The sequence below is a fragment of the Pristiophorus japonicus genome, chromosome 21 (genome assembly GCF_044704955.1).
Source record: "Pristiophorus japonicus isolate sPriJap1 chromosome 21, sPriJap1.hap1, whole genome shotgun sequence".
Classification (NCBI taxonomy): domain Eukaryota; kingdom Metazoa; phylum Chordata; class Chondrichthyes; family Pristiophoridae; genus Pristiophorus; species Pristiophorus japonicus.
In genome coordinates, this window is record NC_091997.1 from 12,104,553 (window position 1) to 12,248,731 (window position 144,179).

General features: G+C 44.0%; 1 protein-coding gene across 1 annotated transcript; it reads left to right on the forward strand.

Moving 5' to 3' along the window:
• The first annotated feature begins 37,370 nt into the window (after window positions 1–37,370).
• LOC139233603 (protein HEG) lies at window positions 37,371–120,571 on the forward strand. Its single transcript, XM_070864007.1, has 12 exons — window positions 37,371–37,660; window positions 88,531–89,406; window positions 92,637–92,750; window positions 95,530–95,639; window positions 97,010–97,068; window positions 99,592–99,734; window positions 105,038–105,166; window positions 108,814–108,856; window positions 110,107–110,144; window positions 113,219–113,306; window positions 114,659–114,836; window positions 120,019–120,571. The coding sequence occupies exons 1-12, from the start codon at window positions 37,570–37,572 to the stop codon at window positions 120,139–120,141; spliced, it is 1,992 nt and encodes a 663-aa protein (XP_070720108.1). The 5' UTR covers window positions 37,371–37,569; the 3' UTR covers window positions 120,142–120,571.
• The last annotated feature ends 23,608 nt before the right edge of the window (window positions 120,572–144,179 follow it).

The window sequence follows — 144,179 nt, forward strand, 5'->3', positions numbered from 1 at the left end:
GGGATAGAAACATAGAAAATAGGTGCAGGAGTAGGCCATTTGGCCCTTCAAGTCTGCACCACCATTCAATATGATCATGGCTGATCATGCAACTTCAGTACCCCATTCCTGGTTTCTCTCCATACCCCTTGATCCCTTTAGCCATAAGGGCCACATCGAACTCCCTTTTGAATATATCTAACGAACTGGCTTTAACAAATTTCTGTGGTAGAAAATTTCACAAGTTCACAACTCTGAGTGAAGAAGTTTCTCCTCATTTCGGTCCTAAATGGCTTACCCCTTATCTTTAGACTGTGACCCCTGGTTCTGGACTTCCCCAACATCGGGAACATTCTTCCTGCATCTAACCTGTCCAATCCCGTCAGAATTTTATATGTTTCTATGAATTCCCCTCTCATCTTCTAAATTCCATTGAATATAAGCTTAGTCGATCCAGTCTTTCTTCATATGTCAGTCCTGCCATCCCGGGAATCAGCCTGGTGAACCTTCGCTGCACTCCCTCAATAGCAAGAATGTCCTTCCTCAGATTAGGAGACCAAAACTGCACACAATATTCAAGGTGTGGCCTCACCAAGGCCCTGTACAACTGCAATAAGACCTTCCTGCTCCTATACTCAAATCCTCTCGCTATGAAGGCCAACATGCCATTTGCCACCTTCACCGCCTGCTGTACCTGAATGCCAACTTTCAATGATTGATGTACCATGACACCCACATCTCGTTGCACCTCCCCTTTTACTAATCTGTCACCATTCAGATAATAATCTGCCTTCCTGTTTTTACCACCAAAGTGGATAACCTCACATTTATCTACATTATACCGCTTCTGCCTTGTATTTGCCTACTCACCTAAACTCACCTAAACAGCCTCTTAGCATCCTCCTCACAGCTCACACTGCCACCCAGCTTAGTGTCATCTGCAAACTTGGAGATATTACATTCAATTCCTTCTTCTAAATCATTAACGTATATTGTAAATAGCTGGGGTCCCAGCACTGAACCTTGCGGTACCCCACTAGTCACTGCCTGTCATTCTGAAAAGGACCTGTTTATTCCTACTCTTTGCTTCCTGTCTGCCAACTAGTTCTCTATCCAAGTCAGTACATTACCCCCAATACCACGTGCTTTAATTTTGCACACTAATCTCTTGTGTGGTACCTTGTCAAAAGCCTTTTGAAAGTCTAAATACACCACATCCACTGGTTCTCCCTTGTCCACTCTACTAGTTACATCCTCAAAAAATTCTAGAAGATTTGTCAAGATGGATAGCCAATGGCTATGGGGGATCTCAGTAATGCCTGACTTGCATCTACTGTCCAACTGCCAACTGGGAATCCAGTGACAAATGGCAATCTTCGCAGCGATGAGAAGAGTGCAAAGGATTTGTTGCAGTGCTGGTTACAGAATGGGCCTGAGGAGCGATAATATTCAATCTGCACATTTTTTTCCACTTGAGCATCTCAGGAATGAATTGGTGCCTGAGTAATGTTCCCACTTATACACCTGTCCTCATCAGCAGGTTGAGCATTAATTGGCATGCACTGTACTGATAACTATGTAGCTGGCTACAGGTGCCTATTGTACGGCTTGCGAAGTGGAGTTATGAACTGAGAAATTTTCCATGGGAAACCATTATGGATTTACAGGTTAGAAACACTTCATAAAACGACTGAGCACATCAAATAAATTCATGCTTTAGCGTACGAGCCAAGTCTGGAAATGAAAACAGCCTCTTGCTGATGATAAAATTTTAATTGTGTTTTATGAGTGGCTTAAGAACCGAATCTGGATCTGCTTAATATTGATGCCAAGTTGCAAGAAACATGGAAGCAATAATGCTAAGTGACTTGACCTTCCAACATACTGTAATAAAGTCTTGTTACCTCCTGTTCATTCCAAAATGTATCTGATGATCCAATTAAACTAAAACCAATTGACTTACCATCTTTAACTAAACTTTTGCAACGGCATTAACATTAATTTTGCTCCCCTGTCCCCTAGCCACTGTGCATCCTTGCCTCTTTACTGCTCTCTCACTGGAACTATTTAATGTCAGTTTTCTGGTTGACGAGTTCTCAACTCAGTTAAATTATTAACCATTATCATTTTATGCGTAGTTGGTCTTGCGTTGTCTAGCTTTGAGGCTGAATGTCACGGCTCTGTCAACATTTGCGGAGAAATCTAACTATAAAGATTAGTGCCGCGAAGCTATAAAACCAAACCGCAAACAACATCTGATTAGATTGTCAACCAGCGTCCATGATTTGTAAACATCACACAGGCACAAATAGGCATTTTCTGTTGGCGGATCTAAATGATTAGTCTCTTCATTTTCAGGATTTTTGAGTTTGGTTAAGTGGTAACACTCTTGCCTCTGATAGTTGTAGATCAAAAGTCCCCTCTCCTCTCTTCAGGATACGGCCACATAAAGGAGGCTCATACTCCAGCGCAGTACTGAAGGAATGTTCCTTTATCGTAGTCATATGATATGTTAAACCTAGGCCTTGTCTGCCTTTTCAAGTGGATGTAAACGATTCTATGGCAATATTCAAACTATAAACATGGAGATGCCCTGACCATCCCAACACCGACAAAAAGAGATTAGGTTCGATGTCAGAATGGAAAAAGATAATGAAGAGTAAAAGATAAGGGTGCTGGAGTGAAAACAAAATCCAATGAGAAGAATAGGAACCTGGCCACACTAACTGGGCAGAAAAATCAATGGATCAGCAGTGGAAAATCTTCAAATATGAGATGGATAGAGTACAAAATAAATATGCTCCTATAAGGCAAGAGAATAGAGTTCTACGGATAACCAGAGGGAATAAAACAAAACTGAAATTTAAAAACGAGGCATACTACTAAAAATAATCATGACATAGCAATGGTGGGGAGGTGAAAAAGGAGATTAGAGGGGCTAAAAGGGAATATGAAAAAAAGTAAGAGAGTAATTTAAATAGTGGGTAGGACTACTCGGGATGAAGGAGAGTGTTTACTTGTGGAGGATAACAATACTAAATAAATATTTTGCATTGCTTTTTACAAATAATGGTGGGGAAGTGAAAATGTAGATATACTGCAGGAGGCTATTGTCGGAAATAACTGTAGAAAAGGAATTGGTTCTGAAAAAACAAACCGAACTCCAGCTGTATAAGTCACCAGGCACTGATGGTTTGCTCTCCAGGCTGAGAGGTGTTAGCAGAGACTCTGGCCATCATTCTTTTAATCCACATTTTTTTTAATCGTCACATGTGCAAATTGTGCTGTTCGACTGGAGAGTAGCCAATATAAGAACTTTGTCCAAATAGGAAGAGAAGGATAAAGTGAGTAACTACAAAGCAGTTAATCTGACATCAAATGTGGGCAAACTCTTTTAGAATCCATAAAACGAGGAACAAAATAGTGAGAAAAAAAAATTTGATCAGAGTTCTTTCAAGAGGTAACCAATTGAATAAATAAAGGGAATGCAGTAGATGTAGTATATATGGATTTACACATGTTCAATAACTGCCTCACAAGAAGCATGTTAGAAAAATTCAGGCATATGAAAATAAAATGTAGCATTGATAGAAAGTTGGTTGACAAATAGACAATTTAAAACCGAGTCGAGAAGGAATTTCTTCTCCCAGAGGGTTGTGAATCTGTGGAATTCTCTGCCCAAGGAAGCAGTTGAGGCTAGCTCATTGAATGTATTCAAATCACAGATAGATAGATTTTTAACCAATAAAGGAATTAAGGGTTATGGGGAGCAGGCGGGTAAGTGGAGCTGAGTCCACGGCCAGATCAGCCATGATCTTTTTGAATGGCGGAGCTTTTCTTGGTGTTTCTTGGATTAGAGAAGAATTGGAAGTGGTGTACCCTAGACATCATGCTGGATCCGCTTCTGTGCATAGTATATGTAGATGATTTAGATTTGGGCATAAGGAGCACAGTGTTGTAATTTTGCTGGTGACACAAAAGTAGAGGTGTTGGCAAAGAGCGAGGAAGAATGCAAAAGACTTCAGGAAGACATAGGGGCCGAAATTCATCAACTTACCGTCCACTCCGCTGACTGCCGCCCACTGCTGCCGACATTGCTCTTGCAGATCCGCCGAGTGCCACTTTCGAGGTGGCCTGGAACGGGCGGGAGGGGAGAGCCGCCAGGAACCGCCCGCTGACGTCAGCGTACGGCCGAGTGGTGCAACTGATCTCCCGCCCGCCGAGCTCCCATATTGATGCAGGCGGGAGTCGGCGCCAGAACGGGAGTGGATCGCTGCGAGGGGGGTCGGTCTGTCCCCGAAGGTAAGTATGAAGAACCTAAAAAAAAGGTTAATGAACATTTTTTTTTAAAAATTCCACAGCGTCTTACCTGGATGGGATCCCCTGAGGGTCTTGCGATAGTTTTTTTATTTTTCACTGATGATTTTTTTTTTTCAGGTCTTCGACTGTCTGTGGGCCCGACTCCATCCTCGGCGGCACTTAAGCGGCAAGCGCCTCTGCCGCCGAGAATGAGAGCTCCCGTCCGCTGCCGCCCAGATTGGCGGTGTACGTCGTCCATTTCCTGCCCGCCGACCTTCAAGGGACCTCGGCGATGAATATCCCGCCGAAAGTACCATCCGGTACCTCGGCAGACATTGGCAGCACTTTGGGCGGCACTTGGGCGCGTGGAGGCCTTGCTGAAAATCAGCCCCATAGAGAGGTTAGTGGAATGGGTAGACAGACAGCAGATAAATGTGAGGTAATACATTTCTGGGAAGCCAAACAAGAGATGGGAGTATATACTCAATGGAAAAACACTAAAGGATGTAAGTCATCCTCGACTCCGCGGGAGAGAGAGAGAGAGAGAGAGAGAGAGAGAGAGAGAAAAACAGTGATACCTGGGGTTTCAAATACATAATTCCCTGATGCATAAGTGCAGATAGATAAAGTTATTTAAAAAAATCAACACCATTTCAAATTTTATAAGTAGAGGCGCAAAATAGAAGAGTGTAGAAGTAATGATAAATTTGTATTAAACATCAGTTGGGCCACAGTTAGAGTTTTGCGTGCCCCATTTAAGAAAGTGCATTAAAGCCACAGAGAGAGTACAGCAGGATGATGCCAAGGAAGGGAAACTAGTTCTGAGAGACTTGTAACTATTTCCACTGGAACAAAGGAGATTTCATTGAGGTTTTTAAAATTGTGAAGGGTTTTTGCGTGGCCCATTCAAAATACAATATTTGTTTATCTTGGTGAACAAAAAGACCCATTTTCCCTGCCCTGAAGTACTGAGGGACATAAATATCTCCAATCGTGGTATCACGACGACGGGATATCTCAGTTTTCTCTCTTGTGCGGTTTTTCTCATTGAAAAGCCAGCAAACCAGATGCACGGGAGGTCCAGAGTCACGCAGCTTAAAAGGAACATTGGTAGTCGGTAACCATAGAAATGTACCCCTGTTTGAATCAACTTGTTTCACAAGAGATGGATGTTAAAAAAAATGGGAGGGGGGTATAAAGTTTCTTGACAGCATGAAAAGCTCGCTAGTAGCCCATTGCCCCAAGTATCTGTTCACCTAGAAAATGACTAGCTGTGGGGAATTTGTGCATAAAAAGAAAGACTTGCATTTATATAGCACCTTTCACAACCACCAGACGTCTCAATGTGTTTTACAGCCAATGAAGTACTTTTGGAGTGTAGTCACTGTTGTAATGTAGGAAACACGGCAGCCAATTTGCACACAAGCAAGCTCCCACAAACAGCAATGTGATAATGACCAGATAATTTGTTTTTTGTTATTTTGATTGAGGGATAAATACTGGCCAGCACACCAGGGATAACTCCCCTGCTCTTCTTTGAATGCTGCCTCAGAATCTTTTACGTCCACTTGAGAGAGCAGACAGGGCCGCAGTTTAACGTCTCATCTGAAAGATGGCACTCCCTCAGCACGGCACTGGAGTGTCAGCCTAGATTTTTGTGCTCAAGTCCTGGGAGTGGGACTTGAACCCACAACCTTCTGAATCAGAGGCAAGAGTGCTACCCACTGAGCCACAGCTGATACTAAAGCAGGTAAAGGGAGTTAGCAAGAGATGGGCAGATAGAGTGGAGAGAAACAAGGAAAGAAAACAATGAATAGGCTGGCTGGTGTGAGAATTGGAAATGGAACAGTACAGTATTCTTCTCAGGTTGGTGCAAAAACACATTAGCCAGGGAATTACTGTTAGCTGTGTTATCTAATGATGGTATAACTTGTCATATCAGATTCCTTTCTCCGCTATTCAACAGAAGGCACCAACTTCTGACAGCCCATCCTAAGTTGAGAAATCACTTTTGAATAATGTACGTCACTTTGAATATCATGTATTCGGCCCCAGCAGATCAAAGACAGTGGCATTTCAGCAGCTTTTTACAGGGAAACTGAGATATCCCATCATCTTGATACCACGATTGGAGATATTTCTGCTCCTCATTACTTCAGGGCAGGGAATATGGGTCTTTTTGTTTACTAAGATAAACAAATATTCTAGCCCTTCAATGCACAAAGCCGACCCTTGATACAATGAGATAAACATTCCAGGGCCTTGTTATACTTAGGTAGAGATATTCGGCCCCTGAGGTTAAATAACATGGCGTGATATTATGAAAGCAGCAAAGGACATTCAGTACTCAAAATGATCAAATAACGATAAAGAACAATCAGAATCATTAAGATCGAGGTGAAAATATTAGGGCAAATTTTAAAGAGGATTATAATTTCTGCTGTTTACCAAGTTTAGTGAAAAAGCTGCTGTGTGTAAACAATAGTCATGACGAGTAAAACAAAAATGCTAACAGAAAAGTACTGTTTAGCACTACTCTAGGTATCCGACCCTTCCAAATCTGGTTAAGAAATACTTAGTGAAAAGTTAGTAAAACGAAAAATCTATTTGTGCTTGCTAAAGCCTTGAAAAGTGAATAGCTGAGATTTTGCTGCCAAAATAACATGTAAATAATGTGTAAATTGTGCAGCAACTTGTGGCAAGGAAGGGATACCCCGTCAATAGTTAATCGCCACAAATTGCAGGATTGTTTCCAACTTGACCTGTCCAAAAGTAAGGAAAGAAGAACTTGCACTTCTGTCCACGCTCCTCAAATTCTGCCCTCTTGAGCATCCCTGATTATAATCACTCAACCATTGGTGGCCGTGCCTTTAGCTGCCTAGGCCCCAAGCTCTGGAACTCCCTGCGTAAACCTCTCCGCCTCTCTACCTCTCTTTCTTTCTTCAAGACGCTCCTTAAAACCTATCTCTTTGACCAAAATTTTAGTCACCTGCCTCCCACATTCTACCCTACATAAACTAGAGGTGATCCAAAACCCAGCTGCCCGTGTCCTAACTCGCACCAGGTCCCGCTCACCCGTCACCCCTGTGCTCGCTGACCTACATTAGCTCCCGGTTGAGCAATGCCTCGATTTCAAAATTCCCATCCTTGATTTCAAATCCCTCCATGGCCTCGCTCTTCCCTATCTCTGTAATCTTCTCCAGCCCCACAACCCCCTGTGCTATCTGCGCTCCTCTAATCCTGCTTTTTTGAGCATCCCTGATTATTATCGCTCAACCATTGGTGGCTGTGCCTTCTATTCCCTAGGCCCTAGGCTCTGGAATTCCCTGCCTAAACCTCTTTGCCTCTCTTTCCTCCTTTAAGACACTCCTTAAAACCTACCTCCTTGGTCACCTGCCCTAATTTCTCCTTATGCGGCTCGGTGTCAAATTTTTTATCTCATAATACTCCTGTGAAGCACCTTGGGACTTTTCACTACATTAAAGTCGCTATATAAATACATTGTTGTTGTTCTTATAGCACCTTTCATGGCCTCGGGATATTCTAAAACACTTCACAGCCAATGAAACAATGAAGTGTAGTCATTATAGTAATGTAGGGAAACACAACAGCCAACTTCCGCACAACAAGAGTGCACAAAATCAAACAAAATTCCCATTGTTTCCAATGTTACATATATCATTTTGTGCAAATTACCATAAGAACATAAGAATTAGGAACAGGAGTAGGCCATCTAGCCTCTCGAGCCTGCTCCGCCATTCAACAAGATCATGGCCGGTCTGGCCGTGGACTCAGCTCCACTTACCCGCCCGCTCCCCGTAACCCTTAATTTCCTTATTGGTTAAAAATCTATTTATCTGTGATTTGAATACATTCAATGAGCTAGCCTCAATTGCTTCCTTGGGCAGAGAATTCCACTGATTCACAACCCTCTGGGAGAAGAAATTCCTTCTCAACTTGTTTTTAAATTGGCTCCCCCGTATTTTGAGGCTGTGCCCCCTAGTTCTAGTCTCCCCGACCAGTGGAAACAACCTCTCTGCCTCTATCTTGTCTATCCCTTTCATTATTTTAAATGTTTCTATAAGATCACCCCTCATCCTTCTGAACTCCAACGAGTAAAGACCCAGTCTACTCAATCTATCATCATAAGGTAACCCCCTCATCTCCAGAATCAGCCTAGTGAATCGTCTCTGTACCCCCTCCAAAGCTAGTATATCCTTCCTTAAGTAAGGTGACCAAAACTGCATGCAGTACCCCAGATGCGGCCTCACCAATACCCTTTACAGTTGCAGCAGGACCTCCCTGCTTTTGTACTCCATCCCTCTCACAATGAAGGCCAACATTCCATTCGCCTTCCTGATTACCTGCTGCACCTGCAAACTAACTTTTTGGGATTCATGCACAAGGACCCCCAGGTCCCTCTGCACCTCAGCATGTTGTAATTTCTCCCCATTCAAATAATATTCCCTTTTACTGTTTTTTTTTCCAAGGTGGATGACCTCACATTTTCCGACATTGTATTCCATCTGCCAAACCTTAGCCCATTCGCTTAACCTATCTAAATCTCTTTGCAGCATCTCTGTGTCCTCTACACAACCCACTTTCCCACTAATCTTTGTGTCATCTGCAAATTTTGTTACACTACACTCTGTCCCCTCTTCCAGGTCATCTATGTATATTGTAAACAGTTGTGGTCCCAGCACCGATCCCTGTGGCACACCAACCCAAAAAGGACCCATTTATCCCGACTCTCTGCTTTCTGTTTGCCAGCCAATTCTCTATTCATGCTAATACATTTCCTCTGACTCCGCGTACCTTTATCTTCTGCAGTAACCTTTTGTGTGGCACCTTATCGAATGCCTTTTGGAAATCTAAATGCACCACATCCATCGGTACACCCCTATCCACCATAACATCATATAAAATGTTCCTTATCAGATAAGTGACCTTAAAAGGAATTTCTTTAAATAGATTTTATTTGCTGAATGCAAAACATTGAAACTGTCATGGTCCGTTAGGGATGGAATTCACACCAGAGTTGATGGCTTGCAAAAATAGTGACCTTTTTGTGATCTTCAGGATAATGGATCACGCACCAGGAAACAGAACAGCAGGTACTCTCAGGTGAAGTATAGCATCAGCAAAATGCAGGAGCCTTTACATTTTCCGATCACTGTATTTCAACTACAACTGCACAAATGTGACCTTTTAATTTCCAGCATTGTCCATCATTGTGGTCTCTGAGTGAGATTGCAGAATGAGTATTAATTGAAGTGAATTCAAGGGCAATTTTGTGGTGAGGAGAATTGTTCATTAGGAACCACACTAAGACTGTCCAAATGCAACATATTAAGGAGTCTTAATAGTTCCTTTAAACAACCCTTTAATCACTCTGTCTGCATTTTTATGAAGGTTGCAAACCAATTATAAGGCCTGACTAGAGGACAGCCGCACAAGGCTGGTTCCAAGACGAGGAATATGCCTCATTCATCAAAGATAAGTCAGCCTTCACTACAGTGCTTTTTAAGTGTTTTTAATTTGTTCTGTTTAGAATATGCACACTAAGATATATATTTTGGTCATGCATTTTGATCACTGAATAACGCTTCACCTGTTTCATGATTGTCCACAGCAATCTCCGATTGTCTTAAGACAGGTTTAGTTGCTTGTATATGTCACTTGACATGTGGGGGCCGAAATTGCTCCTTTCCTTACGGCTTATTAACACCGGTAATTGGCGGCCGCGCTGCAGAGAGCAATAGCTGCCGACTTGTCGTGTAATGGCCGCCATTATCAAAATTCCGCTCCTGCGGTATCCTGGCGCTGACCCGCTCCCCCCGCTAACGTTCCACTGTTGCCGATCCACGCTAAGTGTGTCATTAGAGTACGCACCGCCGATGTTCCCCGCCGACGCCAAAATTCCACCGAGAAAATCTTCCTCAAGCCGGGCGGTACTTTTTCGGGATGGTGCAGTGAGGCTGTGCCCTTCTAAAATGGTGGTGCGGCCCCCATTAAAGGGGAGGATGCACTGCCACTGCCGCCATGGTTTTTTTTTTGTCGGTCGACTGCCATGTAAGGCCAACAATTATGCCCCCGGGTTCGGTTGGCAGCCCGGCATTCCCTCTTGGGTGCCAGGCTGCTGGCCCAGCCAAAACCCTCCCTGGTGACTCAGTGGACCAAACTTTTTAAATCGCACAAGCTCTCTCCTTTAAGTGAAGGGGGGAGCCGTGATGATGCAGCGCCCCCATTATGAACGACTTCCGGTCCACCGCCTGAAAAGACATGACAAAGAGCAGAATTTCGCTCAAGAGGCCACCTCAACCACCGCGGCGGTGAAAACACAAGAAGCGGGGTGGGGGAGCCCCATTTCCAGCAGTGGGCAATTTCAGCCCCGTGGAGTTTAAAATATGCTCATCTATTTCTGGATGTTATTCAAGCAATATTGCCAGAAATGATTAATTGTGATGAAAGAAAGAAAGACTTGGATTTATATAGCATCTTTCACGACCACCGGACATCTCAAAGCAATTTCCAGCCAATGAACTGATTTTGGAGTGTAGTCACTGTTGTAATGTAGGAAACGCAGCAGTCAATTTGCACACAAGCAAGCTCCCACAAACAGCAATGTGATAATGACTAGATAATTTGTTTTTGCTATGTTGATTGAGGGATAAATATTGGCCAGGATACCAGGGATAACTCCCCTGCTCTTCTTTGGAATAGTGCCACGGGATCTTTAGAAACATAGAAACATAGAAAAATAGGTGCAGGAGTAGGCCATTCGGCCCTTCGAACCTGCACCGCCATTCAGTGAGTTCATGGCTGAACATGCAACTTCAGTACCCCCTTCCTGTTTGCTCGCCATACCTCTTGATCCCCCGAGTAGTAAGGACTTCATCTAACTCCCTTTTGAATATATTTAGTGAATTGGCCTCAACTACTTTCTGTGGTAGAGAATTCCACAGGTTCACCACTCTCTGGGTGAAGAAGTTTCTCCTCATCTCGGTCCTAAATGGCTTACCCCTTATCCTTAGACTGTGACCCCTGGTTCGGGACTTCCCCAACATTGGGAACATTCTTCCTGCATCTAACCTGTCTGAACCCGTCAGAATTTTAAACGTTTCTATGAGGACCCCTCTCATTCTTCTGAACTCCAGTGAATACAAGCCCAGTTGATCCAGTCTTTCTTGATAGGCCAGTCCCACCATCCCGGGAATCAGTCTGGTGAACCTTCGCTGCACTCCCTCAATAGCAAGAATGTCCTTCCTCAAGTTAGGAGACCAAAACTGTACACAATATTCCAGGTGTGGCCTCACCAAGGCCCTGTACAACTGTAGCAACACCTCCCTGCCCCTGTACTCAAATCCCCTCGCTATGAAGGCCAACATGCCATTTGCTTTCCTAACCGCCTCTGTACCTGCATGCCAACCTTCAATGAATGATGTACCATGACACCCAGGTCTCGTTGCACCTCTCCTTTTCCTAATCTGTCACCATTCAGATAATAGTCTGTCTCTCTGTTTTTACCATCAAAGTGGATAACCTCACATTTATCCACATTATACTTCATCTGCCATGCATTTGCCCACTCACCTAACCTATCCAAGTCACTCTGCAGCCTCATAGCATCCTCCTCGCAGCTCACACTGCCACCCAACTTAGTGTCATCCGCAAATTTGGAGATACTACATTTAATCCCCTCGTCTAAATCATTAATGTACAGTGTAAACATTGCGGTACCCCACTAGTCAATGCCTGCCATTCTGAAAAATACCCATTTACTCCTACTCTTTGCTTCCTGTCTGACAACTAGTTCTCAATCCATGTCAGCACACTACCCCCAATCCCGTGTGCTTTAACTTTGCACATTAATCTCTTGTGTGGGATCTTGTCGAAAGCCTTCTGAAAGTCCAAATATACCACATCAACTGGTTCTCCCTTGTCCATTCTACTGGAAACATCCTCAAAAAATTCCAGAAGATTTGTCAAGCATGATTTCCCTTTCACAAATCCATGCTGACTTGGACCTATCATGTCACCTCTTTCCAAATGCGCTGCTATGACATCCTTAATAATTGATTCCATCATTTTACCCACTACTGAGGTCAGGCTGACCGGTCTATAATTCCCTGTTTTCTTTCTCCCTCCTTTTTTAAAAAGTGGGGTTACATTGGCTACCCTCCACTCGATTGGAACTGATCCAGAGTCAATGGAATGTTGGAAAATGACTGTCAATGCATCCGTCATTTCCAAGGCCACCTCCTTAAGTACTCTGGGATGCAGTCCATCAGGCCCTAGAGATTTATCGGCCTTCAATCCCATCAATTCCCCAACACAATTTCCCGACTAATAAGGATTTCCCTCAGTTCCTCCTCCTTACTAGACCCTCTGACCCCTTTTATATCCGGAAGGTTGTTTGTGTCCTCCTTAGTGAATACCGAACCAAAGTACTTGTTCACTTGGTCTGCCATTTCTTTGTTCCCCGTTATGACTTCCCCTGATTCTGACTGCAGGGGACCTACGTTTGTCTTTACTAACCTTTTTCTCTTTGCATATCTATAGAAACTTTTGCAATCCGTCTTAATGTTCCCTGCAAGCTTCTTCTCGTACTCCATTTTCCCTGCCCTAATCAAACCCTTTGTCCTCCTCTGCTGAGTTCTAAATTTCTCCCAGTCCCCAGGTTCGCTGCTATTTCTGGCCAATTTGTATGCCACTTCCTTGGCTTTAATACTATCCCTGATTTCCCTTGATAGCCACGGTTGAGCCACCTTGCCTTTTTTATTTTTACGCCAGACAGGAATGTACAATTGTTGTATTTCATCCATGCGGTCTCTAAATGTCTGCCATTGCCCATCCACAGTCAACCCCTTCAGTATCATTCGCCAATCTATCCTAGCCAATTCACGCCTCATACCTTCAAAGTTACCCTTCTTTAAGTTCTGGACCATGGTCTCTGAATTAACTGTTTCATTCTCCATCCTAATCCAGAATTCCACCATATTATGGTCACTCTTGCAAAAGGGACCTCGTACAATGAGATTGCTAATTAATCCTCTCTCATTACACAACACCCAGTCTTAGATGGCCTCCCCTCTAGTTGGTTCCTCGACATATTGGTCTAGAAAACCATCCCTTATGCACTCCAGGAAATCCTCCTACACCGTATTGCTTCCAGTTTGGCTAGCCCAATCTATGTGCATATTAAAGTCACCCATTATAACTGCTGCACCTTTATTGCATGCACCCCTAATTTCCTGTTTGATGCCCTACCCAACATCACTACTACTGTTTGGAGATCTGTACACAACTCCCACTAGCATTTTTTGCCCTTTGGTGTTCTGCAGCTCTACCCATATAGATTTCACATCATCCAAGCTAATGTCCTTCCTAACTATTGCATTCATCTCCTCTTTAACCAGCAATGCTACCCCACCTCCTTTTCCTTTTATTCTATCCTTCCTGAATGTTGAATACCCCTGGATGTTGAGTTCCCAGCGCTGATCATCCTGGAGCCACGTCTCCGTAATCCCGATCACATCATATTTGTTAACATCTATTTGCATAGTTAATTCATCCACCTTATTACGGATACTCCTTGCATTAAGACACAAAGCCTTCAGGCTTGTTTTTTTAACACCCTTTGTCCTTTTAGAATTTTGCTGTACAGTGGACCTTTTTGTTCTTTGCCTTGGGTTTCTCTGCCCTCCACTTTTCCTCATCTCCTTTCTGTCTTTTGCTTTTGTCTCCTTTTTGTTTCCCTCCGTCTCCCTGCATTGGTTCCCATCCCCCTGCCATATTAGTTTAACTCCTCCCCAACAGCACTAGCTAACACTCCCCCTAGGACATTGGTTCCGGTCCTGCCCAGGTGCAGACCATCTGGTTTGTACTGGTCCCACCTCCCCCAGAACCGGTTCCAATGCCCCAGGAATTTGAATCCCTCCCTGCTGCACCACTGCTCAAGCCACGTATTCATCTGCGCTATCCTGCGATTCCTACTCTGACTAGCACGTGGCACTGGTAGCAATCCCGAGATTACTACTTTTGAGGTCCTACTTTTTAATTTAGCTCCTAGCTCCTTAAATTCGTTTTGTTGGACTTCATCCCTTTTTTTATCTAAGTTGTTGGTACCAATGTGCACCACGACAACTGGCTGTTCTCCCTCCATTTTTAGAATGTCCTGCACCCGCTCCGAGACATCTTTTACATCATCCAAAAGACAGCACCTCCAACACTGTGCTCCCTCAGCACTGCACCAGAGTGTCAGCCTAGATTTTTCATGCTCTGGAGTGGGACTTGAACCCACAACCTTCTGATGCAGAGGCGAGAGTGCTACCCACTGAGCCACAGCTGACACCAGAAAAATTGTGGAATCTGTGGGAATAGATGTCTTTCCCTCCTCGAGTGGCTAGTTTGAGATGAACTAAAAATGATTTACAATTTTCTCCTGGATAAATCTGATATAGCCTTCCGTCACAAACATATTGATGCCCTGTGAACTCCCTAATCTTGAGATTTCCTATTGTCACGGAAGAGAAATAACAAACACAAGTTTTCATTCTTTTATTGAATTGAGGTCAAAAAGCACATTGAAAAAATGTTAATATTCGAGGCCTTTCTTGTGAACATATCCTGACAGATTATTTGTCCAGTGTTCTGGCTCCATTAATCATGGACAAGCCATATCTAGTTTGGAAATACTTGAACAAGCTTTAGAGTGTAAATAGTTCTGCTTCCTAAAACTGTTGTAATACTTTATCCCAATTACAACAGTAACTACGTTTAAAAAGTACTTCATTGGTGGTGAAGCACTTTGAGACATCCAAAGGACATGTAAGATGCAATATGACAATGCATTCTTTCTCTCTCTCTCTCTCTTTCTTACTTTTTCTTTAATAACAGCAGTTTTTAAAAGTTAAAACTAAGAAGATTACAAATGAGTGGGTGTTGGCATTTGTAGCTCTGGCTGGCTCCCCCCAGGTGCAGGGCATCATCAACTACACATATGTGGCCATCAGGGCACCCCATCATCACTCAGGAGTCTTTCTCAACCATAAGTCTTCCACTCCCTCATTGTGCAGCGGGTCTGCAACCTTAGGAAGACCACCATGGATGTGTGTGCCAAATTCCCTAGCAGCTGCCATGACTCTTTTGTCCTGGGCCAGTTCGTCCTGCACCAGTTCTTCCCCCAGCTCTTCGTTCCACCAAACAGACATTCCGGCTGGCTGCTTGGAGACAAGGGCTATCTACTGAAGACATGGCCCATGACACCCTTCAGGAGGTCCAAGTACTAAGGCCGAGGAGAGATATAATGAAAGCCACATGTCCACCAGATGTGTCATAGAGCAGACAATAGGCATGCTGAAAATGTGCTTCAGATGCCTTGACAGATCTGGAGGAGTCCTTCAGTATGTACCAGCCGGGGTCTCCAGAATCGTCATGGTCTGCTGTGCCCTGTACAACATAGCGCAGCAGCGAGGACCAAAGCTGCATGAGGAGCAAGGCGCAGAGCACACAGCCACTTCAGAGTCGGGGGAGGGGGAGGAGCATCAGCTGGAAGATGAGAAAGAGGAACAGGAGGAATCTGTGCTCCAGATCCCACCAGCACCCGAGCACATTGCAGCCCAGGAGGCCAGGGATGGCCTCATCATGGCCAGATTTACTTCACCAGGCATTACACCCATATGGCTGCCACATGCTGCGCCAGGTTGGCACCAGCCCACAGCAACACCATAAAGCATCCCTACAATGACCAAGCCATTCCTTTCACACTGATTATATTTGCTGAAGGTAACGTTGTGTCTCACCATTCACTCCCACTCACCATGCCAATTCCAAAGATGCACTCAAATTTGTCCATGACAAATAAAATAAATATTTTTACCTGTGACATCAAGTAACACAAACATTTATTGAAACACCCAAGTGGCTACCCTTGTGCAGCTACTTCTGTGTCATCTTTCTCTTACACATGCTTCTTCGAGGTGCTACCCCTGTGGCTTCAGCACAGGTAGAGGCAGCCTGCTCACCTCCCCGCTGCGACTGCATAGACACACTTGGCGGACGTCCTCTGGGTTTTGGAGCCTGTGATGGCCCCGCCAAAGTCTGCGACTCCTGCGACTCTGCAGGGGCAGACTTGGTCATCGGGATCCGAGGAGCCATCTGAGGCTCTGACTGGGGGGGTCGGGGTAGGTGCAACTGAGGAGAAGTGTGAGCGCTTTGAGAGGAAGCCCCACTTCCATGTGTCCTCTCACAATCATCCCTTTCATGGTCCACCCTGCTAGCAAGGAGTTGGAGAGCACCTTGCTGCACAGCAGTGGGCCACGAGTACCCACGTCCCTCCTAGACCGGAGGTCTATGAGTGTCTGCCATCTGGTCTCCATAGAGACCAAGTGCGTTGCACATTAGCTGCTCCATGCAGGTGGCCATCCTTTTCATGGAAGTGCCTACAGTCGCCATAACCTGCTCATGTTGAAGATGGACTCCTCCATTCTCTGCGCATTTGCAGACATCACGATCGCAAAACCTGTCAAAACCCCTGCACTTCTTGCTGCACCACCAGGATCACTCTCTTTCTGGATTGCCCCCGAGCCTCAGCGTCTTCATGCAACTGAGCAAAGCTGGGAGTGTCCTGTGCCCTCCAGCGAGGAGTCTGTGCTGTGGTCCCCATCTCCACCACCTTCTCCTGCTCACTTGTGGACTTGTGAGACACCAGGTGACATCACTGGTCTCTCTCGCACAGGACTCACCGAGGTGTGCGTATCTGCGCTGGTGCTAGGTGCGCTTATGTCTGCTGACGGTGCGCCCTCAGAGGCTGGGGGCTGCTCTGAGAGTCGTCTTCCTCCTCTGGCTGGGAAGTGGGGGGGTGGGGCTCTTGATGGGCCTGTGGGAGAGTAAAGAGATGAGTTAGAAATGTCATATCAAGAATGGGTAACAATACCATTATGCGCATGATGAACATTCACTGGCTACTGACATCAGTCCCCATCTGAGTGACTGCTGTCTGCCATGTGGCTGTATGAGATGTGATTCTGTCACCAGGTTGCTGAGATGTCCTTCTCTCTCTGTCTCCCACCTCCAACTGCTCGCCGATTCCTGACATTTGCAGGGTGACCTCCTCTGCTGCAGTTAAGTTTGCACCCTCTCCCTCTTATTGTGGGCTCTCTTTTCCTGCAAGGAGGAAAAGAAGAGAAGGTTTGAGTAAGAGTGATGGAATCAGTGTAAGGAATGGATGGATTCCATCTTTGGAGGATGACTATGATGGAGTGGGGTGCCAATGCCAAGTGGCCTCCTTGTGTGTTGTTAGTTGATATGATTGCATTAGGATGAGGCTCCCTGCCCACCATTTCCCTCAACGGCTATCTGTCCCACCTGTGACAGAGACTGTGGCTCTCGTATTGGACTGTTCAGCCACCAAAGAACTCATGCTAAGATTGGAAGCAAGTCTTCCTCGATTCCCAGGGACTGCCTATGATGGATGATGATTAGGATGAGGGTGAGTGTGAGGGGTGGTTAGTTAAATGGGGATGTGATAATGTAGATCGAGAGAGAGGGATGAGTGGAGGTGCAAGGTATGTTGGTGTGAGTAAGGATGTGCAGGGGTAGGGTTAGGAAGGCAGAGTGATGGGAGGCGCAGCAGGATGAAGTTGAATGTGGCTTTGCACCTTTCCTGATCTAATGAGATCTTTGCAACGTTTCTGGCACTGCACCTTCCTCCTGACCACATCCCTGTTGTTGACCTCCTCTGCTCTTTGGAACCAGGCTTCTTTGGTCCACGGGGGAGGTCTCTTCCACCCATCAGAAGGGAAGAGGATCTCCCTGCATGCTCTCACTCCCTCCACAAGCATATGGAGGGAGTCTTCTGAGAACTTGGGTGCAGTCCTCTATCTCTGTGCAGTCATGTTTGCTAGTCTTTTCAACACTCCAATGGTCCAGTGCAGTGCCTCCATAATCCTAGATGAATCTTCAAATGCAATGTGGCCATGACTCCTTTAAATATCCCGGCTAAAACGCATTACCGATGACGTCATCAGGTCCGCACCATTTAGTAGGGCTGGGTAATGCGCAGGGCGGCCATTAATGGAAAGTCGATCTCGGGAACGGAATGGAATGAAGAACGGGGTCGCGACCCGCCATGGTGACCGCACACACCCGACGCGCCCAGGTACAGAAAATCCCGGTCTATTCGTTTATTTTTGTTCAGAATTACGCTGTTGTCTTCTCTTCAAATATTTGAAATTAAATACAATGAAGAGATGCTTCAAATCAGAACGGGCAAATCATATCATGTGACCATACGTCATTACTGCCAACAGAAGGCAGCAACACTGAGTTTCAATAAACAAGTGGAAACAAAATCAAATCTAATCATATTCCTTTCTTTGATCCTTAGTAAATGCTCTCAGCATATGCAAGGCCGTACCAGGAAACCTAAAGTACCAAAGCATTCATCGGTAAGTACCAGGCAATCAAAGTGCACGATGATGCAAGGAAATGCAATGTAAAAAAAGAAAAGAAGTTGGTTTTGGAGATGTTGAGTAACTCTGTTGTTTCATGCCCAAGGTCTGATGTGGTGATGTGAGATCACTCTGTAAAGGTCAACTCTTTTCACTAGCATAGCTAAAAATGAAAACTCATTTAAACTTTTTTAAAAATAGATTAAAACTATTAAAAAAATTAAGTGACATGACCTGATTTCGTGAAACTTGCCCACATATGACCACCTTTAGTGTCATCCGTGGCTCGGTGGGTAGCACTCTCACCCCTGTGTCAGAAGGTTGAGGGTTTAAGTCCCACTCCAGAGACTTGAGCACAAAAATCTAGACTGACACTCCAGTGCAGTGCTGAGAGAATGCTGCCCTGTCGGAGGTGCTGTCTTTCGGGTGAGACATTAAATCGAGGTCCCGTCTGCTCTCTCAGGTGGACATAATAGATCTCATGGCACTATTTCGAAGAAGAGCAGGGGAGTTCTGGGGCGTCCTGGCCAATATTTATCCCTCAGCTCAGGCCACTAAATACGAGATTATTATCATTTTCTGTTTGTGGGAGCTTGCTGTGTGCAAATTGCGGCCGTGATTCCTACATTACCAAAAGTGACTATACTTCAAAAGGATGTAATTGGCTGTAAAGTGCTTTGGAACATCCTGAGGTCGTGAAAGGCGCTATATAAATGCAAATTCAGCTGGCTTCTCATACAGTTTAATTTCCCTGTTTTTCAAGAAACTATTAATATTTATTTTTTTTAAATAATCTATGGACTACTTCAACAACAGTTTATGGCAGAGAATTCCACATTCTAACCTGTTTCTGTGTAAAGATATTTTTTAACCTCTTTTAATTCTTTTCATGATTATCCTGAATTTGTGCCCTTTTGTTACTGTCTAACCAACCATCATTATCCTCCACAATCTCATTCCAAACCAAATATTCCAGCTCTCTTTTAAAGTTATTAGTTAACACAGCATTTTTTTTAAATCCTAATCTTCAACGTTGCTTCAGGCTTATCAATTTTATCTTTATGTAAAATAATTCTGTGCTACCAGCCTAGCTAAACAACCTACTTGGTATGCAGAACTTAAAACTGTTTTGCTGACTTGACAAGAATCTATTCAGGTATAGATTGGGAGATGCACGTTTTTATTTAACTTTTACAAACTATAAATCTTCAGAACTAAATCTGGACAAGACCAGCAGAATAACTTGCGAAGTTATTAACTCTGCTCCCCCCCTAGAGCAATACCATAAACATTCCATGATTAGCAGTTCAGTTAATTATTAGCAGTTTAGTGAATTATCTTTGGAAGTGAGTATAATTAGCTATAGTGAACTAGTGTTAACCTAGGCCACAATGTAAGTGTTGCAACTCCCAGTAAGTTACCCAAATGAATGGCATTTACAAGCAGATTATATCATGGCTGAAGGGGTATAATCAAAGCTTTGTTAGATCTGAGAAGACCTTGAGCTTGTTGCAAAACACCAAGAGGTAGGTGAGACTAACAAGAGGACATGGTTTGCAGCAAGGGTTGAGCAGACTGAGGTAATTTTCCATGTACACATTAGATGCTAGGAACCTCGCCCAAGTCAGCATATTGGAAAACTGAGGTCTTTCGGTGGTAGTGGACACTCAAAGAATGACTCCCTTAATAGTAATGGGCCGGATTTTGCTGCCAATGTAATGGTGAGTTTAGTGGGCACGCCATTATTAGTGGGTAACTAACCCAGCAATTTGTGGTGAGGAAGCCATACCCTGTGAGTTGTGCACTGCCGCAAGTTGCTGGATGATTTGCATCTCTCCCCCATTAGCCTCGCGAAAATGGAGGCGTGCCTTCAACCTCCCCGTGAGTTTCAAGAAATTGCTGCATTTTTTGCATTAATTACCAATTAAACTATTTTAATGATGAGAGTTATGTTCATGCAATGCCACTCAACCTCTCCAGTATAGACAGGGATCAGTTGAAAAAGTGGAGCATCATTCCTACAAGTAGTCAATTGTTCTTAGAGATTTTTAAAATGTAAAATGTAATTGTAATTTTTTTTCTTTCTGTCTCTTTTTTCTCTCTCTTTATCCATTTTTCCCCTCTCTCTATTTCCCTCTGTACCTGTTTTGACTCTAATTTGTCATATTTGCTTCTCCATCATTCCTGTTTCTTTCTCGATCCTTAACTCTCATGGGTTAAGGAGATAGTCTGTTGGTCCCATCATTCACCAAGGTCCTAAGCGCCCCGTTGATCTTGCACTTCCAGCAATTTGCGGCACAAAGATATTTTGAGCTGAAGGTTGAGGGAAAAAGTCTAACTAATGGGGCACACCACGGGATGCCCCACTCCAGAACATTCTGGCCCATTAACTCACCATCTGTGGAATTCACAACAGTACAAATTGAGAATGTGACTGCATCGCTGTCAAATAAAGTGGATTTCATTTTGCCATTTTTGTAATATGTAGAAGTGAGCAGAAGGTTCCAATTATTGGTTTAATAGATAACTACATCCTACGAGGTGATATTGGCCCATATAAAGCAGGAAAGTACGAGGTTTAATACTTGACCTGTGCTCAATTTAGTTAGTATAATGAAGGGTAGCAATGGGGCACGCAAACTGGCTTTGGTGTAGCCAGGTTTGGGACAGGTCAAATTAGCTGGGAATCCTGCTCCTGATCATCATGTTGATGTGGACAGGAGCAGGATTCAGTTACAACAACAAAAACAACAACAACTTGTATTTATATAGCACCTTTAACATAGTAAAATGTCCCAAGGCACTTCACAGGAGTGTTATAAAACAAAATAATTAATTTGACACCGAGCAACTGATGCAGTTGCTGATGATACAAAGATAGGTGGGAAAGCAAGTTGTGAGGAGGATGCAAAGAATCTGCAAAGGGATATAGATAGGCTAAGTGTTAAGTGGGCAAAAATTTGGCAGATGGAGTATAATGTGTGAAAATGTGAGGTTATTCACTTTGGTAAGAAAAATAACGACTTGGAAGAAGGGACCGAGTGTAACGTAGCCAAGTTTGCTGACGATACAAAGATGGGAGGAAAAGCAATGTGTGAGGAGGACACACAAAATCTGCAAAAGGACATAGACAGGCTAAGTGAGTGGGCAAAAATTTGGCAGATGGAGTATAATGTTGGAAAGTGTGAGGTCATGCACTTTGGCAGAAAAAAAATCAAAGAGCAAGTTATTATTTATATGGAGAAAGATTGCAAAGTGCTGCAGTACAGTGGGACCTGGGGGTCCTTGTACATGAAATACAAAAAGTTGCCATGCAGGTACAGCAAGTGATCAGGAAGGCCAATGGTATCTTGGCCTTTATTGCAAGGGGGATGGAGCATAAAAGTAGGGATATCCTGCTACAACTGTACAGGGCATTGGTGAGACCACATTTGGAGTACTGCGTACAGTTTTAGTCTCCTTATTTAAGGAGGAAGCAGGTGGTGGGCCCCACTTCAGGCGAGGGCCCCAATGTCACTGTATTGGCTGCATTGGTGTAGTTACGCCACTGAGAGATATACTTGCATTGGAGGCAGTTCAAAGAAGGTTCATGAGGTTGATTCCTGAGATGAAGGGGTTGTCTTATAAACAAAAGTTGAGCAGGTTGGGCCTATACTCATTGGAGTTTAGAAGAATGTGAAGTGCTCTTATTGAAGCATATAATATTCTGAGGGGGCTTGACAGGGTAGATGCAGAGCGGATGTTTCCCATCGTGGGGGAGTCTAGAATTAGGGCTCGCCCATTTAAAACGTAAATGAGGAGGAATTTCTTCTCTGAGGGTCGTGAATCTTTCGCATTCTCTACCCCAGAGAGCTGTTGAGGCTGGGTCATTGAATAGATTTTTGAACGATAAGGGAGTCAACGGTTATGGGGAGCAGGCAGGAAAGTGGAGTTGAGGCCAAGATCAGTCATGATCTTATTGAATGGCGGAGCAGGCTCTAGGGGCCAAATGGTCTACTCCTGCTCCTATTTTTTATGTTCTTATGAGCTAGATAAGAAGAAATTACAGTAGAAGACCAAAGCTTGATCAAAGAGATAGGTTTTAAGGAGTGTCTTGAAGGAGGAAAGAGAGGTAGAGAAGCGGAGAGGTCTAGGGAGGGAGTTCCAGAGCTGAGGGCCCAGGCCCGACCTGCAATGGTTGAGCTGTTATAATCAGGGATGCTCATGTGATCCACCCTTCATGCAGGCTCATACATAAAGAATGTCAGTTGTGGGGTGATACTGAGGGCCACTGGAGTTGTCTTTCAGTCTATATTGTGCAATTACATACGGGTCCAGCAGAGGGGGCAGAGACCTGGATGTAATGGTGAACTTGGGTGAGATGCAGAGGATAACATTGAAACATGCAGCCAAAAGAGAACCTGGAGAGGAGTAAAGACCGGGTCAGAGAAAGGTATGGTTTCTCTACAACTTTATTCAAACTAACTTCCATACACACAATAGCGGTGCACATGGAGCTATACTTCAGTACAATTCATTGCCTTCAGAAGGGAGAAAGCGGAAAGGAACATTTTGGGTTAAGGCAAACCAAGAGCATTTGATTGAAAACAGACCCGAAATCATTCTGACTCAGACCAGCAAGAAGCTAGTGTGATACCATCGTCATGACTGTAGAACATTATTTCCATGTCATGTACTGGGGGGTGTAAAGGAATTACTTTGAGCTGAAGAAGCACAATTGTTGGGTAATGGAGACTATATTATAAACTAATTACATCATAAAACAGAACAATAGTAAGCAGGTTATACTGTAACTGTTTAGGAGCCACATTATAAATTTAAGAGTGCTCACAAACTACCAGACCAAGGAGAATTGGACACAGCAGCTCCAACACTTTGTAGCAGTCATCAGGAAATGCTACTTGTATCCATGACAACGGGTCTGCTCACTGACCCTTTCAGCCAGGTAGATTTGCACTGCTGAGCAAGAGGCGACTTTTCTGCTGCCTTCAGAACCACATTTTTCCTGTGCTTCGATGACATCACTGTGTCACAAGGCGTGAAAGAATTAATTTGTAAAATCTGCAATAGAGACTGTTTGTAGCAATTACATTTCTACCTGGAGAGATCTCAATGAATTGTTTGACAGTGAACATATAATTAAGGAGCATTTCATTTTCCTGAGAATCAACGGGCTTGGGAACAGTAAAGTCATATTTTTCCCACTTTATTACTTGCTTGCAATTCTTACTTAATAGCAAATTCTAAGATAGGGCTTTTATGATATCATTATATTTCTGTCAGAAACATCTGTTAGGACTTCCATCTTCATGGCAACAAGCCTTACTATTAATTGTTAATAAACCAATTTATATAATACTCCAACTTGAATATGGAAACTATTATCTTACAGGGGCACTATTGTCCTCCTTAATAAGATTACATGGATACCATTTTACCAATTGTTATAAACCAATATATGCAAACATTAGCATCCTCTGCTCTGTCCAAACAATGTATCCAATCTTAGAGCATCCCATGTACACTAATGTGGTTTGTCTTTCTCCATTTCCTGCACCAGTCATCCAAATGTCCTTTTTTTTTGGCCATACTGTGGGTAGTTTTATGATGTATGCTTAAACCCACCAGGAACATGAATGGTGACTGCACAAAACTATTCACATGGGGCTCTTATAGGTATCTGAAGGTACAAGGTACAGGTTCAGGGTCTAGGGCCAGGGGAGGCTGTGGGCCTTTATTGGACACAAGGCTCTTGGTCTGCACGAGCCCCCGGCCTGCGAGCACCATCGGAGCAGGCCAGGGAGCGGAAGGAGCAGCGAGGCGGCGTACCACTCCAGGGAGCAGCACGTGCTGGAGCAGGAGAGCAACGGCAGCAAAGAGGGCGACTGGATTGAATGTCACCAGGATCCAGGTCGCTGATTGGAGCGTGGGCACGTACTGCAGGAGCGGCAAGGTCGGGGTGAAGGAGCGGCGAGAGACTGTAGAGGGACGTGATCGGGGCTAAGGAGAGGCATGAGTTCGGGGCCCAGAAGAGGCGAGGGCCCAGGGACAGCACGGGCCAGCCCACACTGCGATATGTGCGCGCACTAGGTCCGTGCAGCAGAGCTGGTCTCCAGTTGTCTTGGTTAATCCTTGCCACTGGACCAAGACCTAGCTCTGTCAAGCCCGTGTGGTGGCTGGTGTGCAACGGCCACCACACGTTAAAAAAATCCACACACAGGCATCTTCCACCCTTCAAGATTTAGTTCGGACCTGGAATTTTAGGTCCTTCATTGAAACACCTGTGAACTTTTTGGCGTGGAAGCAAGTCATCCTCGACTCGAGGGACTGCCTATGTTGATGATATAGGTATGATTTTAAAAGACAAGAAGGGGAGATTCTCCTGGGTCTGTGCCCCTGGGCACCGCAAATATCATAAAATAAGTGGCATGTAAAGGAACCCTCCTGATCTTTCTTCTGTTTTTAATTATGCGTATGCTCCAACCCACTGGATTTTTTTTATATTTGCTACATCTAGAGCAGATCCAGGAAACCCTCCCCTGGAAGATTTGTATTGCACCTGTCTGAAGTGGATTCAAACTCCAGTTTTAGAGATGTGAAACATAGAAACATAGAAAATAGATGCAAGAATAGGCCATTCGGCCCTTCGAGCCTGCACCACCATTCAATATGATCATGGCTGATCATGCAATTTTAGTACCCCATTCCTGCTTTCTCTCCATACCCCTTGATCCCTTTAGCCATTAGGGCCGCATCTAGCTCCCTTTTGAATATATCTAATGAACTGGCATCAACAACTTTCTGTGGTAGAGAATCCACAGGTTCACAATTCTCTGAGTGAAGACGTTTCTCCTCATCTCGGTCCTAAATGCTTTACCCTTTATCCTTAGACTGTGACCCCTGGTTCTGGACTTCCCCAACACCGGGAACATTCTTCCTGCATCTAACCTGTCCAATCCCGTCAGAATTTTATATGTTTCTATGAGAGCCCCTCTCATTCTTCTAAATTCCAGTGAAAAAAGCCTATCCAGTCTTTCTTCATATGTCAGTCCTGCCATCCCGGGAATCAGTCTGGTGAACCTTCGCTGCACTCCCTCAATAGCAAGAATGTCCTTCCTCAGATTAGGAGACCAAAACTGTACACAATATTCCAGGTGTGGCCTCACCAAGGCCCTGTACAACTGCAGTAAGACCTCCCTGCTCCTATACTCAAATCCTCTCGCTATGAAGGCCAACATGCCATTTGCCTTCTTCACCGCCTGCTGTACCTGCATGCCAACTTTCAATGATTGAGGTACCATGACACCCAGGTCTCGTTGCACCTCCCCTTTTACTAATCTGTCACCATTCAGATAATAATCTGCCTTCCTGTTTTTACCACCAAAGTGGATAACCTCACATTTATCTACATTATACCGCATCTGCCTTGTATTTGCTCACTCACCTAACCTGTCCAAGTCACCCTGCAGCCTCTTAGCATCCTCCTCACAGCTCACACTGCCACCCAGCTTAGTGTCATCTGCAAACTTGGAGATATTACACTTCCTTCGAACTCATTGTGCCACCCAGTCAAGGCTGAATTGACTTCTCGCTGAACTGGTGTCAGGAAAGTAAATGCTTTTGTCATAATTTATTATTGAGTGCAAGCAAAAAAATAGCATTGCAAACCTGTGGCGAAATATTCCTCTCATTGTAACAGATGAGAGGAAAATTCCACTTTTGAATCAACTGTACTGTTTGTCAATGGATTTGGAATTGAAACCAGAGTTGTGTTTTTCAAAATGAGGCAGTTCAAAATTTAAGGGCCATTTTGAAATGAAGGTTTCCACTTGAAATAAATAGAGAAGCAACAATACATAGGGCAGTGAGAAACACTTTTAAAACTCAATATGCTGTTGTCATAATGGAATTACCTGTGCATCAAAGCTTTTGTGAGAGAGCTCAAATGTTTCCTGAGAAAATCCAGAATACAGTGTCCCCAGGGTTCTAGGTTATAATGAAAGAAAGACTTGCATTTATATAGTGCCTTTCACGACCACCGGACGTTTCAAAGCGCTTTACAGCCAATGAAGTATTTTTGGAGTGTAGTCACTTTTGTAATGTAGGAAACGCGGCAGCCAATTTGTGCACAAGCAAGCTCCCACAAACAGCAATGTGATAATAACCAGATAATCTGTTTTTATTATGGTGATTGAGGGATAAATATTGGCCAGAGGATAACTCCCCTGCTCTTCTTCGAAATAGTGCCATGGGATCTTTTACATCCACTTGAGAGAGCAGACAGGACCTCAGTTTAACCTCTTATCTGAAAGACGGCACCTCCGACAGGGCAGCACTCCCTCAACACGGAGTGTCAGCCGAGATTTTTCGTGCTCAAATCCCTGGAGTGCTTGAACCCACAAACTTCTAGACTCAGAAGTGAGTATGCTACCCACTGAGCCACAGCTGACACTGGGAGTATTGTGAAAGGGGGGAGGGCATAGGGTTTGGTAGCACTGGGATAAAATGTGGGATTTGGTTCACTGGGTGATTACTGGATCTGGCACAAGTGGACAGGGGAGCATTGGGAACACGTACCGAGTTTTCCCTCACTGGGAACAGAGGGTTGTGGATGTGGTGTCACTGCAAGGTGGCTGCTGAGATCTGAAAACAATGGTGAGGGACCTGGGATCTGGCAGTACTGGAGAGGGCAAGTCACAGTGTCCAGGAGCTTTAGAAGTGACAGGGTCTGGCAGCATGGTGGGGGGCAATTCTGGTATATGGCAGTTGTGGGAGAAGGCAGATCCCCATCCATTCCAAGCATATTGCTGCCCTCCTCCCCTACCTCCTCCCCTACTCCCTCCCCGCCCCCACTCTCCCTTTCAGGGTCCATTCCCAATTTGAAGCCAGTTTTCAATACTAAATGTATTTACACTGCATAGCTGGTTTGTTAAGCTTTTTTCCTTTGTACACCGCTTAGGTGCATAACATGGACCCTGGGGATCACACATGACACCAACTGCTTTTGATACTCAAATTTAGGATTATCCACTAAAGAGGTAACTATGCTAAGAGGAGCCCTTTCTAAACCTCCAGGAGCACAAAATGCAACCAGGATAAGCCAGCGAATAAGAAAACAGTGCAAACAGCACTGAGTTGCCTGGGCTTTGAGAGTCAACTTGCCAAGGTTCGAGGAACCGTATATTTCAACAGCCTGCTGTATGTAGTCAGCAAATACGGCATGAGCGCATTTAATAAAGAAACACAGATTTAAGCTGACAACAGGCTAATGGGCTGGGGAAATGTTTGGGGTAGGGGGTACGGGGTACGGGGCCACAACACTGGAGTGGGCCTAACAGGCAAAGACTGAATCAGGGTTGAATGCAATGGGTCAAAAGAGGCCTGGAACATGGCAGGCTAGGGACACTGCAGTTCAGGGTGGGCAATACACTCAAGCCCGAGGCCCCAGAATAAAGTTAGGCCTTGGGCATTTTCTATGGGTAAGTTTAAAATATTGTTTTGCTAATTCCTTCATTACATTATAAATACTTTTTACTCTCAGGTAGTTGGCATGCCAAGGAGGTAAGAATGGGAGATGGACATTGTTTTTAGATCAGCTTTTTATATATATATATATGTATGTGTGTATGTATGTATGCATATATATGTATATATGTATGTGCGTATATATATATATATATGTCAACCAATCAGGTATAAGAAACTTAAATTAATAAATTTTGTAAGTGTGACACAGAAACTTGCACTTACCAGGTGGTTCCATCTGAAGAGTAACAGGGAAGCGTGGCAGACACAAAGTATGCACGTTCATAAAGTTTTTAGATTAACATTTGATATCCTGTGGCATTGTTTGGGCAAAGTTGAAGGAAATGATGTCTTTTAAGAAAGTGGATCTTCTATAGCAGTGCTGACAGTAAGTGTTTATATTCTCTTTCAATAAAACACGGTGATAGCACAATGTTTATATTTTCTTTAATAATATGCGATGAAGGTAATCACAGTCTTGGTGTTTATCTAGAAAGCTTGCAAAATCAATGTATTTTTGATATAGAAAAATGAAATAACCCTCAAATTATTTGATGCTTGAGAAATGTTTACACATTTACCTTATTCTGTTCCACTACACTACAATGGAGTGTGGCTTACAAACAGCAGGTATTGACATGCTATCTTACTGATGTAAAATGAAAGATCTGGCAATTGCTTAAATGGGAAACATGACTTGAGTAAAGATGTTCAAGTTGATTTTGCAAAGAAAATCAGAAATCCTGTTGCAGCACAAAAACGATGGGCCTTCTCTATTGTAAATCCTGTGGCTCTATGTTGTCGTGAAATGTGTAACTCTTTTTATTAAGTTAGAAACGTTAGTTTGAGATTATAGTCTGGGATTTGTTGCTGTTCTATAACTGGCCTCCATAGGAAGGGGAAAAATCAATTAGAGTTTCCACTCTTAATCACTGCTCAGTAAGCTCTGCATGCGTATCCATCAGGTGAACACAAGATGGGCTGGTAGGGTTGGGATGGCCTCCACCATTGAATGGCCTGTCAACACTCAGTACTTTGATTTATAAATGAAGTATAGCTACTTAGACAAGGTACCAGATGGCAGCTCGAACCCACTGTGTGTGATGGGGGGGAGCATTTTAACTTTTGTCGATAGTGTAAAATGGGTGATATCGGATCGTTAAACATCTCGCCCAATTTTCCTCTCTATTGAAGTCAATGGCAAGGAAAATCAAGCAGGATATCTAACGGCAAGATGATCCAATATTGCCCATTTAATACTATCGTCGGCAGCAATTAGAATTACTCCCATGGAACCCTATCTTCGCAAGAGCCAGCACTGTCAAGAGAGAAAGGGAGAAATCTGGAAACATAATGAACAAAGCATGTTTAAAGTACCTGCATTTGGAACAAAAGCGCTTCAAATCTACATGAGGTCATTTTTTTAAAAGAGTACAACTCTACTATACGTTCACAACATTTCTTAGTAATATAATCTTACACCATTATTTAGAACATGAGCTCATATTCCTCTCTCTAAATGACCAGTATAGCCAGAACCTCAAACAATCTGTACGGCAACCCCTGGAAAGAGTGACTTAACTCATTTCCCAGCAATTTCCATACATAATGGTTCATCGTGAAGATTTCCCTGAGGGAAGCGACATCATGGTGAGTGAAATCCTATTACTGTCACTCGCTTCTTCCTGTCATTTTACTGGCTGGAAACTAAAAGTAATAATGAAGTAAAGCCCCTGTGCTCCAGACTTTGGAGATGTCTTTTACTGCAGGGCACAGCTTGTGGGCAGGAATTTGTACAGCCTGCGCCAAGCTTAGGTAGCAAATACTGCAGCTTATCCTGATCTTCAACTAGCATCGGTTCCACTCCGGTGAGAACACACAACCCCAGAAATTCGCTGCGTGGCTGTGGTCTTTAGAAAGAAGGGCTCCGAAAATCCTTTGCGGTTCCAGCGCACTCCTGCAGGAAGTAAAGGCCGCAGACGGAGCCAGGGCCTAGATACGTTGAACACCCACCCTAAAGTCAGAATTTCCTGCATGGCTTTGTGTGGTGCAGTAAGAGGGTGGGACCAGGGGCAGGGACTCCTTAAGTCTGGAGTTTCTGCTCCTAGCCCCAGAGTACAGTATTGTGGTTATATTACTGGACTAGTAATCCTAAAGCCTGGACTAATAATCTAACAACATGAGTTTAAATCCCACCACGGCAGCTAGGGAATTTAAATTCAATTGACAAAATGTTTTTTTTAATCTGGAATAAAAAGCTAGTATCATAATGGTGACTATGAAACTACCTATTGTCGTAAAAACCCATCTGATTCACTAATGTCCTTTAGGGAAGGAAATCTGCCGTCCTTATCCAGTCTGGCCTATATGTGACTCCAGCTGACTCTTAACTGCCCTCTGAAAGAAAGCCACTAAGTTGTATTCAAGAAGGTGGCTCACCACCACCTTCTCGAGAGCAATTAGGGATGGGCAATAAATGTTAGCCTTGCCAGCGATGCCCACATCCCGCGAATGAATACATTTTTTAAAAATCATGCCCTGGCATAGGATTGGCACAGGTACAACCCACCTGAGGTACAGACCCAGGTTGGGATCTGAATCTCCGAAAATGAGAAGGTCAAAAAGGATTTGTTTTGGGTAGGGGGCTGGGGGCAGGGGCCGGGTCGGTGGCAGGAGTGGGGGGTTTGAAACAGCCACCTGAACCTGCTTCCGATAATGCAGCATTCCCTCAGCACTGCACTGGAGTGTCAGCCGAGCTCAAGTCCTGAACCAGCTGCCTTCTGATTCAGAGGTGAGAGTGCTACCACCGAGCAAAGCTGGCACAAAGTCATTCAAAGTAGAAGCAGACAATTCTGTTCTCTTTTAAATCCCAAGATCGTGAAATTCTGCGGAGGCTCCCATGGTCTCTTGTCATAACTTCGATCCACTCCTTACAAGGAAAATATGGGCAATGGGTGGGGAAATGACTAAACTCTTGCTCCACAGTTAGGATCCAGTGAGTATAGTGGCGGTAAGTAGAGTAAGTGAGTGGAGATGTCCCGGCCTCCACAAGGCCGTACATGGGTCCCCACCAGTGGGATCTATGCCAGGCAAGTGGCTTGGGTCCCCGAGGATCACTCATGGCGGAGCCAACAATGGAGGGCACCATTGGGCGCAATCCCAGTGTAACCAAAGACAATTTAGAGAGAATATTGCCCCATGGCATCCAATTATTGTTTTAAAACTTATCCTAGGATAATATGCATGTATGGTACAGTCCTGTAGAGCATACAAGTCATGATCATTTTTAAATGTTTGTAGGCTTATATTGTAACCACTGGGATCAAGACACAATTTTGGACTGCTTGACTTTCATTATTACAGCACAATATAAGCCTACAAACATTTAAAAATGATCATGACTTGTATGCTCTACAGGACTGTACCATATATGCATATTATTCTAGGATAAGTTTTAAAACAATAATTGAACGCCGCGGGGCAATATTCTCTCTAAATTGTCTTTGTTCTGAGTGGCCTGTTTATTTCAATGCACAGCCCCTTTAAAGTTCTGCACATGTTCAGTGTTTCAGATGGAAAAGCGCGTGCAGATTACTGTGTGGCTGCACACATGCGCAGGTTAGAGGGAGCATCGTCATGGGGGTCATTTTAACTTTGGGCAATAGTGCAAAATTGGGTACAGGTTATCGAATTCGCCGCCCATTATACACCATGAACGATTTCCTTTTCCATTCACGTCAATGGAAAGTTAGAAGTGGCACCTAATGGGCAGTCAATTCTATATCGCCCATTTTAAGCTGTTGGCCAAAGTTAAAACGAGCCCCCATGTGGTGCACCTGCCAGTCCGTTCCATTTATTCATAAAGGATTGGCAGATGCACCACCTGGTTTATTATTTTCTTGAAATATCCATTTTGTTTGTCTTACATGTTTCCTGTTAATAAATTATTTTTTCCCCAGTTCAATATTCGTTTATTGTTTCGGGTCCAGTTCACATGGAAGAAACCTTTCTAATTCCTCACAGAACTATGCCCACAAGATGAATTGGCAGGAGACGCTCCATCATCAGTGATCAGTTGACTCAGTGAGCTATTGTTCTGCTAACATTTTGCCTGCAACTTGAATGAAAGAGCAACAATGGCCCATAGGTCTAATCCCACTGATATGCATAGGCTCCCTCCACCATTATTCCCAACTATTGCTCGCTACTGAAGTTTATTTCCTAATATTTTACAAGGTAGCTTGACTGTTGGGTTTGAAGTGAACCCTTATATCTATGCTATATCCTACCTCCTCACAAATCCCACAAGTAGGCCCCAGTGTGTTTTGCTAGCCTGCCAATCCAGTTACACAGAAACAATAGGCATCACGATCAGCAGTAACTTGCTTTTTCAAACGTCTATGCATCCTGAGCGAGAAATATGTACTCTGTACTCTGTCAGTCACACTCTCAGGGCCTGAAATTCAGTACCGCTGGAAAGCTGGTGCTCCACCTACCTTTTTGGGGCCATTAGTGTCCATTCGGCACCAAAAGTGAACAAATGGGTTCCAGCGCTAATGAACCCTTCCGAAGTGGATTTTTCAGTGGTGTGACTGTCTTACCATAGAATTCTCCACCACAGAAAGTTGTTGAGGCCAGTTCATTAGATATATTCAAAAGGGAGTTAGATGTGGCCCTTACGGCTAAAGGGATCAAGGGGTATGGAGAGAAAGCAGGAATACTGCAGGGTACTGAAGTTGAATGATCAGCCATGATCATATTGAATGGTGGTGCAGGCTCGAAGGGCCAAATGACCTACTCCTGCACCTATTTTCTATGTTTCTATGTTTCTTAATTTGAGCGTTATCACCACCGAGAAATTCAGCATGCTGGTAAAGATTTCTAATGAGCCAGCTGCTCCCTGGCCTTTTTAAAGACCAGGATTTGCAGCAAGGCCCTGAGGGAGGGGGGGAAGAGGTTGGAAGGATGAATGGTGTAAGAGGTGCAAGGAGAGCCAACCGGTTCACTGATATGGAGCTGGAGACACTGATGGACGGTGTAGAGGACAGAAGAAGAATACTGTTTCTTGACGTAGGGAGATCTGGCAGACAGGCAGTACATAATGCATGGAGGGAGATTGCAGGGGAGGTGTCAGGCACCTCCATATATGTGAGGACGCACCCTCCCAGGAGGGTGCTGGCCAGTCTGCACCCGGCCCTTCCAGGTTGGCGATGGGTCGATGCCTCCTAGCTCTGGGGCGACGGGGATCCTCCTCCTCAGGTGGTACTGCTGGCTCTACCTCCAGCGGCGGTCCCCTCATGGCGGCCAGGTTGTGCAGCAAGCAGCAGACCACGACGATTATGGAGACCTGTTGAGGAGAGTACTGCAAGGTGCCACCAGAGCGGTCCAAGCACCGGAATCTCTGCTTAAGGATAACCATGCACTTGGTGACACAATGAGCGTCATTGTATGCATGCTCTGGCGCTGCCCTGGGGTTCCGCAGAGGAGTGAGCAGCCAAGTGGACAGGGGATATCCCTTGTCCCCAAGCAGCCAACCACAATCCTGATTCGGGCCAGTCAAGATGGCGGGCACACTGGTCCAGCATAGAATGAACGAATCATGGCTGCTGCCTCCCTTGCCCGCTGCTTCTCTGCACGGTGCTGATGGTGACGCCTTCTGCATGCCAACCTGCTTCTGACCAGCTGTATCAGGTGTCACCCTCCCAACACTCCTCCCATCCTCATGGTGAACCCTGCCAAGCAGGTCTCTGCAGCCTACAGACCTCCACTAAAAAGTCAGACCTGAAAGTTGTACAAAAGTATATGCAAACTTTTGAGCAGCATTCAGCAGGTTTAATGGAGCTAAACCAATTAATAAAACTATGAAAAGCTAAATACTGTGGATGATGGAATCTGACATAAAAACACTAATAATTAATAAAACTCATCATCATAGGCGGTCCCTCGTACGAGGATGACTTGCTTCCACGTGAGTTCACAGATGTTTCAATGAAGGACCCGATGTTCCAGTCCTGAACTCCAATGGCCGGAGTGGAAGATGCCTGTGCATGGATTTTTTTTAACATGTGGTGACCATTGGACACCAGCCACCACACGGGCTCGACAGAGCTAGGCCTTTATCTAGTGGCAAAGGTTAACCAGGACAACTGGAGACCTGCTCTGCGCATGGATCTAGTGCGCACACATATCGCAGTGTGGGCTGGCCCGTGCTGCCCCTGGGCCTCTTCTGGGCCCCTTACCCTCATTTGCCATGGCACCACTCCCATATCCAAGGAGGATTGAAGCTTTGAACATAGTAAAACGTGGGTGACGGATGAACGGGACTTGGTGCAAGTTAGGACACGGGAAGCAGAGCTGTGGATGAACCTCAAGTTTACAGAGGGTAGAAAATGGGAGGCCAGGAAGGAATGCAGTCTAGAGATAACAAAGATATGGGCGAGAGCTTCAGCAGATGAGCTGAGGCAGGTGCGGAGTCGGGTGATGTTACAGAGATGGAAATGGGCATTCTTATTGACGGCATGGATATGGTCAGAAGCTCATCTCGAGGTCAAGTACAACACCAAGGTTGCGAACAGTCTGTTTCAGCCTCAGACAGTTGCCAGGGAGCGGTATGGAGTCAGTGGCTAGGGAATGGAGTTTGTGGCAGAGACAATGGCTTTGGTCTTCCTAATAATTAGTTGGAGGAAATTTCTGCTCATCCAGCACTGGATGTCTGAACAAGCAGTCTGACAATTTAGAGACAGCAGAGGGGTCGAGAGAAGTGGTGGTTAGGTAGAGCTGGGTGTCGTCAGCACACATGTGGAAACTGACGCTGTGGAAAAAAAACTATTTCCCTACCAAAGGGCCCCGATCGCGGCAAAACTCCAGCGGTGTCGCGTTCAAGGCCCGATACTTCATGAGGACACTGCCTGAAGAAGTCCTACCTTGTTGGTGAAAACCCCTGTCCTGGCCGCTTTTCAGCAGCCCACCGCTGCTGAGCTCAACACTGGATACCTACCTTTACAGCGGCTTCAACCCGCCATTTCCGGCGGAAGTGAGAACCGCTCAAATCCCCCCCCCCGAGCTGAATATGACTCGGGGAGGGAAAATCACCTGACCGTGGCGGCCGATTGATTTTTTCGATTGGCCGCCGAAACCCCGCCGTAGCCGTCACTTCGGTGACGGTGAATTTAGACCCTTCACTCTCTCACGCATTCGCACACTCTCTCAGGGCACAAGTCATAACACTCTGTTCAGGAAAATGAAGCATTTACAGCATGGAGCTGTTGGATCCAGGTTGCAATAGATTCAGCAGACAGAAACCAAGGGTTTCACTTGGAGGCACACATTGTTTTGACAAATATGACATTCTCATGGAATATATTGTGGCCTTATTAAAACTTCTAAGCAAATTTTATGGAAAATATTAGTAGTCATGAGTGACAGACTATAGTTACTGAAAGGCTGAGGCGCGAAGGTGAATGGTTACAAACCTGTGGCTCTTATTGTTAAATGTGTTCAGGCTCATAGCAAATAGAAAATAGCCTACACAAAGGATACTGATCCTGTGAGTTATTGATTTGCTGTGGACTTCAGTCATTCTACCTATTATAAAACTCCTTGAATAACAGGGAATTCAGAATGATTCATTACTGTAAATAGCCTTAACCAATTTGGGTGCGACATCGAAGATCATTAGTAGTCTAGATATCATTAACTTCACACTAGATCCAGTATGCCATAGATTATCAGGCCCTTCATAGGGGATTCCAAAGACTTTTTTTGTCTTGTAATTAGAAAATTAATATGTTATACTATGTGTAGTTATTTCAGACGTTATTTCACCATAGACCAATTGTAAATGAATTAAGTGCGTACCAAAGAAGCATTCCCCCCTGATTCTCCCGTCTGCCCTGAAGAAGCTGGCTCATGCTATGATATTGTTCCACGGGTGTCAGTTGTCCCCCAGTACACCACCGGAGTGATCACTCTTCATGTATGAGCCAGCCAGTGACTATTAACAGGGTTAATTTACCATTGGGACATCACAGATGAGCTCAGCCCTTCTCTCATTCGATGTCATCCTTGACTCAGTTGGTAGCCTGAGTCAGAAGGTTGTGGGTTCAAGCCCCACCCCAGAGACTTGAGCACAAAAATCTAGACTGATATTCCAGTGTGTTACTGAGGGAGTGCTGCACTGTCAGAAGTGCTGTCTTTCAGCTGAGATGTTAAACCGAGGCCCCCTCAGGGGAACATAAAAGATCCCATGGCACTATTCGAAGAAGAGCAGGGGAGTTATCCCTGGTGTCCTGGCCAATATTTATCCCTCCAGCAACAGATTATCTGATCATCATCATCACATTGCTGTTTGTGGGAGCTTGCTGTGTGTAAATTGGCTGATGTGGTTCTTGCATTGCAACAAAATGTAATTAATTGCTGAGGCCACCTGTGGAGACAAACCGTCACCTGCTGAGATCCGTCATTTGTAATCCAGTCTTGTCAAATTCAAATTAAAACTGTTTCTGACATTTAGATGCTTATACTAAATTCTCAGTGCAGTACAAACAGCTCGAAGCAGCTGGAGATTATTCGATTTGATATATGGCTTTATACAAATCTAAAATCTACACGTTGTGATGTAGGAATAATATGGCATTAAAGGCAGCATTTTAATCGAGAGGTTCCCGTAGCATCATTAGTTAATGGTTTTGCAATGTTGCAAATCCTGCACTGAATTATTGCCTATTGTTTTATTATTTCTGATATATTCCAGGTTGTGATTCTATGTATATGCACACACACACACACGGATGAGTTGCTGGCTGCAATCCCCTCCTCTTGTTTTTAAGGAAGATACTGTGGGGGCGAAGTTTGCAAATAAGGTAAGCGGCCGGGTAATGAATGCAGACTGACCAAATTAGCATTGTATAGCAAAAAATATATATATAGAAGCACAACAAAAAAAACGCTGACTATATACCGTGCCGTGGCTTCTGTTAACACGGGGTAATGTACCCCCCCCCCCCCCCATCCCCCTGGAGCAGCAGCATTTGCAGACGGTACGCCTTTAAGGCCGGCGAGAGGGTGGAGTCTGATGCGCTGAGACCGCTCCATCTGCTGAAAGTGACGAGAGGCCGAGTTTGTCCAACACCTGTACACAGTGAGAGCGGCTGGCCCAGGCCGAGCGCGGTCCCTTCAGCTCCATTTGCATCTCGGTGAAGGCGGCAGCAACAAAAGACACGGCAGCGGCTGGATACCAAGCCCGCTGAATTTTTTAAAAAAAAATTGTATCCCCCGCACAGTCTGAATTGTAGCCAAGACGCCCGAGACGAGGATGGCGATGAAGCGCAGCGTTACATCGAGCTGCCTCCTTCTCCTTATCTGCTACACTGCAGCTGCGACCGCGGGCAGCACTTCGACCGCGGGTAGGTCACGTCCAAATGTGCCATTCGTCCTGCTTTGGGATTGATTCATTAGGACAGGGGGGGGCGAGCTTTGCACAAAAGGACAGAGTTGGAGCAAACTTTATTTCAGAAAGTTTAAAATATATATCTTTTATATATAAATGTGTACATGATTTTATTCCTGCTCGAGAAAGCTGCTTTTTGAAACCAGAATCCGTCAGGCGTAAAGTTTCACTAATCTTCTTACAGCGATTTACTGCGGTTCGCATAGCAACTGTGGAGTGACTCAAATAACCTAGGGCACTCCAGCGATGTGTTCTCCTCCTCCTCCTGTTTGACCTAACTCCAGTTTCTGACATGTTTCATTCCCAGCCAGCTCTGTTTGCCAGGCAGTTTTGTTCTGTCTCTTTTTATTGTCTCAGCAACATTGTAACCTAAACGGAAAAAAATGCGCAGTGAAGTGGGAGTGACGCCGAATAAATCACTGGCTTTGACTTTCAGCCTCTTTTGGGGGGGGTGTTGCCACGCTCGGGTTTGATTTCCCGCATTAACCCGATTAATTATCAGTTCATTAGCAACCAGGTCGTGACTTAAACTGCCCTTGATGTTTGGAAGGCTAGTTTCAATCTGTGTTGTCAATAAGCTGATTTGTTGATCAGTCTCTGTGAAGTGGGCACTGTTGAATGTTTGAAGTGCCCCCCTTTAGGACTCTTGCTGCGGGTCTACTAACTCAAACAGACATTGTGTTTAAAAAAAACTTGAACTGTTGGATGCTAACAAGCTGTTCCCAGCAGTTGTCACTGTTGGCTCAGTACCCATTTTACAGTTCAGGAGCTAAGGATGGCTGCATAGTGTTTTGCTAATACCAACTTATTTTGCGAAGGAAATAATTCATTAAGTTCAATTTCAGGAGCATAAGTGTTTTTTTCTTGTACCACAATGACAGCTACGTCAACATGTCCAACCCATGTGTTCCTGTAATTGATCTGATGCAAGCACTGGACTTGGCATTTTCACGCATAGTACTGCAAGCTTGCTTCACTCTGTCATGTAGGTTTATGAACCCCCACGTCCCCAGTTTTACACGTGTGGGCAGTTTTAAACTTGATCCCAATTTAAATCTCTTTATGCATCAATGGGAGGAGTGCCCTGCAGTGCAATCTTGCCGTGTTTCACTGCTGACTTTGGTACTGGTTGATCACCCAGGGTACGAGGAGTACACTGCGATTTAGCTAGAACGATGGAGATTGCAACATATGAATGCTATGGCTGAGTTGCATTTGACTTACTTTGTGACTGAAACAGAACAATTAAGCGATTCTAGTACATTGTGGAAGGATTACATTTATAGTAGCACTTTTATAGTTTAAAAGATGAAAAGCTTTAATATTTCTAAAAACCGTCACTTAAAAGCTAGACTTTAATTGTATGGGAAGATAATTATCTATATAGGAATGGGCACTTGCCTGCCCCGAGATATTGCCCGACATGTGTTTGCCTCAGTCTGCATTACATGACTGCATGAAGCAAGCTGACAATGTTAGCTGATATTGAGGTTGTTTGTGGCAATTAGTCGAGAGGTTTTGTAGTGGGTTGACGTGAGGTGATGAATTGGGCATTTAGTGTTTATTTGAGGTAATTTTCTTGCTCAGTTACCCCCAGTGAATTGATTCACTAATTGCACAAATAATAATGACAAGCAGAATAAGATTCTCCTGCCCCTCCCCCAAATTGTTCAAAGATCCTGATGACTCATCCCTGATCCCTGCCTAAACCCTCCACCTCTCTACCTCTCTTTCCTCCAAGATGCTCCTCAAAACATACCTCCTTTGATCACCTGTGTTCATTTCTACTTGTGTGTCTCTGTCAAATTTTTATCAATATTTATGTGAAGCACCTTGGGACGTTTCACGATGTTAAAGGCACTATATAGATACAAGTTGTTGTTGTTGTTGGCCCAGTTGTTGCAACCACTGACCGGTATAGAGCACGGCTATACAGACTGTAGTCCCAGTTACAATTCCCACTCTTGTTAGCCGATCTTGGCCAAGGCAGCCTTGGATCAGTACAACTCTGAATCTCTGGGTTGAGTGCAAGGGGAAGGAGAAGGGTGAAATCTGCTCAAGCTGCTGCTAACTGCTATTAAATGAATCCTACTGGGAATTGTGCTCATGTCCAGTGAGAACAGTATGTGATCAGCTGCTGACACACTCACGCTGTGCTCACACGTGAAGAATGGTCACTTGGGTAAGGTGCAAAAGTTCAATTTAAAATATTGCCATTGTTTTCTAATTGTGAATTATGATCATCTTAAACCTGGTGTACTCAGCGGTTAAGCGAGTGCATGCATTTTTATTTCTTGGGAACATAGGAAGATAGAAACAGCAGTAGGCAATTGAGCCCCTCAAGCCTGTTCTGCCATTCAATGAGATCATGGCTGATCTGTGACACAATTCCATGTACCCACCTTTGGCCCATAATCCCTTAACATCTTTAGTTAACAAAAAACTATCAATCTCCGATTTAACATTAACAATTGATCTAGCATCAATTGTTGTTTGCGGAAGAGAGTTCCAAACTTCTACCACTCTTTTTGTGTGTAGAAGTGTTTCCTAATTTCTCTCCTGAAAAATCTGTGTCTCATTTTTATACACTGCTCTGTAGTCCCAGACTCCCCAACCAGTGGAAATAGATTCTCTCTCTACCCTATCTGTTCCCCTTAATATCTTAAAGTTATGCAAGGGGTGCCCTATGCATTTCTTTAAACCTAGTTTGACACTACATTGGAGTTGCATACCTCCTCCAGGATGGGCAGGGGAGTCCTGTACCACTTCTTTCCAGAGCCTGGTTGGGTTGACTCCCGATTCTGGATTTACATTGCAACATTCGTGACGCTAAAGTTTAAATTCACCCAACAGCGGTCAACAAACTGACCTTGCGGTGTCAGTATAAGACAACACATCCAAATCCCAGAGCATTATGTGGCCTAAATATAGGGTAATCCATAAATAATGGACTCGCGTAACTAATTGGTAATTTTTTGCCTGTGTTCATAACCCAAGTAGTTCTTCCTCTGTTATAGTTATGAGTGAATTATAGCAATTGGGTTCATTGATCATGTATTGTTGATCAGTACTCTTCCTTGGTAGGTCAAGATTCACGCTATGCCTTGACAAAATGGGAAGGATTAATTTTAATTCCATTTTAAACAGTGGTTCTATATTAGTATGGAATCATCATAGGCAGTCCCTTGAAATGAGGATGACTTGCTTCCACGCCAAAAAAGGATGAGTTCACAGGTGTTTCAATGAAGGACCCAATATTCCAGGTCCTGAACTACATCCTGAAGGGTGGAAGATGCCTGTGTGTATGGAACTCGCTAAAAAAAATTATTTCTTTATTCATGGGATGTGGGCATTGCTGGCAAGGCCAGCATTAATTGCCCATCCCTAATGCCATGCAAAATGTTGCACTTTTTCTACCTTTTGATCTGAATCTAATAGTTACGAGGGATGCAAGGCATCTGTCCTGTTGAAGGGGGAGTGTAAATAAAATTTTTATGCAGATGTAAGTTTCATTTGGAATTCCAAATAGCGCAGTTCAACCAACTGACCACCAGAGTTAACATCTGTAGCTCATTCATGCCAGTGAAGGGAGCTGGACCCATCATCCATGGCTGGTGGGTTTCCCTGTCAAAACCATTATTCTCTTTGCCTGAATACCTCACAGTTTAGGGTTTAATGTTTAAAGCCTAGCAGAGCAGCCAAGTATACATTTACACATCAAACTCCATACTGCCAGCAAATTATTTTTTTAAACCTCTTCGGAAATCAAAGTGACTGCTGAAGTTCGTCCATTGTAAAAACTTTTACAACTAGCTGCTACTTTAAAAAAAAATTATTGGTTCAGATTCTTTGCTTCAGGGTATTTCCAATGGTGTACGCTATAAATTGAGGGAGTTTAGAATGGACAGGACCTCCTGTATTAAGGCTCCCGCAAACCAGCAGCGGCCACACACTAAATATTGCCTTCGGAACGTCGCACTGAGGGGGAAGAGAATGCTGCAGTAATCACTGACTCTGGCTGTTCACCTGCCTCAACTCTCAATTCTGCCCCTGCCTACCCACTTATTCCCTTTCCCTTTACTTTCTCCCCTGCCCCCTCCACCCTGCCAAGAATATTGGCACCTTCCTAATTCTGAAATGATTAGCTTGAATCTGAAGGGTGTGTGGTGGTTTTGAGTGCTTGCAATTTTTGATTATAATGGAGGCAATGATTGCTTTGAGCAGAGTGCTCGAATGAGGGCAAGCTCTGCTTGGCACAACTGTTAACAAGATCATGTGCTTGCTGATGTAATGGCAGTTAAAGGCCTTCATAAGAGAAATCCACATGAATTTCTATTCGTCTTGGGTTTATAACATTTGAAAGATTGAGCAGTTAATTCCAGGAAGGCAAGCTCTGTGTAAATATAGGTCCCACGAAAGATCAGTTCCGAAACTGTTGACGGAAGGTTTGATTGCAGGGCACCTCAGCTGGGAACAACTAACTAGCAGGAAGGTTGGGAACTTGCTGGGAGCGATTGTACATAATGTAGCTATCTCCTCCGGGAGGTAATGTTTGTTCCAGAATGCATGCTTAATAACCATACTGCTTCTGTGCTGAGAGTAATTAAGCTCTTAAGCTCACCTTCAAGTCTTAATGATGCAATTGAATGAATTGCCCCCAGTGCCCTTCTTGTTTGTGTGTTTACACTCAATAACTTCTGCTCGGTTGTGCTTCAAGGTCTCGGCAAGTGAAGGTCGGATTTGAGCTGAATTTAGACAGGTGTACCTTCTAGTATAACCCGATAAGAGGTTTGATTTTATACAGCGCTTTTCGTGACCTTGGAATGCCCCAAAGCACTGTACAGCCAACAAAGTACTTTTGAAGTGTAGTCACTGTTGTAATGTAGGAAAATCCGGCAGTCAATTTATGCACAGCAAGGTCCCACAAACAATGATGTGATAATGGAACAGATTTTTTTTGTAGTGATGTTGGCTGAGGGATAAATATTGGCCAGGGCACCTTGGAGAAATCCCGCTGTTCTTTGAAATCATGTCGTGGGATCTTTTACATCATGCTGAGAGGGCAGACGGTGTCTTGGTTTAACGTCTCATCCGACACCTTAGACAGTGTAGTATTCCCTCAGTACTGCACTGAAGTGTTGGTCTAGATTTTGTACTCCAGTCTCTGAACCTTCTGACTACGAGGCGCGAGTGAATTCCACACTGTACCCTTCCCGCTGCCATACAAACTACAGGTATGAATGTGCATCTGAATGCACGTGCTGTATTTTTAACACATTTTTCTTTGCTTCGGTGGACTGCATGTGCCATTGACAATGCTTGGCTGGCAGGTGACCAATTATTGTCCCTACATAATGCAGCTTTATTATTTTTTTTTAAAAAAACACTCATTCTTGGGATGTGGGTGTTGCTGGCAAGGCTGGCATTTATTGCCCATCCCTAGTTGCCCTGAGAAGGTGGTGGGCTGCCTTCTTGAAAGGGAGGTGCAGTCCTTGTGGATTCTTTGTAGTGGTTTGATACAACTGAGTGGCTTACTTGGGCCACTTCGGAGGGCAATTAAGACTCAACCACGTTGGTGTGGGACAGGAGTCACATCTAGGCCAGAGCAGGTATGGGTAATGAGGTTTCTTCCCTAGTGAGCCAATTGGGTTTTTATAGCAATCCGACAGTTTCATGGCCATTTTTACTGATACCAACTTTATATTTCCAGATTAAAAAAAAAACTGAATTCAAATTCTCAAATTGCCATGGTGGGATTTCAGCGCACATTTTCTGGATTATTAGTCCAGACCTCTGAATTATTAGTCCAATAACATAACCACTGCACCGCAGTACCCAAAGTTGAGTTGAGTTACTGGACTAGTTGTAGGAGACATTAAACCGAGGCCCCGTCTGCGCTCTCTGGTAGATGTAAAAGATCTCTTGATACTATTTCGAAGAAGAGCAGGGGATCTATCTCGTGTCCTGGCCAATATTTATCCCTCAATCAACATAACACAAAAACAGATTATCTGATCATTCATCATCATCATAGGCAGTCCCTTGAAGCGAGGATGACTTGCTTCCACGCCAAAAGGATGAGTTCACAGGTGTTCCAATGAAGGACCTAATATTCCAGATCCCGAACTACATCTTGGAGGGGGGAAGATGCCTGTGTTTGGATTTTTTTTAACGTATGGTGGCCGTTGCACACCAGCCACCACACAGACTCGACAGAGCTAGGTCTTAGTCCAGTGGCAAGGATTACCCAAGACTAACTGGAGACCAGCTCTGCTGCACAGACCGAGCACGCACATTTATTGCAATGTGGGCTGGCCTGTGCTGCCCCTGGGCCCTCGCCTCATCTGGTCATTATCACATTGCTGTTTGTGGGAGCTTGATGTGTGCAAATTGACTGCTGTGTTTCCCACATAACAACAGTGACTACACTCCAAAAGTACTTCATTGGCTCTAAAGCACTTTGAGATGTCCAGTGGTCGTGAAAGGTGCTATATAAATGTGCGTCTCTTTTTGGGAATAGTACATCATCGATGTGTGAGCTTTGAAGTTGAATGTTAGCCGGCTATCAGATTACAGTGGTGAATCCGAGATGTACCTAATCCTATCCCCACCTGCATTCTACATAGGACTACGTAGGATCATTGGGATAGTGATCAGGAATGGGAATGCTGGCCAATTTCCCTAACAGAAGCTGCTTCTATATCAATGAGCTGATTAGCCACCAGTTTGGTCCTTGTGCAAATGTAAATTTGCCAGATTTGCTAAAGCCGATGTCTTTTTAAACTGGGGTTTCCCTGGACAATGGAATTTGTGAATGTGGCAGACTTGCATTTGGGTTGCCACTTGCTGTGAGAGACCCACTCTTCGAGCATCCCTTGTGAACACCCTGCTGACAACCAGCAGAAAAGCAGGTCGAGGGGCGATGGGGTCAGATTGAGCAACTGAGAGCAGCTAACTCGGCACTAACTGGCAATTGAGCCTGGGACCTTTGTAATCTGTGACTCCCTGGATAAGGTTGCTGAGCTGTTGGTGGAGCCCTGAGGAGACATTTGATTTTTTTTCCCCCATCTGTATAGACACAGAAAGGTAACGAGATTGGCAGAACTGGTTTGGGTCAAAACAAACTTAAGTGCTGTTTATTCAGACTTGTGTTGGCATCAATGCGGTGCATATGTCAATTCAAGCTCTGATGTGAATGTTGTTTATGCAACAATTAATTTTCAAGTTTCCAGCACTGATTTATTTTTTTAATTACTATTTATTCTTATAATTCAAACAGGAAAGACAAGTTTTCAGTATGAAAGTTTTCCACATAATGCTTGGTTAGCAGATTTTGTGATTGGGTTAAATCTCTCCGCTAGCTGCGTGCTGGCTAGAATATGCACGAGAAGAGATTATAGATAAAGATCTCCCCTTCTAACTGAGATCAGCAAATTCAGCACAGACTGCGAATGAATCCTAGGGCTTTCCTCGTTTGTGTGGCTCAGCTACTAACTTGGATAAATTTGCTGAGCCATTGCAGGAGTCCTTCCATGTGATTTCAGTCACTAACAGGCGTTGTAATCCATACAATTCTTCAAGTATGCACTCAGTGGCTGCTCTAATTGGAGAAAGCGTCTACCCTGTTTTTACTGAGCAGGTGAATTTGAGCTATTGAAGGGATGCACTATTTGAGGCCTGGGGGTTTTCTTTGATGGGGTGCCTTTAAAACCTACCTGTGTGAAATACTTAATGATAGCACCACTCAATGTAATGCCTGGTTGCAAAAGAACACATTGCTCACTCACTGTGAGCTACAGGTACCAGCTTTTTGCTAATGGCACAAGAGCTGTCTATAATTGGCAACTGTGCAAACCTCACCAGTGACTTTTACAATAGGATGGCAAGGAGAGGGAACGCAGACAAGTGAATGATCGTAATTTGACTGGCTTGGTAGGTGACCTTGTCATCAAACTGGTGTTGCCCTGCTTTAGGTGGCTCAGTTAACGAAATGATATACTTGCTTTGGAGGCAGTTCAGAGAAGGTTCAGTCGGTTGATTCTGGGGATGAGGGGGTTGACTTATGAGGAAAGGTTGAGTAGGTTGGGTCTCTGCTCATTGGAATTCAGAAGAATGAGAGGTGATATAGAAACGTATAAGATTTATGAGGGGGCTTGACAAGGTGGATGCAGAGAGGATGTTTCCACTGATGGGGGAGACTAGAACTAGAGGGCATGATCTTAGAATAAGGGGCTGCCCATTTAAAACTCAGATGAGGAGAAATTTCTTCTGAGAGTTGTAAATCTGTGGAATTTGCTGCCTCAGAGAGCTGTGGAAGCTGGGACATTGAATAAATTTAAGACAGAAATAGACAGTTTCTTTAAACGATGAGGGAATCAGGCGTTCTGGGGAGCGGGAAGTGGAGCTGAGTCCATGATCAGATCAGCCATGATCTTATTGAATGGCAGAGCAGGCTCGAGGGGCCTGTTCCTATTTTTCTTATGTTTTGTTCTTCTATAACTTCTGTCTAATAATTTCCTTGCATTGTGTGGAAATTACCAAGGTCACACTCGATGGTAATTGCAAAGTCAGAAAGTAACTTTATTTTCAGTAAAGGGAAACAATGTCGGGATCCCTATCACACGCTCAATCTGGGATGCATGAATACAGTCTATTGATAGCCTTTGAACCTTACAGGCAACGAGGCTGTTGGTAATAAGTTTCTTGCACTTTTACGTGTATGTAACATGGACAAAAAGTAGAGATCCAAAGAAAAGACAACACTATAAATCTGAGATTTAAGAATAGAAAATTCTGGAAATGTGCAGATGGATCAGTATCTGAGTTCACACTCCATTAACATTTTCAGTGTAGCGGAATCTTGCAGACCTGCTATGCATTTTAAAACATTATGGATATGAAGAGTAAGCTTTCAGCTGTGAACGAGAGAGAATTTGAATTGGCATTTGTGTAACTGCCCCATCTCCTATAGTTCCCTGGTCTTTCTTTAGAGAAACAAGTCTTATTTTTCCTTGAAAATTTCTGAAGCTTGTCGGGGGTGTGGGTGGGGTGTGTGTGTGTGTGTGAGGTGAGAGAAGGGGGAAGAAAATCAATATTCCCCTCAAAATAATTTTAGCAAATGTCAAATTAAAAAGCATAAATGCATTTTATCCGATCTCTTTTATAATGCTGTTTATCTTTTCCCCTTCCTTTTCCGAGACACACCTTTTGACTCATCTAACGTTGGAACACATTGTCCTTGTGTCTTGCATTGAATCATTGTTTAGTTGCACTTGCAAATCCTACAGTTTAAATGAGGTAATGTTAACATAACTTTAGGCGTTACCAGGCTGACAAGTTTTGCAAGCAGGCCAAGAGATTGAGGAACATTTGAAGGACAAAAGGTGTTGTGCGCCAGAAGAGGCGGAGAGGGGAACAATATTCAGGGTACAGAGATTCGTTGTGCAGTATACTAATGGCTAATCTTTTTTTCTCCTGGAAGTCCTGATGTGCTGGGATATGGTTCTATGGGCATCTGATGCTGTTCAACGCCTCGGAGATGGGTGTTCTTCATATCCGAGCCTTGGCCAACTCTGTAAAGCCCAGCGATTTAAACATGGGAGTTTTCCCTCCTCTTCTCTTCACCTCTTCTCTTTTTCCCCCCCCCCCCCCCCCCTTCCCCCAAAATCAATGTGGCTTTGTGCATCACTGGATAGCGTTTATGCATTGGGCCATGGGGAATGCGGATTGTAAATGTGGATTATCTTTTGAACATTTTTCCTAATAGTGGCTCTTTCAAGAGTCAACTTGTAATGGGAAAGAGTCAATGAAATTTGAGGTGGCGTCTCCAATGGCATAAAGCAGGATTGTTCGAACCTCAGGCCACGAGAAGTCAAGCCAACAACTTTTGCGTTTGTATTTCATACCTGCAACTTGTATTTTATGGGTGTGGAGGTTTGGCAAGGACTGTTCTCGGTGCTGTTGCCTCATTGGGGTCGCCACTTGTTGTGCAAAACCTACTACTCGAAGCCCTCGTGGAACACCCCACTGACAACCAGCAGAAACGCAGGTTGCAAGGAAGGAAGGACTAGTATTGATATAGCGCCTTTCACAACCACCGGATGTCTCAAAGCGCTTTACAGCCAATGAAGTACTTTTTGAAGTGTAGTCACTGTTGTAATGTTCGAGGTGAGGTCAGTTTCAGCAATTGTACCGCTAAACTACTGAGAGCAGCTAATGCTGTGCAAACTGGCGATGGAGCCTGCGACTTTCTAAATCTGTGTGGCCAAGCGACTCCCTGGATAAAGTCGCTAAGCTGTTGGTGAAACCCTGAGGCCATGCTTTTTTCATCTGAGTGTATATATACACGCACACAATGGTGACAACATTGGCAGAACTGGTTTTGGTCAAAACAAAGTTTAGTGTTGGAATTAGTGCAGTGTATATGTCAATTCAAGCCCCAAGGCGAATGTTATGTGACAATAGATATATCCGCAGGGGAGGAGAGGGAAACAATATTCAGGCTAGAAGAGTTTTTTGCCCATTAGTTATGCAGTACACTAATGTCTAATTTTCCAAATACCTGGGTTTGTTAGTGTTAGTAATTTAAGATGCATGCAAATTAATGGGAAGATGTATCTCAACTTGATATGTGCCCCCCCCCTTTTTCCCCCCGCACCCCAAGCTTCATGGTATGCAGCCGACAAAGAAAAACCCATGGATGCAATCTTAGCCTAGAGAGTAAATATACTGCATTGTACTAAACCATTCAGATCAGAACATTTCTGGTCTCTAATTATTATTTGCTGTTAACCAAAGCAAGTGTTGGTTGTTGCAATTGGCCTCTGTCGGCACTCATAGGCTGAGGAGGCAGGCAGCAAAATCAGTCAGGGTGCCACTCTAATTATTGTCCAAGGAAACCCTTCTGGAAAGTGCGTGTGTGTATGTACGTACATATGTGTGTGTCTATATTAATCACCCCTTGTAGCAGAATAGCTAGCTAATCCTCGATGTCCATGCTCCTGTGAAGAATAGTCATTCAGGTAAGGTTGTTGTTACCTGTCGAACTGACCCCAAGAGTCAATGCATTCATAAGGGAGTGGGAGAAAACTGGCAAAACCAAAAGTCTTGCGCAGTAATGAACATTGCGAAGGCATTGTTTGTTGTATGAAATATGGTCATACTTCTGGTTTATTGGAACATGGTATTTTGAATTGGTAACTGAGGAAGTTTTTAAAAAGTAGGAACCTGCAGCTTTGAATTTCCATTTATCCAATTTAGTGTATTTGAGACTAAGTTATTGAGATGTTAAATGGATACAAAATTCACTTCTGTTTTGACAGGTTATATTATTGGCCAGTTCCTACAACAACTTCTGTTTTGTTTTTTAAAAAAAAATGGGAATCTCACTGAGCGTGTTCTGATTGCGGCTTGAATTATCTTATGTTAATGTTAATGTTAGTCACAAATTTCCCTGACTATGTTACCTTTAGGTAGCTGATTTAACAAATGTGTACAACAACAACTCGCATTTATAGAACAACTTTAAAATGTCCCAAGGTGCTTCACAGGAGCATTATAAAACAAAATTTGACATTGATCCACATGAGATATTGGGGCAGATGAACAAAAGCATGGTCAAAGATAGATTTTAAGGAACGTCCTAAAGGAGGACATAAGTGTTTAGGGAGGGAATTCCAGAGCTTGGGGCCTTGGCAGCTGGAGGTATGGCCACCAATGGTGGAGCGATTTTCAAATCAGGGGTTGCTTGAGAAGCCAGAATTAGAGGGGAACAGATATCCCTGAGGGTTGTGGGACTGGAGAGGGTTAGAGAGAGAGAATGGGGTGAGGACATGGAAGGATTTGAAAACAAGGATGAGGCGTTGCTAAACCAGGAGCCGATGTTGATCAGCAAGTACAGGGGTGATGGCTGAGCGGGACTTCACCATTCAATTAGAATGCAGCCTTGTTTGTGAATATTGGGAGAGCAAGCGTGCTCTACCTACGATTTATTGATGTGGGGCCAGTGGGCAAGGCTCCATGCTGGTAGCATGCATTTGCTCTTTTGGTATCTATCTCTCTATCTATCTTTATGCTACAGCTATATATAAAGCTCCAGTCAGACCACACCTGGAGTACTGTGTTCAGTTCTGGGCACCACATCTTCATAGAATGGTTACAGCATGGGAAAGGCCATTTGGCCTGTTGAGCCCGTGCCATCTCTCAGCTAGTCTCACTCCCCTGCCCTCTTTCCCGTAGCCCTGCAATTTTTTTTGTTCTTCAGATACTTCTCCAACTCCCTTTTGAAAGATAAAGTTGAATCTGCCTTTCAGGCAGTGCATTCCAGATCTAACCACTCACTGCGTTAAAAAGGTTTTTACTTGCATCGCCTTTGGTTCTTTTGCCAGTCGCCTTAAATCTTGGCTTCTGGTTCTCAACCCTTCTGCTAATGGGAACAGTTTCTCTCGCTCTACTCTGCCCAGACCCCTGATGATTAAAACACGGAACTAGAGTATTCTTTTCATATTGAGAAGACTGAAGTAATTGCTAATGGCAACTACCATTTCCTAACTGGCAGCGTTGCCAGAAATTACTTGTGTTTTCACTGGCGAAGATGGCATGAGTGACCACAGCCCTGAGTGGAGCAATCATCTCTGGGTGAACTATGTTCTGTCACCCTGATGCACCTCCCAGTGCTATTGGCATATGTAGGGACTCTGCCCTGGTGATTGTGGCTGGTTGCAACATTTTCAAAATCTGCTCCATAGATGAGGAGAACTTTGTGGAAAAAGCAAATCTCCAGGTTGGGCACGAGCGCTCTCCTGAACTTCAGTTGCACTGATGTGGTGTGGCATCAGATGGATGACAAGTTGCTGGCAACAGCAGCCACAAACGGAGCTGTGGTGACGTGGAATCTGGGCAAACAACCTCTCAACAAACAGATCAGCTTTTCACTGAGCACAAGCGCAGAGTCCGTAAGGTGTGCTTCCATCCCCCAAGGTCCACACGCTGCTGAGTGGCTCGCAGGATGGCTACATGAAGTGTGTCGATCTCGGGAAGAGGGTGTTATATGTGTAAACCTGTTTATACCTTGTGTAGCCACCAAAGGGCTCATCCCCTGGAGTCCCAAGGGATCCCACAATCCCTTGGGAGCACTGATACTAAGGAGTCCTCACAGGCTGGAGAGGCACTCTGGAGACCTGCAATAAAAGACTACGGTCACACTTTACTTTGAGCTTACAGTATCTAGTTAGACTCTTTTTTTTTGTTTATATACAGCAGAGGGAATCTGTGAGACCTTCTCTAGTAAAGGATATAGTTATCTATGTTCCTGTAAAGTCAATGTGACCAGTTCATTATACAACAGTATTTCTTTATTAGCAATTCATATTAAAATTTTAGTTGCACAATTTCTCATGGTTTGGAAAACCTTCCACTAAAATGAAAGTATTTAGAAGCTAATTTAGTCTCCATGAGCTGTAGAAATAAGAGCAGTAATGGCTAACGGGTAAAAGTTTCCCTAAATAGTGTTTACTTCCTCAATGGCCTCTCTGAAATGACATAGCTGAAGATGTGCTTGAAGTTGGCCCATTTCTCTCACCGCAGATGGAATATAATGTGGAGAAGTGTGAAGTTATCCACATGGGTAGGAAAAATAGAAAAGCAGAATTTTCTTTTAAATGGTGAGACTGGGTATTTCGAGGGACCTGTGTGTCCTTGTACACAAATCACAAAGTTAACATGCAGGTACAGAAGCAATTAGGAAAGCAAATGGTATGTTGCCTTGTAAGAGTAAAGAAGTCTTACTACTATTAGAGATGTACCTCTCCAGTCCGGCACCCTCGGGACCTGACTGGTGCCGGAACAGAGAATTTCCCGAACCACCGGAGGTCTCGCTTACCGGTACCGGTGGACAGTGTGAGTGCGTGCCACGGTAACCAGTGGATGGCTCCCTCACACACTCACTCACTGACTGACGGATGCTCCCAGCCGATCGCCAAACAGACTGACTAATGAGCCATTGCAGCCGATCAAAACTTTAAAAAGAAATAAATGCTCCTCTCCCGCAGGCCCAACTAATGCCGAACCACGGATGTTTCCAGATGAACAAGTCCCAGACTAGAGAGGTGCAACCTGTAATATAGGGCCTTGGTGAGACCACACCTGGAGTACTATGTACAATTTTGGTATCGAGGATACATTTGCCATGGAGGGATTGCAACAAAGGTTCACTGGACTGATTCCTGGGATGAGGCTATTGTCCTGAGGAGAGAGATTGAGTAGACTAGGCCTATATGCCCTAGAGTGTAGAATAATGAGGTGATCTCATTGAAACATACAAAATTCTTAAATGGCTTGACAGAATAAATGCTGGGAGGATGTTTCCCCTGGCTGGAGGGTCTAGAGTCTAGAACTAGGGGGTGGGGGGTGGGGTCACAGTCTCAGAATAAAGGATAGGCCATTTAGGACTGAGATGAGAAGAAATTTCTTCACACACAGGGTTGTGAATCTTTTGAATTCTCCACACCAGAAAGCTGTGGATGCTCAGTCGTTAATATATTAAAGACAGATCTCGATAGATTTTTGGATATCAAGGGATATGGGGATAGCGCGGGAAGGTGGTGTTGAGGTAGAAGGTCAGCCATACTCTTATCGAATGGCACGAAGGGCCAAATGTCTTAATCTTGCTCCTATTTCTTGTGTTCTTGAACACCTCTATCAAATCTCATCTCAATCTTTTCTGCTCCATGCGAACAACACCAGCTTCTCCAGTCTATCAATGTAACTGAAGTTCCTCGTTCCTGGAATCATTCTCGTAAATCTTTTCTGCACCCTCTCTAAAGCCTTCACATCCTTCCTAAAGTGTGGTGCCCAGAATTAGACGCACTAATCCAGTTGGGGTCGAACCAGTGTTTTGAACAGGTGGTTCATCATTTACACACTTGTACTCTCTACCTCTATTTGAGGCCCAGGATCCCATAAGCCATTTTAACTGCTTTCTCAACCTGCCCTGCCACCTTCAATGATTTATGATCTCTGTTTGTGCACCTCCTCTAAGATTGTACGATTTTGTTTATATGACCTCTCCTCATTCTTTCTTCCTACCAAAATGCATCACTTCACACTTTTCTGCTAAACTTCATCTGCCACACGTTTGCCCATTTCATCAGCCTGTCTGTCTTCCTGAAGTCTATCACTCTCCCCCCTCACTGATCGCTACTTCCAAATTTTATATCAGCAAATTTTGAAATTGTACCCTGTACACCCATGTCCAAGTCATTTAATATATATATCAAGAAAACGAGTGGTACTAGAACTGACCCCTGGGGAACACCATTGTATACATTCCTCCTGTCCAAAAAACAACCGTTCACCACTACTCTCTGTTTCCTGTCACTTAGCCAATTTGTTATCCAGGCTGACACTGTCCCTTTTATTCCATGGGTTTCAATTTTGCTAGCAAGTCTAGTATGTGGCACTTTATCAAACGTCTTTTGGAAATCCATGTACACCATGTCAACCGCGTTACCTCATCAAAAATCTCCAAGTTGGTTAAACATGATTTGCCTTTAACGAATCCGTGCTGGCTTTCCATAATTAATCCACTCCTATCCAAGTGACTCTTCATTTTTCCCTGATTACTATTTCTAAAAGCTTCCCCACTACCGAGGTTAAACTGACTGACCTGTAGTTGCTGCGTTTATCTGTACACCCTTTTTTGAACATTGGTGTAACATTTGCAATTCTCCAGTCCTCTGGCACCAACCTGTATCTATGGAGGATTGGAATATTATAGCCAGTACCTCTGCGATTCCCTCAGCATCCTAAGGATGCATCCCATCGGCTCCTGATGATTTAGCTACCTTAAGTACAGCCAGCCTTTCTAATACCTCTATCAATTTTTATCCCATCAAGTGTCTCCACTACCTCCTCCTTTACTTTGTCTATGGCAGCATCCTCTGCCTTGGTGAAGACAGGTACTCATTTAGTACCTCAGCCATGCCTCTGGCCTCTATGCATAGGTCTCCTTTTTGGTCTCTTTTCAGCCCCACCCATCCTCTTAATACCCGTTTACTATTTATATGCCTATAGAATAATTTTGAATAACCTTTTTATGTTGGCTGCCATTCTATTCTCATACCCTCTCTTTGCCTCTCTCATTTTCTTTTATACACTCTCCTCTGACCTTTCTATATATAGCCAGATTTCCGATGTATTTGCAACCTGACATCTGTCATATGCGCTCTTTTTCTGCATCATATTCTCTATCTGTTTCATCATCCAAGGAGCTCTGACTTTAGTTGCCCTACCTCTTCCCCCCCCCTTGTGGGAATGTACCTTGATTGTACCCGACTTATTTTCTCTTTTTAAAGGCAGCCCATTGTTCCACTACAGTTTTGCCTGCCTATCTTTGACTCCAGTTTACCCGGGCCAGATCTGTTCTCGGCCTATTGAAATTGGCTTCCCCATCCCCCCCCCACCAATTAAACATTTTTACTCTAGATCGCTCCCTGTCCTTTTCCATAGCTAATCTAACCATTATGATACTATGATCACTGTTGCCTAAATGTTCACCTACTGATACTTGCTCCACTTGATGTACCTTATTCCCCAGAACCAGATCCAGCAGTGCCTCCCCCCCCCCCATCGGGCTGGAAACATACTGATCAAGAAAGTTCTCCTGAACGCACTTCATAAATATTTCACCTTCTCTGCCCTTTACACTATTATGATCCCAGTCTATATTAGGATAGTTGAAGTCCCCCATTATTACTACTCTATAGTTCTTGCACCTCTCAAGTTCTCTGGAAATTTGATCTTCCATATCTTTCTCACTCTTTGGTCTATAAAATTGACCTAGTAGTGTAACGGCACCTCCTATTATTTCTTAACTCTAGCCATATAGATTCTGTCCTTGACCCCTCCAAGACATCCTCCCTCTCCAGCACTGTTAACATTCTCCTTAACCAATACTGCCACACCACCTCCTATCTTTCCTTCCCTATCTTTCCTGAACACCTTTATAACCAGGAATATGTAATACCCAATCCTGCCCTTTTTTGAGTCCGGTCTCAGTTGATGCCACAACATCATATTCCCATGTGACTATTTGTGCCTGCAGCTCACTCACTTTGTTTACTAAAGTAAGGATATATTAGCCTTGGAGGGAGTGCGACACTGGTTTACCAGACTGATACCTGGACTCCCAAGGGTTAAATTACAGGGAGAGGTTACACAAACAATGGTTGTATTCCTGGAATTTACACAGTTAAGGGGTGATTTGATCAATGTTTTCAAGGTATTGAGGGGAACTGATAGGATTGATAGAGAAAAAACTATTTCAGCTGGTTAGGGCATCTGGGACTAGGGGACATAGCCTAAAAATTAGAGCCAGATTTTCAGACGTGAAGTTAGGAAACATTTCTACACGCAAAGAGTGGTAGAAGTTTGGACACCTCCCGCAAATGGCAGTTGGTGCCAGGACAATTGTTAGTTTTAAATATGAGATTGGTAGATTGTAGTTAACTAAAGGTATTAAAGGATATGGGGCAAAGGTGAGTAAAGGGAGTTAGGTCATCAGCCATGATCTCATCGAATGGCTTAAAACAGGCTCAAGGGGATAAAAGGCCGATTCCTGTTCTTATGTTCCTACTTCAAGCTGAAGTCGATGTTACACCCTATGTGTGTATGCAGTATTAGTGCAAATATATTATGATTGTAATAACATAATGAAATAGTAACTAATATAAATTTCTTATAAATGCAAATTACCCCACCTTTTGAGCCTTGCATTAACTTTGGGCCAATATTTTTTCACGCCCTTTTGAAATCTTTGTTATACTTCATTTTTCTGTGATCAAGACTAGCCACAGTTGAGCTATATCTGCGGTCAATGATGTTTCTGTTTTTGCTGGTTTAATTATGCTTACCACTGCACTGCCCAAATCTCCAGCTTTGCTACCTCTGTCCATGTTCATGGCAGTTTCTGAAAAACAAACTGAATATGACTAGTTCATCTTTTCACTACTGCTCGTCAATTGTAGAAGTAATGCCACGGGAGCAAGACTGGTGTTTTTGGCCGATTTTAGAACAGCTTAGTAACTTCAGTGCCAGCTTGTCTCAGTGTGGTAGCACTTTCTCTTTTTTGTGTCAAAAGATCAGGAGTTCAAGCTCCACTGCAGGACTTGAGTGCATAATTTAAATTGACATTTCAGTACAGCACTCCAAGTGCTGCATTATCAGAGGTATTGCCATATGGACGAGATGTTTACCAGCTATTTATACATGTATATATTATCGACTAGGCTTCTATTCAATGGAATTTAGAAGAATGAGAGGGGATCTCATAGAAACATATAAAATTCTGACAGGATTGGACTGGTTAGATGCAAGAAGAATGTTCCCGATGTTGGGGAAGTCCAGAGCCAGGGTCACAGTCTAAGGATAAGGGGTAAGCCATTTAGGACCGAGATGAGGAGAAACTTCTTCACTCAGAGAATTGTGAACCTGTGGAATTCTCTACCACAGAAAGTTGTTGAAGCCAGTTTGTTAGATATATTCAAAAGGGAGTTAGATGTGGCCCTGACAGCTAAAGGGATCAAGGGGTATGGAGAGAAAGCAGAAATGGGGTACTGAAGTTGCATGATCAGCCATGATCATATTGAATGGTGGTGCAGGCTCGAATGGCCTACTGCTGCACCTATTTTCTATGTTTCTAAACGGAGGGCCGATTTTCCTGTTCAGATGGACATAAGGTGCCATGGCACTATTCGAAGAACATCAGGTGAATTCTCCCCATCGTCCTGGCTGATATCTATCCCTCAAATAATATTACCTGATCATTTATGTCATGACTGTTTGTTGGACCTTGCTATGCAAAAACTGGCTGCCCTGTTCATCAATGGGACCACACTTCAAAAAATAATCCATTGGCTGTAAAGTGCTTTTTGAATATCCCAGAATGTGAATCGACTTTTTTTTCCAGATTTTAATTGACATTGTGGTATTCCTCAGAACATTAATATTGAAACACTCTCTTTCCCTTGGAATTAATTTAAGCTTTGAAGAATCCCAAGTTTTCAAAAGTACTGAAATATCTCTGCTGTGAGAAAAGGTAATAGCTTACATTTTTTTTTACAAATCCTCTTTAATTTAAAAATAAAACTAATGATACACAGCTGGTGATTTGGACACTTTTTTTTTTAAATGCCATTCCTAATCCTGGACACAGCTATTTGGATTGTTGCATTTTTGTGTCCGAGCTCACGAATCATATAAATATCCATCAGTTGGGATTTCATATACTTATTTTTTGATGTGTTACCAGGACTCTTTAATTTGTGGTGCATAGAGTCCGCACAGAATGATTTCAAAATTATATGGAGAAACATCATTTATAATTGAGGAACAAATTTAAGTGTGTAATATTCCATACAGATCACTGGTATTTGCATAACAAATGGAGTATTGACTACTGCAGTTGTGTAAACGTTTGGTATACTCATGGAAAAAAATGTCCAAATTTCTGCTGATGCCACGAGCTGCCTTTTTAAAAATCTCTTTGAAATCGTGTACCTTTTTGAAAATTAATTAACAACTTGCGCCATTAACATGGTAAAACACCCCAAGGCGCTTCACAGGAGCGGTTATCAAACAAATTAGTTTTTTTTTGGGTGAATTGGCATGTGATCCAATAGTAATCCTGACTGAGAAGATGTGTGTATAATCTCACATGATGTTTTGGCCCCAGGTGAAGTAAAGCGCTTAATGGATCAATAGTTGAAAGTGTGCGTGCTGTCCGTTCACTGTTGTATCATTCTGAAGAAGTTAATTTTTTTTGAAGTGGTACATAAATAGTTGATCAATATTTATTGAGTACCTTTTTGTATTAAGGCCCTTTGTGTTAAGGCCATTTACTTCTGTTCCATGTGCCGGAAGCCCCTTCCGTGTCAGATCCCACGGCACACTTCGAAGAAAAGCAGGAGTGTTCTCCCCAGTGTCCTGGTCAACATTTATCCCACAACCAACATTACTTTTATTTAAAAAAAAAACAGATTGTATGGTCAGAAACTCATTGATGATTGTGGGACCTTGCTGTGTATAAATTGGCTGCTGTGTTTCCCTTCATTACAACAGTGACTAAACTTCAAAAGTATCTCATTGGCTGTAAAGTGCTTTGGGGCATCAAGTCGTGAAAGATGCTATATAAAAGCACGTTTGTTCTTTATTTGCGTTGGTATAATATAGAATGCCTCGTTTCCAAGGTCAATGCAAAAGAAGAGTATAATGAAGATGGCAATTAATTAACCCAGTGTGAAAATGAAAAGCAATCATTGTACAATTCAGTCATTAATATTTATTTTACACTATATAGGCTTATACTATGCATTTAGTATCTAGAATACGAGGTAACTGTGCAGTTACTATAATTGAAACACCAAAAATGCCTGAGGTTGGAGTTAAAGGAGGTACCATCTCTGGAATTCAGTTAGTGTAAACATCTCAACCGTCTTTTTAAGTTCTTGAACATGGAACCCTGTATCTGCTCTTTATCTTTCCTCAGTGGCTTCCCATTTGGGTGGTGACCTTGGTAGATAACCAATTTGAGCTATTAACTTTTATCTATTTCCTTAAACAGCGCTTGGCAGTGTGATGCCTGTTTACATTGCTATATGCTGAGCCCACACCGGGTAGAATCTCTGTCCCTGTGGTCCTCTCTCTGTGGGAAACCGAGCTGGTTGATTCACTTCAGCAAAATCTTTCTCTGCTTGCTTTGCTCTTTGCCCCACCCCCTGTTCACCATGACTCAATGGTTAAGTGTACTGTTATGATGCAGTGCCGAGCTGTATGAATCATTAAAGATCCTAAATCCAATCTATAGCTTTACTGTGGCCAATCTTAATGAGGGCAATATTCAGGCATCCCACTCCTGACCAATGTCCACCTCCTGGAAGGATATATATGTGGGTGTTGAGCGAGGCCAGGATAAAGCTGGGCGGCATTGTCTCTGGTTGAGTAGCCTGCTAACATTTGTTGTCTCGGCTCCCTTGTAAAGAATAGGAACTTGATGAATAGGCTGAAGGGGCCAGTGGCACATTGAGGAAAAATGAGAACAACATTTGGAAGGGAGAACGGAAACTTTCTCTGGTCCTAAACTTCGTGTTCAACAGAGGAGCTAAAACCTCAACAGGCAAACATTTTCATAGGTGTACAATAATCAGGATTAATGGCTTTTCTGCACTGTACTTGTAAGTGCAAAAACAAAAATGGGCATTGACCATTGTCTGTGTCATGGAGCTCTTCAGCCATTAAGTGGAAGGTGACGAATGGAATTCCATTATTATCCAGATTGAGTCAGTGCAGTAATACTTAACTTGAGAATAAGCATATGTAGGGTTGTATTCCTTTAGAATTTAGAAGATTAAGGGGTGATCTGATCAAAGTTTTCAGGATATTAAAGGGAACTGATAGGGTAGATAGAGAGAAACTATTTCCACTGCTTGGAGATTTTAGGACGAGGAGGCATAGTCTAAACATTAGAGCCAGACCTTTCGGGCGTGAAATTAGGAAACCCTTCTATACATCATCATCATCATAGGCAGTCCCTCGGAATCAAGGCAGACTTGCTTCCACTCCTGAAGTAAGTTCTTTGATGGTTGAACAGTCCAATATGAGAGCCACAGATTCTGTCACAGTTGGGATAGATAATCGTTGAGGGAAGGGATGGGTGGGATTGGTTTGCCGCACGCTCTTTCTGCTGCCTCAGCTTGATTTCTGCATGCTCTCGGCGTTGAGACTGGAGGTGCTCAGTGCTCCCTCAGATGCACTTCCTCCACTTGGGGCGGTGTATTGTATAGGGTTAATCACACAGGGTTAATTATGATATTCCGACATTCACAGTGTGTTTTCTGCTTCATGCCTCGTGGAATGTTGTTGATGCAGAGAGAGAGAAAGAGAGACCTTGATGCGCACACCATCTTGTTTATGGGACGATCGGCGCCTCGAGGTCTCATGCTTTGTGGAGGAACAGCTGGGACCTTACAGATTAGGAATTGGCCATAAGCCACATGCACCCATGTTTGTTCAATAGTATAAAGGAACGGAACTGTCCCGTAGCTCTTTGAACTTCACCTTGGACCGTGATTCAGTAAACACGTCGACTATGTCCTGGAGTTCAGCCTCTGTGTGCGCAGACGCAGGCGTTGCCTGCGTACTGTAGTTCGACGACAGAGGTTGGGGTGATCCTGGACCTGGCCTGGAAACGGCGCAGGTGGAACAGGTTCCCACTGGTTCTGTAGTTTAGCTCCACTCCAGCAGGGAGCTTGTTGACTGTGAGGTGGAGCATGGCGGTGAGAAAGATTGAGCAGAGGGTTGGGGCAATGACTCAGCCCTGTTTGATAATTGGGCCTGTGATGGACCTGTTGGTAAGGATCATGGCCTGCATGTCATGGAGCAGGTGGAGGATGGTGACAAACTTTTGGGGGCATCCGAAACGGAGGCGGACGCTCCATAGACCCTCGCGGTTGACCGTGTCAAAGGCCTTTGTAAGGTCGAAGAAGGCCACGTATAAGGGCTGGCACTCTTCCCTGCATTTTCCCTGTAGCTGTCGCGCTGCAAAAATCATGTCCGTTGTGCCCCGTAGGGGACAAAATCTGCACTGTGACCTCCGGGAGGAGCTCCTTGGCCAGGGGAAGAAGATGGTTGAGGAGGACTCTAGCGAAGACTTTTCCAGTGGCTGATAGCAGGGAGATTCCTGAAATTTGGAAACACTTCTATACGCACACAGGGTGATAGATGTTTGGAGCTCTCTTCTGCAAATAGCAATCGATACTAGATCAATTGTTAATTTTAAATCTGAGAGATTGATCGCTTTTCGTTAACCAAAGGTATCGAGGGATATGGGAGGTATATGGAGTTGGGTCACAGATCAGCCATGATCTCATTGAATGGTGGAATGGGCTCGAGGGGTTGAATGGCCCTCTCCTTCTGTTTGTATATATTACTGGAATGCAACCTGCCACAAAATGCATTCAACTTAATTGACCCGAAGACTGTTATTACTATTAACTGCTTGAAGACTGATTTGTCTCGACATATGTTTTTTTTCACATTTCAAATTTATTTTCAAACTTTGCTGCCATTTACATTTTATACTGCCCACCATGGCTGACCCAATATAAATAAGTGAGCCTTGAGGGTTCAAAGCTTGAGTTGGGAAAATAACACATTTTATCTGACTCCTGCAGCTCAATTTCTGGGAGAGTAATGCCAAGAGCGTGACAGAGATCAGGTGGTTTATTTTTGTGAGCTGATGCACAATAACCAGTTCACCAACATTTTTTAAATGCTTGTGTGCCTCATGATGTGGGTCAGATTCGGTAAAGGAGAAAAAAAAGAACTGCATTTGTATAGCACCTTTCACGACCTCAGAATGTCGCAAAATGCTTTACAGCCAGTGAAGTACTTTTTAAAAAAAAAATAAGTGTTGTAATGTAGAAAACACAGGAGCCTCCTACAAACAGCAATGTGATAATGACCAGATAATCTGTGTATGATGTTGATTTGAGGGATAAATATCGGCCAGGATACCAGGGATAACGCCCCTGCTCTTCTTCAAAATAATGTCATGCAACCTTTTGCGTTCATCTGAGAGAGCAGACTGTTTAATCTCTCATCTGAAAGAGAGCACCTCCGACAGTGCAGCACTCCCTCAGTACCAGACTGGTGTGTCAGCCTAGATTTTTGTGCTCGAGTCTCTGGAGTGGGACTTGAACCCACAACTTTCTAACTCGAAGGCAAGAGTGTTACCCACTGAGCCACAGCTGACACCTACAAGAGGAGAGATGAACTCCATATTAACAACTAAAATGCTTTCTCCCCCCCCCCCCCCCCCATTTACCTTCTTCCCTCGCCGCTATTGTAACAATGAGTCACGTATAATTCACACTGGACCAGGAGGATAGCAGTTCGTACTTTGGAGAAGGGATATTATTAAAATCAAAACTTCTATCCGAAGTTTCATTTCACTTCCCAAAATGAATCTAATTAAACAGCACTTGGCATCTCAAGTTTCAGTCTTTGGATTATTAAGCCTCAAGCCCCACAATTCTTTATCAGCAATTGTCATACTTTTGAAGCTAGAATCATATTGACTTTGATCCGTAGTGAAGTCACCAAGACTTACCACTATGTTTGTTTCTTATGAATACTGCCACCTGCTACTTCCTGCTCTTCAGAAAAGGGAAATCCCACATTTCATGTCCCGAGGGCGGATTGTAACCCTAGGTGCCCAACAAAAGCTGGGCGGGCATTTGAAACTGCTCGTGGGACTTGCCCACACTGATCTCATTACTTTCCCACAGGTTCTGACGTTAATCTGCTGCTCTTGAGCAGGTAAGAGGGTTGCTCGTCTGAAGCCAGTGGGTTCTTTTAAATGCTGAATGGGCTCTGATTAATTCGTCAGGGCCCAATTGCCAATGCTCCCTCCAAATAGTCTTTGTGCATGGCCTGTTTATTGTGAGGCGCAGTCCCTGTAACTTTCTGCGCATGGATAATAACTCAGCTTGTGAGCGGCCTGCATGGTACCTTGCAGATTACTGCAGGCCGTGCGCACACAGCTTCGAGTAGACATTGCCCATTGGCAATTTAATTGGACGCCTGCGTGAGGAAGCCATTGTGGTTTCCCGCCAGGCCAACCTGGCAGAAAGTGGAGCTTTGTTTTTATTCATTCATGGGATGTGGGCAAAGCCAGCATTTATTACCCATCGCTAATTGCCCTTGAGAAGATGGTGGTGAGCCTTGAACCGCTGCAGTCCGTGTGGTGAAGGTACTCCCACGGTGCTGTTAGGGAGGGAGTTCCAGGATTTTGACTCAGTGACGAGGAAGGAACGGCGATTATATTTCCAAGTCCAGGATGATGTGTGACTTGGAGAGGAACGTGGAGGAGGTGGTGTTCCCATGCGCCTGCTGCCCTGGTCATTCTAGGACCAGAAGACCACGAGGCCCTCCCCAACCCTCTTCCAGCCATTCCGTATCTTCAGGTTCCAGCGGCAAGCTCCTGTCTCCCAAAATCCTGATACCGCCCACAAGCCAGCAAGCTACCACTTCCCCCTGGGTTTGGGCAAGGTTCTGATGGGAAGCCTGTAGAGATTCAGAGTTAAAATTCCCCGTGTTTCGCAAGGGTGGTCGGGATGGTTTGCCCTCCAATTCCCACCCCGTTAAAATCAGCTCTCTAATCTCACTTGTATAATGCTTGAAAACTGCGAATTCCACACTCCAGCTTTCCTGAAAATGCTGCTTCTACAGAAACTGATGTTTCCCATTCCCATTCCCACTCCGAGTACAGTGCATGTCATTGGTGTGGCCATCCAGCTGCAGGGAAGTGGAGCTGAGTCCATGATCAGATCAGCCATGATCTTATTGAATGGCGGAGCAGGCTCGAGGGGCTGTATGGCCTACTCCTGCTCCTATTTATGTTCTTATTACCACCATATTCAAAGGTCAAAGAGCTGCACTTTGATAACACCAGAGTTATGTGCACTTTTGAACCATGGGTTGGCCACCACTGCCCTAGAGATCAATGCTCTGTGCACTGTGCATGGATAGGTTGTGGAAGGAAAACGGATGTCCTTATTGTCCAGGAAATGAGATTAAATATGTACCACAGAATAGCAACTGGCCAAAAGCATCACTAATACACATTGGCAAATCAGCTGGAATTTTGGATGCCATTTTGAAAAGACTACAGTTGCCCACATTGTTATTCACTGATTTTGAGTCTCAAAATGGTACTTCAAAATACCTAGAATGAACTGTAGATGGGGATACCAGTGCAGCCATTAAGGCTCATTAGAAGGGAGCCGCACAGATCGGGGTCGATGGTTTTAAAGTTCATAACCTCAGCTGCTTCCGAACGAAAAGGGAATGACTGAGGACTTCAAGGGGCCAAGTTTCGGCCTGAGTTACTCCTGTTTTTTTTTTGGAGCAACTGGTTTAGAATGGAGTATCTTAGAAATTGCAATTCTCGGCATTTAGTTTGCTCCAGTTCTAGTGAGTTAGAACAGTTTCAGTTTGGAACAGATTTTTTTTTCAAAAGGGGGCGTGTCCGGCCACTTACGCCCGTTTTGAAAGTTTAGGCAGTGAAAACGTACTCCATTCTAAGTTAGTTTGGAGTAAGTGTAGATTTTTGTACGCTCAGAAAAACCACTTAGAAAATCAGGTGTAGGTTACAAATCAGGCGTAGGGAATGGGGGGGGGTTTAAAGGGAAGTTTACAAACATTAAACATTTTAGTTTTACAAATAAAGAGCCATCAATAATAAATGAAAAATACATCAATAAATCAACCAATAAATCAATCAAAAAAAATTAATAAATAAATAAAAATTTAAAAATCAACAAATAAAACATTTTCTACTTACCGACTGCAGCACCGGGCGTCCTCCAACAGCATGCTGGGACGCCCCCCCCCCCCCCAGTGTGTCTCTGTCAGTGTCTCTGTCTCTCACTCTCTCTCTGTCTGTCAGTGTCTGTGTTTCTGACAGCGAGAGGAGAGGAGAGGAGAGGAGAGGAGAGGAGAGGAGAGGAGAGGAGAGGAGAGGAGAGGAGAGGAGAGGAGAGGAGAGGAGACTGAACGGCTGGGCCCAAGACTTTGGGCTGGATTTACAGGTAGGTGGCGTTGGAGGTCGAGGGGGGAGAGCCGGGGGGGGGGGGGGGGGGGGTGGGGAGGGGGAGGAGAGCGGGGGTCGGGTCCGGTCCGGGGAGCGGGAGTTAAGTCGAGTCGGGTGGGAGGTGAGCCTTATCCACACAGCCCCAGTGAGGCCATTCGGCCAGGGCTAGGGGCTGCGTGCTTCGGGCCCCTCTCACACAGTTTTGGGCACCTGGAGCTACTGCACATGCGCGCCCACTGTAGCGCGCATGTGCAGAGGTCCCGGCACTGTTTTCAGCACAGGGACCTGGCTCCGCCCCTCACAGCTCGTGCTGCACCGCGCCCAGCTCCAGAGGACCTGCAGGGAGCCGGAGAATAGGTGAGTTTTTTTTTTTAGGTGCACTTTGTGGCGCGAAAAACGGGCGTCCAGGTCAGGCGCGGCCCGAAACTTGGGCCCAAAGTGTAAGCACTGGGATTCTGTGCAGCTTACCACCTTCTGTTCAATTACAAATGACCTTGTGTATATATAAAAATGCTCTCGCCTACTACATGTCAGGTCATGCACAGACTTTTTTTTAAATTCAATTTGGAAAAAAAAACACTAATTGCAATAGAACCGGCAGCAGATTGTTTGTACTGCTTGGGTAATCAACTTTTGAACCTATTTTTTTTTTTCTCCTCCAAATTTGCTTTCCTTAATGTCTATCGAAGCAAATTGAGGTGAATCATGTTTTCTGATGTTTGCTACAGTAAACAAGTTACAAAATGACTTGAACATCTCTCGAGTGTATCTCAGGGACAGGATGTCGCTTGATGATCTCTGGAACTCCAGTTCAGACTGGGTCTACAATTATAAGATTGGACAGTTCCAAAGTGTATTTCCCTTGATGACTGAGGGGTGGATGTTTCACTGGTGTCGAGCTCAGTAACACGAGTTGGAAGCACTTGATGCTGACTGGATGGCAAAAGTCGAAATTGCTGTTTCAAACATCCCTTAAACAATTTACCTCAAAAAAGCTTTCTATAGGAAGCTTCCATTTAATTAAATATAATTGGCCATACATATTTTATTAGGACAATGTAGTGACTAAAATTGCTCTTGTGCTGTTGCCCAGATCGCAGGAGGGTGACTTGGGTGCACTGCTCTTCCGCATTTATCTCCAAATTGTGCAGCTGATTTCTGTGGCCGCAAAGCATGTATGCAAAATGACTCATGGTGCACACATTTGAAGTAGTGGCTTCACACGGATGTCCTTATTGAAAAGGAAAAGAGATGAAATATGTATCACAGAATAGCAACTGGCCAAAATCATCACTGATACACATTGGCAAATCAGCTGGAATTTTGGATGCCATTTTAAAAAAAACTACAATTGCCCACATTGTTAGTCACTGATTTGAGTCTCAAAATGGTACTTCAAAATCCCTAGAATGAACTGTAGATGGGGATACCAGCACAGCCATTATGTCAGAGCCCAAAATGTCAGGGCCACATTGTGCCATCATGAATACCTATCGCACTTCCATCAGAACAGCACATTTACTGAGGCAACTGGACTGGCAGCAGTGGGAAGGCCCAGTAAGTTTCTAACATTGGAGTAAACAGTGATAAAGTCCGGGATGAACAAGAACGTAAGGGGCCAACATTATCAAGGGGCGGAGGATAATTTGAATTAACTGAAGATTTAGCGCCCGGAGAGATGGAGCGGAGAATTGAACGATATTCGGGACCTTGTTTTTTGGGAAGCCTCTCGGTGCTCTTGGACACTGTTGGAGGCGGGAGCAGGAGGATCAGAGTCGGGAGTGGGGCGGAAGGCGGGCAATGTCTCTCTCATGCGTCGCCACGTCCCTCCCTTCACTTGAAGGGGAGGGATGCAGAGGCCTCTGTGGCGCCCACTGGGCCAGCAGGGAGGGGTTCAGCCGAACTAGCGGCTGCCATTGTCGGGCCGACTCTGGAGTCGCCAACAATGAAAACAAAATGGCGGCCGCGGCAGTGCGCCTTTCTCATTAAGGGTGGCCACAGCTTCGTGCCCCGCGAAGCGCTCGGTGAGTTTGACTGCACTCCCACAGGACAAATCCCCCCCCCCCCCCCTGGTGGGACACAAAAAGGGTCGGTGCCAGGCGGTAAGGGGTCGGTGCGCTGGGTGGGACCAGCAAAGCCGCAGTGTTTTCGAACGGGTTGCATCCTCCGCCTGTCCCCGGGCAGAAAGGCCTTACTGCCCCTTACTACCTCTGAGGCGGCAACAGGCCTTGAAGGGTCAATTTTGGCCCCACAGGTACATTTAAAAAAAAAAAATATCTCGATGCATTAAAATGGCAAAGGGTCTTGACTTTAAATGGCTACAGCAGTCTGGTTGGGCACATTACGGATCTAGTGGGCAAACTCGTAATATCCATGACCACCAAAATCATGGCCATATAAAACTTTGAGTCCATTACTGCGTAGTAGTGGACCCAATGTGTATAGTTTAAAATGCAGACATTGAATTAGGGTATGTACAAGGGAGAATGAAGTCCTGGGTTTTGTCATTTGCTCATAAATGTGTTTTTGGCAGGTACCCAGGTTTTTAATAAATGGGTAGCTGATATACTCTATACCAGTGGGAAGAAAGAATGGCGTCACAAAATCTAGCTATAAAGTGGTGCAGTAGATTTGTGTACAGGTTACCTTGGAAATGGAAATGTTTGCAGTGACTGGGCAAGTCAAGTGAAAGAATAGTTCAGTTTAGAAACTGGATCCAGGGGACACAGCTTGTAATGTGGAAAGGAATTTGTGCACGTGTGTATGGTGTGAATCTTTCATGTGACCTGAGATTTAGAATTCTAACCTAAGGGCATTACTGCAGTTTGTCATGCTCTGCAATGTGCGAGGTAAAAGTTTATACCTTGATTTCACCAAAATCAAGTTAGCTGATTGGAGCATGAGCAGGTACAGCAGGAGCGGTGAGGTCGGGGGCGAAGGAGCAGCGAGAGATCGTAGAGGGACGTGATCGGGGCCCAGAAGAGGCGAGGGCCCAGGGGCAGCACGGGCCAGCCCACACTGCGATATGTGTGCGCACTAGGTTCATGCAGCAGAGTTGGTCGCCAGTCATCTTGGTTAATCCTTGCCAGTGGAACAAGACCAAGCTCTGTCAAGCCCGTGTGGTGGCTGATGTGCAACGGTCACCACACGTTTTTTTTTTTTAAAAATCCATGCACGGGCATCTTCCACCATTCAGGTTGTAGTTCGGGACTTGGAATGTCAGGTCCTTCATTGAAACACCTGTGAACACATCCCTTTTTGATGTGGAAGCAAGTCATCCTCGATACAAGGGACTGCCGAAGAAGAAGAATAGTTTTTATCTTGCTGACTCCAATCTATAGTCAGTATTTTGCCTATTTACTGTTTTCAACTTTGGTGTCATATTTGACCCTGAAATGAGCTTTCGACCAGATATCCGCAGAATAACTAAGACTGCCTCCTGTAACATCGCCTGTCACCGCTCTTGCCTCAGCTCATCCACTACTGAAACCCTCATCCATGCCTTTGTGACCTCTAGACTTGACTATTCCAATGCACTCCTGGCTGGCCTCCCACATTCTACTCTTGCCCTAACTCGCACTAAGTCCCGCTCACCCATCACCCCTGTGTTCGCTGACCTACATTTGCTTCCGGTTAAGCAACACCTCAATTTTCAAAATTCTTATCCTTGTTTTCAAATCCCTCCATGACCTCACCCCTCCCTATCTCTAATCTCCTCCAGCCCCACAATCCCCCGAGATGTCTGCGCTCCCCTAATTCTGCCCTTCTGAGCATCCCTGATTTATAATCACTCAACCATTGGTGGCCGTGCCTTCTGTTGCCTCGGCCCCAAGCTCTGGAACTCCCTGCCTAAACCTCTCCTCCTCCACCTCTCTCTCCTCCAAGACGCTCCTTAAAATAATCCTCTTTGACCAAGCTTTTGGTCGGCGATGCTAATTTCTACTTGTGCTGCTCAGTGTCATTTTTTTTAATCTTGTAATACTCCTGTGAAGCGCCTTGGGACATTTCGCTACTTTAAAGGTGCTGTTTAAGTACAAGTTGTTGTAGTTATGTTTCATTTTTGGCGTGATGGGCAAAGACTTGTCTCTTATTTGGAGAAACTGTCCTCTGCTGATGGTTAATGGAAATGAGAAACAGTATCTATACCCATGGATGTGCATTGGGTTATATTTTGTTCTTTCTTGACCTCCTTTCCCATGAACCCCTGGTCCCTATTGCTACAGATTGCTTCTGAGAGCCAAGGGGATAGTATAGGCTCTAGATTTCTCCACACCACAACCATTGCTGTGTAACCTAGTGACTAGCACGCTTTCCAGCAATTGCTTCAATGCTCAGTGGAACCAGTAGTGAAGCATTCACTGAGTAATGAACTCATTCCTCAGTGCTCTCGGCTCATGGTAAACCACAGAAACTAACTTCTGCGTCACTTGTGTGTCCTCACCTGAAGGAGTGCCATAATTTCAAATAACTATCCAGTGTTGTCAGCAGCCTTGTTTAATGCATTGGTATTGCAAAAAAAATTGCACTTGACCAAATACATTTTAGTGTAGTGTCAATGCACGTGCAATAATTCATCACCTCAAATTGTAACCACCATTTCCATCACTTGCTTAATGTAGCTGAAAATGCATTCGCCAGACACAGCCCCAGTTTTGAAGGTCAAAATCTGGGGTTTTATAGTTGTAGTTAAGTGTCGGCCTTGGCTCAGTGACAGCGCTCTCGCCTTGGAGTCAGAAGTTTATGGGTTTAGGTCCAGCTCCAGAGACTTGAGTATGTAATCTAGGCTGAGACTCCAATGCAGTACTGAGGCAGTGCTGCACTGTCAGAGGCCATCTTCCGGATGAGAAATTAAACCGAGGCCGTGTGGCCCTCCAGCCGATGTAAAAGACCCGAAGGCACGAGAAGAACGGGAGAGTTCTCCCTGCTGTCCTGGCCAATATTTATCCCTCAAACCAGCATCACTAAAACAGATTATTTGGTCATTATCACATTGCTTGGGACCTTGTGCACTGATTGGCTGCTATGTTTCCTACATTACAACAGTGACTACACTTCAAAAGAACTTCATTAGCTGTAAAGCACTTTGGGACATCATAAGAACACAAGAAATAGGAGCAGGAGTTGGCCATCTGGCCCCTGCTCCGCCATTTAATAAGATCATGGCTGATCTGTTCATGGACTCAGCTCCACCTCCCTGCCCACTCCCCATAACACTTTATTCCTATATCGCTCAAAAATCTGTATCTCCGCCTTAAGTATATTCAATGACCCAGCTTCCACAGCTCTCTGGGGCAGAAAATACCATAGATTTACAACCCTCAGAAGAAATTCCTCCTCCTCTCAGTTTTAAAAGGGCGGCCCCTTATCCTTATTCTGTGACTACGTCCCCTAGTTTTAGTTTACCCTATGAGTGGAAGTATCCTCTCTGCATCCATCTTGTCGAGCCTCCTCATTATCTTATGTTTCAATAAGATCACCTCTCATTCTTCTGAACTCAGATTGCGTAGGTTGGGCCTATACTCATCGATCTTAAGTACATCTCCGGAATCAACCTAGTGAACTAGGTTGTGAAAAGTTTACCATATAAAGTTCTTCCTCTCTTCAGTGCAACATCCTAACTGTGTGGTCTATAAGGATTGATAAATATGCTGCTTTGATGGTATGATTTCTTTTTGCATCCTGTTTAGATACCCGCTAAAGTCATTATATTGCTGTTGACACCATAGGGACAGAACTTTCAAAGAAAGTCCTCTGTTTGATGCAGCTGGTCAAAAATGCAGGTTTCCGAAGCCCATTCATTTTATTTTATTTTCACCTTTTTTATCTCAATACGCCTTGGGACTTTAAAGGAGCTATATGAATACATGTTGTTGTTTTTGCACTGTGCTTTTGCATTCTTGCTCTTCCAGCTGACATCATTTCAGGAACTTGCAGGCAAGAACATGAAGCATCCAGTGTGGAGCAATAGAATTAGAAGTGCTTTGAATCAGTGTTACGGCCATAATCTCTCATCATCGTGAACTGTTACGTGAGCTGTAATATTACTAATTTGCTAAAATGGTTCAGCCACTGAAAACCTAGTGTCCGTTCCAAGATAGCTGCAGTACTCTGTGTACTTTCATGTTCCACAAAGTTGGACACAATAACACTGGCACGTTTCTGCTAATATGCAGTGCTTGGGTATTTCAATCCAGCTGGATAAATATGTCTATTCGTAATGTCCCAGCATTATGTAGTAAAAATGCAGTGAACTGACCGAATGAATAGTCTTCACTCAACTGATTTGTCAGTTTTTCTCTCCTGTTTTAATTAATCGCCTTTCCTTTTGTGCCCAGGTCACGCAAGCCTGGGCAGTGCCAGTTGCTCTCGCGTTTCTAAGCTCGCCACCTATTTTAGCGGGAACTACACTGTGGAATTTAGTGTAACTACAGTTACAAATACTCTGGAACAGAAACAAGCCCGTTCGGATTTGATTCCACATAGCAACCGTGGGGTGCTAAAACTCTGGTGGTTGTGAATACTTTAAAATCTGGCTTGAAATGAGAATGTTTCATTGAATTGGGAGAAGCAACTGCAGGGAGCGCTTTCTATTCATTGAGCGATATATTTCAGTGGAGGTGACTATATATCTCTCTGATTCGCTTCACAGTAAATTGATTTTATTTTCAATATAGTTCTAGCTCGTGCCTTCCAAGAGCAGGCCTAAAACACTTGGGCAGGGGAGGACTTTTTATTTGGAGCCGGGGATAAAGAGGCACATTGTTCAACATTAACTATGGTCCTTCAGTTAATGTGTTTACTGTGTTGAGCAGAAAAGTGTAGCTGGTTAGCTAATTAACTACTGCAAATGATTAGTTAATTAATCTCTTGCTGTTGTAGAGTTCCAGATTTTGCAAATTGGGGTCTTAGTAAATGACTTTGTTTTTGATGGCCAATTACAGTACTTTTTTTCTAAATAGCTTGTTTACCTCCTGAGGGGGCTGGGAGGTGGCTTCAGGATCAAATAAACAAGAATCTGTAAGGCCAATTCTGTCCTCCTGGCAGCTGGAGCTGGGGTTGGCAACTCTAGTTGTACACGTTTCTGGAGTTTTTAATCACAATACCTTCCGTTTCCAACCATCTCTCCCAGTCAAACAGCCTTTCTTCTCATCGCCAATAATTTTATAACCAATAAAGAAAAGCGTTTAATGGGGGGGAAAAATACGCAATTGTTTGATGCACCTATAAATTTTCCTCTGGGTCACTCGCAGCAGTGTGTTAGGAGATTAATCTTTAATTCTTGGAGACTCCAGGACAATTCTGGAGGATTGGCAACCCTACCTAGAAGCCAGTGCATGCTTCAATAAAGGCTAACCTATATGTATAGTTTAGTATATTCATTTATCAAGAGACTGATGTGTGTCTGGTGCCATATTTAAGGGTATGCACAAGACAAGTATTACTGTTTTTCATTTTTCCAACCTTTTCAAATTCTGATCATTAGGCAATGTAACTTTTACAGAACCTGCATTTTTCTTTAGCTTGTGCCCTCATTGTAATAGGTTGTTGGGCTACTGGCAATTCATTTCAAACTCTGCGTGCATAAGTCTAACCCGATTCACTTCCACAACTGCTATTTTTGTGAGTTTCTGCAAAAAGTAGACTGCTTCAAAATCCAAATCTGAAAGCTATTTAATCGCCCCCTAGTGAAGGATTACTATGTTAACGCACAGTCTGGTATTTGTATGCCCGTAGATTCTGTAGACTTTATTTCTTGATATCACTTGGTTTTGCTTTAGTGATTCTGTACCACTATCTCCATTGTTGCTATCTGCTCCCTCTAATGGCCCCGGGCTGGAAATCGGCGTGGCCTTGACCTGCAAGACCATCAGCGGGCCACAGCCATTAGAGCAAGCAGCATGCTGCAGCAGCAGCATACCACTGCAGGGAGCAGCGAGGTCAGGGCGAAGGAATGACAAGAGTTCGTAGACGGATGTGATCAGGGCCCAGGGGCAGCACGGGCCAGCCCACACTGCGATATGTGCACGCACTAGGTCCATGCAGCAGAGCTGGTCTCCAGTCGTCTTGGTTAACCCTGGCCACTGGACCAAGACCTAGCTCTGTCAAGCCCGTGTGGTAGCTGGTGTGCAACGGCCACCGCACGTTAAAAAAATCCACGCACAGGCATCTTCCACCCTTTTAAGATGTAGTTCGGGATCTGGAATATTAGGTCCTTCATTGAAACACCTGTGAACTCCCCTCTTTTCGGCGTGGAGGGACTGCCTATGATGATGATATTATCTCATCCCAATGCAATTGAACACGAATGGAGCGTCATTTGAATGGTGGGAGCCCTCCATTTTGCAGGAAGAGTTGTTTGTGTCTGTCCAGTTCAAGCGATACTGTACTCTGCAAAAACCAATTGTACACCCACACACCCCAACCCCCGGCCCAACCTCATTGACCCCATCGGTTAATTCAACTCCCTTTTTGTGTTATTGCCTCTGAAATATCAACATATTCCATGCACGCCAGCATATCTATATTTAACTTTTAATTGCTGTAATCAAGCAATACAATTTCCAGGATGATCTGGAACAGTGGTTCTGTCATTATGGAAAGTTGTTTAATGCCATTACGGCTTGGTGTCCCAGTCCTACTGAGAATTGCATCTCATAAAACAATCTGTGCCATAAAGTGGGTGTTTTGTTTTATATTTTAATTACATTTACAAATTTGGTTCAGTTGTTAATAGACCATCACCTATGTGTGCTTTCACATTTTTATTTCTACCAGCTTTTTGCCACCTTTTTTCTGAAGGTGACCACCCAGGGTAGTGCCCGGTTTCGCCACCCTCTAGCATTACACACACGTCTACGGCCAAAGTGGTCTATATCTGCACAGTCCAGTGAGCCAGGTACCTTCCTGGCCCATGTTGCTCAGTACCCCACCATTAACAGGCATTAAGAACTTCTTCACCACAATGTTTTTGCTGTGTTTTTTTTTCCCTATTACTTTGATTTAAGAGAGACAAGATCTTGGATGTAATAGTCCCTTGTGAAGAACAATTTTCATTTCTAGTCATTCGACAGTCGCTCACTCCTACTTTGAGCAGGAGCAGTTTGATGTCTGTATCCGCAATGTTCCCCTTCAAAATCCTGCAAACCTATGTGGACTGAACAGGTAGGACCCATCTGATGTCCAGACTCAACAGGGAAATTTAGCAGCAGCTGAACGTAATTGAATCTGGAGTTTCAGTGGCTGATAATGTAATGCTTTGATTCCTTTTTCAAAGTGCAAAGCTTGGCAATTTTAAAATCCAAAACTCCTGTGAATTGTATTGATTGAAGTTAGAAAGGGTAACCACACTTGAATCTTAGATAATCAAGACCATTTTAGCTTCTCGAGTTGTTAAACCCCCGAGATGTCTGCACTCCACTAATTCTGCCCTCTTGAGCATCCCTGATTATAATCACTCAACCATTGGTGGCCGTGCCTTCTGTTGCCTGGGCCCCAAGCTCTGGAACTCCCTGCCTATACTTCTCCGCCCCTCTACCTTTCCTTCAAGATGCGCCTTAAAATATACCTCTTTGACCTGTGCTAACTTCTACTTAAGGGGTGTCAAGTTTTTTATCACGATACTCTTATGAAGTGCCTTGGAACGTTTCACTACGCTAGAGGCGCTATATAAATACAAGTTGTTCTCTGTGTCAAATAGGGAAATGCCTGGCGTAGCACTCCAGATCACAGCATTTGTTTGTGCGAACACACGATCGAATAGGAGTGCTCCTTTCATCGCGTGTGGTCACTTGACCAGTATGAATGGAGAGACATGGGTTTGAGTTGATCAGTATTTAAAATGATGTGGTGGATTTTGCAGACGCTGAAGTGGCATGTGATCAGTTACATTGAAGACTTAAGCTGGGGAATTTGGCAACCACACAATTGAGGACTTGCTGGCAGTGCAATTATCTTGCGCACTATGTTGGTTGTAAACTATTTCTTGCTGCACTGCAGGGCTCTGGTGTTTGTCATTGAGCTAATAAAGGCTCAAAAAGGAGCAGGGAAAGCTGGTATCAGGAAATGTTTTCCACTTTGGAGGGGGGAGGTGGCTGAATTCATCCAGCTGGTATGCTGCAGGATACCAGCTGCGAAATATTTCAGGAATGCTGGATAATCCCTGAACGTTTGAGAGATTGGGTTGTGTTCTCTGGCTGATTACAGGCACACGTTGTGATCATTGTACCCATTTAATTTATCTTGGCCTCTGACTTCAGGGAGGAAAGATGTCACACTAAATATAGACCTTTTGTGCTGGAGGCATAATTGTAATTTCCATTACAAAAAGATTTGAGTGTAAAAATGGCCTTCAAGTAGAGTACTGAAATTTCATGTCCCTTTTTATATATAAAAAGCTAATTGCAGCATTGAGCGAACTGGGTTGTTTCCATAATGTCTCCTGATGAAATCATTATTGCAAAGGAAAGAGCTAGACTTGTCTGTTTTAACTATTAAGAAGGACATGCATTTATATAGTGCCTTTCACGACCACCGGACGTCACAAAGCGCATGACAGCCAATGAATTACTTTTGAAGTGTAGTCACTGTTGTAATGTGGGAAGCGCGGCAGCCAATTTGTGCACAGCAAGCTCTCACAAATAATATAACTGTGATGGGGAAGGAAAATACTTTGTACTTGGCTTTTACAGCATAGCAGCCATGGATTTCTACACCATGAACATGTACTTTGGAATTTTCTGGTACAAGTTTCCCTTCTAATTTAAGCTATGTTCTGTTCCACTAATATACAGAAGGTCTGGATTCCAGGGGGCAACCTCAGACAATGTATGTTGGTCTAATGTATGTTCAAACAGCTCTAATCGGCATGTGATAACATAAGAAATAGGAGTAGGCCATTTGGCCCCTCGAGCCTGCCCCGCCATTCAATAAGATTATGATTGATCTGGTCATAGACTCGGCTCCGCTCCCCATAACCTTTACTCCATTACCATGATTGACGTACCAGGAACGATGCTGTCTGAGACTGAACAACCAGATAGGTCTGTGCTATGTCTGATGACCTGTAATATATAATGGAGATATCTTGAGTAATCATTGGGAAATAATTAGTCCAGACTAGGCTTGGCTGCAATTGTATTTAATTCTTCAAATAGCTGAATAATGATGAATATCTTGAATTATCGTAGGGTTAAGGTAATTCAAGAGGGCTATGTATTGACTATACACCATTTTCCACTGCCTAAATAAAAGCCTGTGTACTTGCAGGTGTGACATTGGGGAATGCAAGGAATTTGTACTAAGGCATTTATTTGAAGCCATCCATTTGTACGCTAGTTTTAAAAAAAACAGATGTTACATTTTGCAAAACAAACTGATTCTTTAAGTATAGTTGTTCAAGTCAAAGTGATGGACTTTGTGACCGATCTTGCCAACTCTCTCTCATCTTTCAGTTCTGGCTTTGCACCGTTGTCTAAAAGCTGAGGTGCTTTGTCAGTGAATATGGAAATTGGTTGTGAACTAAAAGAGCATGAATCTGCTTGCTGTTTGCTTGTACAATGTGAGAGAGCATATGCTGATTGCAACTACGCTCCAAGCTGATTGTTTGTTTTTTCTAATGCAGCAAGCAATCAGAGTGGACAAGGTCAAAGTTGACACACACCTACCTGCCATTTGCATAATAATTGACCGTTGGTAAAAAAAGCTCTTTGACATGTTCACTTTGACAGTTTTCAATTGCTGACTGACAGTAAAAATGGGGGCTATTGATTTTAAACAAGTTTTTAGTGTAGAGCCGAGAGTTTCTCTTTTTAAAACCTTTTTTCTTAACATAGAACATACATCACAAACAGGTCATTTGCCCAACTTGTCCATGTCTGTGTTTATGCCCCACACGAGCCTGCTACACAAGAACATAACAAATAGGAGCAGGTCATTTGCCCCCTTGAGCCTGTTCTGCCATTCAATATCATGGCTGATCTGATCTTGGGCTCAGCTCCACTTTCCTGCCCGCTCGCCATAACCCTTGACTCTCCTATCTTTCAAAAATCTGTCTGTCTCTCTACCTTAAATATATTCAATGACTCAGCCTCCACAGCTCTCTGGGCTACAGAATTCCAAAGATTCACGACCCCCTGAGAAGAAATTCCTCCTCATCTCCGTTGAGCGACCCCTTATTCTGAAACTATGCCCCCTAGTTCTAAATCCCCCCCACAAGGGGAAACATCCTCTCTGCATCTACCCCGTTCAGCCCCCTCAGAATCTTATGTTTCAATAAGATCACCTCTCGTTCATCTAAACTCCAATAAGTATAGGCTCAACCTTTCTTCATTAGACAAATCCCTTCATCTCGGGAATCAACATCGTGAACCTTCTCTGAACTGCCTCCAAAGCAAGTATTTCCCTCCTTTTTTAAAAAAAACTAAAACTGTATGTAGTACTCAGTGTGATCTCACCAACACAGTGTACAGTTAGAGCAAGAACTGCTACCCTAATTCATCTAACCCTCTCCAGATATCCTTATATTCCTTTCTCCTTCATGTGTTTATCTAGCTTTCCCTTAAATGTATCTATACTATTCGCCTCAACTACTTTGTGGCAGCAAGTTCCAAACTCCAACCACTCTGAGTAAAAAATGTTTCACCTGAATTCACTCCTGATTGGACTTATTAGTGACAATTTTATATTTATGACTACTACTTTTTGGTCTCTGAGTGCCCCCCCCCCCCCCCCCCCACCAAGTGAAAACATCTTCTCTATGACTACCCTCTCAAACCATTTCAGAATCTCACCCAGTTGGGTTTCATACAGAGCAGCATGGGATAAGATGGTCTTTCATATTCGAGTTCCCTAGGTCGGGGCTGAAATGTGATTTGGAAAGTGTGGATCTAATGCTACAAATATCGCACAATTCAACTGCTGCTGCAGGATTTTTTTTAGTATTTTTATTCATTTTACCTCCTCTCCTGAAGGTACTTGAGATACAGTTCCAAAGTTGGCACCAATACTCAGTACCTTGCTCCAAGTTTTGTGTGTGTGTGTGTGTCATGGGTGTTGGAATTGTTCCGTCATCCTGTTTTACAACAGTGACTACACTTCATGGCTGGCGAAATGCTTTGAGAAGACATGAGTGTATGAAAGGCACTATATATAAATGGAAGGCCTCAACCTGGTGGTGGCCCTTGCAGGTCGGGGCCTTCAAAGGTGCAGCATGGTGGCACACCATTTCAAGGTACAGCGTGTGCTGGAGAGCAACGGCTGTGAACAGGGCCACTGGATAGGACGTCACCAAAATTGAGGTCGCTGATTGGAGCGTGGGCAGATACAGCAGGAGCGGCGAGAGATTGTAGAGCAACAGAGCCCAGGAGAGGTGTGAGTTCAGAGCCCAGGGACAGCACGGGCCAGCCCACACGGCAATACATGTGCACACTAGGTCCGTGCAGCAGAGCTGGTCTCCAATCGTCTTGGTTAACCCTTGCCACTGGACCAAGACCTAGCTCTGTCAAGCCCGTGTGGTGGCTGGTGTACAACGGCCACCGCACGTTTTTTTTTAAATCCACGCACAGGCATCTTCCACCCTTCAACATGTCGTTCGGGACCTGGAATATTAGGTCCTTCATTGAAGCACCTGGTGAACTCATCCCTTTTTGGCGTGGAAGCAAGTTATTCTCGATACGAGGGACTGCCTATGATGATATAAATGGAAGTCTGTCTTTCTTTCAGCTTGCCGTAATCTGGTATTTTTTGCTTGATATCTAAATGCACACTTTATCATCATCATCTCCATCATCATAGGCAGTCCCTCGAAACGAGGATGACTTGCTTCCATGCCAAAAAGGAATGTGTTTCAATGAAGGACCTAATATTCCAGATCTTGAACTACATGTTGAAGGGTGGAAGATGCCTGTGCGTGGATTTTTTTAACGTGTGTTGGCCGTTGCACACCAGCCACCACATGGACTTGACAGAGCTAGGTCTTGGTCCAGTGTCAAGGATTACCCAAGACTAACTGGAGATCAGCTCTGCTGCACAGACCTAGTGCGCACACATATCACAGTGTGGACTGACCCGTGCTGCCCCTGGGACCCTCGCCTCTTCTGGGCCTCAGATTCACGCCTCTCGTAGGCCCCGGTCACTTCCCTCTACGGACTCTTGCCGCTCCTTCGCCCCTCCTGCTGTGCCTGTCCGCACTGCAATCAGCGACCTGGCTTCGTAGCTGTCGCCTTCCTGCAGCAGCACGCGCTGCTCCCTGCAGTGGTATACCACCGCACGCTGCTCCCTCCAATGGCTCCAGCCTCCTGATGGTCTTGCAGGCCGGGCCACCACACGCTGCTCCCTCCAAGTGGATAGATTATTTGAACTCGACAGCCAGGGAGGACTTGGGGGCATCATTCTAAGCTATGAAAGCATAGAGTTAAATTGAATGCCAGCAAGTGATTCTTTTGCAGAAAGTCGCTGACAGCTGGAACAGGTTGCAGTGTGTGTGGGTTCACTGCAGGTATCTGAGTTTGTGTGAGCGGAACACCTCGAGTTATACAGGGTAACGAGGGTTAAGTCGGTCACCATTGTCTCCTAGAGCTTACTTGTCTCTGGAATTTCCTTGAATTTGGCCTCGATTTTTCACTTTTTGCCTCTCCTCGGAGTTTGCATGGCTGTAAGGGGTGAGCGGAGGAATATGTGTATTTTGCACTTTGTCAGGATGGAAAAGGCTTGATTGACCACCTGGGGCTAGAACCTCCATTTTTGCGCTTATTGTCCAAAAATGGGTGTTGTTTCTGGCGTGGGCGTCAAAGGGTTTTCAGTTTGCCAGATTCTCGCCCATTCTCAAAATACCTAGTTTACATTTTTGAAAATGGGCGTTACCGTGAGCGCTATCAAATGGGCGATAGCGTAAATTTTTTTTGACCTTTTGCCATAAAGCGTGGCCGTCCTTAGCAATGGCATGGCAATGCTCGATTCCCGCGATTCTGGAGGTCAAGGGTCATCATGACATGCGCAGAAGAGGAGACCGAGAGAGGGGCAGCTCAGAGAGGCTGAAGGCGTGTCTGGGTGTGGGGTGGCTGCTTTGGGAGGAAGGAGGGAGACTTTAGAGCTTCACAGCAAGTAGGCAAACAAAAATTAGCTGTTACCAGCCACATATTTGACCGAATTTGTCCTATAACGCTGTGGAGACTGATGCTGGAGAGAGCAGTGAGGAGGGAGAGGAGCACATTGGAGGCCGCAAAAAAGCCAGGAGGTTCTCGGACGAGGCAAATGCCTCCCTCCTGCAGGAGGTCGAGTTACGCTGGGGTGATTTGACACAGGGAGGGCGTGGGAAGCCCACCCCAAAGGCCTACCAGAGGATATGGACCGAGATAGCAGAGGTGGTCTCGTCGGCAACCAACGAGGTGCGTGAGGGCAACCAGTGCCGCAAACGATGGAACGACCTTGTGGGATCCGCAAGAGTAAATATTACATTGATTTACATGTACTTATGTATTTATATAATTTGAGTCATAATAGTCATGAGTGACTATCAGCAGATGTGAGGTCTTGCACTTTTACCAGGAATGTTTTACTCTAAGCCTGCTGTCACGGTGTATGTCTTTAGGTAAAGCATGATAATCATACAACACATAACCGACGGATGTGATTATCAGTCTCTCTGACAGTCATCACTTCAGGGTCTGCAGATGTATCCGTGACTGTCCGGAGTTGCTTCCCCACGAGTGCGAGCACTCACTCCTCCATCTCTGTGATGTCGCTGGGGACTGGTGGCCCCCCATCCGTTCACCTCTGCACGACACACTTTATGCTGTAGAGGTCACTGCACAGCTGCCAAAATGGGGTCAGCTCTCTTTCAGGTGGGCGAGCAGGACATGGCCCATTTAAAATTGATGCTTTTTGCTCTCATTTTCCACGTGGCCAATGGGTGACAAGGAACCATTTCTACTCCAATATTTTGAGACTACATTTTGTTTGTGAATCCCATTCCTAACTACTTCCTGTAAGGTAATCCTGTATTTGCAGCTAGAGATTGAAGAATGTCTTGTTGACTAATTACTGGTATAAGGAAGTAACCCAAGCAGCCCACCACTAAATGAACAAGGCAGTGCTTTGTGCTTGTACTAGAACTAGGCTTGAAAATGGAGATGCCTTGCAATCCTAATTGTGGAGTGGGAATGTTATTTCTTGACCCCTGTGCAAGTTAATTGCTCAAAACAATGCACGTAGCCTGCCCATATTGTCTCTTTTAAGGGGCATTTATCTTCAAAAGAATTTAACACCACCTTTTCCAAATAAATTGATGTAAATCACATGAAAATGGATCGTCACTGTGCTTGTGTGTGATGTCCTAATTACCCTTCTTCCCCACCACAACAAAAGGTTTGTCGAACACTTGTGTGGCTGAATTTGGATGTTTCTTCCCTCAGTTGGACTACGTGCTATTGGAAAGGTGAAATCCTAACTTTTTACTGATTAGCTGGTGCTAGGGCTGAGAATTGTGCATTTTGTAATGTCGGACATTTCTCAAGTGAGGATGTTGGCAGTATAAAAGTGTCTGCCAATAACCTTTTATGTTGCAGGGAGGAGGAGGGAACCATCCCATCTCCTTTTTGTAATTCACTTCATGCAGGGGATTTGAGCTGAACGGCATGTTATCTAGTCTGTTGTGTTGTGTGAAAGCGAACTTGGAAAATTGTTAGTTAAATGAAGAAAACCATGAATCTATTTAATGCAAAAAAAATTACACACCCACTCAATTTTTCAGAGAAAAAAGTCAATGTCTTTGCTTTGAAGGGTATCATCATTGGCAGTCCCTCGAATCGGGGGTGACTTGCTTCCACGTCAAAAAGTTCACGGGTGTTTCAATGAAGGACCTAAAATTCTAGGTCCGAACTTAATCTTGAAGGGTAACACCACTGTTGACTACATTGCCCAAGAGAAAGAAAAAAGACTTGCATTTATATAGCACCTTTCATGACCACTGGGCATCTCAAAGCCAATTAAGTACTTTTTGAAGAGTAGTCACTGTTTTAATGTGGGAAACGTGGCAGCCAATATTCACACAGCAAGCTCTCGCAAACAGCAATGTGATAATGACCAGATTTATTTGTTGATTTGAGGGATAAATATTGGCCAGGACACCGGGGATAACTCCCTTGCTGATCGAAATAGTGCTATGGGATCTTATGAGCCAACGGGGCTTCGGTTTAGCATCTCATCCGAAAGACGGCACCTCCAACAGTGCAGCGCTCCCTCAGCATTGCACTGGAGTGTCAGCCGAGATTTGTGTGCACAAGTTTCTGGAGCGGGACTTGAACCCACAACCTTCTGACTCCGGCAGGGGTGCTACCCACTGAGTCACAGCTGGAACTAGAGGGCAGAAAAGAGAAGGAAAGATGAGAAAATAAGGGGTAGAAAAAGGTCATGATGGGTTTTTCAGGCTGGGATGTGAAAGTTGCACTACGAAGCATTTTGCCATTTGGCAAACTAGTTTCATTTACTGTGTGGATGAACTGCACCTAATCCACATGACAGGACTTGATCGTACCAACAATCTGAAGTCCTCGCTTCATTTTTATAAACCGATTCAGTGTCATATCTTCAAAGAGGCTAAGTAAAGCTTACTGGTTATAGTCAAACTATTGAGCAGAGTGCTTACTCATCCTGGAGTCGTTGGAAGTTCAATTACTTACCTGGGTTCCAGTTAAATCCAGAGAAAGAGTGAGTGTTTTCCATCCCTAATTACTGGTGGTTGGTTACTTCAAAGTTTGTGGACGCATCATTGTGTTGTGAGTATATAATGCAAGAATGCATTCCAAAATTTGGCATTAGAAATGCCAAAAGAACAGAGTAGAAGGCTGGGGGGGGGGGGGTGGTTTGGGTGGAAGTACCAGTCTTAACTAGTTTTGCTCATTTGGATTGAGACTTGTTAATTTTGATTCAAAGTGTTCCATGTCTTAACTTATGACCTCCTTAAACACACTGCATATAATGAAGTGGGTTTGCAACTATCTTGCACCTTCTGATTGTAAGCGTTCACTCCCAGCCATTCTAACATTGAATGCTATAGAACTTATCACCATTTACACATTCCTTTGCAAGGTGTTGGTCAAAGTTTGTGTCTTGGCTGGAAGCAATGTTGGGCTCCCCAAGTGGAAAGGTGGTCACTGTTATCAGTGTTGGCTCTGCTTTAAAAGCAGCAGAATGGTTTTGTTTACCAAGTATTGCCTTTGTTTCCATTGTGTGGAGTTTTGAGCTTCACTTAGCACCTATGAAACTGCCTGTTTGTACAGTATCAGTTGAAACTGTTACAATAAATGTAACTACTCTTGCATGGCCACCTTGTTTTTGTCATGCTCCTTTATAAAATATGGTAGTGTTAGTCTTGAGACTTTATGCTTGTGACTGTGACCCATGATCAATGTGTAATATTGCAGCCAAACTCTCCCCTCGACCACCCCCTGCAAAAAAAGATTTAAAGGGCACTACTCTCTCTACATTGAAATTCCAAGGAGGCTAATCCCTGGTAATACCTGTTTTTTAAATTAAAATTTGTACGATGAGAAAAATTCTGTACCTTTGTCAATTGTCATTATGGTGGTGGCTGTATCTTTAAGCCCAATCATAATGCATTTGGAATTTAAACAAGTCAGCTAGAACCAGAAATCTTGTTCCCAAGCCTACAATACAATATATTGCAAGTTTTGTCGGTTGCAAGTTTGAGAGGGATTATAGCTCGAGCTTAAACTGTGCTGTTTGGTTCCATTTCTATTTGTCTGACCATTCCTTCTGAGACTTTGGATATTCAAAATCCAGGCTGTCCTGGCAACACTCCTGGATATAAATGAGAAAATTGAGCATGTATGGATCGAGCAATTAGACAGTTAGAAAACCTTTTTTTTTTTAAAAAAAAGGACGTTTGCAAATCTTCAGAAGACAAGTTGATATAACCAAAAGAAGAGAGAAATAGGATGTTATTTACAAAGATTTAACTTCGACTTAGAGTTCCAATCTTCTTTCGTCTCCTGAGTTGGATAGAAGACTTTCTGTTGTAAATATATAACTATTCGATTATTTGTGTGATAAATTCACTTGAGTAGTAGCACATCATATCAGATTTTGTTCAAGCACTGAAGAGAGAATTTATTGAGGCAATCTATAATCTCCATACCTACAAACAATTACTAAACTGTTTACCCAGATACACACCCGAAAACTAGATCATGACGCAAGGACACATTCTTAAAACGATGGCAATCTGGGACTGAACCCTAGCAGCTAAACTACAATGAATCTACTTGGCAAATGCTGGCATTCTACATTGGATTTGCAGGCTGTATAAGTATAACAGCCATAGAATTTTCACAACTTACGCATTTGCATAAAAAAATAAATCTAAATAGGGTTATGTTGTATAATCTCGCTCATACAGAGCAAATATACAGATTATGTATCTTGGGGTTTTACAGTGTAAAATATGGGTTTGTAGAGACTAGCTATTTGGGTATCTTTCAAATGTATTCACTCTTCATAGTAAACACTACCTGATTATTTTTAAATGTTTGCAATCCATCTCTTAGCGTACTGAGATTTATAATCAAACAGATCTGTGAAATGAATACTTCTGAAAATGATGTATAACTCTCATCCTTGCCATTGTATCTGTCTTGAGTGCCTTGCACACTAATTATTAGATTGCTGTAATGTGATACTGCATTTCACTATTCAAACTACCTGTAATTCCATAGTATACAATACAAGCACGGCGAGACAGGGTTTGTTTTTAAAAACTGTTGTGGTTCATCTCACTTAAAACCCAAAGTAAGAGGAGTAAGTATAACCAGCAGGAAACACAACGCTCCAATCCTTCCATTGTTTGCTAAGCTACCATTCATAAACATACCAGTCCTGCAAACTAGACAAATTAAATCATTCAAATAGTATCTTCACCCTGCCTGCCATTTTTCTTCATTTAGTTCTGTGTCTACAGCAAAATTAACGATCTCTTGGGAGGAAAGAAAGAGTTTATCCATAAAATTGGTCTTTAAGTACTAGAAATGCCCACAGGAGGGTTTTCTCCGCACATGCCTGTTTTCTGTTTGGCGCTTGCGTTGGAGTTTTTTTCTTAACCTATGTCTTCAGTGCCTCAGATGACAAGATCTCATCAGAATTGTAGTTTCCGCTTGTTCCTATGAAACTGCAAAACTCGGTCCCAGAGTCCACTGCGACAACCTATATCACATGAACAGGTTGTAAAAGATGGAGAGGATATGGGGTGGGGAGCTCGGCTTGGGTTTTCTGCAAACATTCTGGGTCAACCCGAAATGATAGCTTGAGTGGGGGGGGGTGGAATTGTTGGCACAGGGGCTGTGTTTGTGGAGAAGGCTGAAGACAATGGCTTCAATCTTCCCAATGTTTAACTGGATACCTGCTGAGCAGTGTGATAAGAGGCAGTGAGAGGGGATGGAGAGATGGTGTTGGGTGTCATCAATGTACATGTGAAAACTGACTTTGCCTGTGGATGATGTCACCAAAGGCTGTGTTGGTGGAAGAGGAAGAGGAGGAGGAGGAGATGGCCAAGGATAAATCCTCGTGGGATTCTGAGGGTTAATAGTGTAGAGGTGGGAAGAGAAGCCATTGCTGCAGATGCTCCTGATATGATTTGATGCGCAAGATTGGAACCAAGCAAATGCAGTCCCACTGTGCTGGATAATGGAGGCAAAGCACTGGAGGGGATGGAGGAGTCAACTGTCTGAAAGGCTGCAGAAAGGTAGAGCAGGACAAGGAGGGAGGGAGAGAGAGCACAATGGTCACCGTCACAAAGGATGTCATTCATGACTTTGAATAGGGCCCATTTCACTGCTGCAGCAGGGGTGGAATCTGAGTGGAGAGATTAAAACATAGAGTTATGGGAAAGATGGGCTCTGATTTGGGAGGCAAAAACACATTAAAGGATTTGAGAGGAATGGGTGTTAATAGCTCCTGTTGACTCACTCAAAGTTAGAGAGATACATCATGGAAATTGTAATTTTCACTTTGGTCCTATGCAGCTAAGTAGTTCCAGCAGAAACTTTAAAATAGTAACTGATGTATGAACAGTGGGGGAAACATCAGAAATAAAAGGATTTGTCAGCACTTTATAATGTTTGAACCATTAAATAAACATTAAGCCAATGGTATTTCGGATGCGTGTTTTTGTCCGAGATTGAAGTTTTTGTAAGGGAGGGAAGTTTAAAATACTTTGGGCTTTATTGGAGCAATCTTGATTTTACAATTTTCCACAAAGTTTGTACATCGGCAGCGACTGTCGGTGCTGGATTGTTTTTGGCGCAGGTCTGGTTGAAAATTTATTTCCGTGCCGTTTTTGGCCATTTAACTGATGTTCGCCAACGCCAATTTTTTTTTTCATTGCGGCACAGAGTCGCCAATCAGAAAAACCCGACCTTAACTTGAGGAAATCAGCGCTGAGTATATTTCTGAGTTTTGAGAGCGAGGGAAAAAGACAATTTAAAACACACATTCATGCTGATTTTTGCAGAGGGAATTCAGGAAAATAACTCGAAGTTCATTTTCCCCACAATGCTTTTGAGAGTGGGCAAGTTGCAACTCCACCCCACCACAGAATCTCTGCTCATGGGTCGGAGAAGTGCCAACCGGCCAGCAGTAGGATCGCTCCCTCGGCCAGACACCAGCTCGGCACTTGGATTCCCCCCCCCCTGCTCCCTGCTCCCCCTCCCCCCCGGCTCAGCTTGGAAATGCAGGATTGCAGCCATCTCTCCGCCCCCTTATGCAAAGACCTCAGCACTGTGCGCCCCTCTTGCCACCTCTATCCCTACCCATGCCATTGTCACAGACTTCGGTTTCCTCACCCCGACCCCAAGGTTTTTTTCTGCTTTCTGCGCGAAGGCGCATTTGTTGTTGGTGGGCTTGGACAGGGACAGACCTCTCAGACAGCATCGTGGAAGGCCCGGGTTCCTCTTCGGAATCTTCCTCAGCCTGTGGATGAACTCGCAGCACACTACTTGAGGTTGGTCTGGGGATTGGAAAGTGAGTGTCAGCAGTTGACGCTGCCAATTGCTGTTGGGCAATGACAGCCTGGGTGTGTCGACTTATTGCAGCAGCTGCCTCTGACATCCCCCTCCCTCGTCTGCCCCGACATCCCTTTCCCATTCCTCCAGACAGAGTTGCTACTTTTACTGACGGTCCCGTTAATTCGACCCTCACCCCAGCCATGGTGGCCAGGAGCGATCTCGTTCGCTCAGTGCTCTCCCTACTCATTCCCATGAGCCATCCTATGTCCCCTGAATCCTGCGTTTCAGGTTGGGCTCTCCTTCCCATCCTCCTTGGCCGTCTCCCAGGTGTGACTTGCTGCAACCGACTGGGACCTACCTACAGCCTCAGACTGTACACTGTGAAATATTGCGTCGGTTGTATCGCTCAGCAAAGGGCTTGCCGTCCTCGGGGATCACCAGCTCCAATTCCAATGTAAACATCTCTGTATTGGGGTCTTCCTGCTGCCCTTCATTCTCCAGCTCATCCTCGTCCAGATGTTGATAAAGAATATCTGGACTGATGGCTTCTGGATCATGCTCTGCTTCTGCTTCTGTCTCTTCCTGATGTACAACATCTGCAAAACATAAGAGCAGATGTTTGGTTAGCAGCAGGGGAGGGGGCAGGGTGACATGAGTACGTGGGTCACACAGCTTAGGCTCTTTTCAAAGACCAACGATGCCAACCCAGACTGCAATTTCCAGGGCTTGCCCTCTGTTGGTAACCTGGGCCCTGCGTCCACATTGGTTTTGACCTTCTCTTGTGAGATTCAATCATATCAGCGATCCTCTGTTCCACTGCTGTTAGTCGCAGCCTACTTGGCGCACCTCCTCCAGTTTTTGACCTTTCTCGGTTGATCTGTTACACCTTCCTGTGCACAAAGATGAAAACCGAACTTTTTCCAGAGAGGGTCCTTCTGCTGTGGTGACACGCACACGATGCTGATGGTTGGAGGTGTGAGATGGATGGGATAGACAGTGTTAACCTACCTCCAGGAATTTCAGATCCAACATGTGATGCAAGGGGGAGAACATAATATTTGTGTAAATGCCTACTACAACAACAGTAATAACTGAGAATAAAAATATTTATGAAAAGGAAGAATAAACAAATGTGCACCTTTTTGTTAAAGTCACAGTTAATAGTATACTACAAATATAGCTGAGGCCTGTATCTTTCCGTATTGATGTGTAATTTTCTTACCCTCATGTAAGTCTCACAATATGTTGCTTCAGTAAATTTGCTGTGTTGAAGGAGTTGGTAAACGGCACGTTACATTTAGGGTGCAGCAAGACTATGGTGTGCAACACTAGTTTTGTAGTTTTCATGAACTATTTTTCCTTCAGTCAAATTTTCTATTTGTGTAAAGTTAAATATAGTCATATTTAATGTTTCCTAGCACAAACTAACTAGCAAATCAAGCCCTTCACACAGACTTAACACTTAATTCCCAGCAGCATACTGCACTTACTGATTACTTCAAACTATTACAGTAGCAACCACATCACAAGCCAATCATAGCACCGATGATCTGAAACACATATATAAATCTCACTGAACAAAAACTTAAACTTTTTTTTTGTACTTGGAGAATACGAGAGTGATTCCAGGGATGAAGGACTTCAATTACGTGGTTAGACTAGAGAAGCTGGGGTTGTTCTCCTTAGAGCAGAGAAGGTTGAGAGGAGATTCGATCGAGGTGTTCAAAATCATGAGGGATCTGGACAGAGTAGATAGAGAGAAACTGTACCCATTGGCAGAAGGGCCGAGAACCAGAGGGCACAGATTTAAGGTGATTGGCAAAAGAACCAAAGACGCCATGAGGAAACAAATTTACGCCGCGAGTGGTTAGGATCTGGAATGCACTGCCTGAAAGGGTGGTGGAGGCAGACTCGATCGTGGCTTTCAAGGGGAATTGGATAATTACCAGAAGCAAAAACATTTGCAGGGCTACGGGGAAAGGGTGGGAAGTGGGATTAGCTGAAGTGTGCTTGCAGAGACACAACATGGACTTGATGGGCTGAATGGCCTCCTTCTGTGCTGTAACCATTCTATGATTCTCAGAATGACTGCTTTTCAGCAGGACTTGTCTGGCTTTAAAATTGTCACGTATTTGCTGATGTGAGCAACTGTATTTCTTTTCAAAGGAACACTTGCCACAGAAATGAGTGTTGTGTCGTCCACTTCAATCGCAGTATCTGTGACTGACTCCACCACGACATCATCAAACTCTACTACATCAGTGGGACTACTGACCTCTCCGACAACTAAACTATCATTCACTTCAAATGAAGATCTGTCAAGTGGAAGCACTAACTCAACATCCAGTTCTGGCCTTGAGGGAACTTCAATGTTAATTACTAATTTGGTGCCCAATACAAGTCTTTCAACCAGCATCCCACCTATGTCAACATCCAATGAAACATCCTCTTTAACTGAGAAAAATGTGAGCACAACTGAAATGCAGACCTCTCTTTCGAATGCATCAGCTGTTACCACAAGCTCCCCAGTTAATAAGACTGGTACAATATCAAGTGCTCCAACAGCTCAAATGGTAACCACAACTGAGATGCCAACAAATGCTACAGTTAATGTCACCCAAACGTCAACAGTCCAGCACACCACCATTGCTGCCACACTTAATAATAATGCATCAACTAGTATGCCAGCTCCAAGTGGAGATACGAATATTACTGTGTCAACTGCAGTTTCCACAAATGAGACATCTACGGTGGTTACATCTAACATTACACTAACCAGCACATCTGCAACCACTGAAGCCAACACAAATGTTACAATGCTGGTGACCGTGCCGGTGAATGTTACCATGCCAACCACTGTTACAATGCTGGTAAATATTACCATGCCAACGACTGATACAATACCAATGAATGTTACCATGCCAACAACTGATGCAATGCCAACGAATGGTACAAGTGGGATGATGTCTCGGAGTACAGAAGTTTTCAATTCTAGCTGGTCCACGGCACAACCTCCAAAGACCTCAACAACACGGCCTGGAGGTAAGGTGCAAGCATTTTTGCTTCTGTTGATTTTGCTCCAGTGTTGTAAATAGCTAGAAAGCTGGCTTGTTAATTTGTAGTAAGTATTTAACTACACTTCATTTGTGTTATCAATAATTGTGCGATCCAATGGTAAGAATAGCAGTGTGGAAGGCCAAATAAATATAAGTAAGGCCAAATAAATATAAGTAAGACGGACTAAAGTTTTCCCATAGCTGATTATTGATCTAACTTCCTCTTGCCAGGTGTTTGTGCTCTCAAAGTTAAGCATTCATTATACCTTGACCTTGAATCTTATAGTCAACAATAATGACCTTAATTTCTACTCGGTTTATAGTAAACATCTCGAGTTGTAATGAAAACTTTACTGGCAACTACTGTGAGCAATCGACAACAATTTTGCCAGATGAAGCCTGAATGTGCAGCCTTTTGGATTGGGAAAAGTCCCAAGTATTCTAGTATGATGGGAAGGGGATGAATGGTGAACAATATTTTATTTTGAGAAAAGTAGTTGAAAATTAAAAATAAAAACTGGAAATACTCAGCAGGTCAGGCAGCATCTGTGGAGAGATAAACAGTTAACGTTTCCGGTCGATGACACTTTCAGAACTGGAAAAAGTTAGAGATGTAACAGGTTTTCAAGCAAGTGTCGGGGCAGGGAAAGAACAAAAGGGAACGTCTGTGAAAGGGTGGCAGGCAGGAGAAATTAAAAAACAAAAGGGTTGATGGTGCAAGGCAAAAGGAGATGGTAATGGGGCTAGATACCTGATCAAACACGAGAAAGCAATGAAGATGAACAAGGTAAAAGAGACCAATGGAATTCCTGTCTGAGTAGAGCAGAACTTCAAGGTGGGCATTACTGGAAGAACATATAAAAAGTAGTTAAAAATTAATGTTACCTTGCAATCTATGGAAGGCCTGTGAATATTAAAATCAGGGTCAATGCACGAATGAAGGAGAACATGCTGGCACTTTTTATAAACTAATCTTGCTTGGTTAATGGAAAGTGGAATGTTACTGTTGTGAATAGTTTCTGTTGTATAAATAGGCATCTGATTTATTTACAGATTTGAATACATCAGTTTTCCATCTTAGTAAAGCTGTTTGATTTTATGCTACAGGGTGATTTCTTTAGCCATTAGGTTAATTAGAACTGCTATTAATAAATTCTTCTTCATACTGAATGATCAGCATGGGGAATAAACTGCTAGATAGAGTAGTGGATGTAAAATCCTGGAACCATTTAAGAGACAATTGGAATGCTACAATGGGGGAACATTGGGATCTCTCTCTCTCTAGATAACATTCGCACCACACAAGTGACCGGCAATAACCGTCTCCAACAAGAGAACGTCTAACCAATGACATTAAGTGACATTGCCATCGTCTAATCCCCCACCATCAATATCCTGAGAGTCAACATAATCAGAATCTTAAATGGAACAGCCACTTAAAAACTGTGGCAACAAGAGCAGGTCAGAGGCTGGGTATTCTGCACCGAGTGACTCACCACCTGACTCCCCAAAGCCTTTCCACCATCTACAAGGCACAAGTCAGGAGTGTGATGGAATACTCTCCACTTGCCTAGATGAGTGCAGCTTCAACAACACTCAAGAAGCTTGACACCATCCAGGCAAAGCAAGTCACGTGATTGGCATCCCATCCACCACCTTAAACATTCACTCCCTCCACTACCGGCGCACCGTGGCTGCAGTGTGTACCATCTACAAGATGCACCATAGCAACTCACCAAGGCTTCTTTGACAGCACCTCCGCAAACCCACAACCTCTCCTACCTAGAAGGAAGGGCAGGTGGCCCATGGGAACACCCCCACCTCCAAGTTCCCCTCCAAGTCACACACTATCCTGAGTTGGAAATATATTGCAGTTACTTCATCATCACTGGGTCAAAATCCTAGAACTACCTCCCTAACAAGACTGCAGCAGTTCAAGAAGGCGTCTCACCACCACCTTCAAGGGCAATTGGGGATGGGCAATAAATGCTGACTTTGCCAGCAACGGCCACCTCCCGTGAATGAATTTTTAAAAATTCAAAAATGGGCTAAATGACCTCCTTCACCTATAATCTTGTGATCTTGAAAAACTTCTGCTTTCCCGAGTTATCCTCCTATGCAATTAATTACATGGCCTGCATTGTGTACATATATAGATTGTCCCCAGTGGTTCTTTCTAGCTTGTACACTAAGTAGTTGACCAGGTAAAATCTTTTCTTACAGAAGAGCCATGTGTTTGAGGCATACAAGTGTGTGGCCAGGAGTTGGCCCAGGTCTTTGATCAAGGCCTTGTGTAGGTTCAAGCTTATTCGATTCAGGCTTCAGCCAGTTCAGAATACAGAAGATAAATGAATGGTTTAAAATTTTGCATGGGAATCAGATTCTCCTCCTCGTATGATCAACAATAGCAACAACAACTTGTATTTATATAGCACCTTTTAACGTAGTAAAACATCCTAAGGCGCTTCGTAGGAGTGTTAGAAGACACAGCAAATAAATTTGACACCGAGCCACATAAGAAATTAGGGCAGGTGACCAAATGCTTGGTGAAAGAGGTAGGTTTTAAGGGGCATCTTAAAGGAGGAAAGAAAGGTTAAGGGAGGGAGTTCCAGAGCTTGGGGCCCAAGCAGCTGAAGGCAGGGACACCAATGGTTGAGCGATTATAATCAGGGATGCTCGAGGGCAGAATTTGAAGAGCGCAGATATCTCTAGGGTGGGGGGTTTGAATTCGAGGTGCTGCTTAACCGGGAGCTAATGTAGGTCAACAGTGAAGGGTCTGAGCTGGAGTTGGTGTAATAGTTGTCAGACTATCCCGTCATCTTGCAGTGGTCGTCAGCTTATAGATTTTTTTTAAATTTCTGTAACCATGACAATGCTGCAATTTAAATGTTTGCTAAAGCTTGAGAGCAAGATTACTTGCAGCACTTGTTATCCATTTTGCGATCAGCTCTAACTACAGCTGACAATGGGTTGCTCCGGGCTTGGGTAAATTTAAGTCCCATTGTTGAAATCCACTGAAGGTTATTGAAGTGTCCTACAATTACATTTGATAAATCCTGTAATAAAAGGTTGTAAGCTGTTATTTTTCTGCTAATCCAAAGCTTTTTATTATTTGTGTTCTGTAAATTTCAAACATCATGTGGTTGAGGTTTGTTTTGTTGTACGTTTGTTCTGCGAATAATACATGTTGACATTCCTATTTATTTTGGCTTCCAGATCACTGTGCAAATGCAATCTGTCCTCCAGGCAGTAAATGTGTGAATCTTTTTCTGTCGTTTGCCTGTCAATGTCCCCTTGGGTTCCATAATCAAGGAAATAACTGTGTACCAGGTAAAAAGACATTCTCGCGTTAGTTTTATGATGATGTACACCTCAAATGCTTGGCACATTTTTATACGGCGTGGCACCAGCTCCTGACACACTGGTCTCTCACAGCTGATGGGAAGCTTGCCAGGTTTTGCTAATGCTGGTGACCCAGAAGACTCTAATATAAAAGCAGCTTAAGATTTCACCTTGTTGGGAGAAGATTTAATGGTGCATTTGTATTATGGAGCGGCTTTCTCGAGTTGTTGTGCAGTAACTGGCTGCCATGCTCATTGCTGTCCTGCTCATGGATGCTTTATTTAAAACCAAGAAAGACTTGCATTTAAATAGCACCGTTTATGACCAATGGACATCTCGAGCTCTTTATAGCCAATGAAATACACTTTACAGCCAACAAAATACAAATGCATAAGCTTGTTCCCTTCATATTGCAGGACAGCTACTTCTTAGTTATTCTACAATACTCTGCACGGTGGATATTGACGATGTTCACTGATGAACAATTACACATGCCCTCATTCAGGCCATAAATTGTCCTCAATATACAGGCCAACAAGAGCAAAAGTGCTTCACTGAGCTGTATGTGGCGGTGGCTCCTTCAAGCCACTTCATATTTTTGCTTTGTGTGAGTCCGTGCCCATTCTTCCTGCACCATTGGACACTGGTTAAAGAGAGGAGGGGAGGGGAGAGAGAAACTTGAAGAAACCTCCCTCCTCCCCCCCCCCCCCCCGCCCCTTGACCAGGTGAAGAGTAACTAGAGAATGTGGATTAAATAAGGGCAATGGGTTTCCAAATAGTTTTTTAAAACTTCACAATCTGGTGTACACTTTTTTTTTTCTTGTGTATTTAATATTTTCTTCTATCCACTCGTCAAACTGAATTGCTGGTGTAATTTATTTGTTTCATGGGTTCATTGCTTAAGAATTCATAGCATCACATTGCTATTAACAACTAGTTGGTATATAAACCAAAGGTTTAACAATCACACTACACATTACCAGTTCATCCACTAGGCTCACAACTGCATACCTCATCGTGGATGACCTAGACTCAACTGACTGGGGTTTTATTGAGCCACTTATTGTGAACATCACGTGACTGGCTAAGCCACTCACAATGCAACAGCCCTACAAACCTGTGAGCATAATCTCAAGTGTATACATTACATAGGAAATAGGAGCCGGAGTAGGTCATCTGGCCTCTTTCCTCCCCCCCCCCCCCCCCCACTTGCCCTGAGCCTGCACTGTTGCAGTTGGTTTACCACTTGTGGAGAAATGCTGTCTTACCCCAATCTTAATTGCATTGAAATTAATGCTGGAAATCGTTACCTCTTCATACCTTCAGCATTAACTAGGCTCAGTAACCAAGTTCTCACCTTTTGAGTCAGAAGTTGGGGGTTCAAGGCCCTCTACAGACTGGAGTACACAATGTAGGGTGACACTTTAGTGCAACACTTACTGATGGATGCTGTCTTTCAAATTTAGTCTTTATCCCCACCTGAATAGGACCCGGCTCCTTATTCTCATTTCAAAGAGTAGCAAAATGCTGGTGTGTCACCCAACCTTCATCCTTCAACTAAGACCAACAAAATAGATTGGCTGCTGTGTTTGCCTTCATTTCAGAAGTGAATCATTGGCTGTAAAATGCTTTGGGCTAACCTGAGGGCAAGAAGGGTGCGATATAAATGCAAGTTTCAAAAAAAAAATTAAATGCATACTTGTGCCAGTTAAGGTTTTCCATTTTTACCATAGAAATGTTTGTATAATGCACTGTCTCCCAGTAACACATTTGCACTTCCACCACACACCATTTTGCCCGTTCCTTTGAGGGCATGCAGCCGATGTCCTTCCCTTCATTGTGCAATCATTTTCACTGGTGGTTAAATCATTATCATCATTATCATCATCATCATCATCATCATCATAGGCAGTCCCTCGAAATCAAGGAAGACTTACTTCCACTCTTAAAATGAGTCCTTAGGTGGCTGAACAGTCCAATACGAGAGCCACAGTCCCTGTCACAGGTGGGACAGATAGTCGTTGAGGGAAGGGGTGTGTGGGACAGATTTACCCCATGCTCTTTCCGCTGCCTGCGTTTGATTTCTGCATGCTCTCAGCGATGAGACTCGAGGTGCTCAGCGCCCTCCCGGATGCACTTCCTCCACTTAGGCCAGGGATTCCCAGGTGTCGGTGGGAATGTTGCACTTTATCAGGGAGGCTTTGAGGGTGTCCTTTGAAACGTTTCCTCTGCCCACCTTTGGCTCGTTTGCCGTGAAGGAGTTCCAAGTAGAGCACTAGCTTTGGGAGTCTCGTGTCTGGCATGCGAACAATGTGGCCTGCCCAGCGGAGCTGATCGAGTGTGGTCAGTGCTTCAATGGTGGGGATGTTGGCGTCCTTGACCAGGCCAACGTTGGTGCATCTGTCCTTCCAGGGGATTTGTAGGATCTTGCGGAGACATCGTTGGATAGTCCATGGCTGTGTTGTGCTGAATCACTTTTTGTTGCATGGAATGACCAGGTATTTTTAACTATCTTATCTATTTGTAGAGCATTTTCCTGCTCTACTGTTAGTGACTTTTTTTGGATTATTTTGGCTGACAAACTGAAAATGACAATAACAGGAATTCACAGCCCATAATATCTCTTTCCTCATGGATTCAAACCAGAGAACAGGAAGGCAATCTGTTGGCCTATGATTTTTATTGGTTCTATTGAATCCTTGTACCCATTGATTTGTTCAGGCAGGATAGTCAATATGCCAATATTTTATTTCTATCTCTCTTCTAGTGAGAAGCTTCCCTGGAGTCTTGCACTTAAAAAATGTCATTTTTATGTATGGCATGAATGAAATTAACTCTCAAGTATTCTTTGACACTGCAAACGAAATCGAGAAAGAGGTAAGTTACCATCCAACAAGTTTAACTCTGTTTTATTCATGCGTAGTCAACAACCACAGCTTGTATTTATATAGCGCCTTTAACATAGTAAAACGTCCCAAGTCGCTTTACAGTATTAATATAATATGAAAAAATTTGACACCAAGCCACATAAGGAGAAATTAGGGCAGAGGTGGGTTTTAAGGAGAGTTTTAAAGGTGGAAAGAGGCAGAGAGGTTTAGGTAGGGAATACCTGAGCTTAGGGCCTAGGGAACAGAAGGCACGACCACCAATGCTTGAGTGATTACAATCAGGGATGCTCATAGGCAGAATTAGAGGAGCAGAAATATCTTGCGGGGGGTGGGTGCTGAAGGAGATTAGAGATAGGGAGGGGTGAGGCCATGGAGAATTTTGAAATCGAGGTGTTGCTTAACCAGGAACCAATGTAAGTCAGCGAGCACAGGAATGATAGGTGAATGGGACTTGGTGCGTGTTAGGACACGGACAGCCAAGTTTAATCATGGCTAATGTAGCTGCTGCCTGCTCCACACAACCATTCAGATTAAAATTTGGCCAATGTCCATGGACATCTCCCTGGTAATTTGGGGGTGGATTGTTTTTCCTTCATGACGAGGAACTTCAAAGTTTAGTCCCAATTTAGGATCTTCTACAGTTGTGGAAGAGTCCCAAACTCTTCAGTCTGACCACTATCCTCCAGTGTGAGTTGGAGTGCTGCTTGTAGCTCACTTACTGTGTAATGATTGAAAACTTATGAAACTGACCCAAAAGTACTGTCTCGATGGGGAATCGTGAAAGCATGTGAATCGCATCCAGCATTGTCTTCAAATGCTGCTGTTAGCTGGCCTATCCTGGGCTAGTTAAATTCCATTAAGGGCACATCCTGCTGGATTTGTCATTGATCTATTGCCCAATAGTGCAAGTGTATAGTAAACTAGTGGAACCTTTGTTGTCGTGGCTGAATTGAATGGAGGAAGAGAAACTGATGCCTGGAATTAGTACTTTAAAAAAAAAGTGCTGTTTTTGCAATGTTTCCAAAATGCTGAGAAATGTACATTACCATGATTTTTTTTTAGCAGTAGGGTGACCTAGACTGTTCAAGTTCACTTTGATTTAATTGCATTTTTTTTTCCAAGGAGTTTTTATTTTTGATCTCTCTAGCTGACTATAACTTGTTTCAGTTTCCCCTGTTCTTGTGGTGCGTGTGTTCTCGCTCGCTTTCACCTCCCACCACCGCCACTGAACTTAACAATATGCAGCGTTGTAACATCAAAGCTTGTGAAAGACCTGTGAAAACTATTTTATTTGGGTGTGAAAATGCTCCTGCAGTCAGTCCTAAAGCTTCTTTTTGTTGTCTTCCCTATTGTAATTAGGTGAAGGGTTTTTTCAAAAACGACCGTTTCCACTACCAATCTGTTGTTCGGAAGCTTGAGTAAGTATCCACACTTAATCTCGAACCTCAAAATGTTGGGTAACTCTGACCGTGCTAAATCCTGCCTTCAGCTTGAAAGTGCATGCAGGCCTCTGTAGATGGACTAATAAAAGCGGTCACCAACGCAAGAATCCGCTCAACAATTGGCCCTTTTAAGGCACCACTAATATAAGAAACATATGGTCCAATCAAACTAAAAGATGCTCCACATAAGCAAATAAAGTTCCAACCAAAGCAAAGGGAGCTGTCCCAAATAAATCGCAATGTTGCTAACAGTGACACTCTATACCCTGCGCTACCTACACATCGTGACCGTGGAAGCTGAGCATTGAGACCCTTGGAGGTTTGAGTACAACACCGGCCAGTACTGATTCCCTGTGTGTTTATGGCTTCTTTCATTTCCATTGTTCAGGTTATTCACTTCAAGTTCTTATCTGTTCCTCTTTTTAAGGCAAACAGCTATTGTCCTTAGATTGTTCAAACAAATATTCAGGTTCTGCTCCAATGGTTTAATACTGTAACGTAAAACTGATCAATGAACTGATTCAATACTTTGAAGTGATGTTTGAGTAGATGCATGCTGTGAAGCTATGCGCATAACAAGAATGCAATAGTGGGAATGTAACTGGGGGAGATGTTGGCCTTTAAGGAACTATAAATTTGATTGAGGTCTATGCTCAACTGCAGTACACAATCCAGGAGTGTTTCAATTATATTGTTGGCCTGGGTGTGGCTTGTATATACAGTTCAACATGTTCATACAAATCATCGGAGTTCTGTTAGTCAGTGCATAATTTTGCATAGGTTTGCTGGGTGTTTATCATGCCTCAACATGAAGGCCTCCACCCTGATGTGCACAGTACATCATGCCTGCAGCCTGCCATGTGGAATTTGGGGGCACAGCTTGCTGCAGGTGCTTAAGTTGAATATGTGGAGAATTCTGGAGCGAGTACTGAAGTTTAAACAGTGCACCTCCTTCTGTAGACGGAAGAATTGTACACTTGACATTATATGCAAGTGGTAATCAAAACTGTCAAACTACCGGTTCCTCTGTGCATTAGGAGGGATCAGAAATCCAGGCTTTTAAAATGGTGCCTTTCCTTTCTAATTCCTTCAAATTTTGCACGCCAACGTGATGGAGTAAACTGCTAAGCCACTTGGTACAGGTGAGCTTGCTTGTAAATTGAAATGTCAGCCTTCCATTTTTTTCAGCTGAATAGTCAATTTGTTTCGAGCAGCCTTTTATTTTTAATGCAAAGTGGTCAGCAAAGTCTGGTTTTCAGTGACTTGTTTCCATCCTTTGGTATTGTGGGGTTGGCGGCAAAATCTAAATCGGACCACTAATTCAAAGTCATCGTGGTCTCAAAATGAAGTCCATTTGCACCGGCAAAGAAAGTTGGATCTGGTCCCAGGAGCTGCAGAATCAGGGACTTTCGAGATTGTTAATGCCTTCCAATGCTGCTTCAGAGAGAATGAAGGTAAAACTGGCCCAAACCAGGAATGTGTTCACTTGTGCAAGAAAGTCGAGTTATATATGACCAGTGTAGTTTGGCTCGGAGCCTGGAGCTGGGGCCTGGTCCGAAAAAGGCATGGGCATTCATCCAAGTTCTGATCATTCATGTCAGAGCTGGGACTGGAGCTCTCGTCATAATGTGTATATATAAAACAGACAGTGCCTCCAAATAAGTATTAGGGAAGAAAACTAATAATAAATACAAGATGTAATGCAATTTAAATAAAAAACTGATGGTGGTCAGATATGACAGCTAATTATAAACTGAAGGGGGGAAAAAAACGGCAAATGTATTGCAACTGGCAACCAAGGGACTGCTTCCAATCTGGTAAACTGGGTGTGGCTTCCATTGCTGATCCCAGATCCATTGCATCTAAACACAGAACTAGTAAAAGGACAGGTGCTAGAATATTATGGGAGCAAATGAGTGTTGAAATGTTCACTCTCTATCTTGCATGCGTTGCTCTCGCTTGCAGTCTCTCTCTCTCTCTCCTTGTTTCCCCTCCAACCCAAAGAACACAGTTTAATGTTAAAGATCACACAATAATTGAAATAATTTGTCTTGATACAAATTCTAAGCCTAAATTTGGGCTTGACAAAAGTTGTATGCAAGTCTTGGGCAAAATGTTGTCTTCAAGTGGGGAAACTTGGTTCTGTTATCCCACCTTGCCCTCTGTACCTCTGCCATGTTTTTCAAGCTTCTCTATTGCTGACCCTTGCAATGACTTCAGATCAAACCATGCATTTGCATTCAGATTCTGAATGTCTACGGTTGTCCAGATGGGCTGCAAGTATCATTGAGTTAAAATGAACATCTGTCTGAGCTGCAGCATGTACAGGGTTCGGAATTGGAATATCTCAAAATTTTGATAAATTTGTGTAAGCAGAATTGATTAGCAAGCTGAAGCCTTAATCTGTAGCCCGGTAGATGCTACAAGCAATGAGCTGACTGTAAATGAGCCTTTTGTATGCTATTGCACATTCTCATTTGCTTTACTTTGTCTTTTCAGGAAGGGGAGTGTCAATGCCTTTATAGACAACATTTTTGCACTTTCTTCCAATGCAACAGAGGAATCTGTCATCGCAAGTATCAAAAATGGCATCAAAAATTGTGACACCTGTAAACTAGTGTCCGATTTGGACAGTTATCATGGTGAGTGTTCTGCGGAGCCCTGAAGTTGAAGTCCAATAATGCAGCAGTGTACATTCTATCACTTGTGAAACTACCTAGACAATTGAAAGAGAGCTGATCGTCATGATCAAAGAGCACTTACTTGTGGGCATTAGGGGCATATTTTGGCAACCAGTTTAGTATTCTAAAGTAGAAGTAGGTCGTTCTCTTTCTACCCCCACCTCTCCTCGAGCACACTTTCCAAGGACTGGAAAGAAAGATTGTGCCCACTGTTCCAATTTATCACCATTTTCTTTTCCACTCAGTTGGTTAACAAGGCTTTACATTGTCTTTGCTATATTCATTGCCATCAGCTATGTCTGGACTAGAAAGAAAGACTTCCATTTATATGGCACCTTTCATGACCAGTGGACGTCTCAAAGTGCTTTACGGCCAATGAAGTACTTTTGGAGTGTAGTCACTGTGTAATGTGGGAAACGCATCAGCCAATTTGCGCACAGCAAGCTCCCACAAACAGCAGTGTGACTCTCTCTTTTTGTTATGTCGATTTGAGGGATAAATATTGGTCAGGACACTGGGAATAACTCCCCTGGTGCTCTTCGAAATAGTGCCGTGGGATCTTTTACGTCCACTTGAGCGGAGAGATGGGGCCTCGGTTTAACGTCTCATCCAAAGGACCGTGCAGCACTCCCTCAGCATTGCACTGGAGTGTCAACCTAGATTTATGCGCTCAAGTTCCTGGAGTAGGACGAACCCACAATCCTCTGACTCCGAGGCGAATGTGCTATCCACTGAGCCACAGCCGACACTATTACATTGAAGTTGTCAGCCATGCTTCTCAATAATGTTTGGAAAAGTTGCCTGCTTTGCCTCAAACTGGCTACATTACCCGAGTTAAATTGCATTCCTGCTGTTACTTACACACAAAGTAAAAGCTCAATAAATTCATTTTGGCTTTTAACAAAATAGCTGCAATCTTTCAATTGACTATGTCCATGAGTCCTGCCACTGAGGACTGAACCCTTTTATAAGTTTCCAACATCAGTTACTGGAATAGTTTTGTTGCAGCTGTTTTGTGGTGCCTTATTTGTGAACTGCAATGCAGAAGAAAATAAACCTAAATGACAGCAAAACGTTTTGGGACATTTACAAAGCCAACTGCATTGGTAATGCAACAACAATTTGCATTCATATAGTGCCTTTTAATGTCGTAAAACGTCCTAAAGCGCTTCACAGGAGCGTTGTTAAACTGAGCCACATAAGGAGATATTAGTGCGGATGACCAAAAGCTTGGTCAAAGAGGTAGGTTTTAAGGAGCATTTTAAAGAAGGCAGAGAGGTTTGGGAGGGAATGCCAGAGCTTGGGACCTAGCCAGCTGAAAGCATGGCCACCAATGGTAGAGCAATTAAAATCGACGGTGCACAAGAGGCCAGAATTGGAGAAGCGCAACGACCTCAGAGAATTGTCGGCAATGTTCCCTTTAAGCTGTGCGGCCCCATGGCAGCACAGCCGGCTCACCAGCTTTTCAGTGGAGGAAAATCTGCACACGTGCAGTATTTTGATTGGGCCGTGTAGCCCCCCTAAAAAATTTACGGGATAATTAGACTGGAGAAGGCTACAGAGATAGGAAGGGGAGAGGCCATGGAGGGATTTGAAAACCAGGATAAAATTTGAGACATTGCTGGACCGGGAGCCAATGTAGGTCAGCGAGCACAGGGGTGATGGGTGAATGCGAGTTACAATACAAGCAGCCAAGCTTTGGATGAGCTCAGGTTTGTGGAGGCCGGCCAGGAGAATGTTGCACTTTTTGGCTTGTTTCATTCTTTGCTCTGTACTTAGTTTGGAAAAGTTTTAATTTTGTTGAGTGGGGAAACTAGGAACTGCAGACCAAGAGGCATCCATTTATTACAACAACTTGCATTCATAAAGCGCCTTTAACGTAGTAAAACATTTACAGGCCTGGGATGCTCTCGAGTTTAGAAGGAGCGGTGATCCTATTGAAATATATAAGATACTGAGGAGGCTCGACAAGGTAGATGCAGAGAGAATGTTTCAACTTGTGGTGGAATCTAGAACTAGGGGACACAGTTTAAGAATAAGGGATCACCTCATTTAGAACAGAGATGAGGAGGAATTTCTTCTGAGGGTCGTGAATCTGTGGAATTCTCTGCCCCAGAGAGCGCTGGAGGCTGGATCATTGAATATAATTAAGGCGGAGATAGACACATTTTTGAATGTTAAGAGAGTAATGGGTTATGGGGAGCGGGCAGTGAAGTGGGAGCTGAGTCCATGATCAGATCAGCCATGATCTTATTGAATGGCGGAGCAGGCTCGAGAGGCCAAGTGGCCTACTCCTGCTCCTATTTCTTATGTGTGGTCATTGGGTTTTTAATTTTGGGGAGTATGAGGGTGACAACCAGAGTGCGATTAAATCTGCATTAATGTATCCTGCCCACAATTTATGTTCTTTCATATTGGCCATTGCTATTTAACTCCTAGGAATTTACCCACAGGCAAAATGATGGCTATGTGACTTTGCCAGTGGGGTAAATGCATCATCGCCCCAACCCGCTTAATCTTCTTCGCTGCCATGCTCCACCTCATACTCAACAAGCTCCCCGCTAGAGTGGAACTAAACTACAGAACTAGTGGGAAGCTGTTCAAACTTCGCCGTCTCCAGGCCAGGTCCAAGACCACCCCACCTCTGTCGTCGAGCTACAGTATGCGGACGACGCCTGAACTCCAGGACATGGTCGACGTATTCACTGAGGCGTACGAAAGCATGAGCCTTACGCTAAACATCCGTAAGACAAAGGTCCTCCACCAGCCTGTCCTCGCCACACAGCACTGCCCCCCCAGTCATCAAGATCCGCTGCATGGCTCTGGACACTATTGATCATTTCCCATACCTCGGGAGTCTCTTATCAACATTGATGAGGAGATTCAACACCGTCTCCAGTGTGCCAGCGCAGCCTTCGGCTGCCTGAGGAAAAGAATCTTCAAAGACCAGGCCCTCAAATCTACCACCAAACCAAGCTCATGGTTTACAGGGCTATAGTAATACCCATCCTCCTGTGTGGCTCAGAGACATGGACCATGTACAGTAGATAACAAGTCGCTGGAGAAATACATTAGCGTCCTCGACCAGGCCAACATCCCCAGCATTGAAGCACTGACCACACTTGACCAGCTCCGCTGGGCAGGCCCCATTGTCCGCATGCCAGACACGAGACTTCCAAAGCAAGCTCTCTACTCTGAACTCCTTCATGGCAAACTAGCCAAAGGTGGACAGAGGAAATGTTACAAGGACACCCTCAAAGCCTCCCTGATAAAGTGCAACATCCCCACCGGTACCTGGGAGTCCCTGGCCAAAGACGGCAAGCACAGGCAGCGGAAAAAATGTGCAGCAAACCTGTCCCACCCTCACTGACTCTCTGTCCTGCCTGTGGCAGGGACTGTGGCTCTCGTATTGGACTGTTCAGCCACCTAAGGACTCACTTTGAGTGGAAGCAAGTCTTCCTCGATTCCGAGGGACTGCCAATGATGATGATGAAATGTAAAACATGGATGAATTATTGGCTGTAGTTTGTAGCATTCTATGAAGCAGCACTGCTTTTAGTATTTTGGACTTGCCTGGCCAACATTTCAGGCACAGAAACTAGAATACCTCTGATGGTAAAATCTGCAGTAAGACCATTGGAATGTGTTGAGATTCATTTAAGACTCTTTTTCAACGGGGGGGGGGGGGGCTGAAAGACAAACTGATTAGCACAATGCAGTGAGACAGAGAGTGGCAAATGGGCTGAGATGCACACAAACAGGTTCCTGAAACAGAGTGTTGGAAGCAAAGATCAACAGACACACAGGTGCAGAAAGAGGGAGACGAGCACTCTGACTGCTGTTTGGAGGTGTTAAATTAGAGTGTGAGCAGACCTACTGCACTGAAATTCCTGTGACTATTGTGAGAATTACATTTTCTCATGGGTGACCGTGTCTGATTGCAGTTTTGAAATCTATCCCAACCATCATTTTGGTGGCAATTGCCTCACTGGTGCCATTAGATGTCATTCATAACACCCCGACTACACAAGATTAGAATGATTTAGAAGCATTTAATTATGTATCCTTCCTAGGAGTCTTCAAAAGATGTGAAAGTTGTGGAATAGCCCATGAATACTGCCATGTATTGAATTTACAACCCCACACAGCCCCCTTTAGTAAATTCTTTAAGGCACAGGTACTTGCTGTGCACAGCATTTGAAGATCAAACTTTGCTCAATCATGTGTGTAATGATCGGTGCACTCCATGTTGCTTCCCTTGCCATTCGTGGCCTGTGCAGTGCAGAGGTCTTGCAATGGGCAGCAATTTTCAACAGTTGATAAGACAGGGAGTGAGGTAGTCCATCATTTTTGCCAGCTTTTCCATCAGATGATGCAATGGAAATGAACTTTGCCAGCTGTGAAAGGCGAAAGAAAATGGGTACATTTGAAGCAGAGAATGAGGATATTTTTTTAAGAAAGTAAAACTTTAATGACCGGGAAATGGAAATGTTTTTTCTTAAACCAGGATCTAAACTTTAGGACCAAGACAATAGCTTTAAGTTCTTGCTTTCTATTCTGAACATGGTAATTGTAACACGTGTTTTTGATTTTGTTTCTCGTGTTGTATTCAGTTGTGTTTTTTTTCTGCTGGGGGGAGCGGGGGTTAAATGATCTCGACTCTAATGTAGTAACTCCAGAATAGGTCATCCAAACCAAAAGATATCCGCTGTAAGTTGTGGTGTGGCCTCTGTAAAACCAGTGAAGTGGTATTGGCACCAAAGCTAATTGTAAAGCTTGCATGCTAATGTTTTCCACTTCAATTCTTTTATTGAACTGGCCAAGATATAAAGAATGCCTGTTGGCAGTTTGATTAGCCCTCGTGCTGCTTTTGAGGTGAAAATGTATGTTTTTTTTAAATGAATTTCTGTATTTAGTTATTGGAGAATTTTGCCTTTGGTGACGTGATGCAATGTTATGTTAACCACAATTGACTCATTTTAATAGGTCGGAAATAAATTAGAAAAGATTTGTGTGTGCATGTGCATTCCAATGAGATGTGCTGATCCAGTGTCACTGCTGTTTACAGCCACGTTCCCTTGAGGTTTTTGATTTGCCTGAAAATCAAGGGAACAGTTGGAACAAAGTGGGAGAAACTCTGCTGTGAGCAGAATTCTTCCAAATTCCAAACAATACTGAAACAAAATGGAAGCAAATGCCTTGTAACTGATTTTTCTTTTCCTTCTGGTTTCTCTTTCTCCCCCCTCCCCCACCCTCCCTGAAAGGTGAAAGCCTATGCAGTCCGAACTATTGTGATATGAGCACTTCTAGATGCAAAGCGAACAATGGAATTGCTACCTGTAACTGTCTGCCTGGTTACTACAAGTTTGCTGCTTCTGATCGAAGCTGTAAAGGTACGTGACAACTGCCTAATGAAACAACCTTTGTGCGTGTGTTTTTTTAAAGTAGATTTACAACAACAACTTGCATTTATATAGTAGCAAAACGTCCCAAAGTGCTTCACAGGAGCGTTAGCAAACAAAATTGGACACACAGATTTGCATTTATATAGCGCCTTTCACGTCTACCGGATGTTTCAAAGCGCTTTATAGCCAATGAAGTATTTTTGGAGCGTAGTAGGAAACGTGGCTGCCAATTTGCGCACAAGCAAGCTCCCACAAACAGCAATGTGATGATCTGTGTTTGTTATGTTGATTTGAGGGGTAAATATTGGCCAGGACACCGGGGATAACTCCCCTGCTCTTCTTCGAAATAGTGTCATGGGATCTTTTACGTCCACTTGAGAGCAGACGAGGCCTCGGTTTAACATTTCATGCAAAAGACAGCACCTCCGACAGGGCAGCGCTCCCTCAGCACTGCATTGGAGTGTCAGTCTAGATTTGTGTGCTTGGATCCCTGCAGTTCTGACTCGGAGGCTGCATAAGGATTACTAGGGCAGATGACTAAAAGCTTGGTCAAAGAGAGAGGTTTTAAGGAATGTTGTAATGGGAGAGAGAGGGAGAGATGGAGAGGTTTAGGGTGGGAATTCCAGAGCTGAAGGGCCTAGGCTACTGAAAGCACAGCCGCTGGTGATGGAGTGATTAAAATTGGGGATGTGCAAGAAGCCAGAATTGGAGGAGCGCAGATATCTGAGGGTTGTCTGGCTGGAGCAGATTAGAGATAGGGATGGGCGAGACTTTGCAAACATTGCAAACAATGAGTGTAGTCTTAAAAATATAAAGTGTAATGAATCTCCTTTTGTAATTGTCTGTTAGACATTGCGAATGTGGTCCATCAACTTTTGAGCCCAAATCTGTCAACTGTTTGAGAGTTCCTGTTCTAACTCGTTCTGTATTTGAAGTGATGTCACTTGTTTTTCAAGTTACTGCTGAAAATACAATATTAAACTGCGAATTCTCACAGCCAGCGGGGAGGAACCATTGTAGGCTTTAACCGTTGGTCATTGAGACCAAATGAACACCAGTGGGGTCTTGAAGAGTTGAAAAGCCAAGTAACTCACCCATGTCCCTGTGGAAACATTCACCTATTTCCACATTGTGAGAGCTAATGATTTGATTGTCATACTCAACAACAACTTGTATTTACACAGCGCCTTTAACATAGTAAAATGCCCCAAGGCGCTTCACAGGAGTGTTACAAGACAATAAATAAATAAATTTGACACTGAGCCATCTAAGACGAAATTAGAGCAGGTGACCAAAAGCTTGGTCAAAGAGGCAAGTTTTAAGGAGCATCTTAAAGGAGGAAAGAGAGGTTTAGGGAGAGAGTTCCAAAGCTTAGGACCTAGTTAGCTGACGGCAGGGCCACTGATGGTTGAGCAGTTATAATTATAACTGAATTATAACAGTTCTAACTGAACTTCATTGTGTGGGATTGCACATTCAGCTGTACGATTTGTTAGAATCATAGTCATAGAATGGTTACAGCACAGAAGGAGGCCATTCAGCCTGTTGAACCCGTGCCGGCTTTCTGCAAGAGCACTTTAGCTAGTCCCACTCCCCCGTTCTTTCACCCTGCAAATTGTTGCTACCAACCAATCAGTGTGGTGCCAATCACTTTTGTGATGCAATGCACATCTATGGTGATCTGTTAGTAGATGTTGCATTAGTGATGACCCACTTCTGCCAGTGCCAACCTGAAACCAGCCCCTAATCAGTGTATTGTAATTGATGTATTGGCATACTCCTCCACTGTGCCGTCCCCTATTGGTACATGTTGCTAGAACCTTTATTTCAGAATATTTTTAGAAACTCATTCATAGAAGTTACAACAAGCAACTGGGGAATGCGGCCCCATTATCCTCCACACAAGCAGTAATCCTAATCACATTTACCTGTTGCTTTTCCATATCCCTTTAAACCCTTTTCCTTCATCCACTTATCCAATCTAATCGTGAATGTTGATTTTGTTTCTGCCGCAACTCCAAAGAACTCTACTAGTGTCTGTGGCCTTTCATTCTCTGCCCGTGTAAGATTTGGATCACAGGTCACGCACAGATTAGCCAAAGGGTCTTGGGAGTTGTAAGACATTTTATTAAAGAGCTACAGTTTTAAGCATCATCAGATACTAGATGTGATTTGAGATAGATACAGTAGACATACAACCTGTACAACTCTCCTTTCTAACACATGACTGGAATCCTTCTATCATCAGCTATGGCAAACTGCTGAGATCATCATCATAGGCAGTCCCTCTGAGTCGAGGATGACTTGCTTCCACTCTAAAAGAGAGTTCTCAGATGACTGAAGAGCCTAATGCGGGACCTACAGTCTTTGCCACAGGTGGGGCAGACAGTGGTTGAAGGAAAGGGTGGGTGGGGCGCTGGGTTGAAGCACGCTCCTTCCGCTGTGTACACTTGGTTTCTGCTTGCTCTTGGCGATGAGACTCGAGGTGCTCAGCACCCTCCCGGATGCTCGTCCTCCATTTTGGGTGGTCTTGGGGCCCAGGGATTCCCAGGTGCCGGTGGGGATGTTGCACTTTATCAAGGAGCCTTTGAGGATGTCCTTGAAGCATTTCCACTTGGAGCTCGCTTGCTGTGTCAAAGCTCCGAGTAGAGCGCTTGTTTTAGGAGTCTCGTGTCGGGCATGCGGACGATGTGGCCCGCCCAACGGAGCTGATCGAGTGTGGTCAATGCTTTGATGCTGGGGATATTGGCCTGAGCGAGAACACTGGCATTGGTGCATCTATCCTGCCAATGGATTTACAGGATCTTGCGGAGGCAGAGCTGATGATACTTCTCCAGCATTTTGAGGTGTCTCGTGTATATAGTCCATGTCACTGAGCCATATAGAAGGACAGGTATCACCACCGCTGAGCTAGGGAACCAGTAACAGACTAATATCTTCCAATCTTACACACTTCAACTACTGGAAACAGTTTGCTTCTATCTATCCTGTCCCATCCTTTCATCATTTTAAACACCATCACCCTATAATATGCATTATTGTAACAAAAAAAGTCCCATTTTTTTTTGAAGTCTTCGCATTTGGGGTCTGTATTGGTAATCAGCCATGTGGAATTTTGAGATGGTTAAGGTGATTTATGTTTCAGCCAGGTTGCCAGTATGGTGCCATTTACACCTGCATAACTCTGTTTAAAAAGACTTCTGAGAACTGTATGTCCGGTCTCCAGAAGTCCTTGGACCCCATTGGTACAACTCCAGCAGTCCTCCATCTTCTAGAGTTTGTTTTACTTTGGGAAATATATCCTTTTATTTACGATGTGGACCAGGGGATCTGCCCAAGTTGCGATCCAAGTGAACACCTGTTCAGTAAATGTAAGCTTGCTGGGTCCTACTTTTGATGGGATACCATTTTCCTCTGTGTACTTTACTTTTCTAAAAATATTGGTATGAATGTACCCTTTGAGCCAGCCTTTCTGGATTGTTGATGGTGCTTTTTATAATGGTGGTTTTAAAAAGTATACATAGTTTACATTGGTGTCTTTATTGGACTTAATGCTGGTATAAGCAGGACACCAGTTGAAATGTGCAAGCATTATTTGGACACAATCGACTTATGGACTTTTCTTTTTACAACAGCTTGTCCAACTGGATTCAAACTTGAAAATGGAGCATGTGTAAAGTAAGTTGGTTCATTACAAAGTGCTCGAGTAGATCCTTTTATTTGTGTCTGTTGCCATCTTTATTTCCCATTAATTCTGCACCTGGCATTTGATTCCAGACCTTCCCACTATGAATAAAATGATTTAAAAAAAAAAAAAATGATGCACAGGAAAATACTCTTGATAGCCCTCTGCTACACCATTGATGCTCCTCGTACCCATGCCCATCATCAGGATGAGGTGATCCGATTGATGCGAATTCTGGGCAGTTTTGTGGATTTGAGCTATTTGTGATATAAAGACACTTTTACATTACATTTTTAACTACCGGTTTTGGTCAGGAGTCTGTCTCCGTACGTGTACTGGATTCTACTTTTAACGTGGAGACCCAAAGAGCCTGTGTGTGGGGTCAGCTCCCCATATTCACGTAACTAAATCCAACCGCCTTTCCTGATAGGTAGAACCCAGGTTTTTTTATCCTGGCACTGTGACTTGTTTACACTAGAGTGCAACCAGTGGAGGGATGTGTAGCTCTCTGCTGTGTAAAATTCCCTCCGTGTACTACCAAGAAGCTGTGGTCTCCAGTAAAGGTCTGATGATCCTGTAATTAAAGAAATCGCATGCATTGCTCCAGATGGGGGTGTGCCTTTTTTAAATGGGTGAAGTCTGAGATGAATTTGGCTGAAATCCTATTCCCAAGTGTGGGAAAGTGTGCTGTGAATCTACACTCTGCCCCTCCCTTCGATGTTTTTCAAATGAGTAGCTAGTTCAGCTATAAAATTTGATTTAATATGGAGACTTATTGCCAAAAACCATATATTACTGATGGCCTTTACAAATCCGAAGTGGGAGACTTTCATTCCATCAGTTTTGACTAGAATTGAATGTAGATTCCAGAAGTTCGAATCCATCGCAATACACGTTGCCTTCAATAATTTCTGACATTAACATTGCAGCTTAAAGGCAGTTGTGTGGTTTGTCCAGAATTCTATGTGCTGTCTAATGTAAAACCCACTCGAGTGGTTTTAAATTTAAGGCTGAATTGTTCCTAACTACTTGATCAGGAGGACGTGGAATTCAGTGTTGTTCCCAACTTCTAGTGGCTTTCCAGTAGAAATACTTGGAATACAAACACAAAAGGTCTTTTTTGTCTGGATGTCATGAGCCTTTAAGCTAGTAATAGAAGTTTTTTTTGGGGCGGTGAAGAAGGGGTGGGATTGATTTTCAATCTTGTTCTGAGAGCAGAAACTTTTACCTCTGTTATTTATAGGTGTCCATTTGGTTATGGAGGATTTAACTGTGGTAAATGTAAGTACCTGTCATTTGTATTCTTTGCAAACTGTCACATTCACAAATTACTGAGTTCAGACTCTTTCTTTATACAATGAATGAAAGTGATGGGCTGAAGATGGCTGTTTGGTAAAATGATCCAACATCATGTAGTACTGATGAAATGAGGATTGCAGCTTGAGGATTGCAAGCTATGAGCAAACCACTCATAGCCAACTTGTACTACTTAAAATCCGACTGTAGCCTTCAATGAAGAACAATCTGAAACATGACTGGAGTGGTGACAGCACATTATGGTTTCTGTAGTCATCACACTCTGGTTTCATGTATTCGTTTAAGTAAAGCCAGTGCTAAAGTTATATGATTTTAGTCTTTGCCTAGAAGAGAGGATTGTGGGTGAAATTGAGCTCTAGGTGTGGGGTTTGATTTTGGATCGCCAATCTGTCCCTCACCAGTACATGTCTCCTTTTATAATGGAGGTGGTCAACCAGCCAAACCGCACAGAAAAAAACAATATACCGACGACCAGTTTTAAGTGTTCAATCTTTGCACACCCACTGACCATCTCATTGCAGCCACAACCAGCACAGGTCTGAAATCCCAAAACCCCACCCACCCATGTGATGTCAGATGTGCTTCATGGCCAATAGCCTCCCTCAAATCTGCACAACATCTCCCCTTCTCCCATTCCCATGCCCTCGCCATCCTCTCTTTCCCCCCCACCCCCCATCCTTACCAGAGTCCATCTCCCTCCCCTCCTGTTTCATTCTCATTTTTCATTCATTTTTTCCCTTTTCCCAGCCACCAGTGGCATTTTCTGCTCCACAAACCAAAAGGTTTGAAGGGCTCCTCATTTTGATGCAAGGGACAACACTGCTCTGACGATCTGCTCCTGTTTCTAAAGGGGATTACCTGAGACTTTAGACCCCTCCAATACATTTTCACTGTTAGCAGGAGAACAGCATCTTTTTTGCCATATCTGGACCTATCCACTATTCAAGCTGAGTGTGAGCACCAAACGCCATTACTCCAAAACCAAACAGTGTCAATTGCGACTAATCTGAAACCAGTTGTTTAGCTGAGCTGGAATGGAAGAAAAGTTGCCTATTCCAGGCCTGTGATGTATCTTGTGATTCATGACCACACCCATGTAGGGTTGCAGAATCTAAACCAGGAAGTGCAAGTTAGAATATTTAATTCAATGTAAAATCTACAGAAAGCAAAATAGAGGGAAAGAAAGATGTGGATTAAGAGAGTTAAAAGACGAAGAAAAAGTTTAAAAAAAAATTTAATATCCAGTTTTTAATTTTTTCAAAATCTTCAATAGCTAAAATCTGAAGGAATGAGATTTCACACTTCTAACCGTTAATTTCAGTGCCAGAGAGATTGTTTGGCAGTAATTAAGACTTACCACACACTTAAAAATGAATTTACACTTGAATGAACAAGCCCTAACTTTTTCTGCCATATTTACTGGATATCCAGTGGGCAAGTACCATAACTTCACATTGTTGCATGTGTGTGAATGCCGAGTCTCTAAGTGTGGTGCCAGTGTAGCGAAGCTTCTGGAGGAGTCGGGCAACTCTGACGACAACTTCCTGATTTGTATGTTTAACTGCACTAGTGCAGACGCCACAAGTTGCTGTCCGATTTACTCCTTAACAGTGAGCGCCGTTATTCCTCCTGCAAAATCTGACCCAATGTGCATTAGAATTCAAATCTCAGAATTGGAGAAAAGTTAATTGTCTGCAATTCATGTTAGTGGCCTTGTATTCAAATGGGTCCTTACTGCATCCAGTAGTGCTAAGTAACTTTTTTGTTCTGTACTAGTATGTCTCATTGTAATGCATAGTCAACCAGCGGTTAAAAATGGAAGTTCTGTAACACTGGTTCTGACAACGTAACATTGGCTACATCTGGGGAAGGGGGTAATGGAAAGAAAGACATCCCACAGCCCTGACTGTTTCACCACTTAAGAAAATTGTTAGGATAATTGGAAAGGAAGAAATAATAAAACCTGAAATAGATTGTCTAGTTTTGACTAAAGAACCATTTTCAAACACTTCTGTGTGGCGGAATCCCCTGCAGATATTGACGCACTCTCGAGACTCCATCTTAACTTCGAAGGACCATGCCAACCACCTTAGTGAAAACGGGTGCTTATTGTTGCAGCACAGCTGCCTTATCTACAGAAATCGGGAGCTGATAAGTCACCACGTACATAGTACTTCTGGGATTACAGGGAATCTCCTCATGAACCTCATAATGTAGACTAGGTACAGTGGTTGCTATCTATGTTGTCAGTTAGTTATAAAGTGGAGACTCGAGTAGAGAAAATGGGGGAAAAATACTTCCCCGACATAAGTTTGCTTGCTGTCAGTTAATTGTGGTATTGGTATGGCTGAAAGATCAGAGCATGAAGCAGTCTGTTGGATCCTGAACAGGATTGGGGATGGGGCAGGGGACGAGAGGGAACAATCAATAGCTCAACTCAAATTACTTTATTCCAAGTAGCCATCTTTAAATTATTTGTAATTCTATATTTAAATGGATCAAAGAGAAATAATAACTCGTCAAAAAAAAATGTAAATGATTCTAAATTCACAGAATAAAAATTTATTATTTATCACTTTCCCCCCCCCCCCCCCCCCCCCCAATACAATCAGATGATTCTTGACCATTCTCAATATTCGAATGGATGGGCATGTGTCCCAGTTTCATGATACAGGTTGAACCTCTCTTATCCAGAACTCCCTTATCCAGAACCATTCCAGGCCACCGGATGGCGCATGCACAGAACTCCGACATGAACAAATTGAAGTCCTTATTCGCTGCCGACTCCCACAATCGCTGGCCTGACCCCGCGACCCCCGCCCCTCCAAATGATCTCTCTGCTGCACTCCCAGCCCCAAGCCAGCCAGCCCCGCTATCTCCTTGCTCAGTACCTACCATCCAATTTAACGTGACCACCCCTCGTCCGGAAAAATCCCTTATCCAGAACAGGCTGGGTCCCGAAGGTTCTGGATAAGGCAGGTTCAACCTCTAATACTTTGGAATGAATGTTAATGTGGCTTCTCTTTTTCCATTCGCAGCATATTTACTGGCAGTTGTAGTGATCTCCTGTGTACTGGGTGGTCTTCTACTCCTCCTATTGTTGGCCCTAATCACAGTATGTCTCAGGTAAGGATGTGACTCATGAGCTGGTTGGGTTATTTCTGTCCAGTGCTGCTTAATCAACTTGAAAGGATTCAGGGAAAAGAAGATTTTCCACTAGTCAAAAGCAAAATGGAGCAGTCAGCCAAATTGGTAGCTTCCTGACGTGGAATTCTGGTGACCATAGATGTAATTTTTTTTTTGAAGTTTCACTGCTGTTACTTTAGTGGTTTATCTGCCTAGTTATTACATTCTAAAGCGGAGCCCTGCTAGAGGAAAAGGAATAAGCCTTCACAGCTAGTTTCTTTTACTTTTGGAATGTACTACAATCAAGTCCGCAATGACAACAAGCCAACACTCTGTTAAACTTGCTCTGTCTCATCTGCCAACTTCAACCCAATGTACCGCAATGACTTCCAGTCAGAATGAGAGCAATGGTGCCTCACAGTAATGAGTATCCTACATTGATGCCTGCTCTTCCATTCGAGCACTGCTGCCTGCAACAGCCTCAGCTTCAACCAAAGTGATTTAATGCAAGTGAATCCAGGGCACTACCACTGGAGAAACAGTCAAGTGCCTCAGAAGGTGGCTATCTAAGGCTCCCCGGAGGCAGCAATCTTGCTGGTGATAAATGTACGTGGGCAATGTTGGCCAATAATGTTTTTTCCCCTGACTGCCAGATTTACATCAGATGCACGAAAAACCAAACTGGGTTGCTTAGTGTGCACATTATCAAATTCCTACTGAGTGTGGTATGTGTACTAACCCTCAATGTTTAGCAATTTACATGTCTTTTGACCCCCCGCAACCCCCCCCCACGAAAATACTGAGTGTTCTGTTCCATTGTCATGGCAGCGAGGACGAGAATCTGGCTGGCACTTGTCTTTTTACTGGTCATCAAGTAACAAAAGAGTAGCTTTACAGAATGATTTTAATTATTGCTCTGCTGGTGGTATCCTCACTGTGTTAATGTAAGCGTGATATTTTGGTGAATCCTACCTCAGCACAAACACTTGCCAGCTAATGGCTGCTCAAAGGTCATTTTGAAGCAATGTGCTCAATCTGGTCCGAGCTAACTCTGCTGTGAGGGGACAAAAACACAGTGCGGGCATTAATATTGTCTATGTTGCACAAAGCAGGATCGAAACATGTTGGAAGGGCGGGGGGTGCATGAGGGGAAATAGTGTTAATGCACAGACCGTTGACATCAGTGGATAGATGCCGTGTCCTAATGAGTTTTAAATAGTATTTGAGAACTGTGGGATCTGCACACGTTTAATTGCAAAATGTAGTCACATTATGGCGTTGCATACATTATATGGTACACTAAATGTTGAGATTGGGGGCGCAAACTAAACCACATTGACTTCCATTTCTAGGACCAGAAGTGGTAAATGTAGCTCCTCATCCAGCTCACACGACTACGTAATGTGGCCCAAATCTGAGCTGCCGAAGATTCCTCGTGCCACCATGCACTGGGATGGCAATCAACTTGAAATGCAGGAGAACGGAAGCACGAGCAGTTTAACTGATATCCATCGGGATGGTGGGAGAACGGTGAGTGCATTCAAAACCAGAAAGTGGAGGAGGAGATGAAAAATGGATGCCAAGGGGTTGTCCATATGAAAGAAAGGTTGGGCCTATACTCCTTGGAGTTTAGAAGAATGAGAGGTGATCTTATTGAAATATATAAGATACTGAGGGGGCTTGGCAGGATAGATGCAAAGAGGATGTTTCCCCTCATGGGGGAATCTATAACTAGGGGGCATAGTTTCAGGATAAGGGGTCACCTGTTTAAATTTAGAAATGAGGAGGTATTTATTCTGAGGGTCGTGAATCTTTGGCATTCTCTGCCCCAGAGAGCGCTGGAGGCTGGGTCTTTGAATATATTTAAAGTGGAGGTAGACAGATTTTTGAATGATGAGTCCAGGGTTATGGGGAGCGGTCAGGGAAGTGGAGTTGAGGCCAGGATCAGATCAGCCATAATCTTATTGAATGGCGGAGCAGACTCGAGGGGTCAAATGGCCTACTCCTGCTCCTATTTCTTATGTTCTAATTGGGCCAGTATTTTTTTATCCAATTGTTAACCTTGCTGGTTGTCCAAATGGCATTCTGTACACGTCACTAGAATTAGCCCAGGTCCCATCAGCAGAGAATTGGAATGGTTGATAGCCTTCTGACGATTTTGACATTGGATCTTGTCCTTTCCGTTCCTCTTTCCCATGCCCAGTGTATAAAGTTACCTCATGACTGCCTGCATTCTTCTCAAAAGTACACATGTACTCCAAGGAAGCAGTTATGGTCTATTTTTTTTTAATGGATTACAACTTTTTGGTTTCCTTGGCTCAGTTAGAAATCTTGTGAAATGCATTGGCCAAACACTCATCTGGCATCATAATTAAAACTGTTTCTGGACTTTTCAAATTCTTCCTTTTTTAAAATAGTCTTTACATTTTTCAGGAAATTGTTGTCCAATTTTTCTAAAATATCTTGTGCTTTGGAACTGGAATAGTGATGTCAGTGTGTGAATGTTGATGGTTGCATTGATGATTATAGATAAGAAAGGTCATTTGGCCCATGCACATTCATCCATCCTGATAGATTCTAATCTTTCTCCACCCTATTGTCACATCCAAATGCTTCTCGAGTGCTTTTAGACTTTGTCCCCAGTGCTCTGTTTCTGGAAGTCCATTCCATGTGTAAATCACACTTCACAAAGAAGAATTTCCTGATATCATTCCTAAATTTACCTTTTACTGGTTTGAATCTGTGCCCCTTTGATGGGACAAAGCTGATTCATAAATTTGTAGAACTAGTATCCCATATATAACCAGATCTTGGGTGTTCCATTTTCTAAGAGCTTTCAAATTGTCTTGTGGAATGTATTTTATGCTGCTACCATTTAACTGGAAGATGGCCATTGCAAAAGATGAAAGGTCATTTGGTTTGGTCCATGGCCATATCCTTGGCAAGCATTTATCAGAATCAGCAAAGCTGCATTTTGAACAACACTTGTTACCAAATGCTATTCAATCTTTCTAAAATGTATTTATAATATTTCGGAGTGGGTATCTTATCTGACTGAAAATGTCTCTGCTTCCACTACTCTCTGGCCCCACACAACTTCTGAAGGTACATTCATGGCGACCACTAAAATGACATGCATTTCCTATTTGCCCACCCCTAGAAGTTAGCTTAGTCAGAAAAAAAGACTACAATTGGCATGTTAACAAAGAAAGGCCAAAGTTCAATTTGAACATATGAAAATGTTGGGACAGAAAAGACCAGCCTGGTCCATCTAGCCTGTCCCATGCATTCCTTGTCTATAATTATACTAACGAATCATAGTTGGAGCAGCAACGGGACCGCTACTGTTGGCTTCAGCTAACCAATGTCTAGAGAGGGAAGTTATCATTCAAGATGTTAGCTCCTGGTTGCTACATAGCTGACTGAGAGTTGGGTTGGCAGTGTTTGTGGTCGCTCCCACAGACCACCTGTCACACCTACGACCGAGTCTGTAGATCCTGCATTGGACTCATCAGCCAGCTTAGTGTGGAAGCAAGTCTTCCTCGAATCCGAGGGACTCTAAGAAGAATTATCTACATCACCGCTGTCTAGACTCCCAGCTGAAAGCTAGCGACACATGCAAGATATAAAAGGGCTATAACTGTGGAACTGCATTTCCGTGTGGCTGGTTTTATAGCTATTATTCTTTAAATAGAAGTGTTCTTTACATTGCTATGCATCTGTCCAACCAGCCCCGTTCTCCTGTTTGAGAATATTAGTATGCAGACTTTATGAATTTTAAAGATAATTTAATTTTCATTTTTTTCTGCTTTTACTGGAGCTTTTTGCTGCTCAACTGCTTTTTGAACAAAGTACAGCCCTGGAGTAAAAAGTTATTCAGTCCATCAGGATTGGATTCATTGTCATGGTTCCAGATGTAGCCATTTCAATGTTGTGGAGCTTTCTGTAGGCGAGATACGTTCATGGTGAGGCCTGGGAGGGAGTGACGGAGAGATAGTGATCAAAGCTTGTTTTGACCTGTGCTGCTGTTGTGAACCTCAAATTAAGGGGAAGGCATGACATCCGAGACTAAAAGCTGTGTTTTGAAAAATCTCAAAACGCAATGAGAATGTTCAAGGTGGCAGGGACAAGAGATTAAAGTTATTGAATGTGGTTAATTGGAACAGAATTAACTTTTATTACTGCTGAACTGTCTTGGGTTAATGGCTGTGTCTTTTTTTCTTTAGCACTTTCATGATGGAACCAATAATTTATCCTATCCATTCTCATATTCTTGCTGCTTAATTTTCAAGTATTTATTTATCTTTGGAATATTTAGTCAGAATATTTCTTTGTAAGCCTGTATTATCTAACTTTTCCACAGCTACAGTTACAATCTACTTGCATTTATATAGTCGATTACGGCAGTGTGATGTCTGTGTGTCGTACAATGACCTAATCTTACAATGACTTGTGTAGCCAACGTTGAACATCCTTTTTTAAAAAATTCTAACTTGACTTGAAACCTTTTCTGTCAGACTATTTTAAACAGTCACTTTTTTGTGAACTTGTGCAGAAGGATGTGGTACTGTGTGTCAAACTGTTGTATAATGAGGAAATGTGAGCATTTGTTCAGCACCAGGTGATGGTGCTTCCCTTTCATGCACTCAGTGGCCAGAATAACCTCACTGTCTGCCTTGTGCTCCACAGCTGTGTTCAACACTGTACACAATCCTTTGATGCTAGTTTGAGCAAAATTATTAATGACATAGATAATAAATTTACCCCCTTAACCCTTTCTTTCACCACCAAACCATTCACCATACACTATTTTGGGGGTCAGTACAGAACCTACTCCCAGGTCTCTACCACTGCAGTTCCTCCACCCATCACTAGGAGGCACACGCGTAGTAACTAACCAACTTCTCCACATAACTGAAGTTGGAATTTTTGGGGGGGTGGGGTAGGGAAGGCTCCAACACGGTCGGGAAACCCAGGAGCCCTGGTTTCCCGCAGGCCCTGCCACCTTGGAACTGATTAGCATGTGAGGCCTCTGTTTCCCTCCCGCAGCCAACCAGATTGAGAGGCTGGCTGCGGGCGGATATGCCTTCGACTGCAGAGGAGGGAGGGCTGTTAAATGAATCGGTTGGGGGGGGGGGGGGCGGGGCGGAAAGAGAGATGATGATCGGGGACCACGCAGAGGATCATGTGGGGGAGCCGGGGGGCTGGGCAGAGGATTGTTTGGGTGGAGGAGAAGGGGAGGGGAGGGGGGGGGAAAAGAAGAGTTGTGGGGGGGGGGGGGGGAAGAGAAGAGGGGAAGGTGGGGGAAAGTCTGGTGTTGGGGGGGGCCTGGGGGGGGAGGAGAGTGGGGATGGGGGGGGGGAAGTGGGGATGATGGTGGGGGGGGGGGAGGAGAGTGGGGATGGGGGGGGGCCTGGGGGGGGAGGAGAGTGGGGATGGGGGGGGGGAGTGGGGATGATGGTGGGGGGGGGGGAGGAGAGTGGGGATGGGGGGGGAGGAGGAGAGTGGGGATGGGGGGGGAGGAGGGGATGGGGGGGGAGGGGGAGGAGAGTGGGGATGGGGGGGGGAGGAGGGGATGGGGGGGGAGGGGGAGGAGAGTGGGGGGGGGGGGAGGAGAGTGGGGATGGGGGGGCCTGGGGGCGGAGGAGAGAGAGGGGATAGATGGGGCGGGGCCCTGCGGGCGGGGGAGAGAGGAGGAGAGTGGGGATGGATGGGGGGGGGGAAAGAGAGGAGAGTGGGGATGGATGGGGGGGGGGGGAAGAGAGGTGGAGAGTGGGGAGGGGAGGAGAGTGGGGAGGGGAGGAGAGTGGGGAGGAGAGGAGAGGAGAGTGGGGAGGGGGTGGGGGGATGGGGGGGGGGAGGGAAAGAGAGTGGGGATGGGGCGGGGTGGGGGGGAGAAGAGAGTGGGGATGGGGGGCGGTGGAGAGGAGAGAGAGTGGGGATGGGGCGGGGAGAGCGAGGATGGGGCGGGGGCAGGAGGAGCGGGGCTAGGGAAAAGATTGGGTGAGGGGGAGATACCATTTTTAACAGTTTAAACTACCCAATGTGGGGTTTTTTTAGGTTAAAATCCACCCTCCCACCCGCCTTCTCAGTAACTCACTAAAAGCTGAAGTAAAATCTGATTTAGATGGTGAACTTCTTGGGCAATCGGAGCTCCTATGCCATCAGACTGTATTGTGGAACAGAAAGGAACATTTGTAGAAATTATCAGAAATTTAAATCTCAACACAATGAGAAAACATGTTGCGGAGTCCAGAACACAAAGGCGTGACTTTAAAATTAGAGCTCGGCCATTCCGGGGTCATGTCCAAAAGCATTTCTTCTTTCCAAAGGGTTGTGGTAATCTGAAACACTCCCCAAAATGCTGTTGAGGCTGGGTCAATTGAACATGATGGTCTTTTGTTAGGAAAGGGTATTCAGGGATATGGAGTTAAAATACAGATCAGCCATGATCTAATTGAATTGAGTGGAACAGGCTTGAGGGGCTCACTGGCCTACTCCTGTTCCTATGTTCCTAAAACATGTTCCTTTGAAGATTGTATTTTTAAAATTAAGTAATATCAAAAATTGCCTACACAACAGTTTGTGCATTTTTGGGATGTCGTTGAAAGACATAACATTGCCATACATAAATGTGAATACTATCTGTCAGTGCATTCCTAATTAAAATGTTCTTATTACTTAGCTTTGTGTGTGTTTGTTTGTATTCTAGCCTGAGAAGAATGATGATTTGAAGACCTTTAAAGGGAAACAACCGTCTCGTTACACCTATCTCTGTCAGGGTCAAGAGAATCCATATTATGTCAGTGATGAAAAGAAGCCTGAATACTTGTAAAGTGAGAAGAATTGATTTTGGAGGGTGGTGCAGATGCACCTCGAACTATTGTAAACCGTCTGGCATTCTTTGCACTTGTGTGCATGTTGCATAGCAAGCGTAAGGGAGGGAAAAATTTTTGTATGTTTTTAAACCGAATTCTTGGAAAATATTTCTGTAAGTGAGGCAACTATGAAACAAAATGTTCAGTTTAGTATCTCCTAAGCCAAGAAAGTGGTTTTTATCTCCTGGGCACTAAAATATCAGCTGGAATACTCTGATTTCCAGCGTCAGCCAATTGGGACATTTTCTTTGCCTCAACTCCCACCACCATAACAAAGCAGTCAGATAATTTTTCCAAATATTTCCACGTGAAGCAGGGGAGAGCACAGCGACTGAGCATAACTGTGATCGGCCACCGAATTTTACTAATAGTCTGGGAGTGGGTGGGGGGGAGGATTTACTGTGCTCGATATGAAGTGTACCTTGTATTGGGGGTTGTTGAATATTCAGTTCGAATTTTTTTTGTCATAACCTACTGATTCATTACATTACTTCCAAACACACAGGTTGCTCTGACATCAAGCAATGAATACATTCGATGTTGAACACAATACTGCACACAGCTGCAGTAGAAAGGTGTCCATTGATGATGCTGTAAGCAAGCATCAGGCATCTGCAATTGACCATCCCATACAAGTGTTCCTTTTAAATAAAATAAAACATTAAATCAGCAATTTATTTTAAGTTATCCTTAAAATGTCAACATCCCTCGTAGTGCCAGCAAAATGATAGCATTTTCACGCTTGTTTGAATGTATTTAAACTGGTGGGGAGATGTGTTTGCCCAGCCACACCACCAAGTGTTCCTTCTTTAGTATGGTATAGGTGTATAATTTTCATGTGTCATATTTTAATGGATGTTCAATCACCAGCTCTTTTATATTGTGCTGCTGTCTTTGGATAGGCTGGAATACGCAAAGCAATGTGGTGGGACTTTGCTTTTTAAAAAAAAATCATATCTTTAACCTCGCAAAGTAAACCAATGAGGAAAACTGAAGCAAATCTTTGCATTTATGATAAAAAGCTGGTTAGTAAATAATAGGAAATTGCTATTTGCAACTTAAAATGGCAGAAGGAGATAGTCCCTGCTGTAATGTGACACGCCCATAATCGTGCTGTCCAATCACCAGCCAGCCGAAGAGGACATGTTTCCACCAAAAAAATGACTTTTAAATTTTTTTAAAATTGCACATTTTTACTGATCGAGTATGTAGATGTACATTGTAAATACCCTGGGAGATGCCTGGGCTCCAAGATGTATATTTAGTGTTTTGACCGCTGTGGACAGACTTGGTTTGAATCTGCAATCTCAAAGTCCTTAGTTTCTTGATTTTAGATTCTTAATTTTTTTTTCTTCAATGAAGACTCTACATTAGGCAATCTAATTAATTTTGCCCAGCAAAAAGTGGTGGTATTAAGGTTTGCAAATATATTAAATAGGCTTTCTGATTTTTCACAAAAAAAAACTTCTATGTTGAACTTTTAATGGAAACACGTGCTTACATTGTAAGAAATGCCAACCCTTAATTCTTCTCCGTAACATTTAGTTTGTGCCACTCTTGGAGCTGCTTTAATATCGCATTCTGGGTCTCAGATGATCAAACAAAATGTGCCGCTCTCCCTTACTTACATTTGTGATGCCAGGTTGTTCTTCCTATAAACTGGCTACACTGTGGAAACATTTGCAGACTGGCCATGACATTTTGGGCAGTGCGGGCTAAGTGACCTCATGACTGAGAATAGTGATGCACGTTCATGATGCTGACACCACTGTGTACAGTTACTCCGGAGATAGCATCTTTACTGGCTCAGAGAGATTGGCTGCAGCCATGCAGGCTCTTTATATATTAAACTAAATCTACTAAAGACATTTTTAATATAGCAGTCAACTGCACAAGAATTGAGATGCAGCAGCTGGTATCTGCAGACAAATATAAAGGTATCTCGATAGTTATTTGGTGGAATTCCAGGTTGTGCGCAGTTTTTTTTTCTTTTTCCTTTTTTCTTAAAGGATAGCTAAAACATGACGAGCACTAGTAGCACTTGACTGTTCAATGGTATGAGGTGTTGTGACAAAAGCATTATTGAATAGAGAAGCTCAATAACCTCTCCAGTTTGCAGCGTATAGGAAATAGCTCCAAAGATTAGAGTACAAGTAAAGCAGACGAATGTTGGATAGTCCCTGGGACTTTATATTCTAAATCTAAATGTTGGCATCTCCTATTCTTGCTGAACAGATGTAGATCAGGTTTCTTCAGCGTCTTTCTCAAAATGGCTATTTTCTCCGTACAATGTTCAATTTGAGTGTCTTATTTAATTGTATAGCTTAAACTTCAAAGCATGTTTATGGAAACATTTACAGCTTGTGCATGTAAAAACTTTTGTTTCTAGATCAAAATGGAACAGTCTATAAATAGTAAAGATGTGACTATTTTTCCCCTTTTACAAAGGATATATTTTTGCAATACAAAGAATGACTATCAATCGAATTTGCTTAACAAAAGTGGACTCCAGCTTTCAATACACCAGTAGATCGCATCTCTCGTGTGTTCGTATATTTTGTGTGTTACTAAGGGTTGTGCTTTTCCTTCAGTATGGGGGAAGTTGAGTAGTTTGTCTCTCTCTCTCTCTCTCCTCTCCTTGTGGTTCTCTACCATCTCATTCTGCTTAATTTCATTCTGTTATGCTGCCAACTGTACCTTGTGTTCTGCCAATAAGATAAAAAGCTTTTTAATTTTCAAGGTTTGCCAACAGGATATGAGCTTACTGCTCCTGTTTGGGCTGAGTGTGTTTGTTTGAGAGGGAGTGAAAAGTGGAAGAGATTAGATGTAACCAATAGATTGGGTCATCAAACCGATTACCATGAAATGTGCATTTAAGTACAACACTAGATTTTTGTGGATATTGATTGACGTATTGCACATGGTATGAGTTCTGAATGTTGTACAGACATTTGACATTTGTCACCCTGCTGAAAGACTTACAACTGAGTTAAATGGCAATTTTATTTTGGAATAATTTTTTGGGGTGGAGGGAAGTGGTGTAACGAGAAAGGAGGAGACCCATTTGACTTGCGATTGTTTGTAAATAGGAGACTGGATTTAGTTTTGCAATGTGATTTCCAATTTGGAGATCACTTGTGCACAAAATGGAGCCAAAACTCAAACCAAGAACCCTTCAGAGATGGTATAGTTTCTACACTAATTCCAAAAATGTACTTAAGGGAGATACTTCAGTTTTCCTTTGTGCCTGCTTCGCAGATGTCATTTGTGTTTGCTTCCTGTTCTGTTTCAGCAAAAATGTTATGGAAAGTGTACTTCCAAGAGCTTGAAAATCTTCCATTGCTCAAAAGGATTTTAATTTGCTGCTCTTGCATGTGATAATAATGACCAAAGTTGCATTCTCAATCTGGATCGACAGTTTTGCTTGTACCTTTTTTGTACATTGTAGTTTGTGATACTTGTTACACAATTTAATGCCAAATAGGAGTAAAATCATGATGAATTTCAAGTAACTTTGTTAAAATCACTGGTATTGTAATATTGAAATGTTTTTTTCTATTGATTGATTGCTATTGTATAATTTAAAAATGTTTAAATTGAAATAAAGAATTTCTTTCCAGTTTCTATTTGGTAAAGTTACTTTTAACTTCATTGGAGCTTTTGACACCAGATGATTTCAACAAGGAGAATGAAAATGGGCCTTTTTTTGTGTAACCATAGTTACCAACATTGAGTGATGGACCTGCTACTAATGGACTATAATAGAACATGTCCATTCTCCTCTCTCTTCAATGATGAGCCAGTGGAATATCCCTCTCGGGTGTGGTTGGGAGCTCACCAATCAAACTATCCAGCAGCCCACAATTAACCTTATCTGGCACGGTGTGGTAACATAGTGGTTATGTTATTGGACTAGTAATCCAGAGACACAAGTTCAAATCTCACCCTGGCAACTGGGGAATTTAAATTCAGTGAATTAAATAAATCTGAAATAAAAAAACTAGCATCAGTAATGGTGACCACTGGATTGTTTTAAAACCCATCTGGTTCACAATTTTCTTTTAGGGAAGGAAATCTGCTGCCCTTACCTGGCCTACATGTGACTCTTGATCCACAGCAATGTGGTTGACTATTAACTGCCCTCTGAAATGGCATAGCAAGCCAATCAGTCCTTGTCAGCGAAGCCCACATTCCATGAACTAATAAATATATCTGGTTTGAAAGCCAGTGCAGGGTTAGCATAGCAATTGAACTTCCCTTAGAGATGCTCTTGACTTGAAATACTTCCACTAAAGAGCCGATTGTCTTTGTTATTCCAAGCCTCTGGTATGTAACTTTCAAAATTGAGTTTGAAGCCGAAAGCTCGAGTGATTCAGCTTCCGATGTGCTTGTGCTAAATGAGTTAAAACTTGTCATCTGCAATGTTTGTGCATTTAGAAGTAATCTGATTCCTCACGATTAATGTCCAAGTTTGCATCTTGTTTATTGTATTGGAATATGTCAAAAGATAGTGATTTAGACAGATTTAGAAGATTGTGATGATGAAATAACTTGAGACTTATTCTTTGCTACGCCCTAGTTGCTGGCTCTTTGCCTCTAACACTATTAAGGGCATTGTTATTTTTGGAAAACACCATAATTGTCTGCAGTGAATTTGATTGCCGTTTTGGTGCCTGTATATAACCCTGCTCTTGTAGTTTTGGTGCCTATATATAACCCTGCTCTTGTAGTTTTGGTGCCTATATATAACCCTGCTCTTTGGGCAGTGGGTGTATTTTTGGGGATTTGAATCTCCAGCTGTAATTATTAAGCCATGAACTAACACTGCAGTGCAAGAACTGGTCCTCACTGTGATTTGTACTCATGTGAATTCATTCAATTACTCTTCAGCAAATGGACAAAATCCAAAAAGTTTTTTTTTCTTATTGTGAATTTTCTAATCACTTTTATGTGAACACTTTTCTGCAATCAAAAAAACTGAAAATCCATAGAATCATATATATTTATGGCACAGAGAAGGCCATCCAGCCCATCGTGTCTGTGCTGGCTGAAAAAGAGCTATTCAGCCTAATCCTACTTTCCAGCTCTTGGTCTGTAGCTTTGCAGGTTAAGACACTTCAGGTGCACATCCAAGTATTTTTAAAATGTGATGAGGGTTTCTGCCTATACCACACTTTCAGGCTGAGTGCCAGGCCCCTGCTGCCCTCTGGGTAAAAACAATTCTCCAACTCCCCTGTCATCCTTCTACCAATTACTTTAGTTATTGACCCCTCTGCTGAGGGAAGTGGGTGTTTCCCATCCACTCTGTCTAGGCCCTCATTGCAAGAGGGATGGAGTACAAAAGCAGGGAGGTCCTTCTGCAACTGTATTAGGGTATTGGTGAGGCCGCACCTGGAGTACTGCGTGCAGTTTTGGTCACCTTCCTTAAGAAAGAATATACTAGCTTTGGAGGGGGTACAGAGACGATTCACTAGGCTGATTCCGGAGATGAGGGGGTTACCTTATGATAGATTGAGTAGACTGGGTCTTTACTCGTTGGCGTTCAGAAGGATGAGGGGTGATCTTATAGAAACATTTTAAATAATGAAAGGGATAGACAAGATAGAGGCAGAGAGGTTGTTTCCACTGGTCGGAGAGACTAGAACTAGGGGGCACAGCCTCAAAATACGGGGGAGCCAATTTAAAACCGAGTTGAGAAGGAATTTCTTCTCCCAGAGGGTTGTGAATCTGTGGAATTCTCTGCCCAAGAAAGCAGTTGAGGCTAGCTTATTGAATGTATTCAAGTCACAGATAGATTTTTAACCAATAAGGGAATTAAGGGTTATGGGGAGCGGGCGGGTAAGTGGAGCTGAGTCCACGGCCAGATCAGCCATGATCTTGTTGAATGGCTGAGCAGGCTCGAGGAGCTAGATGGCCTACTCCTGTTCCTAATTCTTATGTTCTTATGCCCCTCATAATTTTATACACCTCAATTAAACCTCCCCTCAGCTGCCTCTGTTCCAAGGCAAACAACCTCAGCCTATCCAATCTTTCCTCATAACTCAAATTCTCCAGTCCTAGCAACATCATTGTAAATTTCCTCCGTAGCCCCTCTCATGCAAACCAGAACACCAGCTTTGCTTTCAGATGAAACTGAGAATAGTGACTTCTAATAGTTCATCACTGCCACCAGGAGGGACCTGGTAGTACTACATCAATTTGCAACCTTTATATAAGGAAGTTTAAAAGTATTGATCGTGAAAGTTGATGTGGTATTGTATTGTAATTAAGTCAGAGATTTGGACATCTCTGCTGTTGCTGTAGCTATTACTTTGCATCTACATTTGAAGTTTAGCCTATTTTGAATTGCTCATTACTGGTATTATCACAAAAACAGGATTGTGCCTAATGCAAAGCACTACTATGAAAAGGTCATTTTTGGATGACTGATCTCCTGAAGACCTATCACCATGCTAGTCTCAAACAACCTACTGTGAAATCTAGGCTTGTGGCTGCCCTGTTGTACACCGGTGTACCACTTGAATTTAATCACCAGCAGCACACCAGCGCAGCATGAGTACTGTTTGTCAGCATTATGTATGATTGAGTGGGAGGTAGCTCAGTGATGGGTCTACTCCTCTAGGTTGGTTGTACTGTCATCAGCAATGGCCAGGATTACTCCAGATCGATTCTGGTTACAGAGTTTACTGTAGCCTGTTAACTGTTCCAATCTTCCATTGGCAGGCCTGTCATCTACTTACCTTCACCTCCCTTGTCTCCTCTCTCTCTCTCTCTCTCTCTCTCTCTCTCTCTCTCCCTCCCTCCCTCCCTCCCTCCCTCCCTCCCTCTTTCTCCCCCCCCCCCCCCCTCCAAAAAAAAAGAGTATGGACACCAACAATCAAGAGATACCAGGTCATTCATTATGAGCAGCATGGTGATGATCACAACTCGACCCCACGTATAGACACAGGCTATACACTACTATTTTGAGGTGCAGGTTGTCAACTGTGCTTGCCTAGTCACTGTGGGTATCATGTTCTGAATATGTAAGTATGTATCCCCATATCTGGAATCAAAGTAACAACTTCCAGTAGTTGGTTTCCCAAGACTGAATTATTTCTTCAGCGACATGACGTGACGAAATAATGTGCCTTCAATATGACGGAAGAACCTATGCAGGACAGCTTGTAACATGCCAGCCACCTTGATGTTTTAAATATTCAACTCGTGTCCTGTATCAAGTGTACAGCTCACCAATTGCTTACTCCAGATCCTGCTGATCGACCCTGGAAGGCCCTTGTCAAGTGCAATAGGGCGGTTAGCAACGGGTTTGTCTCAGCTGAAGCTCAGTTGGCAGCACCCTTGCCTCCGAGTCAGAAAGTTGTGGGTTCAAATCCCACTCCAGAGACTTGACCATGAAAAATCTAGTACATTACTGAGGGAGTGATGCATTGTCAGAAGTGCCTTCTTTGCAACAGTGACAACACTTCAAAAAGTACTTCATTGGCTGTAAAGTGCTTTGGGATGTCCGGTAGTAGTGAAAGGTGCTGTATAAATTCAAGTCTTTTTCTTTTTTTTAAATAAGTCTTGAGGGGCTCGCTGTCTTGTGTACAAACATGTTTGAAAGGCTATCCTGCAACCTGACTTTTCAAAGGCAAGACTGTGTTTCAAACTGTCTTATGGATATGAGAATCCAACACCTTTTGATGTAGGAATATAGGAACAGGCGTAGGCTATTCAGTCCTTGAACCTGTTCCACCATTCAGTTTAGATCAGGGCCGATCTGTATCATGGCACCATCTACCCGCCTTGGTTCCCCAACCCTTGATATTGGATCGTCCTTTCGAAGAGCCAGCACAGACCTGATGGGCCAAATGACCTCCTGTGCTGTATGATCCTAAGATCAATAAGTCTGCAATAATTAATATGGGTTATGATAGAGACAGCGGAGTTCTGGATGAGCTGAATATTGCGTAGGAGGAAGCAGGGGAGACCAACGAACATTGGATAAGTTGAGCCTGGAAATGATAAAGGCCTGGATGAGGACCTGCGGTGGGGTGAGGGCAAAAATAAGCGGTCTTGTAATGGCCTGGATGAAGTTTGACACTTGGCTGCGGGGTGAACAGGACACAGAGATGACATACACTATGGGGTCCGCCTCAGAGAACACCCAGGGATTGATCGATTTATATTAACGATTTAGACTTTGGAATCAAAAACACAATTTCTAAATTTGCAGACAGCAACAAATTGGGGGGAATAGTCAGTACTAAGGAGGACTACACCAAATTACAAGACATTAATAAACTTGCAGAATGGGCATATAATTGGTAAATGAAATTCAACACCGATAAATGTGAGAAATTACACTGTGGTAAGAAAAATAGGGAGGTCACATATTACTTGGAAAATAAGAATCTGAATGGGGTGCAGGAGCAAAGGGATCTTGTAATAAAAATATACTAGAAGTATCAACACAGGTTAACAAGGCCATAAAAAGCAAACCAAGTACTTGGGTTTATTTCTAAAGGGATAGAATTGAAAAGTAGTGAAGTTATGCTAAACTTGTATCGAATCTTGGTTAAACCACATTTGGACTACTGCGTACAATTCTGGTCACCATATTATGAAAAAGATAGAGGCACCGGAGAGGGTGCAGAGCAGATTTACAAGGATGATAGCACCAGAAATGCAAGGGTATACCTATCAGCAAAGGATGAACAGGCTGGGTCTCTTCTCTTGGCTGAGGGGAGACCTAATAGAGGTCTTTAAAATCATGAAAGGTTTTGATAGAGTAGATACAGAGAGAATGTTTCCATTTGTGGGGAAGAGCAAAACTCGAGGCCATCAATATAAGATAGTCACCAAGAAATTAAATTGGGTAAAGAAGTTTCTTCTGAATTCCCTGAGTGTGGTGAGAATGTGGAACTCGCTACCACAGGGAGTGGTTAAAGCCAACAGTACAGATGCATTTAAGAGGCAGTTAGATAAGCATATGAGGGAGAAGGGAATAGAGGGTTATGCTGACCGAGTTAGATGAGGAAAGATGATAGGAGGCTCGAGTGGAGCATAAACGGCGGCATGGACTGGTTGGGCTGAATGGCCTGTTTCTGTGATTTATATCCTATGTAAACACCCAGAGATTGGAGCAGGGAGGGAGAGGGGTGGCAGGGCTGGTGTAGGGATTTTCTGAAGACAACTGAACAGGATGGTTTAATTCTTACCAATTTTTAACTGGAGGAAGTTCTGATTTATATACAAGTGGGTATTGGACAACATAGCAACAGTTGTGGAATCAAGGGTGGTGGCAAAGATGTAAAATTGAGTGTCATTGGTATATAGAAGCTGATCCCATGTTTACTAATCATGTCTTAAAGAAGCAGGATGTATATGAGGCAAAGAATGGAGCCTTGCGGGTATGGAAAGAGAATCTATCGTGCGGAGTGAGATGTTTTGAGTCTCCCACGGGCTGAGATGGCCATTTACGCGATTCTGATGGGTAATTGGAAAACGCCCTTTCCACAGTAAGCACAGCAAAATCAGAGCAAGAGTCATTCCCGAGCAGGTATCAAATCACTCCTGGCCGAATTCATAATTTATGGCACAGATATTTCAGCACTGAATTCTGATCATCTTTGATGCGAACGTAGGAGCATCGGAAAGTAGTCAGTATTACTGAAATGGTGAGCAAACGGCTCTTGCAAAATTTCAGTCAATGGTACGTTTTACTTTTTGACTGTCTCTCAAAAAACTATTATATAAGGAATAACACATCAACTGCAACGGTATTACAGGGCAGTAACATATCAAGTGGGTTGCAAGAAGGTCTCACGCCTTGAGTGAAACTCAAGCAATATATTTACGCGACTCCCGAACCAAAAAGGAATTAGATGGAGTCCTTACTACTAGGGGAATCAAGGGGTATGGCGAGAAAGCAGGAATGGGGTACTGAAGTTGCATGTTCAGCCATGAACTCATTGAATGGCGGTGCAGGCTAGAAGGGCCGAATGGCCTACTCCTGCACCTATTTTCTATGTTTCTATATGTCATCTGTGCCTGGAGATGTGTTATAGCCTTGGCATGCTCCCCAGAGTGTGCTATTCTGTATAATGTAATTGCTAGATTTTTTTGTTTTTCTTTTCTGGCCAGTGTCGTGGCCAACATCAACTGACATGATTGAACAGAAATACGATTGTATCCTGTGATTTGAACAGCAGTGATACCGCAGTTTAATTTACTACATGTTACAGGGGAATATCATAATTTATGTATAATATAGACGATCCATTCATGACTGAATTTGGTTCAACGCATAAGGCCTAAGGGATTGAAAGATTATAATGTCTTGATGAGTTTTGGCTGCTGATCAGGCTGCATCTACTTTCTGTTGATGTGATTCTCGGTTTAGGATTCTCTGCCTCTCCGAGTGAAAGCCGCTAAATAATTCATGAGCAATGAGATTGTTCTGAGTGAAAATGAAAACAGTATTTTGCGGGAAGTATCGAGTACTCTTGTTTGCCAGATTTACCAGGTATTTTGCATTATTTTCCGAAAGGGCTTTACTTTCTTCAACTCACAGCAGACCAATAAGCAATGTCAATGAGAGATCAACTGTGGACATATGAGAGACATTTGTACAACTGCCAGCCCATGTGAGCCTGATTACTTTTAAATGGCTCTATACGCCAGTCCTCCTGCCCGCATTGGGTCCGTCTATTCTGTTTTGTAGTTTTAGAATCATCGAATCACAGGACCTTAGAATCTTACAGCAGGAGGCCATTTGGCCCGTCGTCCCTGTGTGAGCTGTCCAATTCAGTCCCACAATTCAGCTTTTTCCCCATAACCCTGCAAATGAGTCCTCTTCAAGTACATGTCCAATGGCCTTTTGAAGGTTCCTATGGGAGCTGGTTCCACAGCCCTTTCAGGTAATGCATTCCAGATCTTACACTGTGTGAAAACATTTCTCCTCATTTCCACACTAGTTCTTTTGAAAATTTATTTTAAATCTATGACCTTTGGTTACTGACCCACTTTCCAGAGGAAACCGTTTCTCCTTATCTATTCCATCAAAAGCCCAAATAATTTTGAACACCTCTATTAAATCTCCCCTTATCGCCCCTGGGGGAATCTAGAATTAGGGGGCATAGTTTCAGGGTAAGTGGCTGCCTATTTAAAACAGAAATGAGGGAGGAATTTCTTCTGAGGGTTGTGAATCTTTGGAAATCTCTGCCCTAGAGAGCTGTGGAGGCTGGGTCATTGAATATATTTAAGATGGAGATAGACAGATTTTTGAATGATAAGGGAGTCGAGGGTTACGGGGAGCGGGCAGGGAAGTGGAGCTGAGGCCAAGATCAGATCAGCCATGATCTTATTGAATGGCAGAGCAGGCTCGAGGGGCCAAATGGCCTACTCCTGCTCCTATTCCTTATGTTCTTATGTTATCATCCTCCTATTTTATTGCACTGCCAACTTTTGTATCATCCGCAATCTTTGGAATTGTACTGCCTATGCCCAAGCCCTGGTCATTTATATATAACAAGAGAAGTAACGTTCCAAATACTGACCCCGGGGGACATCACTGCACATTTCCCTCTGGAAGAAAATCTGTTTGTGGCAGAAAACTAGTTAAGAATAAATGGCAGACATTTTCTCAAACCGCCTCATGACATCTGCTATTATAGTGCTCCTGAAGTGGAAAAAAATTCTAAGTAGAAAAGCAATGGGGCGCAGACATTTACAATTTTTAAAATCCCAGCACGCTTGGCAGATTGATTACACGAATGACTTTTACCGAGTGGGAATGACTCCTTCTTCGTAACCTCCCTCCCCTGGCAGCAATCAGCTGGCCTACTCATTCACATGGCAGGGGGTATGATCACAAATTACAAGCTTATTACTTGTTAAATTGCTGCTTCCACTGCACAGTAGGGATGGCTCATCTATTTTGATAGAAAAGAACATTTCTGTAACATTAGTGGAGTTTCCCTTAAATTCAGGATGGCGGAGGATTAGAAAGGGAGCTTGATTTCGCTCTGGTTCTCCTGGAGTTTTCTATGTCGTGTCCACCTTGGACCATTTTGCCATACCACAGCCCTTCCCAGGTTAAACCTAGGGACCAGACCTTGTACATCTTTCTAAAAAGAAAATACAGATTTCTCCATTTTTTTTTAAACCCGGTCTTCCGATTCCTAAACCAGAATCATTCGCTGTTGAGGAACTATATAACGAGCATTCGAAAATGGCGGGCAGGAATAGATCGCCTGGTCCATTAAGCCTACCCCAAGGTAAGCAACTTTCTATTAAAGCTTCTGTCTCTGTCACTCTTAAATGAATTATTGGAGGTAGGGGAAGGGGGTTTCTTAAAGTGTTCCTTCTCTGTCGTGTAAAACAATTCGAATCTGACAACCAAATTTATGGTTTGCAACTCAATTATTTTATTGTGTTCGACTAAGTCTTTGACACATGCAATGTCTCATAGAAGTCGACCTACAGAGAAATGAATGATATTACCTCATTTCTCCCCTGGGTAAAGACTTAACCTTCAATTTGTCCTGCTACCTTACAGCATAGAAGGGAAGAAAAACAGATTTGCATTTATATAGCATCATTCATGACCACCGAACGTCTCAAAGTACTTTACAGCCAATGAAGTACTTTTGGAGTGTAGTCACTGTTGTAATGTGGGAAATGCGGCAGCCAATTTTCACACAGCAAACAACAATGTGATAATGACCAGATAATCTGTTTTGTTATGTTGATTGAGGGATAAATATTGGTCAGGACACTGGGGATAACTCCCCTGCTCTTCTTCGAAATAGTACCATGGGATCTTTTATGTCCACCTGAGAGAGCAGACGGGGCCTCGGTTTAATGTCTCATCCGAAAGACAGCACCTCCAACAGTGCAGCACTCCCTCAGTACTGTACTGGAGTGTCAGTCAAGATTTATGTGCTTAATCCCTGGAGTGGGATTTGAACCCACAACCTTCTAACTCAGAGGTGAGTGTGCTACCCACTGAACCACAGCCATTCAGCCCACTGTGCCTGTAGTATGATCACTACAGTAGTGTGAGCGTTGTGTGTGTTCCTAACCCGGGAGTGTGAGTGCTGTCAGTTCTCTGAAAGCAGTAGTGGTCAGATGGGCACAACAGTGGCGAATGGAATTCAATCCGGATAATTGTGAGGTAATACATTTGGGGAGGTCTAACGAGGCAAGGGAATACACATTAAATGGTATGACATTGAAAAGTGTAGATGAACAAAGGGACCTTGGAGTGCAGGTCCACAGATCCCTGAAGGTAGCAGGCCAGGTTGGTAAGGTGGTTAAGAAGGCACATGGAATACTTGCCTTTATTAGTCAAGGCATGGAATACAAGAGCAAGGAGGTTAACACTGGTTAGGCCGCAGCTAGAGTACGGTGTGCAGTTCTGGTCACCACAATACAGGAAAGATGTGATTGCAATGGAAAGGGCGCAGAGGAGATTTACAAGAATGTTGCCGGGATTGGAGAATTGTGGCTATGAGGAAAGATTGGAGATGCTGGAGCTGATTTCTTTGGAACAGAGGTGACTGAGGGAAGACCTGATTGAGGTGTATAAAATTATGAGGAGCCTGGATAAAGTGGATAGGAAGGACCTGTTTCCCTTGGCAGAGCGGTCAACAACCAGGGGGCATAGATTTAAAGTAATTGGGGGGGGTGATTTAGAGGAGATATGAAGGGAAATTTCTTCACCCAGAGGGTGGTGGGGGTCTGGAACTCACTGCCTGAAAAGGTAGTAGAGACAGGAACCCTCCCCACATTTAAAAGATACTTGGATGTGCACTTAAAGTGCCATAACCTACAGGGCTACGGACCAAGAGCTGGAAAGTGGGATTCGGCTGGATAGCTCTTGGTCGGCCGGTGCGGACACGATGGGCCGAAATGGCCTCCTTCCATGCTGTAAATTTCTATGATTCTATGTTAGGATTGTGAACTAAGTACCCTGCCTGCCAATGACTAGATCAAATTACACATTGCAGAGACCTTGGATTACTCTCCAGCAGACAGGATCAAATGACACATTCCAGATGACCTGTTGGGTGTGTCTTGTCCTCCAAGGGGATAAATCAGGAATTTGGTCCAAGCCATTTGTGTTGCAAATAGACGCAGCCTAGAATAATACAGTTTTTAAAAAACAATTGAGGTTTTGGGGTGTAGTTCTACAGACAATGGAGGTGCATGTTGCCATGTCTATATGACTCTTAAGGCTGCCAACATCTGAATGTTAATAAAGGATTATTATTTCTCAATTAAATAGTTTTCTGTCAGTGATTGCACTTGGCTCTTGAATATTAGCAAGCACTGGTTAACTAACTAGTTTGCCTACTGCTGAAACATTTCGCTGTTTCCTCATCAACGTTATATTTGAATGAATACGCAACATAAAAAATGTACACTTTATTGGAAAATAGCTGCCAAGTAATACTGCATCATTTGAAAAGAAATTCAAATGATGTGCTATTTTTCTGACTGTATGATCATTCATTCATCCCATTATCTCACTTGACAGCGAAGATCTGTTGTTCATGCAAGCTTCCTTCCACTAACAGGCAGCAGTGCATCATGAATAGTCAGAGGTGTGACAGAATTGCTGATGGTGAAAGCAGTTAGAGATGAAATTGGATGCTGTCAGTATGATATGAAGTGGGGTCAGCTCCAATGTGACCTTACAGAAAGTCTGCCATTCAAGAAATGACTTTGTGAAATGTAAACTTCTAACACACTATCCAACCTGCGTGCAATTCTTGCCAGTATGCTGCCTTCCCCCTGATCAATTAGCCCTTTAATACTTGAAAGAGCTCCAGGGGTTTTCATTACCATATGTCAAAATGACTTTCTGTAAACTGTTATTGAATAATATAGTAAACTTGAATTAAGGTAACGTGCAGAGCCCGAGTATTTTAATGAAAGCTTTTTAATTGGAATTATAATGACAGCACTTTATACAGAAATGCTGTAACATTACTCAAATCGAAAGAAAACAGAATTCGAAAGGAAACTGAATTCCCCTTGGCCCCAAATAACGAGCCAATTTCCCATCTGCGCAAAAATGTTTACACCCAGTTTGACATGGGTGAAATGGTTTGGACTATAAAACAGATTCATAGAATTTTAGAGAGCAGAAGCAGGCCATTTAGTCCATGGTGTCAACTCTGTGAAAGAGCTACCTACTTTGTCTCATTGTTCTGCATCTCCTCACACCCTTTTTGATCTCAGTTATCCACTTCCATTCTAAAAGCTATTGGCCCAGATTTTGCTCGACTAATAACGACGAGTCTGTCAGCGCTCGGCGTTATTACAGGGTAAACCTGACAGCAACAAAATGCGCCCGCACATGCGCAGTTAAACGCGGAAATCCAGAAGTTGCAGTTAGTAACACCCTGCTCCTCCTCAGGCTGTGCTGTTACAGTCTTCGCTGATGGAATCTGCACAGGGATCACGGCAATGGCGTGAACTTAGGGAAATTACCCACTAGTCTTGTACGGATGAAAAAAATTAGGGCGCGTGCAATCAGGAGTAAATGGGGCTGAAATTCAGGGTCTCAGAGAGACCCGTTACTGTCCGTTTGCGGCAGCCACTGGGCGGGATCCCTTGACCGCCGCTTTGTCATCAAGTGGCCCACCCGACCCAAATTTAGGTCGGGGATTTTTTGGCCTAAAACCCGATACTGCTCGATTCTGATGACCATCGCCACTTTCCCTCACATTAAAATTTAACCCACCAAAATTCGGATCGAAAAATCGATGCCCTGCCGCGCGGTGCCCCCGACAGCTTTTTGTGTCGGTGCACCTTATCCGCTCTGAGTACGGGCCGGCAGCGCGGCGGCCCTTCAAGGGGAGGGCCCACTGCCGCAGCCACCATGTATTTATTTTTGCCGGCCAACTTCCCGATCAGCCGGCAAAATAGTGCCTCCGGGTTCGGCCGGGCTGCCAACGGGCAGCCTGGCACCCCCTCTTGGGTGCCATGCCGCTGACCCCGGCCGAAACCCTCCCTGGTGGCCCAGTGGCCAGAGATCTAAAATGGTAGAATCTCTCCCCTTTTTAAAGGAGGGGAGAGAGCGTGGTGACGCACACGCGCTGTGGCATTACCACTACGCCACTGCTGATTGACAGCGGCGGCGTCCCAGTCCAACCTATATTCAGCCCCTCAGCCTACCTTTCAGTCTACGTCCCGCCCCCACTATGACAGATTTCCTGTGGGACTTTGAAATGTTTTCAAAGTCCTGAAAATTGCTCATCCAACCGCATCATGGATCCGTGCGGGAAGTACAGAAATATAATCATGGGTGAGACAGCTTTCTTGCGCTGCTGAATTTCCACCCCAATGAGTTTTTAATGGAGTAATAAGTGGCAATTATTGCTGAACAACCTCTCTGGCCTTGAAAAATTAATTTTACAGGTGTGGAGTCTCATTCCCTCAGAAGAAAATTTATGTTGCAGATTTTAAAAATGTTAAAATTACTTTTTTTTTAGTTTATCTGCTTTTATGTCTCTTCCTAAATCCCATGTGTATGTCCCAATCTTTATTTTGCTTCCTGTACAATGATTTAAATGCAATTTATATTTCCTTTTTTTTTTACTCCCTGCTTTGCAGTCTGCTTGTTTCAGTGAGGATTATTCAATCTGATTGGTTGAAGAGCCTCCCTGCTGCTTGAACTGCTCACAGAGCTCCAGTAGAGGATGCCACCCTGAATCGGTTCACCAATTAGTAGCAATCTCCACTGACAAGCCCACACGCAAGGTGAATGGCGAAAGCCATTCCTTTGCCTGTCACAGCAAAATCCGGGCTAATACATATTCTGCTTCCCTCATTGTTTCTGGTAAAGCATTCCATGTCCTGACAAGCGACAAGTCAATCAAAACCCAGATTTCTGCATTAAGTTTACATTTTTTTTTTTTTATTCGTTAATAGGATGCGGGCAAGCTGGCAAGGCTAGCATTTATTGCCCATCACTAATTGCCCTTGAGAAGGTGGTGGTGAGCCACCGTTTTGAACCGCTGCAGTCCATGTGGTGAAAGTACTCCCACAATGCTGTTCTGGAGGGAGTTCCAAGATTTTGACGGAACGACGATACACTTCAAAGTCAGGATGGTATGTAACTTGGTGGGGAACTTGCAGGTGATGGTGTACCCATATACCTGCTGGCCTTTTCTTTCTAGGTGGTAGAAGTCATGGTTTTGGGAGGTGCCGAAGAAGCCTTGGTGAGTTGCTGCAGTGCATCTTGTAGATGGTACACACTGCAGCCACGGTACGCCGGTGGTGGAGGGAGGGAGGGAGGGAGTGAACGTTTACGGTGGTGGATGGAGTGCCGATCAAGCGGGTTGCTTTGATCCTGAATGTGTCGAACTCTTCAAGTGTTATTGGAGCTGCACTCATCCAGGCAAGTGGAGAGTATTCCATCACACTCCTGACTTGTGCCTTGTAGATGGTGGAAAGGCTTTGGGGAGTCAGGAGATTCGCGGCAGAATACCTGCTCTTGTGGCCACATTATTTTTGTGGCTGGTCCAGTTAAGTTTCTGGTCAATGGTGACCCGCAGGATGTTGGTGGTGGGGTATTCAATGATGGTAATGCCGTTGAATGGCAAGGGGCAGTGATTAGACTCTCGCTTGTTGGAGATAGTCATTGCCTGGCACTTGTGTGGTGCGAATGTTACTTGCCACTTATCAGCCCAAGCCTGAATGTCATCTGGGTCTTGCTGCATGCCGGTATGGATGGCTTCATTAACTGAGGTGTTGTGAATGGCACTGAACACTGTGCAGTCATCAGCGAACATCCCCACTTCTGATCTCATGATGAAGGGAGGATGGTAGGTCGAAATCAGCAGGCGGTTTCCTTGCCCATCATAGGCGGTCCCTCGAAACAAGGATGACTTGCTTCCATGCCCAAAAAAAGGATGCGTTCACAGGTGTTTCGAATGCAGAACCCAAACTACATCCTCGAGGGTGGAAGGTTGCTGTCCGTGGATTTTTTTTTTAATGTGTGGTGGCCATTGCACACCAGCCGCCACACAGGCTTGACACAGCCAGGTTTTGGTTCAATGGCAAGGATTCCCCAAGACAACTGGAGACCTGCTCTGCTGCACGGACCTAGTGCGCACACCTATCGCAGTGTGGGCTGGTCCGTGCTGCCCCAGGGCCCCTGGCCCCGAACTCACGCCTCCCCTGGGCCCCGATCACATCCCTCCACAGTCTCTCGCCGCTCCTGCTGTATCTGCCCACGCTCCAATCACCGACCTGGACATTGCTGACATTCCTTGCCCCATGCTGGACCTGAATCCGGGAGACTTCATGGGGACCGGAGTCAATGTTGAGGACTCCCAGGGTCACTCACTCCCTGACTGTAGACTACTGTACTGCCACCTTTGGAAGGTCTGTCCTGACAGTGGGACAGGACATACCTAGGGATGGTGATGGAGGAGTCTGGAAATGTATGATTCTGTGAGTATGACTATGTCAGGCTGTTGACTAGTCTGTGGGACAGCTCCCCCAGATGTTCATGAGGAGGACTTTGCAGGATCGACTGGGCTAGGTGTGTCGTTGTCATGTCCGTAGCCGATACTGAAGTCGATGCCAGGTGGTCCATACGGTTTTATTATTATTGTTACAACTGAGTGACTTGCTAGGCCATTTCAGAGGGCAGTTAAGAATCAACCACATTGCTGTGGGTCTGGGGTCACATATAGGCCAGAAGACGGTTGAGGAGAATTCTAGCGACAACCTTCCCAGTGGTTGATAGCAGGGAGATTCCCTTGTAGTTGCTGCAATCGGATTTGTTCCCCTTTTTTAAAAAATGGACACGATCACTGCATCTCTGAGATCTCCCGGCGTGCTCTCCTCCCTCCAAATGAGAGTGATGAGGTCATGCATCCGCGCCAATAGCCGCCATATTTTAGCGCCTCAGCAGGAATTCCATCTGCACCCGTAGCCTTGTTGTTCTTGAGCTGTTTTATGGCTTTGCCTACCGCGTGCAGCGTTGGGGTTTCACTGAGGTGGTGACGGGTTGCATGCTGCAGGATGGAGTTGAGAACATTCGAGTCAAAGGCAGAGTCTCGATTGAGATCTTCAAAGTGTTCCTTCCAGCGGGCCCTGACAGCCTCGGTGTCCTTGATGAGTGTTTCCCTGTTCTTGGCCAGGAGTGGGGTGGGGCCTTGGGAGTTTGGACCGTAGGTGGCCTTGACTGGGATGGAGAATCCTCGCATATCGTGGCTGTCGGCCAGTTGTTGTATTCTCCATCCACCACCTGTTCTTTAGGTCCCGGGTTTTTTGTTGGGCCTCAGCCTTGAGCCATCTGTAACGTTGCTTTGCAGCTCCCAAGTTGGGTTGTTGCTTGAGGCTCAGAAATGCTCTGCGCTTACGATCTATTAGTTCTTGGATCTCCTGATCATTTTCATCAAACCAGTCCTGGTGTTTTCTGGTTGAGTAACTAAGTGTCCCTTCACAGGCACTGGTTATGGAGGCCTGGAGGGCAGACCAAGCGCTATGGGCATTGAGCATCTCGGGGTCATCAAGGCTGGCTGTATAGGGCTCTCTTAGCTGGGTCTTTAAGTATTAACCTTTTTGCGGCGCTGCTTCTGCTGTCATCTCTGCTTTGAGGCTATGTTAATATTGATGACGGATCGGATTAAGCGATGGTCCGTCCAGCAGTCATCAGCTCCTGTCATGGCTCGGGTGATGCGCACATCCTTGCAATCCCTGGCTCGGACGATGACATAGTCGAGCAGGTGCCAGTGTTTGGAGCGGGGGTGTTGCCACGATGCCTTGTATTTGTCCCTCTGGCAGAACAGGGTGTTGGTAATGAGGAGTTCGTGTTCTAGACATTTTGTCAAGTAGGGTGCCATTGGAGTTGGATTTCCCTCCTCCCTCTCTGCCAATCACGCCTCCCCAGAGGGTTGTGTCTTTGCCGACCCTTGCATTAAAATCTCCTAGGAGGATAATTTGTTGCCTATGGGGACGCGGGACAGGGATGTCTCGAGGTTGGAATAAAAACCCTCTTTAGCCTCATCCGTTGCATCGAGTGTTGGGGCGTACGCACTGATGACTGTGGCGCATTGGTTCCGGGATAGGGTAAGGCGAAGGGTCATGAGGCGTTTGTTAACCCTGCAGGGGGAGTCTTTGAGGCGGCTGACCAGTTCATTTTTGACGGCGAAGCTGACTCCATGAAGTCGCCGTTCTTCCTCTGGTTTTCCTTTCCAGAAAAAGGTATAACCTCCACCATGTTCCTTGAGCTGGCCTTCTCCAGCCGCCGGGTCTCGCTTAGGGCGGCGATGTCGATGTCAAAATGTCTAAGTTCCCGGGCAACTATGGCGGTGCGGCATTCCGGCCTGTCGCTATTGGAGTTGTCCATTAGGGTCCTGACATTCCAGGTCCAGAACTTCATATTAGATGAGTGGAAGATGCCTGTGCGTGAGTTCTTTTAACGGGAGCTCCTCCCGGAGTCGCAGTGCGGATTTTGTCCCCTGCAAGGAACAGCGGACATGATCTTTGCAGCACGACAACTGCAGGAAAAATGCAGGGAGCAGCGCCAACCCTTATACATGGCCTTTTTCGATCTCTCACAGACCTCTGACACTGTCGACCGTGAGGGCTTATGGAGCGTCCTCCTCCGTTTTGGATGCCCCCGAAAGTTTGTCAACATCCTTCGCCTGCTCCACGACGACATGCAGGCCATGATCCTTACCAGCGGATCCATTACAGACCCATTTCACATCCGGACCAGGGTCAAACAGGGCTGCATCATCGCTCCAGCCCTCTTTTCAATCTTCCTCACTGCCATGTTCCACCTCACTGTCGACAAGCTCCCCACTGGAGTGGAACTAAACTACAGAACCAGTGGGAAGCTATTTAACCTACTCCGCCTCCAGGCCAGGTCCAAGATCACCCAAATCTCTGTCATTGAACTACAATACGCAGATGACGCTTGCATCTGCGTACATTCTGAGGCTGAACTCCAGGATATAATCGATGTACTCACCGAGGCATATGAAAGCATAAGCCTTACGCTTAACATCCATAAGACAAAGGTCCTCTACCAGCCTACCCTCACCGCAGAGCACTGCACCCCTGTCATCAAGATTCACGGTGTGGCCCTCGAAAATGTGGACCACTTCCCATACCTCGGGAGCCTCTTGTCAACAAAGGCAGACATTGATGTGGAGATTCAACATCGCCTCCAGTGCGCCAGTGCAGCCTTCGGCCGCCTGAGGAAAAGAGTGTTCGAAGACCAGGCCCTCAAACCTACCACCAAGCTCATGGTCTACAGGGCTGTAGTAATTCCTGCCCTCCTGTATGCGTCAGAGGCATGGACGATGTACAGAAGACACCTCAAGTCACTGGAAATACATCACCAACAACGTCTCTGCAAGATCCTGCAAACGTGTCCTCACCCAGGCTAGCATCCCCAGCATTGAAGCACTAACCACACGCGATCAGCTTCGTTGGGCAGGCCATTTAGTTCGCATGCCAGACACGAGATTCCCCAAGCAATTGCTCTACCCGGAGCTCCTTCATGGTAACCGAGCCAAAGGTGGACAGCGGAAACATTACAAGGACGCCCTCAAAGCCTCCCTGGTGAAGTACAACATCACCATTGACGCCTGGGAGATCATGGCCGAAGACCGCCCTAGATGGAGAAAGTGCATCCGGAAGGGTGCTGAGCTCTTTGAATCTCAACGCTGTGAACGTGAAGAGGTCAGGCGCAGGCAGCGGAAGGAGCGTGCGGCAAATCAGTCCCACCTCCCCTTCCCCCGACGAATGTCTGTCCCACCTGTGACGGGGTCTGTGGCTCTCGTGTTGAACTGTTCAGCCACCAAAGAACTCACTTTAGGAGTGGAAGCAAGTCTTCCTCGACTCTGAGTGACTGCCTATGATGATGATATGCTAGACCGGGTAAGAACAGCAGATTGCCTTCCCTAATGGACATTAGTGAACCAGATGGGTTTTCATGACAATCTGATAGTTTCATGCTCACCATTACTGATGGTCGCTTTTTATTCCAGCTTTATTTAATTAACTGAATTTAAATTCCTCAGCTGCCGTGGTGGGATTTAAACTCACGTCTCTGGATCATCAGTCCAGGCCCCTGGATTACTCATCCAGTAACATAGAAAATAGGTGCAGGAGTAGGCCACCCATCCCTTCGAGCCTGCACCACCATTCAATAAGATCATGGCTGATCATTCCTTCAGTACCCAGTTATAACATAGCCACTATGCTACCGTTCCCCTATTACATATTTCATAAAATGCACAGCACAGAATATAAGAAATAGGATCAGCAGTTGGCCATTCAGTCCCTCAACCCTGCTCCGTCATTCAGTAAGATCATGGCTGATCTTCAACCTTAACTCCACTTTCCTGCACTACCCCCATATCCCTTGATTCCCTTAATAACCAAATATCTATCGTTTTGAATATACTCAACGACTGAGCCTCCACAGGCTTCTGGGGTAAAGAATTCCAAAGATTCACCACCCTGTGAGTGAAGAAATTTCTCCTCGCCTCAGTCCTAAAAGGCCGACCCCTTATTCTGAGACTGTGCTCCCTGGTTCTAGACGCCACAGCCAGGGGAAACATCCTCCCTGAATCTACCTTGTCAAGCCCTGTTTTAAAAAAAAATAAACAGGCCTTTCAATTCTCTCCTTGGATCCAAACCCAAATATTGTAGTATGGCTCTAACTTAGGTTTTCTGAGGGAACTGGTGTTGAGAGTCTAACAGTAACCCAATATTGAACCAAGGTGCTGTCCAATCTATGAAGTGGTGTAACCTTATTAAATGCCAGGCAGTTCAAAGACGTCACTGTGTTGCCACCTGTGCTAGCCTCTGTGAACAAACAATTGTTTTTTGTGCAACCCTAGTTTTAATGTTTGGTTGCAGTTTACCGAGAGTAATATTCCCGAACACTTCCCCTTTAATTGCCAGGCGCTCCTTTAACAGGAGTAGGAAGTAAACTTTAACCTTCATTTGACAGAGAGCGAGCCTGGAGACGATGTGGTTGTACGCGGGGCTGGTGTTAGTTTTGTACTTTTGAGTTCGGATTTACCGCCGAACTTCCCGTCGTTTATCGCCAAGTCCAAACCCTTTTGCCGGGGACACCAGGAGACCGCCGGAGCCTCTGGTGACAGACCAGGAAGCGAGGAAGAGAATTCTCCACAAAGGTGTTACAGATTGTTGCACCGGAAAAACGGCTCCAACTGTACATTCCTGCAACATTCGCTGTTTAGTTTATAAACCATGGGATCCCCAGTAGGGCTAATGTGCCTAAAATGGTCTTAAGTGTCAGTTGTTTAGAAGCTTATGTCATGCCCTAAACTAATGCATTAATAACTGTTTTGTGCAGGTAACCAGGTAAAACAATGCCCCCTCCCCATCAAAAAAAACCCAGAGAACTTAACAGTGTGTATGTTCTTAAAACTATTCACTAGTTCAAGTTTATTAGGCATCAGGAATGTATATTTGTGTCCAAAATCATATAAAGAAGGCATAGAACTAACAGCACAGGTTTATGCCGCACCTCTTTCGGTTAATGACTACACAATCCTTTTCCACAATCTAAATTCCAGTATTTTACAGAACCCGATTTTTTTTTTTTAAAACAAAGGTTAGAATTCGAGCTGCTTACACCAAATAATCCCCCCCCCCCTTTGTGAATTGATTATATTTTAGATACATCTTGTAAGCAAAATAAAAATGTAGTTTTCCATTGGAGCATGAGAAGAGCACTTCCTGGTCTCCATCCTGCACTCTGGATCTTGCACCTTGCATTGTGTCCAGTGAACACCTTTTCCAAAAGCATTTATTACGTGCTGTGTTGTGAAAGGATGTGCGCCTGGTCAGAATATTACTTGGAACTGTCTCACTGTTGACTAGTGGATGTTTGAATAAAATGGCTCCTAACACACCGTATTTGTGGCCTTCATTGCTTCTAATACGTTTTTGTGATCCTGTTCAGGTTTTACTGCAAGCAAGGTGCCAGAAAACC

Bases quoted from the DNA above. Each gene is read 5' to 3' on its own strand.
- LOC139233603 (XM_070864007.1), top strand. From the start codon at position 37,570: ATGGCGATGAAGCGCAGCGTTACATCGAGCTGCCTCCTTCTCCTTATC. The intron at 95,640-97,009 runs GTAAGTTACCAT...TATTGTAATTAG, and splicing joins CAAACGAAATCGAGAAAGAG to GTGAAGGGTTTTTTCAAAAA. The intron at 113,307-114,658 runs GTAAGGATGTGA...TTCCATTTCTAG, and splicing joins CTAATCACAGTATGTCTCAG to GACCAGAAGTGGTAAATGTA.